Source organism: Molothrus aeneus, chromosome 3 (assembly GCF_037042795.1).
Source record: "Molothrus aeneus isolate 106 chromosome 3, BPBGC_Maene_1.0, whole genome shotgun sequence".
NCBI lineage: Eukaryota > Metazoa > Chordata > Aves > Passeriformes > Icteridae > Molothrus > Molothrus aeneus.
The window spans coordinates 62904455-63048633 of record NC_089648.1 but is presented as its reverse complement, the minus strand read 5'-3'; the positions used below and the strand labels follow the sequence as shown (position 1 = coordinate 63048633).

General features: G+C 35.7%; 1 protein-coding gene across 1 annotated transcript; it reads right to left on the bottom strand.

The window, feature by feature from the left end:
• Positions 1–48493: 48493 nt before the first annotated feature.
• TBC1D32 (TBC1 domain family member 32) lies at positions 48494–122918 on the bottom strand. The gene is made up of 34 exons (XM_066547075.1): positions 122837–122918; positions 120592–120746; positions 116795–116956; positions 115450–115627; positions 114752–114823; positions 113470–113595; positions 112511–112589; positions 112255–112355; positions 112107–112168; positions 111469–111613; positions 110692–110751; positions 109110–109209; positions 108705–108842; positions 107231–107323; positions 106840–106982; positions 106037–106161; positions 104900–105101; positions 101113–101195; positions 99341–99479; positions 98747–98834; positions 97156–97274; positions 96445–96561; positions 92929–93017; positions 82580–82702; positions 81195–81303; positions 80272–80365; positions 72443–72568; positions 65531–65614; positions 57115–57184; positions 56202–56317; positions 55080–55234; positions 53508–53648; positions 51520–51708; positions 48494–49200 (listed from the first exon to the last, which is right to left on the bottom strand). The coding sequence occupies exons 1-34, from the start codon at positions 122903–122905 to the stop codon at positions 49084–49086; spliced, it is 3969 nt and encodes a 1322-aa protein (XP_066403172.1). The 5' UTR covers positions 122906–122918; the 3' UTR covers positions 48494–49083.
• Between the last annotated feature and the right edge of the window lie 21261 nt (positions 122919–144179).

Below are 144179 nucleotides of genomic sequence, written 5' to 3'. Positions count from 1 at the left end.
TGATTCTTTGGCCTCTTTTACAGTGGTGGATTGAAAAGAAGGTGCTCAAATGTGCCAGGCAGTCAGTTTGAAATAAAAGGAAAAATCACTTCTGAGCAGTGTTCAGTCATTCAGAAGGTGTATTCAGCAATTGTTGTCTGTAAAACAGTTTTTGTGTATCTCTAGCTTTGAAAATGTTGCAGTACAAATGTTCCTATGAACTCCCATATTTATTCCTTCTAAAGAATTGTCAAATCAGATTCAGAATTGTAATGAAATATAGTGGTTTTGCCTTTTTGTCTTTATGTATGCTTTCTAGCTGCCAGTCTTATTTATTCAACCTGGACCCTGAAAAACTGCTCATGTTGTTTAAAATTCCTGTCATCAACAGAAATATTTTGGTACTGGAAATCACCTGGCTCTTCCTCTGCAAGGCCAAAGAGTGCTATCATCTGGAAGCAGCTACTGTTCTTCTGGCAGGTGTGCACAAATAGCTGAAGATACCTTCTCCCTAGTACATCAAAGACTACTTCCTGAGCTTGTTCTTTTCTTGATTGCCTTCCTCCTGATACATTTTTACCAACTAACTGCAAATAGTCTTCTGTAACAGCTTATTTTAAAGGCTTATTTTTAAAGGCTAAAATCTCTGCATGTCTGTCTTGTAGGAGCTCCACTACAAGACTGCTTAGAAAACATTTTGTATCTCATTCCTTATCGCCAGGCTACACATCAACTTGTGGAGATCCACAATTTCTTTTTTTTTTTTTTTTGAAGCCTATCACTGTCTGAGTGACAGTGGATTTTGCCACCTATGTATTCCTCTTTTTCAGGAGTATATAGTAGTTTGGGATTTTCACTCTTGCAAAAAATATTTTATAAGGAAATTTAAATAGCTTAAAAAAATATATATATGGGTTGTTGTTGTCATTAATATTATTTATATTAATATATTTGATAATTAATACTTACTAATGCTAATAAAAAAAGGATGAAGTTGAGATAGAAGACCAGCTAGAGGTTTAAATAAACAGTGGGCTTAGAGGAGAAAAAGGCAGTCAATGTTTAATTTTCCTGTGTGTGTCCATATGTATAAAATATATGCACCCATTTTTCCTTGTTTTGCACAGGTTAAAAATTTCATGAACTGAAGCATTAAAACACCTCAGAATAATTTGGTGCTTAACGGGCTAAGGCTTGTAACCAGTTAAAAATGTATTATTGCAAGAGATATAATTTTAATTGCTTTTTGGTAGTGAGCTAAACTGGGCAAGACTTTCTGTACATTGTGGAACAGGGAAAGATTTGGAAAATTAGCCAGTCCATTTGGTAGCCTAAAAGTGCTCTGTAATGCCCTCCCTCTGGCAAATAAGATAGATTTGTAAAAGACTTTTGACTCTGCATTCTGTTCAAATTAATTGTGGTTCAAGAAGTATCTTCCTCTTAGGTTGCCTACTGGTTGCTTCTTACTTCTAGTCTCCAAAATTAAAAGGTAGTCTCATAAAGACTATTTGGTTTAATTATATTGAGAAAAGTTAGGACAGAAATACTAGGGTTGGGAGAAAGAGAAAGCCAAATGTTCCATGTGAGATGAGCTCTGAGAGGAAAATACGGCTGGCAGAGAGCACTTAGAACTGAGAAATTTGTGCCTGAGCAATGGCCAGGTAGGGAAGTGGGGGAATCTTTCCTAATGTTATCCTCTAGAAATGGTTACTTGGCTCTTGTGAGTGAGAAGGGTAGGGGAGAGAAAGTATTTTTGTTATCATGGAGAATCTTCACCAGTGTTTGCTGGCTTCTTTTTCTGATGAAGCCTGAACTGTGGTAATGCCCAAGGCTGTTACACTTTGATTAGTACAGTTGGTTGGAGCATGGTGCTGAAAACACCAAAGTCATGGATCCCTCTACAGGCCATTTACTCAAGAGCTGAACTCAGATGATCCTTGTGGGTTTCTGCCACCTCCAAATACTCTGTGATTCTTGCACCTTTGCTTTGAGGTTCTGAGGGCTGTGTTTTCTGAAATAGGGGACTTAAGTTTTTCTGTGAATGAAAATGAACCTTGGTGGCAAATCTGCTCTATAATATTACTCGAATAATTGTATAATATAGCACCTTTCACCATTGTTCTCTGGGTACTATATGAAATGAATTCTCATTTACTTATTGATAGAGAAATTTAACTGTAGTGATAGGATTGCCCATTTTTATTGGAAAGTTCAGTGCTTGTGAATTGAGAGCTGAGTTCCCAATGACTTTTAGGGCCTCTCATAAAACCCTTTTCTTCTGATACTTTAACCAGATTCTATCTAAGAGTAGTGGAAGTTTATACACTTGTTGAATCTTTATGCAGGATAGTATCTTTTCTAAATACATCAGATTCATTTTTTCAAAGAATTTCATATTGTAGTTCAGAAACTTTTCATGGGCATTTGAAGTTTAGTATTGAAATGTGGAGTGATCAGACATACCAAGCTGTCCTAATTAAGTGCTAATTTTGATCAAAGGCTCCACCTGAAAACAAAATTTGTTTTCTAAAGGTAAAAAATTTCTGCTTATTTTCTTGATAATTTCAGTTGCTACTCATACAGATTATGTTGTAGTGTATCTACAGGTATTGTGGGAAGGTTGGATAGTAGGAAGTGGAAGATATTTAAAAAAAAAAACAAATCACATTAGGCCTATTAGACAAGTGCAAGTTGTGTTGAAAATAAGGAGTTGTCTTGCAGGTGGGATTTTTACCTATTAGATGATGATTTTCTTTTATATGATTATTAATCATATAAGTTTATAGGGGGTTCAGGATTCCTCTTGTTCAGACCTTTTTTATGTAAAAGAGTGTTAAGTTGAATTAGAATATTTCATGAAAGGACAAGAGAGAAAGTAAATGTAAATATAGGTAATTCTGTACAGCATAAACAAGTAAAGGCATAGGAGAGTATTTGCTAAAAAAACATTGCAAGTACTCTCCTTGTTTGTGTATGCTGAACATAATTTAGTGGGAATGACATGCCTCATTTCTTCCCTATGCTCTAGTTTAGGCACAACTCCTTTGTTTGCCTTTTAAATAGTGCTCAGTTTATTTGAATTCCTTCTGATTGACAAAAACAAGTCTGCTTTAAAAAATTATGTGGGTCATTCATTTAATTGGTATTAGCTGGTTTTACTTACTGCTTATTTTAAATCTCAGCATTTGTCATCATGGTTAGACTGTGAGAATGAGAAACTTTCATTCTCAGAGGCAAAAATGAATGCATGGATGTGCTCAGTTTTTGAGAAGTCCTTCTACCTCTCACAAATTACAGATATTAAGCATCTAAGAGAAGCTGCACATGTAGCTGAGCAAATGCATATATGGAAAGGATTTACATGATTTGTTTGTGTTGATGTTCCACTGCCAGTGAAGTAGGCATGCAAGCAGATTTACCTGGCCAGGTGCTTTGACTCTGCTACGTGTTTCTCTAGGTGTCGTGGGCCACAATTTCCCATGATGGCCATTAGTCCTGACTGAAAGATCAGGGTCTCTCTTATCTCTCTATTTCAGTGGGAATCCAAGCAAGATTCCACCTTAACTTCAGAAAACAAAGACTTTGTTTCACTGAATTTATACCTGGGGGCTCACATAAAAGTCCCTTACACTTCCTTTTCTCAATTTTACTGATTTGCTGAGATTCTCAGATGAGCATGTTTGATTGTCTTTACACATATACATGCAACTTTGATTAAGAGAAAACTCAAGAGACCAACAGGATGGGAAGTGCTTATGCAACCCATATCAGAGAGTTGCTAATATGAGCCTAAAATAGCCTCAAACTACTGCAGTTAAAATGAAGTGCCCTAGAAACTTTGTGACTTCACTTGAGTGACCAGCCTGAAGGAAGGTCACATCATGCTGGGAGATTATCTGGCCTGACACACTGAAAATCTTTTCAGGCTGAAAAATAGAATTGTACTAAGCAACTGAAAATAGAATATAGTTTATGCTAATTTTCTTTGTTTTGTTCTCAGTGGTGGGCTTATTTTCTTATAACAAACTGTCCTTGATCCAAAACCTAAAACTCCTTGTCTGTGGTGAAAATATGCAGCCATCATTGTCTTTTTCTTCTATTTCTTTATATATAAATATATAGTGTAAGTCTATATATGCATATATTTATTTGGGACTTTATGTATGTGTTTATATATTTTCTGTGTGTGCATTTACAAAAATACAATTGTGCCCTGTTACAGACTGATATGGAGAGAGATTTTATTTCCATTCTTAGGATATTTGCCTTCTAGATTTCACCAAATCCTAATTTTGTCCCCTCCTAAGCAAGTGGAGTGTATGAGAATAGGACACAGAATTGAAACTACTTGAAGAATAAGGAAAAGGAAGATGATTGTGTGTTATCCACACACTGAGAAGTACAAGTAGTAAAGTTTACTTTTGACCTGGCCAAAAATAATTTGGAGATTTCTATAAATAAGTCCTAAGCACCTGATCAGTACTCCTCAGTGCTGGCTGGGGTTTTGGCCTTGGAGGGCTTGCTGTATCCAGCAGCACATAGAGCCAATGCTGCAATGCTGCCTAGCTCCATGTCCCAGGTGCAGCCAGCAGGGAGACTGAGCATGCACCTCCAGTAGATGTATACCCACACACATGTGAATTTACATAAAAACCTAACATAGCCACACAGATCAGTGCAGACAGAGACACTCAATGCTCTCACAAACAGCACTGAGGGCCTCATCCTATCCCCCTCCCTGTCTGACCAGGATAAAAGTTCATTATTGGGAAATTTATACAAATCCTCCTGCAGTGACCCTGTAGTCTGTAGGTGATCTCAGACAGGGTATCCTGATGACTCAGAGGCTGGTGTCACTCCTAGTCCTTGGGGCAGAAACCCTCCTGGGATGTCCTAAGGCAGCCAGGGCAGGGACTCATGTCCCTGACTGGGTGATCAGGGTTCCCTCCCTCACAGCTCTGGGCTGCTCTACTCCTTCATGCCTGGAGAAGCCATCTTCTTATACCCATCCTAACAGGGCTGCTGGTCAGGTGTTGATTTGTTGCCTAAACGATTAGCAAGGTTAACAAGTTTGTTCTAGCAGTTTTCAGTTAAATTATCAATCTTTTAATAATTTCCTATTTTTTTAATTCAATTTTTCATGACCCAAGCAAATGTACTGAGATGTACAGTGTGGTAGTAAATAATTGCATTTCTTCCTCTAAGATGTCTGCATGGTTCTGTGGTACTCTAATAATTTGCATGTGCTCATAAAACATTTGAGAGTCATAAAACTCACCTCTACATTGCCTCCTCTTCAGATGTTCTGAACTGACTACTTAAAAAAAAAGTTAACAACTACTATTTCTTATTCAAACTCAGTAAGGAAGTTGAGGGATTTCATGGTCACAGGCTTCAAGTCAAGTGCTTGTACACTTCAAAAACAGCATTATGGAAATAAAAAAAGACTGCAGTCATTAGCACTGAAGGAAACCTTTCCCCAACTTCTTGCAACGTTTGTTCATGCTTGCTGCTGTAAAATAACCTCACCTAAATTACCCCAAGAACTGCTCATTTTTGAGATTGTGTTCTGATAGGCATATAATTACAGTCAAAACAACAGCAAAATACTGTGATTTCAGTTTGAAATTTAATTGCCTTACCTGCATAATCATTGCAATATGAATTCGGCACAGCTGTAGAGCAGACAGAAGGTTTCTTTTAACTAAAATTGTTTCCTTCCTCTCAACTATATTGAACACGTGCATTTAAGGGTTCCAGATTTTAAGAAGATCTTACTTTATGGCTGGAGAGTATGTATGCATAATTTTTAGATATGGGCAAACATTTTTTTATTGCCATTTTTCTTTGAAATGTCTAAGTAAAACAGTCATTTGCTGGAAATGTCCATTTTTGCACTGCTGTTTCTGCAGCTTATTTATTGAATCCTGGAACTCAAGGTTTTGGGTTTAATCAGGTTTGCTCTTTAAAATTAAGGCAGCACATAAATAATCTTGTGGCATTAAATCAAAGTAGTTGTCGTGCTTGTCAAAAGTCTGTAGTCTGCACAATTAAAGGCCCTCAAAGGGAAGCAGGGGTGGGGGGCAGTATGGTTTGAAAGAGAATTTACAATGAAAAAGAATCTCCTCTTAAACAATTGGCAGGATGCTAATGAGGTCAAAATAAGCAGAATAGAGTGGTTATTTTTGCTTGGGAGTTTATGCAAGAATACTTGAGCTTTATCAAGAAGGAAATGGGGAGCTTAAAAGTCTGCTGGCTTCATATGCATTGGTCTCTCTTCAGTACTGTCCCACTTTCCCCAGGGTAGCTGTTAGAAAGCAACCCGTCCCTAGAGTTCTTAATTAAGATTCATACCCTTAATCTGAAATCTAAGATTATAGTCTTCAGAGTTTTTGAGAGCAGGGAGAGGTTTTTAATTTTTGTTTGTTAATGATCTGGGTTTTTTCAATCTAAATCTAGAACTAACTTTCAGAAATCATTACAAACAAAAGTGAATTTGATTTTGCTGATGAAAAGCAGGCAAATTAAGTCTTTCATCTTTTGTCTTGAGAACTCATTCTCTACTGGAAAAAAAGAGGGTTTTCTTAATGTGGCAGCCCATTTTTCAACATATAGAAGAGGAATGAATATTTGTTCTTCTCATTTTTCTTGCCTCTGGGATGCTGGATGATAATACATTGTGGAGCTGTTTTATGATCTTTTAAGGTGTTCAGGGACAAGTGCATATTTAATCATTGAGTTGCCTGACTAGACATGGCAGAATAAAATATGTTCATAGAAAGCATGTCTTCAAATACTTACTGAGTGTTAAACAGGATATCCTGTAGCAGAGGTGGTCATCTTATTAGTAAATAACATCTTAAGAGGATCATCTCCCTTTCAGAGGATTGACTTTTATCATGTGGCCCCCTTGCCTGGGGTTCTGACTCTTTGAAATGGCAAAAGAGAAAAGCTGTGTCTTCCATTCAGATTTTATTCTGTTGCTGGCTTGTTTCTTAAAAGTTTCTTTCCTTCTTGAGATTTTATGAGGCAGGCACTTCAAAGTCCTTTGTGAATCATATAGATGGAGAGAAACACAGTAGCTGTAGGAAAAAAAAAATTAAGTAAATACAGATAATAGTTTGCATGTACAGAATTCAATGTTAGCTTTTAGGTTTTTCAAAGCACTGAGTGAAGTTGTTGCCACACAGGCTCTGTAAGCAAAGCTCTGCATGACTGATAGAAAATGCTGAACTGCTGCTGCTGCATGAGGAAAGGCACACTGTTTAAGTCTAAGTATCACCTTTAATTTTTTTTGCCTTGTTTTCTCTAGAGGTCATATTTCATCCAAATATCCAGAAGATCAAGAAGAGAGGTAACAACCAGTCTGCAGTTGCAAACTTAGCTTACTAAGCATAACTATGTTTCTGACAATTGTTTCATTTTCAATTCCCAGGTGACTTACTCTGCCTGTAAATAATAATACAGTTGTGTCCTAGGGTTGTGGTAAACCAGGAAGTAAGACAAAATGTTGCCTGTGGAAAGCTCTTGTTCAGTACATTTGGACCAAAATGCCTAACAAAAGTTTGCATTAATAAATATGCTTATAGTGTGCTCACTCTTCCTATCTCAGCGCTGTCCACTGTGGGGTAAGACAATTTCTTACAATCTTTAGCGATCTGGTCAAATACAGCATAGAAAGCTCATTACTTTTTTTCTCTCAGATCAGTAATGAGAAATAAGAAGTTCAAGCCTGTGCTGTTCTTTGAGAATCCAAACCCTTTTTTTCAAAGCCCAAAGGCCTGTAGTGCCTCTGAAGCAATTTAACAATAAATTGTGTCATCAACCAAAAGATTTTCAGCGACATCACTCTATCCCTTCCCATGACAATAAGTGTCACTCCTACTTCATTTTGAATGAACAGAGTTGATTTAATCAATTTTAATCCTGAGACAATCTGAAAAAAAGAAATTAGATTGTCAAGTGTTATTGGATTGAAAAAGAACATATACCAGAGTATCAGTCTACAGATATCACTGTTGTCAGCTTGTTGTCTCACAATTCTTCCAAGCAACTTTTTTATGAAGCTGAAACATAGAGAGCCTGGATCCCTCTTTGGGACTCCGCCCTGCAGGAAAAAAAGTTTGTTCAAACCATCCTCAAGAGCCCTTTGGTTAGAGGGAACAAGGCTGTCTGCAAACTAATATCTGCTTCCTTGTTAAAATGGCTGCCTACTCATCCCCAATGTTGGATAAAATGGTTGGCAGTATGATTAATTTGATCAATCATTAGTCTTTCATCTAAGAGGTCTTGAAGAGGTTTAGTTTTGGTAACATGTTCCTCATTAACTGATTATTTCTTGTGATTGCCTTTCAAAGTTTTTTCCCTTCAAAGCAATACAATTCATTGCACAAGAGTACCCTGGGCATTAATACATTGTAAATGCAAACAAATGTATTTTCAGCCATAGAACAGACTCACAAGGCCCATATTGAGAAACAGCTGCTTATATTGAAGGCTAAATTTAAAAAGTTATTTGTTAATGTATTTATCACCTTGGACTGTATGCATTTGGACTGAGAAAGCAACAATGTTCTCTGGGAGATTCGTACATTTTTAGGACCTTGGTTAGCTGCAGAGTCAAGTCCAAGCAAATATGTACTGTAGCATTTGTCTGCTTGATCAAACTCTGAAATATTATTGGTTCAGTAGCCCAGTTTTTTTTGTTACCCTCTGCCTAGCAGCAGACTGCATAGCCCCTGTACGTTCACTGATAATAATTAAAATTAAAAAAATTTATATGTTCCATGACTTCTTCAGGGTGTAACACACAAGGTTCAAAGCAGTTCAGTCATTTGGTCGATTTGACCTGCCTGCTAATGAGCTGTCCCTTCCAAAAGTGTCCATGACTGGAGTAAATTGCTGGTAATTCTGATAAGAGGTTTGTTGCTGTGCCAACCTGTAAAATCATTGTTGTTGTTTGTTTGTTTTCATCTATAGATGATAATTTTGCTGAGTTTATGGTGTGGGAGGATGCAATTCTCCAGCAGTGAATGCTGCACTATGAAATGGTCTTCAAGTAATGTCAAGAAGGTGATGTGATTTGGTTCATGGAAGGAGGGTGTAACTCATTGCAGCTAATCACAGAAGCACCCAAAGAACCTTAGTAAAAATTGACTTGAGTTTCAGTGATAAAGACAAAGTTCTGAGGGAGATATTTTGCCTTTTTTTTTCCTTTATACTTTGATATCTCTTCTTTACGTCATCATTTGCAGTTTTTTGGTTTTTTTCATTTTTTTTTCTCCCTCGTATGTCTTCTCTGGGAGAGATGGAAAGTGGTAGATTGGTGCTGTGTGGCCAGAATGGGCAAGAACTTTTTCTAAGAACCTCCCTTGTGAGATTCTTTTAAGAGGCAAGATAGATGCATATCTTAAAAAGTAATAATAAAAAAAAATGCTAAACATCACAATGATCAAAATGCTTTCTTTGCTGGCAGCTACTTGATAGCTGTTGAAAGAATTTAGCTTTTTTGACTGTAAGCAACGTTTTCATACATAAAAACAATTTTTTAAAACATTTTTAATCTCATTTCCTGTGTAATATAATGTCAAAAAGATGATTTGGGCATTCAGAAGGTTTTTTTTTTCCTAATAGTTATTCAAATACATTTGGTAAATAAAATGTCTGTTCTAAAAATCATATGTAACATGCACATTTTTAAAAGTTTTTTAATATTGTAGAAACAATGCAATTTTGCTCATAAGGAAAATATTATCTCCATGCTGATTTTTTTTGAGCTTTTTGGACTGAAATAATGCACTGAAAACTCACAATTATATTTTGGGTGCACTGTAATATTCATGCAACATATTAGGAATTGCTGCTGCCCCAGTCTAAAGGTATGTATGTATGAATATACACATACAATACATGCAAATGCTCATACAGAATATGCATATAAATATGTATGTAGAGAGAAAATTCTCTTTTACAGTGTGATTCTATGAGTAAATGCTTTATTTGTTAGTACATATATAAGCACATTGTCCAACTAACATAGTTAATAAGGAGGTCTATACCACTTTAAGTACCTCAGGCACTAATATTAGAGATGATACCAATTTCCATAGGGGTTTTTTTGGCAGTGAAATCTGTCCTACATCTTCTAGTGATTTAAATATTTATTAAAATGCACATCAAGAACTTGGTTCCTAGAATAGCATTTAAATAGGGAGAATTAGAACATGAGTGGCTGTATAGGAATAGCTAAGTGAGTTTTTTGGTTTTTTTTAAGGCAAAATCCAAGAAAACTACTGTTCCTGATGAATTGTCTATGAAATACTTTTTCTAGGTAAAGGAATGAATGATACAAATGTTAGGGGAGAGATAGAAAATAGTAGCTAAAGTGATACTTTTGCTGAGACCATATTTGAACCTTGTTTATATTTTTAATTGCAGTATTTGTATATCAGGAAGGATTTCCAAGTGGTTGTGTTGAGATGCTTCAATGCACGAATAAGTATGACTTTGGACTTCTGCTTTTTAATTTTGGATAATCAATCACTTTCTGTCAAGACTGATTATAATGAAAAAGTGATATTTTGATTAAATGAACAATTTCATGCCTGTTGTCTTCTGTCCATGCAACAACTAAAGTGATGAAAATTGGCTTCATCTCCCAGGGACAAATTCCACTGTATTCTATTTTGTAACTGAAGAATGCATCTTGAGAGATCTAATTGGGCTTAGAGGGGAATATGAATCGTGGAGTCCATTCTGGATAAACATTTTTATTTTACTTAGGGGTTCATTTTTGTTTTATTGTTAATTTGTTTTGTTATGTTTGTCATTGAGCTTTCTTAAAGAATATGCTCTTTCTCTATGGTCAAAATGCATATTCAGTGTTGAGAAAAAGGGCAGATATTTTGGAAACGTTTTTAATTTAAGCATAAAAAATTACTTCTTGTCATTATCTAAAATAACACAAAATAGCCTTAGGAAGCTAAAGTTGTGAATTACCAGCAGTTTGAAACTGTAGACTTCCTCTTCCAGGCTCCAAGGCCTCTAATCTTTCACCATTCTCTTCTGGCCTTGACTTTTTTTTTTTTTCCTCCTTTTTTTCTTTTCTTTCATAAGTTATTTGAAAAGATCACCTTCCTAGATCACCTTGAAAAGATCACCTTCCTATTTTCCAGTGCTGGTATTTTTGTAAGTCAACATTTTTTCCTAAGGGTAGGGATTATATCTTGAAAATATGATCCTAGTAGAAATTCTAGCAGCTGTTTGTGTTGCTATTGTGTAATTACAGCTGGGCTTTGGGCATGTTTATATATGGTCCTGGAAACTTAAATTAGTGAGTACTGGGCTTGGTACAGGAACAGCTGACACAGATGAGCACAATCTTCTGTCAGATATATTGACATAAATTTTCTTAATTAATGAAATTTTTTAGAAGTGGATAAGCCCATTGGGGATTTTCAATATTATGAGAGATGTACTCTTAATTCCTAATCACAACTTTATTCTTCCCTGTTTGATGACAGATTGTCAAGTGAGCAGGTGCAAAGAAGCAAAAATAGATTGTGTTCTGTTTGTAAATGAGTGGATGTGTTTCCTCCTTGTTTGGATTGATGAAAGCTTTATTCCAGGAAAGGTTATTCTCAATTTGTTATTTATACCTTGGATGATCAGCATAGTCTACAAAATGCTTTTCTAAATCAGCTTTCTCTACAAACAGAGCCTTACAAACAAAGTTTCAGGCTTTAAAAGAAAAGGGAGATAAGTGTCCAGCACAGATGTTCTCATCAGTGTGTTTTCAAGTAGGAACAACCCCTTTCTTCACAAGCATACAGGACGTAAATGAACTTGCTGGTTTCTGCTCTGTTTCACCTTGGCTTTCACCTTCTGAATCCATCCACTCCTGTGGTCTATGCAGAGATTGAGAGGTTTACTGCTCCCCATGCTAGCTTTGATGAAATGAGAAACTTCCTGAAACACACAAAAAAGGAAGTCCATTGTTTGTGTTATGTAGAAGTAAATTAAACTTAGGACTCTGATTTTTTTTTTTTCCTGAAGAGGTATTTTTCATCATTGCTTATCATTTCTATAACTGGCCTATTTGGTTTCTTTCTGAACACTAAGTGTTCAGTCAATGACTGTGGTAAAAATATAATTTTGAAACTCAATAAGACCATTAAATTTAAATATATTTTGACACTGTAGTAGAATTACATTTTATGGGCATTCTGGAAATGAAGGCTATTTGTTTGAGGGACTTACCTCAGCTTCATATTTTGAATATAATAACTTTTTTTTCAGGATTTATTTTCATTCATGTATCTTCAGTGAGTCAGTTCAAAAGATGCTTGTGTCACTGAGGTGCAAGAGTATGTATGAAGAGGAAAAATCTCAAAATTCTTATTACTGTGGTTGAGCACCTTGTATAATGGGGCTGCCAATCTGTTTTCTTTTAACTGGTTTTCATCTCCACAAAAAAAGACAAAAAATGTGGTTGAATGGATAAATAACTATAAAAGCCATAGAAACCAGCAGTTCTATTTAGAGGTAATGTAGTTCAAGTTCAGTTTGCAAGAAAAAACATGAAATCTCAAATATTTGATCTTGTGCTCTATCATATGAAGCCATGAAGGATTTTTGTGTTCTGCTTTTGGCTCTATCAACAGTATCAGCTGTTCAGATGCTCACTTTCAAGTCAGGTGTGTGAGGTGGCATTTTCTCTTTCAGGTTTGCCATCTCAAACAGCTGAAGACTTGTGTTGTGAAGATGTTTTTCCAGCAGGAAGACTCTGGCAGTCTGGAATTCCTATTTATGCCCAGCTGGCTGCCTTAGCAGCTGTAGTTTGATAGTTACTGCAATTAATTTACATATAAAAGAAAGGCTTCGAAGTGCACTGCTGGGACAATTTACACCTAGCTGGCAGAACAATCACCTTTGTATTTACAATGTTATTCCCCACACTACTGTCCTGACCTTGCTGATAAGCTGAGTCAGAGAAGTGTACAGGAACCTGTAATTCACAAGCTGTCACCATTCTCAAACTGAAATCAGAATTGAAACCTTTATTGATTTAAAAGGGAAAATTCTTCATCTTAATGACTCAAATACAGATTTGATCCTAGAGAAAAGAATAACATGGGGGAAATTTGCCTTCAAAGACATAATTTCCTGTGGAATAATGTATTATTTTGTTGTCTCCTAAGTATTAGTAGTGGTTTAGTTAATGATAGGTTTATAAATAATGTCTTGAGCCTGGATGTAGATAAACATACCTATAAACTACCATCTACATGCTCATATTTAAAACAATCTAACTTGTTTTTCTCTTATGTATATATTTGGGATTTGGAAGGAAAAAGTGCTGTATATGATCACCTGGAGTCCTATAATGTAATTAGCCCTGATTCAAAGATAAACTTTCGTGTGACTATATGGACTTGAAGATGTTTGGCTGATAAGCATCAGTCTTACAACCTGGTTGCCAGAGCATTCAGATAAGTTACAGAACATATTTGCCAGCACTTGATCACTATCCAAAAAATGTAGAGCATCCTGGAAGTGAGAGAAGCAACAGCTGGCTGCCTGACTCTAGTCTATTTGTTAGGGCATTTGCCTAAGATATTTTTCATTTATACATGTGCTTCTAAAGTAGCTCTCCCTCTTCAACATACTCCTGTGATTTTTTGATGCAAACAGTACTAAGGAAATCCCAGAGTTATTCCTCAGGATATCCCTACTGGATGGCCCTTAACAGATCAGGCATCTTAGGAGAGTGGTTTGACCCACATATGATCTGCACTGCTGTCTTCTAGATTGCATCTTACTGACAGAAAAGACCCTGATTTTCTCATTTGTGTGAATCTCTACCTTCTATGAGATCTCTCTGTGTTAGACATTTAACTCTGAATTTGACTTTCTATAGAATGCCCTGACAGAAACCTTGGAGGCATAAATGGTTGAAGAATCAATTTGGCAGCGCTGAAAAAGGAGATAAGTCTGACCAACTAGAACCAGATTATCCTAGGTTTCAGGTTTCTTGAGAAAAAGGTTCTTTGAATAGTTAATTGAACATTACTTAGCAGGTTTGACCTTCTCAGGGGTTTCTGGATCACTTATAAGACATTAAATGTCACCAAAACTGGTAAAAAGTCGCTAAATAGAGATGCATAATTCAATTTTCAGAATCAAAAGTCTGGAAAAGCTCTTGCCTGGGATTCACATACTGAGAGTTGCTGTATTGCTATGCAGAATCTTTAATAGCTGACTTCAAAACAGAAGAACTGAATTGGTATAAATTATAAATAGAGTGGAAAAGCTATCCAGAAATGAACAAAAAATCCTCCAAAAATCTTCAATGCAAAAAAATTCATGATAATTTAAAATGCATTAAGTATTCAACCTATCTCTGATGGGAAATTATCCCATTTTATTCCAATACATTTCTGAAATAAATTTTATTTTTAAAGTCATAATACATGAGGGAGGAGACTATTTTTGTTATAAAACCAAGTTATTCTGAGAATGCCAGAAGAGACAAAGTGTCCGCTTTTAATTTTCAATCCACTTTTCAGTTTGTGTTATTGTAATTAGAAAACAGTAAATGGTTTCACAGCAAATTTTACTGCAAGTTGAATTTCATAAATTTAATTTTCCATCAAAATAATTCAAAATATTTCCCAGTTCTAATAATATTCTTGAATCTTGATAATTCTATTTCATTATCTTATCTTGTGGATGAAAAAATTAAATGTGTGTAAAATTTAAATTTAAAAATATGTACAAGAGAATCCCCATAACTGCAGTAAGAAGAAATGTTATGATGTAAGGATAACTTGTGGAAGACAGGTAATCTAAAAACAGTGATGTTTGAAATTATAAAGATAAAACAGAGATATTGTGTCACTGAAGAGAGATATTCTTTGCTGATTGGTCCCACATTGCTTTGATTCTTGCTATCTGAAGGTGGAAATCACAGAACTGCTTGGTTGTCCTGCTCTTAATTTAATTTCATAAAAGTGCCTTTAAAAGAAATTATAATGGGGTTCCCTATTGAAGCCCTTAAACATGATAAAAAAACTTATAGTCCTACTCTCACATTAATCAATGGTCATCAGCAGTATCTAGTATTTGCAAAATTGAGCCTCTTATAGAAATGTTAGATTTCTGAATCCTCTGTAGAAAATTATAGGGATATTATTTTCTATGAACTTCTAAAAGATGGAGTTTTTCTCTTCCATGCACAGACTGCCTGAATCATAGGGGCTTTTATTAATTATTGAAGTACTTTCTTCAGAATTTGCTTTTCCTCAAGTATCATATTGTACACCAGGTGCCATGACATTTTTCCACACTGTACGTAAGGATGCAAATTGTATTTTCTAGTCTCAAATCACCAGTTTAAGTGAAGTTGTGACTATGTGCCAGCCAACAGCTCTTTTTCCTTTTTCTATCAAATCATCTGTCCAAGGTCCCATTCAGAAATCACTTCCCTCAACTTCTTTTAAATAAGCTGTGGAAAAGCTATCAGATACTGAAGTGAGATTTTTGCTGTTGAATTTGTTTTGACCTAAGCTAGAGAGTTGAATGCACCACATCTGTTCTGACAGAGTATTCAAAGTATTCCAAATGGAGCAAAGAGCTCCCAGGCTTCAGTAATGTAGCTAGCAATTATCTATTAGATGGTGCAAACACATATTTTTTAGTGATGTTTCCTATGTTATTTCTTAAAAACACTTTTGATCTAAATAAAGCCAGTAATTGATGGCTTTCTGATCAACTTGTGCCATCAAACTCAAGGTAAGAGCTTTTGCTGAAACCTGAGGAGCTGCTCCTGACTGCACCTTGAATCTGAGGAGAAAGGAATACAAATTCTCCCATGCAAATGCTGAGGGAACTGTCTGACTCACAATATACTCCCCATGAGTTGTACCGGGTCTCAGTGTGATGATGGTCAGACACACAGTTGTAACTATATATATTTATATTAATATTGCTAGGTTCTGCATCTGGGTTGGAGCAATCCCAATCATAAAGACAAACTCAGGGATGAAGAGACTGGGAGCAAGCTTAAGGGGAAGGACTTACTGGTGGAGTAAGTCTGGACATGACCCAGTAATGTGCACTGGCCCCTCAGAAAGCCAATGGTGTCCTGGGCTGCATTGAAAGCAGCGTGACCAGCAGGATAAGGGAGGGGATTCTGCCCCTCTGCTCTGCCCTGGTGAGATCCCACCAGTGGAACTGTGTGTACAACTCCTCAAAGTAAGAAGAATGTGGACCTGCTGGAGTGAGTCCAGAGTATGTCCATGAAGATGCTCAGAGGACTGGAGCATTTCTTTGGTGACAGGCTGAGAAAGTTGGGGCTGCTGAGCCTGAAGAAGAGAAGGCTCTGGGGAGACCTGATTGTGTCCTTTCAATACTTAGAGGGAGCTTATAAAAAAGAGGGAGAGAGACATTTTTTCCAAGGCCTGGAGTGACAAGACAAGGGGAAATGGTTTTTGTGCTGACCCTGTAAACTGACAGTCGCCAGGGGCAAGGTGGTTTGTGCACCAGGGTTTATATGACATCAACCGCATCAAAGAGTAGAATTGCCTCTCTGATGCATGAGGATTTGCAGCTTCTTTAGCTTTATCTCCCTCCATAAGTACAAACTTGACTAGTTGCAATAGAAGAATTCTGTTTAGAGTGCTGCAGGTGAAGTTTTGAGGAGCTGACCTGTGTTCCATTGAGTCTACACTTTGAGTACACATTATGTGGAGAGGTACTGCCCCCAGTACTAAAATGACCTCTTTAGGATTGCACCTTTTTTTCCCCTTGTTTTATACAACTTGAAAGGGTAGAAAGGACAAAGTGATCACTCTCAAGTGTTAATTATGAACATCTTAATTGAATCTCCATTAGGTTTTTTTCTGTCCTCACCATCTAATTCTCCTAGTTAGAATCTCCTGGCAGATGTAAAATATTCACAGCAGAAGAAACTTCTGCAGACATTTGAAGATATATCAGGAGGTAAATCTGCCATAAAGGTTACATTAGGCTTTTCAATTAAAACAGACATAAATTTCTCTATTTCGCACTTTAATGATCAAATGTAATCTTCAAAGGTTCTACTAGCTGTTAATTTTTTCTAGAACGCTTATGAGCTAAAACAAACTGTTCCATTAGTAGCAGAACTAATGAAACTTGCTTTCCTATTGTCATCAGTCCTTGCACACCAGCCCACACTTGTATGCAACCACCACAGCAGGAGTGTAGCTTATGCACCTGCTAAAGGAGTTTTATTTTTCTTCCTGTATGTTTCTCTTTCTCCTTGGAAAAGATTTGGACTGAGCTCTTTCTGATTTTCCATTACTAAAAGAATAAATACTGTCTTCTCCCTAGGAGTAAGTTTCTAATGGGGAAAAAGGGGAAATTAATACTTTAATATCCTTAAAAACTTGTCCGCTTTCAAATATGAATGAAGTAAGCTCATGGAGGGGACAGTGAAAGTATTATCACTTGATTTTTACTTTTTAAGAAAGCTCATTAAATTCAATATGCTCTATAAAAATTGAGATGGAACCTGGTTTTGAAATGCAGCTTTAAGGGCATTACTTTAAATATGGACCAATAGTTCCTAAGAAAATTCTAGCTCTGTGAAACAGTATAAGTTTTCTGTTCTTTGTCAAGTGGAGAGAATTGGATACCTTGGGAGGGCTTTCACTTCAGCTGATTTTAATGTTGCTGAACATTTGCTTTGAAATGGAATTAACCCTGACTTGCTCACCTCTGACTCAAGAGGTTGTCTGTGGTGAATGATTCAGATACTGATATTTAGTGAAAGATATATATCTGCAGCCATTTATGAGCTGTTGTTTGCTTCTTAAAATAAAAAAAAAATCACTCAATCTAATTTCTGTGAGCTGGATCCAGATTTGTGTAACAAATCTGTTGCAGTTAAGGTTGAAACTAAGTTCTGAATTTGGGAGACATAGTTGGGGTACTGTTTGAGAATGAATCTCTGAGAGAGGTTTTGGGCCTGTTCATGTTGATTGGACTTTACCATAGGTATTTTTGTAGGAAGTTCTTGTGGGACAGGTAGTGCTTCTGTGAGGTCTTCATATTAGGGTTGCACAATTCTTGGCAATGATTCCTAGTTCAAGTTGGTGGGGCAGCAGTGATGATTAGTCTGTTTTACTAAAATCCCTTTTTCTGTTACATTGAGAAACTAGTGGTGTCTTTGACATTAAGGAGCTATTTTTAATTCACAGTGTAGTTCTATTTCTTTGATTTGAAAACATGGGGTTTTAAACTAAGCAGGCAGTAAAACTACAGTGGTATTCCAATTTTTATAGGGATTATTCTTAATTTGCAGAAATAACATTATTTGCAGGTAAAAAAGATGCTAATGCTCTGTCTTTTTGCTAATGAATGTGGTCTCCCAGAATACTAACTTAAGGGTTCCTTTTGGGCTTTTTGCTGTGGTCATGAGTCTCTTTTCTGTCCTCTATTTTGTCATGTCTCAAATTTCCCCTGATGTATTCAATCATAACGGAACAGAAGCTTATTTCAGTTGCTTACAAAAATCACAAGCAGGAGGGGTTATGATCTGAAGGAAGGGATAGGAGGAAAACTACTGCACCTGGTGCCTTGCAGCACACCTGGTGTGAAGCTGCAGGGGTATGGGTGTTGTTGAAACTGAAATTTCTCCAAGAAATTTATTTCTGCCTGAATCAGTGACTCTTCTAATTCAAATAACTCTTTGTGCTGTGGTACTTACTGAAAATCAACAGTGACTGCTTTTAAAGACACTTTAAAGAAGTAAACTGATAAGAAAATCAAGGTTTTCAAAGCCAGAAAGATGAAAGAATTAGTTTTCCTGAAGCTTCTCCACTGTGAAATACAAGTGTGGAACTTATATTTCACAGTGGAACAACTGGCTTAAGCTTCTTCCAATCAGCTTCCAACAATTTGTAGATACACAGTGCTGTATATGCAGTTGCTATTTTCTCTGTGAATTTTTGTTTCTTGAAACAATACAGCAATTACCAATGATAATGCAGGGGAGGGGAGAAAAGTTCTGGTTTTGTTTAACAAAAAACATCCTTTATTACTCTGGCAGGTGCATGAGCCATTTTGTCACAAAGTTTTCTTTGAAAAGGAATCAGCACATTCTGTTGCTTTGCAGAAGGCAAGTATGATTTGGAAGATAAAAGCAGTTACATATAAAAGAGCTCCATTTACATTCAGGCATCGTTGCTTGGATGAGTACGTGAAAGAAATCCTCTTTACAATATGTATTTCAAAACTGAGGAAAGAAAAGCAATCTTACCCATGGATTTAAAATATGCTCATTAGTGTTGAAGAAGGAAGTAAATTAAAACAATTATGAAGTTTTAAATTCTCTTAAACTTTATTTGCTATGAATACAATTGCTTCAATGCAATCTCTGATGACAGTGCTTGGATGGGAATTTGAGATTTTAAAACTTCAAGATGCATAGGACATGAAATCTTGTGTTTCTGACAAACTCCTGTCAGACACAGATACAAATGAGATTGGATATTTAGAGCTTGAGAGTGAAATCCTTGAACAGAACATATCCCAGTATCTGGGAGGAGACAGATAGGAAGAGATTTTGACTTGGATGCCACTCTCAGACAAAAATATAGACTAGGATTTTGAGATTTAAAACTGTGTGTGATTGTATTTTCTTTTAGCACGTGCTAGAAGGGAAAGATTGGAAGTTAGGTGATGACTGTTCTTCCTTTGGTGGTGAATTTTAATAGCATGTTTTTTTCCTTATCAGAAGGCTTAACAGGGAAGGCAGGAGCTAAAACAGAGCTGGTGACTAGGATACCACGCCAGCTGTTGACTTGCCAATTCCAAATGTTTATTTTGAAGTAAAAAGCCTCCTATGTTCATTAGTATCCTACTTGGACACTTTAAAGAATGTCTTTTAGTGTCAGAAATGAATAGCAATGTAAGAAAACACAAAAAGTATGCCTGTTGTATTTAAAGTGTTTAGCATTGTTAATATTGTTAGCACTGCTACTGAAGAATATGCCGTGAATTCCTGGCCACAGATTGGAAAAGGTGCCTCCTATTTCCTTTTACTTTCCAGATGAATCAAAGTCTTACTTTCATCAGGTTTTCTCCATTAGTTTTAGATTTTTAAGACATTGTGATTTTGGTTTGAATTAGCTGCTGTCATCTTATATTGGTCTATAACTAAAGGCATTTTTTAACCCTCATTCATTTCCATGCATATCTTCCATGTCTTGATGATAATTCTAAACCAGATTGCAAAATTATTTTTCAACTATTCCTTGAAATCAATATGCATTTTGATATTTACCTGCAAGATAATTGTTATCAGGTTATGTGTAATGAAAACTGCAGTACTATCCAGATAATATTAACAGGTAGATTAAACATTTTAACTTTTTTTTTCTTACATTTAGTTAATCTAATTTATGCAGAATGTGTTTATAAAGCTGACCTTTTTTAACCTTCATTTCTTCTTTCTATTTGTGAAAAGTGCAAGGTATCGCATAACAAATCCCTGGGACATCTAAAAATCTGGTTAAGGGAAAAAATTGCTGGAATTACTTGCTTTAAAATGTCCAAGCATTGATATTCAGCATATTTATTAGTGTTCCATTGCAATTCCCAATCCATTTCTATTGAGATCATGGAAAAAGAATTTATTTCCTTAGAGGTAGCCTAATATCTGTGAACTCCCATAACCATTAACTAATAAGAAAGTACTCAGCTGGCTAATGTAACACTATAATATGTTTAGAAATGCTATATGCTATATGTTTGTATAGTTCAAATTCCACTGTGTCCTAATTTAAAATAAGTAAATTATTATTCTGTCACACAATTTATAACCAAATTTTATGTCTAAAACACTTGCATATAAAGGATGTTTTCATGTTAAACATGGCAATAATTCATTGTGCTACAGAAATCAACTCTTCAGATTGTGTTTTTTGATTGAAAATTTACTTCTCAGCCACAAAAAGTTTAAATACTATTTCTCCCTTTGAAAAAGGCAGAATGGGGAATTGCAGTGGTCTCTTCTTTGGCTAGAATGGATCTATGTTTTAATGTTTCTTGGATCATGGTTCTCTAAGTGGAAGCTTTACTGCTGCTCCCATAGATGAAAATTAATTATTAATCTGCTATAGAGATAGCTTAAAAGTGCTTGTGCTGTAAGTAAATTTGTACTATTTATATATAGTGTAAAAACAAAACAATCTATACAATTTTAAATTTCTGCATGTTGGGATTAAGGAAACATATTTCCTTCAATTAAGAGTCAAAATATTTCTTGTAGTATCTAACATGGTAGATACAAGGAAAGTTTGATTTTCCATATCATATTTTTAAAATAACAATTTTGCATATGAAACATATATGTAGGTTTTTTTATTTCTGTGTAGTACTACTGAGTATCATCACCAAATGCTTAATTCTTTTGAGCCTCTGCATAATAATTTACAAGCTTCTGTATATTCTTGGCCTGTGTTCAAACTGATTAATAGGTGCATCTTTGAAGCAATTTAATACCTTCAGCCACCTTTTCTCTGTTCCAAAAGTTCTTAAATATGAAGGTTAAAAAAAAAAGGCCATACCAGAAACCATTTAAATTACAGAATGGAAAAATTATCCATCAGTGCATTTGTTTGCATAGGCATGCAACAGTTAAAATATGTATTTCTGGGTATTTAATATAATTGCAGATTTTTCCAAACATATTTAACTTGTTGACCTGCTCTCTGGATAGTCAAGCAGTAGAAAATTTCAGTGAAATGTAATAATTATTGCACGTTGCATTTGTTACCAGTAGAACAAAGTGATCAAGATTTTGCTTTTATGCCACAGCTCAAAAACACCCACACTGCTGCTGAGCACATTTAGCTTTAAACAACTGTGTCTGAAGCAGGCAGAGAAATTCCTGGCATGCTCATTCTCTTTATATTGCCTCTTCATTCATTTAAAGCCTTTGTGTTGTTCTACTTCATGCATTGAGTACTACTTAATATTGAGAATGTGAACTCAACAAAATTTATGCGAGAGAGAATACAGAAGTGTACCTAACAGATAAGACATAACATAGTATATTTGGACGTATAAATAGAAAATATTAGTAAATATTGCATTTGCATATTCTATTTGTTAATTATTTTTAGCATGTTGTAGAAGAGTGCTACTTTAAGAAGACAGTGTGATCTGAGATTTATGACTACAGCACTGTTTTGAAGAACATTTGTGAAATGTGTGCACAGTCTCACTTTTACCTTAAAACTGTGAAGTGGACTTGGTATGCATGTTCCATTACTTAGAGTCTCTACAGAATAAAAACAGTACTCTATTTGTTTAGACAACCAGAAATCTTCTCTTTGGAGATACAGCTTATTAGCTAAGCAGATAAATATTTTCCACAGCTATTTTGGATTTTCTTATTCTCAGTATTGACAAATGGAATCCTGAAACACATTGCACCCCCAGTTTTTTCTATGAACCTTGGATGTATGAGTGATCTCCAGACTCTCTAGGGTTGGATACTTAGCTGCATATAAGAGAGAGCTTAATTTACAATTATATCTCTAAAACATTGAAAATACTTTATTGTCTCAGGAAGACCCAAGTGGCAGCGCTGATACTACAGAGCAGAGTATTTTCCTCTTTCCTTCCTCTTTTCAGCATCCCTGTCCTGTATTTCAGCATCCCTATCCTCATCCAAGAGGAATTGGATAAATGCTGGAATCTTCAGTCTTGTTAAATATTTCTCTGAAAGCAAACTTAATTTTGTTCAGACTGGAAGCATATGTTTGCTTTCTGAAAACGTGGAAACTAAATCACTTTTTAATGTGAGTACTAGAACTATGAAGTCTGTCAAATGAACTGTGTTGCATTATCTTGAAAGCTGCTGTCACACATTCATGAAAGTGAAGAGCTGTGTCTCTAATTTCATCAAACAGATTTTTATGTCTACCAGGTGCTAAGTTCAGAAGTCTGAGTGGCAGACACATGGGACAGACCGAGGATATTTAATACTGTACAGGCAAAAGCAATTTTGGAAGACCTTTTGAATCTGTGTGTGGAAGTATACAAATTTATTGTGAACTGTTCAGAAGAAGACAGTGCTAGTAAGTTTCAGATCAGGTCATCAGCCAAATCTGAACCCTTCAGCAGACTGGAACATCTATTACTTTGTTTTCCTTTCTCAAGTATTTTACTAGCAAGGACTGAACAGTCATATAAAAGTAAAAATATCTATGTCTTCAAGGGGAGTTTCAGTAATTTTAATAAACTGTCAAATATCTTGTAGAAAACTCTGTTGCTTTTATGACAGATAAAGTTTTCAGTGAAGCTGAGTATTTGTACAATTTATTTTAAGAAATGCAAACTTTTGCCATTTTATCTTAGTAGCTGGAGTTGATTGAAACTGTTTTTAAAATAACTTACCAGAAAATAGTAACATTTATTGAATTTTACAGACTGGTATAATCTTAAACTAAACTACTTAATAGGGAAAACCTTTGTTTTCCAATGTATGATGGGCTTGAATTTAAGCAAGTACAGCATTTAGTGCAAAACTCTATTGTTCCTTGAGGACTTTGACACTGGCTTTGTCTCTGCTATTTTCAAAACTCAAGTGCTTCACTGCTACCAATGAAAGAAATGTCAGACTTTTAGGAAGGGCAACTGAATACAGTTGATATTTTCATTTATATAGAAAAAAGGTTCAAACACGGATCCTGAAGTTTAGCTTTAAATCCACTTTTGTAGACATCTAAAGTTAGGACTAGAAACATAATTGATAATGAGATTCATGGTGTGTAACATCAGATGACAGGATCCCATCTGTTCATTCGTATTTCACAGGTCACTGACTGACAGAAATTCACTAAACTCTGTAATCAGTATTTGATAGACATGTCTGATCAAGAAGGCATAAGATATTGATGTGAAAATGCTAAGAAATCAGCATTTGCCACTTATTTGTTTAGCTTGTTTCAAGTCCTATCCATGTCTGATTTAAAAAATGCTAAATTTTAAATTGAAATACTTTGACATGCTCCTCAAGACCATATCAACACTGAATGCTCAAAGTGCTGAGGAAGTTAAGGATGAGCTTCCTAAAAGGCATCTCCTAGAAAAAGCAAGTTGGATATTTGGATGAGGATGAGAAATTTTGAGAGCTGGGTCTGCAGGGGTGTGCAGTGTCTTTGCAGAGCATCTAAACTTGATCCTAAACTCTGGCACTGAACCCCTGTGCAGGAACATAATGATGTTGTTTTATGAAGAAGTTAGGAAATGTTTTATGCCATCTTTAGAAGAGACTACATTGGAAATTATTTTTCTTTTAGTGTTGATACACCTTTTTCATGTGGATTAAGAAACCTTTTGCCTCTAGTTATAACAGGATGTTGCATGTCCTGGTGTTTTACTCAGTGCTAAGAAAGTGGGGCAGATTCTCAATTGATCAAGGGCAACCTTACCAAAATCCTTGGGACCATGTGATCCCCCAAAGAGTTAGCTGTTCTATTTGAAAATCTGGCTGTCTAACCTGAAGATATTGTTTCTTTTTCTTCTTTTGATACTATCATTTTATCAGATTATGATTTTTGCTTACATCTTTTAAGAGATTCAGAATATCTGGGGGGGATATCTATCAAAAAAACCACCAGAGCAAATAATACTGTTTATAATGCTGCTTTGCTAATTGTTATCAACACTATAACAACATGAATAATAAATTTAAAAATGTTCAGGTAATACCAGAGGAACTATTATAAGAAAATAAGAAAAAAATGTCTGATAGTCTGCTAGTATGAAAGTACTTTGTAACTTATTTCAAATAATGGGAAAGTTTAATTTACAAGTTACATAAACCAACTATTGCTTAGGTGCATTACATTTCTTAATTTGCTCTAATTTAGCGATAGGCTTTTGAGTCTAAGATGTTAGACAACTGCATCTTCTGCTTTCATTGTAAAGAAATAGAATTTTCTTGTGTATTTGAGGTATAAAATTGCTCTTTGGATAGCATAGGTTAAGCAGTTTGCTGATTTTTGAGGGTTCCATAAATCTTTTAATCCAAGGTACTGGTGAGCCAGTGTCCTTACATGATTGTTTTAATGCTACTGCATATTGCTTGCTAGCTGTAATTCTTCCATTACACGGGAAGATGAACTAAAGAAACTTGTTTAAAGACTTCTTACTGCCATCTTCTAGCATAGAGAGTACTAATTTGCCATTGAAAAAATGATTAAAAAAGAACAGTGATTTGTCATCATCTTGGGGTTAGCTGTTAAATTAAGTCTTGTGAGAAGAGAAAGGAATTTGGGGACAATACTGGAAGAGATGTAAAAGCATGAAATGGGTCATAAAGCAGTGGAAGTTATATATGAGACTTACTTGTCACTATGAACTAGGATGAGAATAATCTGGTTTTTTCAGATGTAGCATCAAGAGTTTTTAATAATGAAATGGTTTCTTATCTCCCCAAAGATGCATCAGTGAAAGAAATTATCTGGAAAAACATCTGGAGACATCTTACTAACTGAAGGTCTAAGAGCAATCCTTTCCTAAGGAAAGCTGTTTATTCACAGGCTGAGGGATTTCAGACAAAGGAGGAATGTAAGCCCTTGCTCTAGTTTCCCTGGCCAGCTACAGCTTTGCTGAGAGGTTTCAGAGGGGCCCTTGTCAGCATTTTGTCTAGACTTCTTTGCCCAGCTCAGCCCCTTAACAGAGGGTTTCTATTTTGAGGTTCTGCAGTTCTTATACACTGTTTAAGAAGATAATTTAACACTTTATATTACTTTTCTGAATAAGACAGGTAAAAACTTCATCTACACTTGTGATAATTACAATTTTCAAAGTTTCAATCAAAGGAAGCAAGCAAGATACTTTTAGCACCATTTTGAAAATTTTAAAATTTTACTCTTGCATTTCCCATCCTTGAATCTTTACTGACAATGTGATCTGATCTTTAATGCATCTTCACCAAAAATGCTAGTTATGCATAAGAAATTGATCATGTTACTCAGATAACTAATTGCTTATATTTGGGCAGCTGGCCCACAGAAATTTTTGTCTTTTGTTTGTTTGTTTGTTTTTCCTGATGAAATTTTTTAGTTTCCTTCTAGCTAGCTTAGTTTAGATTAAATTAAGTGGGGCTATAATGCTTCTTTCTGTCTCTATTTGGTTTCTCTCAATGTTTATCAGTTTCATTGGAAGATGTTTTAAGAATCTTCTGCCTTTTTTTCAGGTTTCCTGAGCCTCTTTCAAATTAATTTGGCATTAGAAATAATAGAATTTTATCTATTAGGCATTAGAATTAATAGAAATTAGGTGTAATTTCTCCTTGTGCATCTCCACACCTGATCCTTATTTTGGCAATTTTTATACAGGCCTGTGTAACACTTTTGAATAAAAGTGTAGAATAATTTTAGGTTAGAGATATCAGGACAGGTTCTCTAAAACAGGAAATAGGGCCTGCAGACATCTTGCCTGCCTTTTTCTCCTAGCAGGCTTTTCTTTTTGATGTAGCCCTAAGATGTGATTGATGTTGGAATGTTGAAATGCCCTAAATCAGTTGCCTCATTTAAATGCTATACTCTGGAAATACTGACAACATCCAAAAGACAGAGCTTTTTTGACCTGAAAGCTAAAGCATAACATTTTATTTGTTGGCCCAATAAAAGGTATTGCATTATCTGCCTTGTCAGTAGACACTGACATTCATAGTGCTTGGCCCTTATCCTAGAACACATAAAATGCTCTTGGTAAATTTTTTGTGAAAGGCTGGATAGACAACAGGCACCGTGACAGCAGCATATCTCTCTTCCCCGTCTCATTCAAACAGGAGCAATGGTGTGTTTAGTTTTTCCAGTAAGGGTGTTTCAGGATGATTACTATAATTGAATCTGGTAGCAGACACATTTGTGGCTTTGCAGATGTTGTAAAATAGCATTTAATGTTTTCTGTCATGAGTCTCTCGCAGCAGACTCTCTCCCCCACTCTTCCCATCCAGAGGAATGGATTACTCAGCTGAGGTAATAGCATTTATGTTTGTGAAGGAGTTAGCCCTCCAAGTGCACATCAGACCAGCTTTTTTATGTGATTATTGGCTTCCCATAGAATGTCAAGACAAAGCTGGCGATTCAGCACTGTCTAGACTGTGTTCTCAAAGCCATTCCTTGATACCCCACATTTCAAGGTGGAAACCTTGTCCCAAAAGTGGCTCAGGTAAAACAGAGGTTTCTACAGGAGAGAGGGGAGGAAGAGAGAGCTCACTGGCTCTGGCCCAATTTGGTGCAGGAATATTCTGAACTAGTCATGAGCAGGGCTTAAAGTTCAGCACGACTCACTAAAGAAAATCCAAATCTGGGTCCCACTAAAATAAAACATTCTGTAGCCATTCCTCTGGAAAGTGAGCGAAAGATAGGACAGTGTTTATGCAGGCAATGGTCTAAAAATTCAGGGACTGTGAAAAATTCTTGGACGGTTGGAATTCTTGGAACTTATTTTTTTACAGGTCCAGGGAAGATATGTCATTTCAGTATGGGCTATGCAGATTTGAACTGATACATGGAACTTCTCTGTCCTCATCCCTGAAGATTTACACCCCAACCAGCAAAATCTGAGGGCAGAGAATGATATGAAAGATAATTGATTTGCTGCTGAGAAATGCTGCATTTCAATAGGTTACAAAGAATAGTCATTTAGGTTGGAAAAGACCTTTAAAATCACTGAGTCCAACTGTTAACCTAACATCCCCAAGTATATCTCTAAATGATGTCCCTAAGTGCCGCATCTATGCATTCTTTAAATATATCAAGGGATGGTGACTCCACTACTTCCCTGTGCAGCTTGATAAATAAATTTTTCATAATATCCGGTATAAACCTGGATGAAAGTGTGTTCCCACTGGAGCACTGTTTGGGCAGCTGGATCAGTTGTGGTGGGTGCAGTGCTTGGTGAGGCAGTGACTTTTTACTCTGTGGGTAACAGTGCTCCTTAGTTGAGCTGTCTGGGTTTCAGTGATCTTCCTGTGCCCCTTCCTGCTCAAGGTGTCAATCCATGTCCTTGCTGATACACCACACCCTGGCTATGGGCACTCCCAAGGACTTTTATAGGGTTGGGGTGCTTGGTTGCCTTGGCTTCTGTCCTCACCCTGGTCTCATTTGCCACTGTGGCACAAGCTGTGAGCTCCTGGCAGGTATGTCTGCTCCCCTGACATTCCCCTAACACACCCATGTGCACCACACCAGAGCTTCCCACTGCAGCAACTGAGAATAAATCTCACAGGGAAAAAAATCTCCCTTTTTAAATCTCTCAAGTTTTTAAGTATAGGTACAGATGATGTACTTGCTTTTCAGAAGGTATTAGTATTATAGGTGAAATATTGTTGACCTCTTTTGTTGTTTTTTGTTATTTGTTTGTTTGGGTTTTTCCTGAAGATGTTTTTGTTTCTTTCCTCCCTGCTACATATTTTATTAAACAAGTGAAAATGATGTAGAACTTCAAAACTCTTCTTGCACTCACAGAAACTGGCTGGACATGCATGTGGGTCTTATTGGGTTGGAAATGCAAAAATTCATTTAGTACACAAATGTTCATCTAAATGACAGGAGAGAGCCTTTAAAAAAAGGCAGGCGCTGTATAAATGATTCCTATGTCCTGAAGTTCAGGAGTATTGAGTATTAGTAAGAACTTTTTATTAGGGATCTTAGAAAGAAGTGGGAACTAATTAAAATACTACACAGAAAACATGACAGAGTGAGTTCATATAATAATGATGGGAAATAGTCTGATTGGGTCCTGCAGAAACCTTGATGTGCCTTCAAAGAATCTTGGATCTAATTCAGTATTGTAGGTTGGAAAGTCATCAATGCTAAAAAGGGAACCTGTAATCTATGTGGGATATCATTTGAATACAAAAGAAAGGTTGTGACTTTCCTTTTATCTTCTCTTTCAGGCCTTTCCCAATAACTGTACAAGAATACAGAATGAATCAGAACAGTCATTTACATTTCATTTGAATGCAGGTAGTATGTTTTGTGCTAAACCCTTGGGCTTACTTCTTACAGTGGAATTTAACTTTGGAACAACTGTACAGAAAGACCAATCCTGTAGCAAATAAGTATTAGAAAATACTCATCTGCTCATGTTTTATTTCTTCAATCCTACTACCTATTTATCTGTTTTCCACCTCTTACAAATGTGGGGGAGAGTCTCAACTCTTTTTTACTTAGAGAAATAAAATATTAGCTGTCACTCCTCTTTGGTGCAAGAAATGTTCTAGGGACAATTTCAATATGTATTTTAACAGACCAAAATCTTAGGGAGGAATGTTTACTGCAGAAGGTTTTGTCAAAAGAAAACCCTGACTCCGCTACATAAAATGCCTCTTTCTAATAATCAACTGGGATTTCTTTTTTTAACAAAAAACAAAACAAAAGAAATAAAAAAACCCCAAAAAACAAGAAACAAACAAAACAACAAAAAAACACAAAAAAACCCACCCCTAAAACATAATGTCACCTAACATGTTAGGTGGGAAAGTTTGTCATCTCATAAGTGCTACATGAAATTATGAAAAAATGTGTATACAGTGGGGCATTTTGCTTCACTGTGAAGGTTGAAAGGAAGAAGATGATATTTTTGTCTTTTAGAACAGCCAAACAAGATGTTTACCATAGCAGGAATTCTATGACTAATTCAAACCAGTGACCATTCATGTAAAAGTTTTCTTTTCATGGAAGAAAGACCATTTTGATAAAAGAAAAATGTAAATAAAAAGAACAAACCTAGGAGCATAGGCCAACCTTTGATGCATGAGTAGGAATAAGAAAAAAAATGTGTAAAATGAATGCTTTTCTTGAGGAGAATTCTGTTCTTGTTAGAGTTTATAAAAGGTTTTCAGTTTGGACAATGCTTTTCATTTTATGCTATTACATTTAACAATTGCATGTTGAAGTTCTCCTCTTGTAAGTTCAGGTATTTATAAATGAATTTGACAAAACCTACAAAAAAACAGGTTACTTCTGCAAAATGCATCTGGAGATGAGAATGTGTCATGGTAGGTTATCAGTGCATTGTGAACTATTGATTCCCTCCTGTGCTAGAACAGACTCTGTGGGTGCAAAAGCAGGGATCTATCAATGAAGTTAAATGGCCACAATTGAGCACATTGAAAACTTGGTTCAATAAAGAAATAAGAACATTTCAACTCTTAGAGAAAGAAGGGGAGGGGGGTGGGGGGAAGTAAAGACAACAATATGAATAAAAAACCTAAAATTTTTTCCACTTTAGTGAGAGATTTAAGATTTCCAGAATTCCAGTCCATTTGGTGTTTATTTTAATATGAAGCAAATTAAAAGGTAAATTGATTGCAATACGGAAATACCTAGTAATTGGGATTCGTGGAACTGAGTAGCTTATTAAAGTAGCAGAAGAATGTAGACTACTAAAGAAAGGCAGAATACAAGCAGATTTGTTTCCATAACAAGGAATACATTGCTGCTTTTCAGTTTTCTTAAGGCAGGCAATCAAATATGGCCATCAAGAAGCATGGCAAGTCTTTAATGCTTGAGCCTTATGTTAAGATTGATAGATCAAATAGAGCAAGGTTGGATAGTTGGGTAAGGTGTGTGGCCTGTGCTATGGTCAAGTACTTGATCACAAAGTACTTGTTTAGCCTGAAGATTTGTGTCTTTTCTGTAAAAGATCTTTTGTAAATGTTGCTTTGATCCATACTGCCAAAGGTCTCTTAATCCTCAATTTACCTACAACTAGGTTGCTCAGAGAATTCATGCTTTTTAGAAATGCCTTAACACTTACATTTCAATTCCCTCAAAATCATCCATCTGACTCCTCTGCAGTTTTGAAGTAAGACTATATTTTGTGCATTGCTAGCTGGAGTTGGGATGGACTTGGGATCAAGTTGCATGGCTTTTTGACTACGTGGTGGTTTGGGTTTTGGGGCAGAAACAAGGAAGGGCCCTCACAGAGCAGTAAGGAGACAAGTAAAGGGTTACCTGGATGTCCAGGGGTAGTGCATTCTCCCTGAGCAAATGTTTGCTGCCAGGCTGTTTGGTGCCATATCTGCTGTTGGGATCTTGGGTAGCAGTACGAAGATCTCTTCTTACTACACATGCTTGTTGGTCACGTGCATCACAGTCCACCTCTGTGCTATCAACACGGCACAGAATGGGAGCATTGTGGATGGCAATCCATATGTAATCACTGTGCAGAGCATATGGACTGGCAAGCAATGCTAACACACATTTGTCCTCATATGCCATGTTTTGTCCCTATAGATAATATAGTCGGTTTGTCAGTGACTAAAGAGGGCAAAACCATATTCTTTGATTGAATTATTTATTACTCAACTGCAACAACAAAAAATGTGATTGCAGACAAAGCATTCTGTCCAGGTGGGTTTGTTTTATACCCGGTATTGAGTGTTTCATCTTAGCAAGAACATTGCCACATTTTTGTACAAAGTATGTGTCTGGCCATCTATGGAGTCATTGTGGGCCACAGATTTAGTGACAGTCAAAAGTCTCTATCATAATTTAATTTCATCTAGCATGGTCTCTATCATCATTTAATATATTTTCCAAATGAAGAGATTTGGCTAATTTTCATTCCAATTTGAAAATCTTTTAACTGCACTAAAAATGGAAGAAAGTTTCTCACTCTGTTTCTGACTGAAAACCCAGCAGGGAAGACTGATTTTTGAAGTGGTAAGAATTAAACAGTCCGTGGACTGTTTATTCCATCTTTACTTACCCTAGTAAGATTAATTTTTTGCAGATCTGATCATTATACATCCCAAGGTGGACTATCAGTTCTGAAGGAAACCAGAAGCAATGAATAAGTCAGCTTCGCTTCCTTGCAATGCTAGCAATATCTAGGTTTCTAGTGCCCTTGTTAGCTAAATCAGAAATGCCACAGAAGTCTGAAGTCATAACACTGTTGCCCCTAAAAATTGCAGAAAATCACTTGCTTTTGTAATGAAATGTCATTTGTGGTGTGGGCTGTGCTTTCTAGATGTGGCCTGAAACAATTTTTATAGTAGTTGAAGTGTCCATATTGAAAGAAAAGGAACCAGAGGCCAAATGCATTACATCTTTTCAGCTGAATTCAATTTGTGATTCTAGAATGGAGATTAAGCTTTTACTAATAAAGCTTGCCATGAGGCTAAGAACAGAAAAGATAACCACTTTGCTCTTTTTGCTACTCATTTCTGGGACTGAAATGTGTCTGAACTTCTACAAAGGTGCAGAACAGCACTTCAGGATATTTTGGATAGTCTATTCTTCTTAATGGGCTTTAAAAATACCTATTCTGGATCTTTTTCAAGTTGAAGCCTATTTCAGCTTTTATCTAGCACTCCTGCTTTTACTTCACTCCTGCATTGTTATAGCCAGAAACTCCATATATCTGTGTTTCAGGGGAAGGCAGATGAAATATCTGCTTTGGGGTTTTTTGTTGCTGTTTGTTTGTTTTGATTTTTTTTTTTCCTAAGTCTTCACTTTTTTTTGTTAGAGTAACATGGCTTTTACTTATTTGTGTAAATTCACATTTCTTATTGCTAAAGCCACTCTTCAAATTTAATCCTCATTTTGCAGTCCTAGTAGCAGAGCCTCGTATGGGTTAATTTCTGTAGCTGCCAGATATTTTGATGAAGCACTGACCACTTTGTCAGGAGAGCAGTCTCTGTTCAGGCTAAATATTCCATTCATCCTGCTGGGAGTTTTCTCATCTCTTCTTGAAGGAAAAATGGAGTTATAGGAAAGAGACAATATCCTCTGCAACTGTAAATCATTGTAGGATTGATTTTGGAGGGAGGATGAGATGGGGAGACAATGGTATAAAGGTATAAGAGGTAAGATATTTGGCCATAACAGGCAGAAAAAGGGAATTTTTTGCAGTGCAGTACCATATATTGCCTCTTTCAGGAAAGATCCTTCTCACGCAAAGGTGGCATCTGCAGGAGTTTGTACATGTCCAGCCTGCAGGTACTGCAGTGAGTGGGGAAACTGTGAGGTGGAATAGCACTTAGACCTGTCTGCCACGAATATTCTGCCCCCAAATGTGCCCCTGGGAAGACAGTGAGAGCTCAATGCACTAGAAAATGCCAGTGGGTTGAATTAAAGTCAGGAAAATGTGATTTTCTCATCAAATTTTGCCAACCTGTAGAGAAAGGCATCAGTATTCAGCCTGAGCTGATAACAGGTTTAAAAGATGTAGTATAATCAGTGCTGCCAGGAGACAGCATAGACACATCATTCCTTATGTGCTGCTGTAGAATAGAAATTACATTGTCCCAAAGGGCTCTGTTGAAATAGAACTTTGAGCTTTATGAAAAGTTGTGATACTTGGAGATCAGTGAACCAAAAGTTTCTCTTTTTTTTCTTTTTTATTTTTTCATACTTATCTGAGGAAGTAGGAGAAGTTTTAGTACAGTAATATTTGCTAAGGAGCTCTTGAAGGAGGCCTCATACTCTAATGCTTCCAGCAGGAAGCAACAACCTAAACAGCCTCAGGCAAGGCTTTTAAACGGACTCCAGGATACCCAGTAGGCTCTTTTTTGAGGGCTTCTCTTGATTTTACTGAAGGTAAGGAAAGAAAAAATCTAAAGGAAATATTTTCCCAGTGTAGGTCTTTGACAGGATCTTTTATATATATATATATAATATATGTCTTACTCTCCAGTCTTTGCTGAATGAATAGTGAGGGGATCGACACGGTCAGTTGGGATGCATGTAGAAATAAATAACAAAATGTTGAAGAGAAGCAGTCTTATTTACTTTAGTTAGAGATCACAAAAGCTACAGAACCACATGAGGTATGCAGAAATCTTCCAAGATTCTTCCAAGAAATCTTCTTCTTGGAAGAAGCACTGGCTGTGGGGACTTTTTCATTAGGTCCATTTATATCTCTGATTAGTTTTTAAGAGTACAACAATCTAACATTTGAAATCCACAGTCCCCTTTTAATGGTGAGTTACTGTGGAATATCACTTTTGCATAAGTGATGTGAGCATTGCTGAAAATTCAGGAAATGTCTCAGCTATGCAAGTTGGATCCTTAAATGGTGATTGACAAAATTTTTTTAAGTGTCTGGGAGTCCTTTATAGGTTTGCACAGAAACAGCTCTTGTAATGAGATAAACATGAAGCCATAAATAAGTTTCAATGTTATTAAAAAATAAATCAGAACTTAACAATAATGGGAAAAGTTATGATTTCTTATTCTTCCTAAAATGTAAAAAAATGTGTAGAAATTTTGCCTTGCAACTTCTGTTGAAATTGAGGAGGGTAAAAAGTTTTAAATTTTTGATACCTTTATCCACATATTGTAGTGATTTCTGCATGCACTGATCACAAATTGTTACTTCTATTTACAGAAATGTAAACTGCCTGCATATTTGGTATAGAACAATTTGATTCTGTGTGAGGATAAGGAAGGTCGATCAAATAAGTGTCGGTTATGTTGACAGCAAATAAGGGACAACTCGTAATTGAATGGTCCTGGCAGCATGGCATCAGTTCATACATGACAGGGAAAGCAATATGAACACTTCCTTGTTTTCCTTGTGTGCCTCTTTAGCTGTCTGTGTTACCTTTGCATCAATTCTTCAGCAATGGCACTCTGTAAGAAGTGTCTCGCTGCCTATCAGGGAGAGCTGTTGTTCAAGATGGCAGTGCCAGGAAAAATGGATATATTTCCTTTCTCAAATTATGAACTTCTGATGGTGGCTGTTATTTTCTTAGAAGGGATTCTGTTTCTGATATGATATTTGAGAGCCCAGAGGATGATCCTAAGTACCTCAAAGAGCCTCAGATACCAAGTCACTCTCTATGAGTTGAAGGCCAATCAATTCTTGATCAACAAGAACAAAATATAAGTTTTCCCTGATGCACTGCACACACAAAATTGATACCTGCTTGCAAAGTCGCCCTTCTTTCTCACAGCTGCTATTAGATTAACAGGCATCCTCACAGAAAAAATGCACCATTTTATGCCACATCATGGTGTGCTAGAAAACTTAGATAGGATGACATAAAAAGCCTGGAATTAGCTAATCATGTGGGACCTTCAGAAATCCAACTGCTGGCAGAGCTGACCTTGCCCCAGGTAGGTGCAGGTGTGGCATGTTAATGTCTGGTTCAGAGCTTAGGACTGAATTAGAGCTAATCACTGCAGAGAGTATAGCAGGCTAGAGAGAACAAACAGTGACATATAGATAGAGTAAAAGAAAATTGTGCTAAGTAAGAAAGGAATAAATAATTGGCTAGGTTTCTTTATTATTACCTTGTAATGAAAAAATTGAGTTTGTTACTGACCTGCTGTTAAAGCCAGTACCATTAAAGTGGAACTAGAATGTTAATAGTGTAAGTATTTTTTTTCTGATATTTTTGGCTTAATGCATCTTTAATGAAATCTTTTGGAGCAACTACTTTGCTTTTCTTGGAAAGGAGAAAAAATATTGGTAATAAACCATCGCTAATTTAGGGATATCATTTTTTTAACCATCAATGCAATTAGTAAATGTTGCTTGGATATTTTGAAGCAAGATTAAATGTTAGAGCTTTGCAATACACTCTGTAATGTTTTTACATGTGTAGCTCTTAGCATGCTGTTATAACAGCAAGGTGATAACAGTAAGATGATTGTTTCTTTTTGTTATTTTTTCAGTGCTTTCCCCATAGCAAGTACTGCCGAGCACGTGAAAGATATGCCACCAAATCTTCCCTTTCACAAACAAATAAAAGAACAACAAGTGTGGTATCAGTGAGGTTTAAGTAGATGGGAAAATTACCCTGAATTTATCAGAGGCCAATGTGAACTTAAAATAAACTCTTAAGTGACTGAAAGTTCAGTTCTGGCAATAGGTGCAGAAAGAATGGCTGGCTAGCTGACACACCTCAGGCTCTCACCGACATCCATTCACTTGCCTCTAACTCACAGTCGTGGCTCAGGTGATGGTGATGGAGGGGTAATGAGCTAGGGTAGGGACTGTTCCTGAGGATGTACATCCCGCTCATTTGCTATTTGTGTGAGGACAGTGGGAAAGGGAAAGCAGAATTAAAAAGGAAGGGATCAAAACCTTCTGAATTTTCATTTTCTAAGGGGGAAGAAGAAATGCAGTACTTAATGGATGGTGGTAGACTCCTTATGAGGTCTAAAAGAGCTTATTTGTTTCTGTTAAAGAATAAAACTGGGGAAGTTCAGCTACTGCTCTGATATCCATGGAAAAAGAGAAAATTTGCTGGGAATATTGCTGATGCCAAATGAGCTTCTGTTCTCATTAAAATTCCCCCCCACACTGGCATATAGCTTTATTTGCTTCTACTCAGTCTTATTTCAATACCTGGCATGATGCATCAACAGGGAAGGAATCCTGAACTGCAATCACTGGCCTATGGCAATGGATAGGTGTAATGGCTTCCCTGGGGCTATTGTAGACAGCATTCAGGTCTGCTGTGGTGTAGCCAATATTGCTTTGCTTAAGACAAAAGGGTTTGCACCAGTAAAATACCTTTAAAACAGAATAATTGGTGTCCAGTGAGACAACATTTGTAAGATACTTTTCTTCTTTCCAGACTGGTATGGTTGGGTTCACCCCAGCTGGATATCAAGTGCCCACCAAAACTTCTTTTTGACTCCTCTCCTCAGCTGGACAGGGGAGAGGAAATGTAGTGAAAACCTTTTAGGCCAAGAAAAGGACAGGGTGTTTTGCTGGGTGTTTTGTGAAAGAAAAATACCAATGGCTCATCTCCTCTCCAAGTACTTTTTTGGTCAGGAACATCAAATGCCGTTGAAAGTCAGTAACTGTTAATGAGCAGGGAAACTTTTTATCTTTGGGAATATATATTTTTCCATGACAAAATAAAGGATAATAAATACATGCTTTGTGCTGATAGATTCTCTTAGTGAAACACAGCTATAAAGAACAAATTTTCAGCTGCCCTGTAATAAACGTGTACCAGTCAGAAATAAGGTCTGCTGGGTTTGCGCCTCAGAACAAAGATAATTTAGAACCATTAAGGAGCTTAAATAACAATCTTGGGATGGTAACAAAAAGTCTTGAAAGTACAGACACAGGACCATGAAGGGCCCTAAGACCATAAGCACAAATGATCAGTCTGTATGCAACGTGGAGAGAAACTTGTTTTAGGGTATAATAAGAAATACTGTTTGGCTGTGCTGACTGAAGTGGCAGTAGCAGAACTGAGGTGTATATCCTGAACAGTGTTGAAAGCAGGAATCTCCTGCTAGAAGAATGTGGATATTCTGAAAAATGGTAAGGAAAATCAGCAAATGTCTGTTAATTCTTTTGCCAAGCACTGTATGCAGGGTTCAAGTAGCTTAATCATAAATAGAATTGTGCATCAACCTGTGGAAATTGACTATAACTCATTATACAGGCATCTTTGGATTGTTTTTGCAAGTCTGCAAATCAAATTGCTGAGTTAACTGTTTCTATACTTCAGAAAAGAGCATGCAGAATTGATCACTGTGATATCCTCTGCTGTACTGACGTACACACAAGTATCATCACTAAAAAAATTCTACCCATGTGTTTGGTTAAGGTTTGGTTGATTATGCTTTGATCAATTTCTTTAGTTATATGCCTTTGAAAACTGGATATTAAACATAAATGCAACAGTACTTTGGGAAGGGCTTCAAAATTTCAGTCTGTACTCACAGTCATAGATATATTTTTCTCTCTGCATTTTGAAATAATGCCCTCTTAATACAGCCACTGCAGCAAATCCTGCTATCTATTCAGTTGATCACGCATTATGATTTGGTTTATCCTTTCAAGTGGGTTAGAATAAATGAGATTTTCCATAGCTGAATTTCTAAGTTGCCTTAAGCTGAACTTGGCTATTGATGATGCTGTGGAAATGGTGAAAGTTGCACAGCACCATTCATCAGTACACTGGGAAAGTAACATCTGAAAGGATGGGAATTAGGTAAATGTTATGTATTAAGAAAAAAAAAAGGGCAGCAAAACCCAAAGAGTTACATTATTTACTCTTATATTATTTACCGTTTACATTATTTACCAGTGTTACAAAAATGTAGAAAATACCAAAAATAGTTGTTCATTTTCTGTGTGGAAAAATAGTAAAGATGCTTTAAGAATTGGAGACAATGTATTTGATTTTCTCTTAAAGTGCAGAAAAGACACGATTAGCCATATCAGAAGAAACCAAATTGTGTGAGGTTGACATCGGCCAGCTGCCAGACTATCAAGTTGCCACTGTTTCACTCTGTCACAAAACAGGTGTTGGGAGGAACAAAAGAGGGGGAAAAAAGGAAGAAAATAAGAATTTTTAGCATATGCTGTAGAAGAGAGGAGAAAAAGAAAGAAATCGTAGTAATAATTTATCCAGACCTGGAAAGAATGGCTGAAATAGTCTTAGTGCTTTGTTCGTGGTGTGGTTCCCACACTAGGCTGCTGGAGCACCTGTCTTGCTGCTCTTTCAATTTTTAATGCAAAATACAAACTCATTTTTTAGCAGGGGTTCAGAAAGACATTATATCAAAAAACCTAAAGACTTCTGTGTTTCAGAGGAACTGCTGGGAACTCATCAGGTCTGAGCTTCCATGTTGGAAGTGGCACACATCATCATGGAGCCATGGACAAACTGAGCCTCACAGAGCTGTGGCCCTGCGTGCTCCTGCCTGGCTCCTAGAAATAAAGCAGAAGGAGAATGAGGAGAAATGCTACACAAATAAGTGTTTGTCTAAGTGCTGATATAATTTGGGGTGGGTCATGAGCTACAATGCTTACGTCGAAGAACTCTGCCCTGTAATTCATTAATCTCTACTGCTTTAATCCACAGCTGTTTCTGAGCCTGCTGCAGCTCTGGTGTCATGGGCAAACTGGACTCGAGGTACACTGAAGCAGTACAAATAAGGATCACTGTCATGTGCACAAACAGTACAGAAAGAGAAGTGAAGTTGAAGAAATGTTCCTAGTAAAACACAGAGGCCTTAGGTTGTGAAATAACAGATCCTTACAGTTTCTTTTGAAATGTTATACATGTAGCGCTAGTAGTTGGTATAAATTTCTTTTACTGACCTCTTTGGTGCACAGGCAGGCAGGCTGAGATTGTACCCAAGATTTAGGTATTATTTGGTATAGATCTAGGAATTATAGGAGAGCCAGGTGTAAATTTTAGAGTTTGACTTTTGTTTGGCGATCTCCCTGCCTGAAGCTTCACAGGCTGAAATGTTTACAGAGTTAGATCAGAGAACAGCAGTGAATTTTAACATATCAAAGGCGGATTAGCCAAAATACTCCTAGGTAGTTGGGCCTTAATTTTTTTGGTGTTATGGGAAATGGCCTGTATCATAATTTTATCAAGAACATAAATTGTAAATACATTTCTCCTATTGGTATTTGACAGCTGTGTCGAACTGAAACTTCAAGTCTTCTTAGAAGGTAATCTAAGCAAAAGATCACCATCTAGCCCCATTTTTATTTATTTGTAGTTGTTTGAGGATTTTTTGGGTTTTTTCTTTCACTTCTTCCTTCTGCAATTACCTTTCAGTGTTTACTTGGAAATTTGAGAAACAAAAATATTTTGTCATTAATTCCTCTGTAATTCCTCTTTTGCAAACTTCTCATCTGTATCAGGTTCTAATACTTTTGTTTCACTTTCAGTCTAACATACCGCAAGGAATGTGTTTTCAATCAAACTGTGCATGTGCTTAATCCCTGCATTTTTGTTAGTGAAAGGCATTAGTTTTTTTCTAGCCTGAACTCCTTCTTTTTGATGAACAGCCTTTGCTCCTTAAGAGCTTTTGTACCTTTCCTCTCTAGACCAGGTGAAGTGCTGCATTGCTTCATTCCTGAACAGATTTCCTTTAAGAGCTTTCTCTCTTCACAAAGAAATGAACAGCTCTTTGCAGAATGATATGGAGTTAGTCTCAGTTTGAAGAGAGTGATAAACAAAGCAGTCTTTTGAATGAATGCTTTCCTCCTGCATGTGGCTAATTAAAATCCATTATTGCTTCCTGCTTTCCAAAAAGCAGTTGAGATATGGATTATTGGTGGTTTGTGGATAAAGCCTGAAGAAGATCACATTGTAAAGCAGTGAACAATTTGCAGCTTCATATTGAATGGTAATGTATCAGTGATCAGTATATTTGAACTGAGTGACCAAAATACTGTAAAACAAAACTGAATAAATTCTTACAGCACACACCCATGGTAACATCCAAACACCATTTTTAAAGGCTTTGATCCTTCTGAAGATATGAACAATACCCCTTCAGAAGGATCTGAGTATATATGTCAATTTGAATGCCTACACAAAGAATTGGATGCCAGGTGTTGAGTGGTGCCCCAAACTTTGACACAAGTATGTTTCTGTGAGCTAGTTTCCAAGAATTGCTATCTGTTGTAGTGCTATTGGAATGACAATATCTAAGCAAATGTATGGAGTTGGAACTTCCGGTAGATTTATTTTTTCTCATTGAAAAACCTGGAGTTATTTGAGCTCTCCATTTTGTAAGAAGGTGTTCAGAGTTTGAAGGTTTTTTTGTGAGATTTGAACTTGGTAGGCTAACATGGATATGGGAAAAGACATGCTAGTTCAAAGTTGATCACTCTTGCCTGAAAATTTGCTCTTGGTATAGTTGCCACCACCTTCAGAACAGCCAGACTGGGAGGGTACAAAGAGCTTGATCTTGTGTAAGGCAAGGAGGGTTTTCTAAATATTGGCCATGTGTTTATAGAGAACTTTCACTGTAAGATATTTCAAAAGAACTGCCTCAGGTGAATACACTGGTACTTCTTAAAAAATGGATTCTGTCAAGAAATTTATGGTTGTGCACACATAGCAAGGCATTGCACAGAAAACGCCATTCTATAGTAAGGTAAGAGCTCGTGTACCCCTAGGGGCTGATTGTTGTTCCAGGCAGACGATGCTTTCATATCCATTGAAAGTACAATTTTAAATTCAGATGGTCTCTGTTGTGCTCTGACTATTTTATGAAGGGCCTTGCTTTCCAGCCTCATGCTGGCATACTAATTTGATAGTTATTTCTTTTCTAATTTCTTAGTCTCAGACCTAATCTTTATGCTCCTTCTAATTGTTTTTTATTATTACATTTACTGTTTTAAGCTCTGGTTTCTCTCTGTACCTTAAGTAGCTTGCTGCCAGTGCATCTTTGCTACACCACTGTGCACACAGTGTTCACTGCCTGTATTTGCATAATGAGCTAATCTTTGTTGGCTGATTACTTTGTGGAAAGAATTGAACTTTTAACTGATAATAATTGCAATCTATGAAACTGCACAGTCACCTCACAAATGATCAAAGTATTTTTGCTCAAAGTTCTGCTGAAATTGATGAGCTCTCACTCTACATATCAATACCCAGCTGGAAACTTTACCTAACATTCAGCTCTATCAAAACAAAAACTGGGATCTTACTAGGTCAGTTGCTCTGGAGTTAATAAAAGTAAGATATTCCTAAAAAAATTCCCAATACTGTTCTTTGTATAGGTAATGATGTATCTTAAAATAGTTTTAGTTTGAGGCCAAGAGAGAAAAGCATGTACTTTTCCAAGCTATAGTTATAAACTGAGTGCTTTGCCCTGTGCACTGAGCTTACGATGCTAAAATTATACTTGCAAGCAGAACACACAAAACTTTAACTTCTTCAGACAGGTTAAATATGTTTGAAGCTACATATTAACTTACCCATCATATCTAGCCTAAATTCCTTAATTTACTTTTTTTGTGGAAAAGATTTTGTGTTAGCATTGCTTTCTCTATTCACAGATGAAACTTTTGAAGTAGAATTTGCAAATAATATAATCATAGTGAATTTTTCATCAGGATTAAATAAAAATGTGCCAACATTGGCCTTTACTACATGGCCAATGAAGTAAAGTTGAATGTTTTGTTAAAGTGATAATGTGCAGTTTTGTCCCTTGGTCTTTGTGAGCAGCACATTCTTTTTGTGAATGTTTTTCTCATAAACACAAACCATGAAATTGCTACTGTATTTCAAGGAATCCTTCATACATTCTGTCCCATGACCTGAATTTTTTTGAAATTCCAATAGGAACTGCTGGTACAAATACAAAGGAAAAGGCTCTTTCCTGAAGATCTTGCGTTAGCTTAGGTGGCAGGGGACCAAACATTCTTCTCCGTGTTCTACAGCTCTGGATTTGCAGAGAACTTGATTTGCATGCCATTGCCCAAGAGGAGGGATGTGTAATGAGGAGCTAAGCACAACCCTTTCCTGGAAAAAGACATTTGAAGGCATGTATGTGGAGCTCTCCATATTGCTCATACTTTTAAGTAACGCTCAGAGTATTCAATTTATGACAAGCAGACAGGTTTCTGTTAGGCTCTGTGACAACTTTTAAAGAGTAGCAAGTTGAACAAACCCTTGTGTGGAGAGGCTGCGGTTAATGTCAGAGAGGCTGGAGAAAAGGCTGAAAGAGGCTGAAAAAAACCTTGGCTGATCCAAAACCACATTGAGAGAGTCCAAAATCAACCTGAGTTGACTATATTGCCATCAATCTGGAATTTGCAAGTAATTGTTCAAGTACCCCTTTGCAGTTTGTACCCTGAAGTACCCCTAAGATGAGTTTGTTGTCTTCTACTGTTGCAATTGTTGTGTAACTTCACTGTTGTTTTTTAAAAAGCTGTAGGTGATATACTTGGCAGCTGTGGTATATAGTGGAAGAAAAGGACAGTTCAATTAGCAAGCTGAAATAGAAGCTATGTGCCAAAGGAAATCTGCTGTGAGTCTTACCAGGGTTTTTCCTGAAGGAAGACGTTTGTTTTATTATATTTGTCCTGGCATGACTTTATAATGCTGAATTGGTATCCCTATTCATCTGTTTAGCCCAGAAATTAGTTTTTTGCACCTTTAAAACTAGATCTGAGAGCAAAGAGGGGAAGAAGGAGAAGCAGTGGAATGTCTGAGGTGGTTGTATTCAAAAACACAGAGATAGAGACCTTCAGCTCTCCTTCTCACAGACTCTGCTGTCTGCAGCATGGACAGACAGTGGGAGAAAGCTCTCCTTTGCTTTTTAGTTAGTTTTTGTTAGCTAGCTGAGGCAGAGAATTTCCCCAGACTGTGGTTTTTCTTTTTCTTGTAACTGTTCAAACCACTTCTGGATGCAAAACACCAGAGAACACCCAGAGAAGTTTCATTGTCTAATATTACTCATTTTTCCTTGTTTTGTGAGTACTTTGCTTGTTAAATAAACAGGGATTTTTTCCAGTTTTCTCTAAGGAGATTTTTATCTCCCAAACTGGGTAGGGGGAGGGGCCGCTTGAATTTGCTTTCTAGAGGGACCCCTTCAGAGATTTCCTCCCTAAATTTGCCCTAAACCAGGACACTTAGTTAGAATCAGAAATAATATTTGGGTTTTTTTCCAAGTTTCTGGCCCATTTTTATCTTCTGAAAGGGTCATTTGGAAGACCAGTTCTGACACTTACCTCCTCTGCTCTTCAAAGTCAAACTGGCTGCTCACAATCCAGACTATGTACCATAAAGAATGTTAATGTATTTCTTTAAATCTTTCAAACTTCTTCAGTGCTGAAATTTACAGTAGAAATAAGTTCATGTTGGGGGAAACAAACTATTCTTACTTTGGGATTTTGATGCTTTCATCTTTTCTACTGTAACAAATGACAGTTTAAGTGCTTGTGACACAAGTGGAGGACATTTTTCCATGTGCACACTATTAGTCATGTTACAGGTTCACCTTGCAACCCTGATGGGGCTTCCACACCCCACCTGAGCATCTAGAAAACAACCCTCACAAAATAAGATTATGTCCTTCTGCTGTTTTAATTATATAAAGCAGCTAGTGGAAGGATCTGATAGGAATCAGTGGTACAAGCAGTGTGACTATTAATCGCTCAGGCAGGGATTACAGAAGGTAGCAGCTTATTAAGATTTTTTTGGCTGCTTGAAACAGCATGCTCCAGGGGTTCTGTATTACCATTTTTCTGTAATGAGTATTATGTTTTAAATAGTTCCCTGCAATTCTGGGGGGCAGTGCTGATGGTGAAGTGGACTATTTTTTTTTTATGAAAGACATTTAAAAGGATTTGCCACTCTGAGAATAATCACTGAGCTTTTGGAAAATATTTGATGAAATCTGTTGTCAAAATTCTTTTGAGGCAAAGTGTCCCATTATTATTCACCAGAGAGGATGAGCTACCTGACTCAGGGTGGAAGATATCCCTGTTTTCCTCAGCATATTATGTTAGTTGCATGATGTTGTCCATAGCTGTGTGAAACAGCTGGCACCAAGAATAGCAGAGTGGTAGCTGCAGCCGTGTCGCAGACTAAAAACAGAACAATGGTTGTTAAACACTACACTGATAATTCTCCCACTTCTTCAGTTCAGGATGTTCTGGAAGCTTCAAGTCTACTGCATGTTGAAGGTCAAGGCAATTATTCAGGATATAAAATTAGTTTCTCTAAGTTGCATGGCTCCAAGTGACTTGGCTGAAAATTCATCAAATTTAATTTTCATGGGAGTCTGAAAGGGTTGGGATATCTAGAGACCATGGTTTCCTCTCACTTCCAGATTCTGTACAAAATTAATTTCCTACAAATATCTGAATGACTCCAAAGTGATTTAGACAGATGGTCTAACTGGCTTCATGGGTCTATAGTTTCCCTCAGAAGGAATTCCTTGCCAAAATTGTATTTGTTCCAAACTTTGGTTTCCTATTTTCTAGCAGGAAGCTTTTCTCTGCTGATTTAGAGCTTAGAGGAAAATGGCAGTGTAACCAAACACCATCCTGGATCAGCATGGGAAATAAGCTCTTTTGGAGAAGAAATCTTTGCCTAGAAAATCCATTACAGAAATTGTGACAGTATACACATTATGGCATTGTTCACAACAGTAGTTTTACAAATCAAGAAAAGTTTTATCTGAAAAAACTACTTGTAAATATGCCTTCTAAGTGAAAATTGTCTGGCAATAGCCTGGATAACTAAAAAAAAAAAAATTATCATATCTAAGACATCAAAAATTTTGAGGAGAGGGAAGCTAAATTGGATTGTTGTGCTTGTGAATGTCTGTGTTAAAACTAAAGCAGCATTTTAAAAGCTGAGTCAAATTTTAAAGGAGTTAATTCCCACAACATGGATGAATCTCATTCCATGACAGGCTTTTAGTTAGAGCAGAGAAAATACCAAGAGGAGATGAAATCTTTTGAGAGAGTAAACACTAATTTAAATGGTTAATTTCCCTTGGAGTTTTTATTCCTGTGGTGTTTGTTTCCTTAAAAATCTGCTCCAAAAAAGCTTGCTTTCTTCATTCATCATTTTAAGTGAATTTCATGTATTCTCCTTGTCTTGTTCTATTTCTGATCAGGAAACTGACCATATGAAATATTAGTCAGGTATCAGTTCCTGATTTAACACCATCTAACCTCATTTTTCAAACCATGTTGAAACCTCCCTATGCACCACTGCTCTGTATATTATGCTTTAAGGCATTTTGTTTTTTGTGATGAAACAGAATCAAACAACGTTATGCTCTGGAGCTGTGGGGATTTTTTAATTTACTGGTGTTTTGGTATCAAAGGAACAGGGAAGATGTTTTTTCCCTATACACTGATGAGTACACAAAACTTTTTGAATCAGTTCTTGCTAGGTGAAGTAGTAAAACTGGTAACTTAATCATGATCTGAAATGTAAAGAATTGTTCTCCTTTAGCTTAGATGTTGAATAAAAATGAACTCTAAAAAGACAGGATCTGTCTAAATGGAAATGTCATTTTAAATTACTGGAAACTACCTTGAGTAATCTAGCTTGGAAGAGTCATATCTCTGTCTGCTTATGTATGATCAGTTAATAAACAAAATACCAGAAGATGTGTCATAAATATAGCCCGCAGATTTGCAGAAACAGTACAAATACTGCAGCTCTCGAAATTACTTCCTCATGGGAAATAAATGATAGTTACTTCTCCTGGCACAAATACACTGTTACATTTCAAACAAGTTTTTAATTTTTATCTGCTCAAATTAGGTAAAATTTTATCTTCTGTTCTAGTCCAATGTGATATATAGGTAGATATGATAATTTGAGAGGGAAAATGTATGCTGAAATTACCATCTATTCTTGAATCTATGGACAATTGCTATGGATTAGCTAAAAAGCATTTTAAGACAATACAAAATGGTTTAGAAAAGCTGAGACTTTTTAACTGTTGTCCTAGTGATTGAGCTGGACCTATTAAAACAGTCAAACCCAGAATTTTGAGTCCAACTATTTACCACTGATATATTTTTTTCCTATCACATCTAAAATATTTTATTTCAAAGTTTCTAGTTGCTTTCACTGTCAGTATTTCTCTTGTTGTGTGAACATTATATATTGTAATGGAGAAACTTTCTACCTGCAGAACTGTCATTAAAAAAAAAAAAATTGGCAGAGATGAAGAGCTGAAAAGTATTTTTGGATATTACTGGTTTTTATCTCAAAAGGCTGGCTCATGCTGCAGAGACTAAAGGAGGTAATTTGTACATGACACATCTTTTAGAAACAACACAGATATTTCTATCCAGCATGGCATCCCAGCTGATGGTCAGGGGCATATGACAGAGAGGCAGATGCAGCAGAGCTCAGTTTCCTCCAGGAGGAGCCTGGGTCAGGACTGCTGACAGCATATTTGGGAGGGTCATGTCTTCCTACTACCGGCTTCTCAGATTTCCAAGTTGGGGATTTATTTAGTGTCTTGTTTTGGGGGTTTTGCACCATTATGTTTATTTTAAATCAAGTTTAGTTATACATTTTAGGTACAAGGAAGGAAATATTTCTTATCCTTTAGTGCTTGGGCTGTCACTGGGGATTGGGAACAACGAGACAGCTGAAAATAACAGAGAGAAAAAGCCAGACAGAGGTAAATACAATCATGATGGAAAGAAAGGAAGAAGCAGCTGGAAGAGGAAACCAGAAAAATACAAATAGATTTTGAGATAGAAACTGTCTACATCTCAGTAGAATAGCTCCCTGAAAGAAAATAGGGAGCTGAATGGAGAAATTTATATATATATACACCAGCAAAGCTGTATAAGGGAGTCTTCAGACTGGAGGTAATATAGCATGTGAGCATGTCTTCAGGTATCTGTTGCTAAAATGGTCATTTGTTTTCACAGTTACGGATTTAAAGAAGATGCCATTGGTTTCCCCATCACTTCAAGCTTTATTTCAGTCTACTTGTAATAGGTGTCAGTGTCCTGTTTCTGTCATAGGGCAATTTTAAATTATTACCAGGTATTAAGATATAGCATTTACATAAGATTTTCATGCACTAACTATTTTATGGATGTGCTCTAATTAATCATCTCAGCATATACAGAGTGTATGAAAATGTAGCTGTTTTGCAGATGGGAAAACTGAAGTTGATTGAATTGCTGGAAATGCAAAAATTGCTTTTATCAATAGCACTGCTTGGTAGTCAGGCTGATTGCTTTCTACTATTTGTACCTGCCTTTTCTTTCTGGTTATTGTGTACTGGATCTCTTTGGATTAATTTGATGCAGTAGTGATGAAAGTTATTACTATTAAAGGTCAGCTCTGCAGTACCTCTCTCTTCTTTGTTGGGGGACAAGGAATACAAAATGACAGCTATTGATATGGCAAGAGTTCCTAGGTTACTTGTATACCTATCACAAAGGCCTATTTTCCTGAAAAATTTCTGCTGCAGCTAAAGGAACTGATGACTTACTTCATAATGGATATTTAATCACCCATGGTCTGTCTAAAAATATGTATATATTAGTGTTCAAGTGTTATTCACCACCTGGATGTTTGTTATTTGTTGTTTCTTGGTTTGAGATATATGCCTAAATAAGGTTATTTAAGAAAAGAGAAACTGCTATTAAGGTTAAAAGAATATATACCATGTACGTCATAGCATTCACTGGCCTCAGTGTCAGGCAAGCACTTGGTTCTATCAGTTCTTGTCATAATTCCTTCCTCATACTTGCCAGCCTCTTTTATTAATGTAGGTGAGCTAACACAGTTCATAAAAGTGCAAAAGTATTTAAAACATATCTTGGCTAGACAGGAAAAAAAGCTAAATTTGTGAACTTATGAAATGCACAGTCAGGAAAGTAGAAATTAGTGGCAAAACCTTTGTCAATGTTCACTCCTAGGTTGCATATAATTTCAGAAATTTCACAGCAGGTTCTAATGTGTTTTATAATTTGAATTTGAGTATGGGCTCAATTAGTGTATATATAACCATTTTATCAAGTAAAGTTTTTCAGGAACTTTGCAGTAATCTTTAGATTCTCTCCCAGGAATGTGCTAACAAAATCTAAATTCAACATTTTTGGTTTCCATTGGACTTCCAAAACACTGTATCATTAATTTATAATAAAAATATTTTGAGATTATGGATATTCTGTAAAAAAAATGCTATTGCATGTGGTGACAAAACATAGTATTTTCCCCTCTTCTTAAGCCAAATAATAAAGACTCTAATTTCATTCACAACAAAGGTTAATAATGCTTTATTACATAAAACTATTTATTTGGGTTTTTTTAAAGACAGGAGTATCAAGTCTTTTTTCATTGCATGTATTCAAACATTCCATTTTCTCAATATTATCCATAAAGTTGGAACAGAGAGTTTGGTTTCCATTTGTTGACTTTGCTTGCACATGAATACACAACAGCAGTTGTTTCTAAAGAAAAAAATCCCTTTGTCAGATCCAAGCAAAATAGGAAGGCTTTAGGACAGTGCTATAAGGAGATGACAAAAAGAGAATGAGTTGAGAACAGGTACAAGGCTTTATAAGGAAGAAACTTCAGCATTCTACAGGTGCCTTCTGAAGCTGCCTTCTGCTAACTGAAAATGAGGCTGTGCACATAACCTGTCTGGTAAAATTGGGTTATCAAAAGTAGGCTATGTCTTATTGAAAAACTATATTCTGAAAACACTTCTTATTTATTTTACAGTATGTACATTTCAATAGCCTGGCTGATTTTAGGTGAGACTGAGGTATCAATCAATCAGCATCCTTTTAAAGGATGTAATCAAAACTGTAATATAAAGTGCTTGTTTGCTTCATCTATGTGTTCTGTGTTATGTTCCTCATGTCTTTCAGCAGCATTGGTCTGTAGAGCTCCTCCAAGCTTTCCATGTAGTCTAAATAATCACTCACTCGAAATCCATGCAGTGCTTCCTCCTGCACAGATACACAGAGAAAGCATTTATTAGTTAGGAAAAAAAATGTACAACTCAAATTTAATGAATTCCAAGCTTCTAAAGATAGCTCATTTTTTTCTGATTGTCAGAGCCTGGCTGTTTAAAATAGATTTTATTATGTTTTATTTAGAAATACAGATTTGGCAATATCTGCTTCCAGTCAGTTTTTTGGGTTTTTTTTAATCACACACTTGGCATCAGAGAATTTCATTTCACTGGGATGTTGTTTATCTAATTTCTGGAGAATATTTCATTGAAGATTTTTAAGGAAATGAAAGTAAGCTTTAAGAAGGGAAAGCCACGTACTAAAATATTCTTTTGAAAGAAGATTCCTACACCAGCACATGGCATAAGTTTATAAGTGTGGCTTTTATATCCAGCTAGATTGTAAAGAAAAACAGGAGATGAGGATTTTTTTTAATCAATGATAAAAGAAGATTTTCATGAAGTGCTTAAATAAAACCAGAATAAACCGTTCTGCACTACTAAAAGTGAATAATTCTTACTGATTCCAAAACACAGAGTAAAAGGAAGTGCCCTCAGAAAACAAATACATAATGTTCCTTCTCATGGCTACTATATTGGAGGGATAAGGAGGATGCCCCACAGAACACAGGATCTTGAAGAATGGTTAAGTGCAAAAAGGGTTAATTTGTTACTGTTGTGTACTCATCTACCAATCATTATTACCACTGTTGGCAGCATGTGCTGCAAAAAACTCTCTGGAGCCAGTCTCTGTGGACATAAGCTGTACCTCTGGTGTATTAACTGTGAATCTCTGCTAAGTAGAATTCTCCTGAGAACATCTACTCAGGCTTGGAAAACTGCACTTTGGCATCTGAACAGGAATTCGAAATAGTCTTTATATTTCTTCTCCTCTACACAGAAGCAAAGCAAAAGTAAGATTTTTACCTTCCAAGTTGCTCCTCATGCACTGTGAGAAAGCTGACTACGGTGGAATATAAAATTATATATATATATATATATATATATATATATATATATATATATGCACACATATATCTGGAATTAAATAGCATGTAGTGACAGAACAAGGGGGAACGGCTTCAGACTCAAAGAGGGTAGGTTTAGATTTGGTATGAGGAAGAGCTTTACTGTGAGGATGGTGAGGCACTGAAAAGAAGTTGTGGAACACATTGGTAGTATTCAAGGCCAGGCTCAATGGTGTAGTGGAAGATGGATTGGAACTAGATGATGTTTAAGGTTCCTTCCAACCCAAACCATTCTACAGTTCAATTTTTTTTTTTTTGTTTCAATTAATTAAGACTTATCAATAGCAGGAGTTCAAGTTAAGTATGCTCTTTTTTTCTGCACTGGTCACTTAATAAATTGCAGATGTTCCAGTACTGCATTAATTTACATTTTCTCATTAATTTAACAGTACCATGCCAAATGTTTAGTGTGTTTATACTGCATGTGGCAATGTACCATTTCTTTCTTCTGTATTTTACATATTCTATCCAACAATGCCATCAAGATACAGCTTTTAAGACACTTTGTCCAAAACCAGGGAAAAAAACCAATACATTCATTAGACGGTGTAGCAAATATTTTCAAGGAAGCTGATTGGGCTGAGATACTTTTCCATATTTAAGCATACATTAGTTGGATGCAAACTAGTCAGAAAACTATTATTCTTGGGACAGACTAAGATGCAGATACCTAGTTCGCAAAAAAATTTTGCCAGGTGAAAAAAAACTAGCAAAAAAGACAAAAATATCCCTGTGAAGAAGAGTAAGATACTGTATCAATTAATGACTGCAGCTACAGCTATGCACTACCCTGCAAAAAACCTGAAACCCAAACATAATTTATAATTGGGAAAGAATATGAAATTGCAAGGCTGGTTGTACAGTAATTGGTATTTCTTCAAACTACCAGCTCAATCAGCTTCATGCTACATCTTTACAAGCTTCAGCAAGAGACAACTCTGCAAACCCACCTTTCTGGAGAGCACCTCGTTCAGTGAGATTGAGCCCAAATACAGAGAACGGAATCAAATGCTCTCCTAATTTAATGAGCCTATTTTCTTTGCTCATGAACGAAATTGCTCAGTAAAAAATGCAGGAAAGCTATTTTCTGGAAAATAGAAAATTTCCTGCTAGGGAACAAATAAAATTAAAGTATTATTTCACTTGTTTAAAATGACTGAGTGAAATTCAGTAAGAGCTTCAGATTAAATATATATTAATATATATATAAATATATATTAAGTATATATCCTCAGTATTAAGAGCTTTGCTTCTCCTCAGCAGTTGAAAAATTAGGAAACCCTTACTTTGAGAAAAACCTGAAGATCTCGGGCTTCTGTGTGCTTCAGGATGTCTTGCTGTAGGTGTCTGAACAGAGAAATACATATATATATTTGATAATCAGGACCAAGGAAAATACATATGGCAATGTAGTGACAGATCTCACTCCAGTCCATGTAATTCCAGAAACACTGAGTTATCCATTGCAGACAGATCTAGATGAGAATGAAATTATATATAATTAAATCATTCTATACATTCAGTCATAATTAATCAGCTTTATCTCTTTTCTATACTACAGAACCTTTTCCCTGTAACATCACCCCAGCTATGAATAAAAGGGATAAAGTACAAAAGAAGCCAAGATTCACCATTTTTAACAGCCTCTGAATAGACTCCTAGTGAGTTAGACAAAACATTACAGCCTGTATCCATGCAGCTCACTTGTACGAATGTATTCCAGTGCCTCCTGAGGTTGAGACTCAAAGCCCAATGAAAGAAAAAGTGATTTTTTTCAAGATTTTGTTTTAAATGTGTACTAAAGGGTAATGACAGTGATGAAGACATGTTCAACATGGGTTTTCCTTTCAATTAAAGTAGTTATCTGCATTATAAATGAATGTTAGGTCCTTCCCTAAAACACATTTTCATTTAATGAAGTGAGTGTGAACACAGTGACTCCTTTGCCCTGAACTAAATTACAATGTATTAAGAGGTATAATGAACATTTCATTTGGTTCTAGACCACAAATCTTCTGCTAGTCATTCCTTAAAGTGTTTAAAAATATGCAGCAGAATTACCACAATTCCAATTAGATGACAACCATAGTATGGCAGTAAATCTGTTTTGATGTATTTATTGAGGCACACAATCAATTAAATACATCAGAATTGTTTTTACAGTTCAGAGTTTGTTTTTAATGCTGCAGTAAAACTGCAAAATCACAGAGAAGATACAGTGGTACCCACGACTGGCATTTCAGTAGCTCATTAAATAAATGAAAAAAATCATTATTAGCAGTTCAGAACAGTATCTAGTGTACCACTGAATGCACACAATTAAAAAAAGGAAATAGTATAACTTGCACAAGAATAGCTGAAGGAGTGACTGTCCCCATGTATTTTCTTCATCCTAAAACAGGAACCTTATTACAAGCACCTTATTCCTATGCTGAGATAAATTCCTTCATCTGCTACTATTTTCTCCTCAAAAACCAAACCCCAAGATGACTACTTTAAGCAATGTTTGTACCACACTGGCATCTGCCCCATTAAAGAGTTTCTTCAGCTGCAAATCTTGCAGCAAAAAGGAATTTTGAAGGTACAGGATGAAAAATATTTTTCTTGCCTTGGCACAGCAATACACTTTCTCACTCTGGCAAGATGTCCTTTGCATTGACAATCTAACTCACTGCATGGAGCTCTTTACCCTTCATATGATTGCAATCTTTACAAACAATGCTTCATCCATAGCTTTCAATTACTACCAAACAATTGTTGTAAGTAGGCAAAATGAAAGCTGGTGTTATAGATAATTATTCTGCTGTTGTAACACTTCTTTAATATGAAAGAACAGTGTGTTACCTGATTGCAATAGTTATAGTAGCTCATATAAAATTATTTTTTTCTCTAATATCACAGGAGCTGCTTCCTAGTATATAATTACTGCAAATTACCCACTTCTGTCCTATGGAAGATTATTCCAGGGAATAAGGTATTTTGTTTAAATGCTAAATCTGAGGATTTAGTATATATTATTTTTATCAATTTTTCTTCATGAACATGTAATAAAAGGTCATCAGCTCCTGTACACTGGTATTATTCTATGAGTCAGTCACTTTCTATTTTCAGATACTCATATAAGTCGCTATGTGTTCTTATCTCTTATCCTCAGTTTTATAACCACCACACAAGTGCCATTTAGAAAAAAATGGCCAGTAGTTCCTCAGTGTTCTTGATTTTGCAGATTTAAGTCAATAGGTTGATGATCATTTAATAGACTTTGATTGGTTACCTGGGATGGAGTGAAACCAGACATGTGGAAAGCTGAACAGACAAGGGGCAACTCAGCTTTCAGCAACATTTCAACGTGGTGAGCACTGCAAAAATAGACTGGATGGATGCCGTATTCCACTGTTCTAACAGGTAGGTGCATCTGGTTAACAACAACAACAACATCATCATCATCATCAACAATGAAATTGAGGAAAGGATTACAGACTACAGAAATGTGTTGTTTTTTAATGCCTTGCTGAGAACAATATATAAAAATATAACCTTTATATATGTAAGATAAGTAATTCTGATTATTTTAGAGACAGGAAACAGGATAAACAAAATAGGTTGTACTTCCATCAAGAAAAACATGTGGTAACTAAAGTGTTAATAAATATATCCTGATTGTTACTGTGCATTAGTACTCTAGTTCCTTATTGTATACAGGCTCTAATTGTCAAAGCAGACATGGAGAAACTGTTGTTATATTTTAAACAGGAGAATAGAAATAAAAAAAAAAAGATTGATTTCTGCTGAATATTTTTCCTTCATTTTGTGGTGGAGTAAAACTTCATGGTATTTCAACTTGTTTTTTGTGTGCACATATCTTTGCAGTATGTGTGGAGGCTGTGAGCGAAATTCTATTATGTACAACAAAAGGAGCAGAGGTTTTATCACTACTGAAGGCTCTGGATATCAATGCCCAGTTCCAGCTAATGAATCCTTGGCAGCAGTGGTTTTTCAGCACTAGCAAAGTGAAGTAAATTTCAGCACAAATTTCATTATGTTGGAATAACCTCAGGCCAGATTCAGTGCTGAATAGACCGATATCATCACCCCTCTAGTGAACAAGACAGATCACTTGGTATTGCTACAGAAGCCACCATGCAGAAGAAACACAGAATCTAATCTGTGCTTTTTGTATCTCAGAGTTCTCTGGAAGTCTCTACTACAGTTTAGAGCTCATGTTCAAAACATGACAATGTACAAAGGGTTTTATTTTAAATAGCTGGGAACTCCCATAATGAAAGATAGAAATGATGATTCCTATATTACAACCTCAATCCAGATACTGACAATTTAAAATTGTCAATCATACAGTCAGTATTTATGCAGTAATATTTTTTAAAATTTACTAAATATACTCAAATGTTTTAAGTAAATTTCAAAACTGTCACTAAAAAAAAAAACCAAAAATCAGATTGACAGACTTGCTCTCTTACTGGAATCTGATAATTAAAAAAAAAAAAGGTCATTCAGCAGTATCACTGACTACACACAGAATTTAGTGCCACTAACAAAGTTTGTTTTACTGCCAGCTTTAAAATTCATTAACATTGTTTTCTGTCCACCTGCTACTTCTCTCCTTTTAAACAAAAGTTTGAGCAAATATCAGATCTACATTTTTCCCTGAATTTTTCAGGGTCATGTATTTGGCTAGTGGGGCTTAAGGATAATATAATGCATTAGAAAAGTAAACAAACAAACAAAAATAATGCCAAGAAAAAAAAAAAACTAAGGAGATTCATAAACTCTCATTTTTAAACTTTCAAAGGAGCATTTCAGAAAGAAACAGGTTATAAATTCTTACAGATAAATGCAGTCTTGGTAGCCAGAGAAATGCTGAAGCAAGAAGACGTGAAAATTGCTGAAGAAACATCAGTGTCCTCTCCCTGTCTCCTGACATTATGAGGAAGATGGAAGATGCAAACCAGTCATAACCAGCATAGTGCTCCTGCAAGCAGCCTGGACAGGAAGGTTAAGGAACTTGGGCAGAGATCTCCTCCTCACTCTCCTGCAGCAACCACAGCTCTCCTCCTTCTGAGGTCCTTGCACACAGAGCCAGGAGCTGGGTTGTTAGACACGGCCAAGGGGAACAGAGCTGCACAGAAGGCAGCATCAAGGCACAGTTGTCTCTCAAACTGAATTAAGAGAAACAATTTAAGCTGTTTTCCCCATATACTAAAATTTTTTAGTCCATACGTAGTCAAGCTAAATCAGTAAAAGTAAACAAAAAAGCAAGGAAATGCAAAAAAAATCTGCACCAAAATGAGTGTGCTTATAAAGTGTAAGAAAGGAGAAGAGTGGAGGAATAAAACAGGACTTAAAATTATTGGGGAAAAAAAAAGTAAAAAGCCTTAAAAATGAGATTTGGCACGTTCTGACTAATACACCTGAAGTATAATTTACTAGTGGTATGCAAATTTAACAGAGAATAATATAGCAAAGCTGCTTGAAAAGCTATTATCTGTTTTAATTTTTTTTACAGGAAGTTCCACGGTAGATCCAAAAGAATCAAAAGTCTAACCGCTCCTGTTGATCTGACTACACTTACCACACTTATCACTACATGGGCAGTATCATTAACAGTGTTGGTATTGTGGGAGTACCACAAATACTCAATGTTCAAAGGTTCATTGATGCAGGCTCTTTATCACATTCAAAGATGTGATCCCACTCCAAAACAGCTGATGAGAAAAGTCAATGCGATTTGCACTTCTAACAAAGTATGGGAACAAAAGGGTGAACATTTTCCTAAGTGCATTGGGAATGCATTTAACCTAATAAAATTTCAAAGTAAAAATGCTCTTTTAATTTTCTTTTTCTTTCCATAAATATAACACACCTACACCTCTATTAAAAGTACAAACCAGGAGTTCAAATTCCACTGAAATTTTTAGACAATATAATTTATACCATCAGGAAAGGATACAAAGTGAAGATACCACAGTTCTTTGCTGTTGTTTCAGAAACTCCTCACAATTCTTTAACACGAAACACAGCCCATTTTCGGCATCTTCTTTTAGCAAGTTTAAGTATTTTCCGTATCTATTTCAAAAAGTTTAAAAAAAACCCTCTTTAATATTTTTGAATTCCTAAAAAGCAAGAACTCATATTTAATAAACCTGTAAAAGTTAAGGTGTTATAAAGTTGTTCATTACTAAAACTATGCTGTGGATATACACATAGATCATTAAATAAAACTTGTGCTCTACCTAGAAAGGATTCACAGCAAACATCTGCTGCTCATTGTTACAAATCCTCACCCAAATTCCCTTTAGTTCAGTTTTAGAGACAGTGGTGGGGACGAGCAAGTACTCCATCACACACAACTCAGTTTCTTCACGTACAATATTTAGAATTCGATATAATTATTGTGTGTGTAATTATTATAATCAGAATTCAAACATTAATGCTAAAGATAGCAATCCGTGGAAGTACAGACATCTAAGCTTTTCCTTCATCACAGCTCTGCAAATTACCAGCCAAATAAAATGTTTAAATGACATATAACTAAGCTTAGCTAAACAGAACCATTTAGAGAAGTAATGCAAGGGAAAAAAAGACACATAATTCAGGATAATGCAATTTTATGGTAAATCTTACTAGCACATTACAATTAGTCTTTACAAAAACAGAGGATAATAACATACATAAACTGTAAAGATAATTTAATTCTGTTCTAATACCTTTTTCAATTCTAGTTAGAATTCATTTTCTTAAAGTTTATCTTAGATTAAATGCTATAAAGCAATGAGTTGATGGATTAAGTATTATTAAAGTCATTCCATGAAAATCAAACAAATCCTAGAAATACTCTAGGGAAATAGTTTAATACCATGTACCTGACTGTCATTTCAACACCAAGCTGCTGCACAGATGAAAGGTTTTCTTTCTTCACATCTGCATCCATGGCTAAAACAAAATAAATTAAATAAACTGTTACAAGACATATGATTTGAACTGAATGCTAATGTAAAGCTCTATCTGCGTATGAATACCAACTCCGGAGAACTGTCTCCTATTCAAAATTATTTTGGTACTGTTTGGAAAGGAGTCATAAAAAAATCTCCATTCTTCACAAGACTTTTTTTAAAATGAAAATCACCCTTGTTTTAAGGAAATCTTCATGGTTGGTATGGTTATCATTACATTTACAGCAAGCAACATCTTTTTCAGCCCCATATCTGAGTAGAACTTTATCCTTTCTGGCCTAGAAATCAGGCAAGGCAGCCTATTCTGATCCACTTTCTACCATTCCAAAGGCCTTAAAATTTCCTAGCTGTAATTCCAACTTTATTAACAAAAATTCTATTCTGATATGAATCACAGAAAACTTTAAAACTGATAGATTTAATAAATTAATTAAATCCTATATTTACATGCATTTTTTCCTGCAGTAAAATATACCCCATTTTCTGCAGTTGTTTAAATTAAAAATCCAAGCTAGAAAAAATTAATAAATAAGGATTTAAAGCAACCACTGCTGTAGCATTTCCTCAAAATTTTAAATTCTAAATTGAATTTTAAATGGGCATTTTCCCTATCAGGTACAGGTTATCATCTAAGATAACTATACCACAGATAAAAATTGCAGTCTTATAATATTATGAGTTACAAAGCTGAGGGAATAAACCTTTACTATACTTCTTTGAAAGTGATGCTTAAAACCAGAAAGAAAGGAAACAAATTAAAACCCTTATTAACTTACAATATTTGTTTAAAATGTAAATAAGAGATATGGCAGCAGAAGTTAAAGTATTTTCATGTAAACGATAAATGTAAAAATCTAATTAATCAAATCACACAGTAACTTCTTATGTATTTTTCCTATATCCTCAGACAGAGAAATCAAAGTGAAGGATTCCCTGACTATTCATGTAGGTAAAGACTCTATGTTCCTGCCACATAAACAGGGACTAAGGTATTAAACATGAAATAGTTACAAGTTCAGTGAGGAAAGGACTCAAAGGGAAATCAAACAAACAAAACAAAAAAACCCCACCAAAACCCAAAAAAATAAGATTCAATCTTCTCATATCAGATGAGGTAGGGCAAAATTTTTATGAAGAAAATAATACAGCAAAATACACTCGACAATGAAGCAATAAAATTCAGCAGAATAAGTATGGCAAGAATAAAACCCCACTCTGTTTTATATTTTTCACAGAGAACAATAATTTGTGTTAGGGTTGTGAGAAGTTAACCTTGTACCTTTGACAATATATTTATACATAACAAATATCAACCACTCCTTGAATAAAATTATCTTACTCAATAATCTGATGGGACTGAAACAATAAACACACATCAGAGAGGTTTTCTGCAATCCAAAGAACAGAAGTTCAGATATCTTTTGCATAGCATACCAGCAGCGCAATCTTTGGAAGAATACATATAACTTCACAGGGTATTTCAGTTAAAACCCCATGGAGATTACTGAAACATTTATAACTTTTTACAGCTCCTGTTCCAAGTTACCTGTTTACTCAGGCTGCAATTGCCATACAAAGTCAATATATTTTCAGGTTTGTGTGTGCAAGTGGGAAGGCAAGAGGCATACATGCATCCTAGGAAATAGGGGGAATTTAAATGAGTTGGCTGTGGCTAATGACTAATTCAGTCCTAACAACACCATTTTTAATGGCAGCAGAGAGCAAGGACAGCAATGACCTCTAAGCTCCATTGCAGTCCTGCTTCCATTTTGAGGTTGATCCTCTTGTGGGTGGCAGTGCAGGTTTCCCAGTCCAGCAAGGGTGTAACAAAGAAAAGCTGTACCACAGCCCACTGTGTGACCCCAGTGTCCGCTCTGTAACAGTTTACAGCAAGTACTGAATGCTCATTGTCCATTAACATTAAAAGAACACAACTGACTTCACTGATTTTCATTGACTTTTCTTCTCTATTGTAACAATTTCTTAGGGGCTGGAAACGGCTTTTTTTTTCCACCACACTTCCTTTTTATATTTTTCTCTGTATTGTGAAGGAAGATAAAATTAACTTGAAGTCTGGACTGAATAATAATTCTCTATCACACAGTACCTTATCAAGGCAAAACCTCTTGCTTTCAGACACCACTGTATTCCACATAATCACAGCTCTGTATCCTCCTAATCCAAAAATTGTGGTTCTTTGTCCTGGGTCAAAAGTTGTTACTTTCCCTTTTGTTTATTACTTAAAAAACTGGGAAGACTAGGCCTAAGAATACTGTAAAGTCATTTAGAATACACAAAGGACTACTTTCCACTAATTAAAAACTGGACCTAGAAACCTTAAATGCTCCATTAAACTTAGAAAATGCTATGAAAAACAAGTGGAATATTGCAATCCATGGACAAAAAACTTGCTTGTTGTGACTGTACTATTGTGATGATGCCCACATATCTGATTTAATGCACGGAATTAATTTTATACAAAAATGTTTTAACAAATATTTTTCAATATACCTGATACAACTGTCTTGAAACACAAAAGGTTTCATAACAAAAAGGCATGGAGAAAAATCAGTTCTCTAAATAAGAATGCCATTCATCGTCAAAGGCCAGAACACCTCTCTGAACTGTGAATTAATAATATGATACAGCACTCTGGCTATTATTAAATTGAATGAATAACATATTTTGGCAGCTTCCTTTTTATTTATCTTAAAGCAAAAAAATCTATGTTGAACAGATATTTCACACTTTTTTTTTTTAAATGAAAAACACTGTAAAACAGAAGCCAAAATTAAACTGGTGACTTGAAGGGTATCAAAATTCTCTAGGAGCTGATTTACAGTTTAAGAAAATTCTTAGAAAGCACCTCAATGGGCAGCACTTTTCAAAATGTTTTGTAGCATTCAGGAACACAAAAAGAGACTCCCATGAGGCATGATTTTTTAAATTATTAAACTCAGTCTATAGTATAAGCACTCCAGCATAAATTAAACTGCCATGCGTAGCCCTGTGGCATTCTTTCTGATCAGCCTACACTCCAATTAAGTTTACCATTTATATTAAGGATTGCTTTCTTATTAATTTTTCCTCTTACCATGACAAAGCTTTTCTGTGGTTAATTCAGAAAATGGGCTACATAGCATTCATACTGAAATGACAGGATGCTAAACTGAAACAGCTTTACAGCATATGTCATGTAACTTGTCTGTAATGGTCTTTGGATAATATTTAATTTATTTCCCTGTTTAAAGTGCTGTTACACCAAAGACACAACCGGTTTCCCTTTTTGTCTTAAGTAAAAAAATATTACTAAAGCTGTCACTCATATTATTGGCTTAGATCTTTCAGTTCCTGGTGCCCAGGCCAAATGGTTTTATGTCTATATAAATAATCTTTGGAATATACTAATGGATGCTAAATTTTAACTTCAGTGACCATAAGAAAGATTAGGTTTCTTGCTATGGATGAAAAAGACTTTTGATTCAAAGAAAATATTTAAGTAAAGGTTCTGCAAACAGCTGAAAATACCATGATAGCCAGAGCCACCTGCACGATTCTCACAAATGCTTTAAAATACTTAGAAGTATATAAGTATATTTGATATCAGATTTCTAGTCTATGGCTTTGTCCATATAAACTGAAATTATGGAACTCATAATTTTTTTCCTTTGATTTATTATTTTTGTTAATAAACCAGCAGGTTTTCACTTACTCTTCTACAGGTACCTAAACACTAACCCTGTCCATGGGCAGATACCGAGGGAGGTAATATTAATCTTTATGCTATGCCAGCAACTATCCTTTCTTAAGAAAGTTTTCTATTTTAAAATTATTTAGACTTGTGGCAGAGCAAAATTTATGAGTTTTTCTCCATAATCTGTACTGCCATTGTGCTACTGTTTTTTCATGATGTCACCTCCTTCAACCAGGCTACTCATCTAGAACATTTCTGACAGTCTGACTTCACATTCATTGTTAGAAATGTCTATAAAATAATCATTTTTCAAAGAAAAGTATTACTTTTGTTGGATTTGAACTGGGATTGGAGACAATGTAAACAAGATCCAAGAGTGACTGCAGGAGAATGGTGATGACTTCTCAGAGGTAACCTTATGCATAATTCTAGTTTTTGACTATCTGAAGTATTTGTTATGCCATCAGTACTCTTGTCATAACAATACAAGACCAAAATATTGATATCTAGAACTTCAACTTACTTAATGATCATCTCAAACACTCAAGCTGTTTCTGGCAACAGCTTCATTAAGAATGAACCACCACATTTTCCATCCAGTTACCTAAATTGGCACTTGGTAAATGCTTTCTGATAACAGCATCTTCAAAATGGTGGACAGTTTGAAGAAGTCAATTTATCAAATGATGCAGAAAGAATGGAAAAATTCCCTTCCTTCTCCTTCCCTTTCAGCACAATTTCAGGTTGTAATCAGTGTTTCTCATTTGCTGCTCCTTCTGAACAGCTCTATATTGATACATTCCCCCTGGTGTTTTTAAAATTTCTCAGTTTGTTACCTGACACACCTGACCCTTTGAAGATTAAGAGCTCATTAAATGGTAGAAAGCTCCTAGAGATTTTGTTCAGAGAACTTAGGCTTATCTAGGAGAAGGAACACACCATGACATTTGAGTTTTATGGCCAAGACCTGAAATCCCGGAGGTTCTGTCTCTTTGCCAGTAAATGGCAGAGCTGTTTCAGAGACAAAGTCCAGTGGAAACAGAGGATTCGACTGCAAGGTCATCTGCAAAAGCAGAGGTCCCAAAAAAACCTGCTGATCACAAAATATTGCAGCAGTCCCAAGTGTCTGCAACACATCATGGTCTGCAACACATCGTGGTCTGCAACACATCATGGAGATCAATTAAGGAACACAAGACACCAATACATTAGATGACTTCACATTTCTCTGATAAATGGGTTGTTTAAACCTTGAGAAAACTATGACATTTTCACGAAGTGTTTCTGTTACAGTGAACTGGAATTTGCTAACAGAAAGGAAAGAGGCTATTTTAGGAACTTCGTATACCTAATATATAATGCATGGTATTTACTACTACAGCAAATTTCAGTTTCTTGCCATTTTATTACCTATTACAGCTAGACACCAAGGGTTTAGTTTTCAATGTTTTAGGGTTTATAATGGAGAAAGAAAAAATAAAAGCAAACTAGAAATTATTAATTCTAGGAAAGGGGACAGACAGAGATCATCAACATATGCACACACAGTCATCTGAATAAGCATCACAGCAGTATATTGTTGCTGCTAGCAGAAAGTAAACTTCATGTAAGATTTGTGTTACTGTTTATAATTGAATATTGCAACTGCATAGTTTTTTATCAGATATTTTTTCCTTCTCTCTTTTCTTGAAAATGGTAACAACCCAATATAATTTAATTTTTCCATATTTGCAAATTTTATAAGAGACTGAAATCCTAAGGGGTTCCACGACAGATGGATGACTGTGTTATTCTAATTACAACTAGCTACAGGTTTACAAGGCCGTCATTTTTTTAAGATAATCAAATTCTAATTTCAGGAAACATGATAAACGCTGAATATCTATGTGCTGTACTGAATCCACTTTCATGAAAAATGTGACTTTTCTTCATTGAAATGAAACAACTATTAGAAACTGGTTTTCAGTTCCTCAGACCCAAATTTATTTTGTTATCTTCTAACAACTCATTAGCTTTACCTCATACAAAAAAAGTCTCTACTGTAACTAGTTTTAGGATTTAGGTTAGATGGCTCTTTCAGGAGGTGAAATAACATGGCATTCAATAATTGTCCTTGAAGCAATTGCAATGCGTCATAAAAACTACCAGAAAACCTTGGGAAATGTACAGAAAGCTGGCCAATCATTATTCAATCAGTGAGAAAGCTAATTTTAAACAAATAAGGTCTGATAATGATTTGAGTGTGTTTTGTTGTCCCTTTGGTACAAACATAGGAAGCATAATGCATCCTGGGTTCTCAACACACATCACCCTCCCTTCATAGGAAGGCCATACTGTTTATTTTATGATGTAAAAAAGAACCCAAAATGAATGTCATTTTAGTTATATGACCCATTCTTAAAATCATGTCCTTTTACTGTTTCAGAGTAGAATTAGAATATGATCACAGATTCAGTTTTAGAGCCAGACTTTTGTTTCATGTCAATCAGCATGAATTTATTGGCCTAAACTAACTTCCCTGGTTAATCCTTATGGCTACACCTGTCTGGAAAAGGTGCTATGAAGACTTAATAACTGTTTTCCTATAAAAGTTAAAATAAACCTTTGATGATACATGGTGTTTACCTGAGCAACACTCTTTTCTGGGCTAGAGAACTCTTCACAAAAGAAGTCTGTGATAATGCTGTTGCTGACAGGGAAAGAACTCGATAGGGTACCAACCAGGCCTCTGCCTACCTCTTACCACCAGATTACTGACTACTCTTGAGAAGACTTCTTGTTCTCACATTTCCAAGCTTTTATTCATTAAAGCACATGGAATATCAAAAGCATTTGCACATGAAAACTCTTTCTTAGACAACCCATTAAATGTTGGAGTCTTTATTTGATAACCGAACAGGCAAACTTATCCAGAATTAATGCCTAGTAGTGCCTGTATAAGACCCAAAAACCCCCTCATACAGAAAACACAAAAATAAATATTAGACAGAGTTAGTTTATCATTAAAAGAAAATCTTTAAGGCTCAAGAAAACCAAGAACTGAGGTTTTCACTATGTTATCTTTGGTTTTGTATCTACTCTTTTGGATTTTTCATTCTAGATAATTAATTGAACCTGCAATTATCTAGGGATTTTCAAACTTTGTTTTCTTTGAAGTTGACATTAAATTTTAGGTAAATAATGCAGTGTTGATGCCACCTCTGTTTAATCAGTGGTTCGTGGTGAAATCAATTAAATAGAAGATCTAGGTTCAACTTTCCTGAATGTATTTTAAATCCCAACTTTGACCAGAAGATTGAGAGGAGTGGCTTAAAAGTAAGGTATTGATGAGTAAGGGAATGGAGTAAGGCCTACTGCTTCTCTTTCACATTAGATGGAAGCACTTAGCTATCATAATTAAGGAAGAGCAGGCTTGCTGTTTTTGCTGGGCAAGGCATCCATTCAGAGTCAGATGTTTCTTCTTCCTCTAGTTAGTTTTTGCATGTTTAGCTTTTAAAGGAACAACCAAAATTATTATTTGAATTAGGAAGTCACAGAAATATGTAATTAGCAAGACTTTTGAGTCCATGGAATTGCATTATTGCTCATTATGCATCATGAGAAGTTGAAAAGTAATACAGGACAAGACAAATATCTTGTCCTTGACAAAGGTATCAGTATCTTTTGAGAAAAAAATAAAATTTTGATTGAAATAACTGTCTCATCAACAACTTTCATCATAAAGCAAAGAGACAGATTCTCAAATGAAATTAAGGGTATCCTGTTAGCAAGCATTTGGAAGGTAAAGGCCACTAAATATAAAGAAAGACAGCCACTAAAATTTCTAAAGGGGTTTTATGCTTTCAAACTTCAAAGCAGGCCCCAAGTCTCCAAGGATACTATATCTGCATACTATGGATAGGAGAGTAAAATATCAGTATAAACAACAGACTCTCCCCAAAGCAGGCTTGATTCTCCACAGTTAGTAACAGAATAAGTACTCTATATGGCTGAACTACAATCTGAGAGAAGAGTCATGGACAAACAGTGAAGAATGAAAGTGCATCTTCCAGCAGATATTAACATTGGTTATAAATCTTCTAATTTTACCAGTGCTTCAAAGTATTAAAACACATTACTTTACACTCAGAATAAATCAGCATTATCATTCATCCTTTATTCTTGGCTGTAAGTGCAACATCTGTACAAAACTAACACTCAGGTTACTCTGGCAACAATAACAGTTCTTTAATACATATCCCTTAATACAATATAAAGTGTATACCTTTGTGGGGCTTTCAAAGGTGAGCCAGATTGCTTATACCATCTTAAATATTTATGCCACCAGCTTTGCAAATCATCTATAATAGTTGTCAACAAATACTCTGAATCTCATCCTCACCTGCTCTGCATCTTCCTCTTTCCATTTTACACACAGAAATGTGAAAGCCCATCACTAATAATTACCTGTTCTGTTCACTGAAGCACATAATTTTCTTCTCCAAAGTGAGGTATTTCCCAACAGTGAAGTAATGAATTTCTGAGCTGTTAAAGAACATTTTAAACAACCCCCAAAATGATACAGATACATTTAGAAGAAAGGCAATTTAAATATGAAGAAGCTGCATGGCAATAAATTATCAGGAGACTGACCTTTATAGCTTCCTGTGCTGAAATAACAATCTGTTTTGCTTTCAGAAAGATGTGACACGAACTTTTCAATTAATTCTGCCAAAACTGCAAGAATTAAAAATCCATTAAAAATTAGAGGCAACAAACAAAATATGGAACTACGTCACCTAACTAAATGACAATGTATGGGAAAGTAAAGCTATTTAAATTCCTGCATATTTATTCATATTTTTATGGGGAAACAACTCAAAACATGCATTGCCCTTTTACATTCCTAACACCATTCCTAACTTAAATTAAATTTTAATAGCTTTACTGAGAATATATTCAGTGTAAACAGAAAGAGAATCTCATATTATCTTCATATCCTCCAAGGATTACTTCAGAATTTGTTACATGGTTTCAATACGAAATGAAAATTAACCATAATTAAACTATAATATCTTACCACATTTGTCTGTGTATAGAGACAGGAAAGGAAAACAATAAAACGAACAAACCAAAAAACCAACCAAATACCCCAAATAAACTCAACAACCCACACAGAACAAAAAGCTGACACCATCCCAAAATTATGCTAACAAAAGCACATGAAGTTTAAGGGCTGTTTCCAACAAACCTCAATATAAAACTACCTATGCCATCACAAGATAAAAATTATTTACTTAAATTTATGCAATAGGAGTATTTAATTTTGAAAACTCTGTATTTAATGATGACCATAATGTTCTTCAGTTCTTGCTATGGAACTTTGTGTCTGCAGGCACTGCGCAGCTAAGCCCGATGCTGACACCTATTCACTATGGAGGCAATCTTATCTCCCACCTTGATAGGATGTTAGCCAGGAAGTTAGCAAGACCTCTCATTAACAAATCATTATCCAAACTGTCCCTGATGCCTCAATTCCCCAAGTCTGAGGCTATGGCAACTGCACACATGACATGACACATGACATACAAGTTTAAACTAATTTTACAAGGAAGCCTTTACACAAACTGCACAGAGGAGGCCCGCACGAGGCAAGCCATATTAGGAATTTAGGATAGCAGCAATGAACTTCTTTTATAAGTAAATGCTATCCTAAAACACCTGCTGTTGGCTCCATAAATAGGATATAAAGCATACAGATATGCATACTGATACTTCTTACAAGAATGCAAAGCAAGGGAGCATATTTAGAGAGTAACAACTGCTGCCACCTGTGGGATTTCCTGTTTAAAGACCATGCTACCATTTCCCTGGCAGCACTTCCAGCTAATAGCAATGAAGCTTCAGCTCCTGCTCCCCCATTCTTGCACATAACTCCAGGCACCCACTGCCCAGGTGGGTTTGCTGGTTTTAAATTGAATAGTTCAAAGAATCATAGAATGGCAGGGGTTGGAAGGGACCATAAGGAACACCCAGTACCACTAGTACCAGTACACTGTTTAAGCAGACGGTGGTAGGAGCAGCTGCAGCAGCACAAGTGAGGCAGAGCAGCAACACATGCCTGAGGTGGCAATGGAGTAAGCTAGAAACCTCCTGAGCTAGCCATGATGACAGGAAAACTGACACAAGCAGTTAAAGAGCAGTGAATGCTCTTTTGGGAATGAGGAGGAGGAGAAAGACAGAATTTCCACCCACACTCTGATGCTTGTTATGCCAGAAAAACAATTCAAAAAAAGATATAATAAAGGTAATTAATTCTTCTTCCAATTACTTTAAGCTAACATACTAACATTAAATCACAATCTTTTTTGTCTTGATTAATTGCCTAAAATATTTACAGAAATTACACTGAATGAGTCCAAAAAGAGTTTTTAAAAGGCTGTGTTTAGGTAATGCTAAAGAAGTTTCACTACAACAGCAAAACATGAATTTACAGTTAGAGTTCCAACTCCAATGGTAACAAAATTAATTTTGCATTGCAAGGGACTAATACATTAAAACTAAAAACCTACATGTGTAATTTAGATTCTTATGCACTTTTGCAGTGAAATGAAACTGCTAATTAAATATAACATAGCTACTTTTAATCATGGTTAATAAAACACATGGGGCTAAAAAAAGCAATTTACTTCACAGAAGAGTAACAATTGATTCTTTTTTGAAGAATATACAAACTCACTAATCCTCACTAATATGCTTAGTGGAATTTGGCTCACAAACAATAAATATTTGTGTAAAATGAGCAAACATGTCTATTCCTGCAACTGCAGACAGCAAAAAGCAGAAATTAGACTTTAAGTTTGTAATTAGCTATATATTTACTGTATGACTATTAGTACAGTGATTACTGAAATATGCCACACTATAATAATAAATGAGAACTACGTTAAGACTAAAATATCCCATAATTCAGAAAATTTAAAACCAAGTTGGCACATTGTACGTTTCTTCTCTTTTTGTCATAAGGTAACCACATGCTTGACCTAGAAGGTGAATACTTCAATTCAGTGCTTGAGTTAATAGAAGTGAGAATTCAATGGCTAAGTAATATTTTGAAATTCAAGCACCAAATTAATTCCCACCATTTGAAAGTATTTATTTAAGTGCCTATCAGCATCTCTGAAAATATTTTCATCAAGTTTGAGAGACGAAGACACAGAAGAATGTGTCTCAAAACACAAGTGGTTAATACTTAAATAAATGGTTTTCACAGGACACTGCCTTTTCCAAAGGAATGTCCATGTGAAATGACAAGTAGCTATTTTATTTTTTTCTTTTAATACTACATCATTTAGCTGCCATTTGGACACCACTGTAGAAACTGGTTCAGTGATTCTTCATTTAACTGGAAAACTAGAAAAAAGACATTTAGGCAGGTTCATTGTACAGTACAGTCAGTATTGCTGTAAAAGTCAAAATTTTCAGGTAAATTTTATGTGGCCTACCAACACAGTGAAAATGTTGATTTTCTTAAATTATGGTAGCTTGGTTGTGTTAGTATTGAAGTTTTTAAGATTCTAGAAATAATCTCATGGAAATTTAATTCTTACACAAAAAATAAACATAATTTTAATTTAGCTGTGTGTCATCATATACAAAATAAAGAGAAATGCTTTTAAATTTCTTAAATTACTGTAGTATGCTTATAAAATGCCTACTTTCCTTCAGGATTTTATTTTTCCTTGAAGAAGTAGTGTACAAATGGAAGGTAACTGAAACACCTTCAAAACTGCAAAAGAACACTGCTTTAAAAAAAGCATGTGGTTAAAACTGTTTTAATAGGTAACAACCATGAGCACTAACCTAATTCCTACTCTGAAAGTTTTAAGTCAAAAAGGTCAAGAAGTAAAAATCATCACACTTTTCAAAATCCTCTAACTACTGCAACTGGATCATGTTCTATGATCCAGACGTTTCAAAGGAGTTTAAAAGAAAATACAAAGGATTTTTTTAACAGCAGTTCTGCTCTCAGGCACAAGGTGTGACTCTTGGGGATGATCCTGTGCAGGGCCAGGGGTTGGACTCAATGATCCTTGACTGTCTCTTCCAATTCTGTTGAGTGGAAGGGATTCTGTGGTTTTGTGACTTCTGTTAGAGGCTAGAAATCCAAGAGTGAACATCTTGGCCAGATTACTTTTTTGCAAGAGTAGTGTCAGAATTTTCAACTCCATCAACCATACTTCAGTTTAATAAGTATATGAAAAACAGAGTTAGCAATTCCATTACTGATGGCAAGAACAAGGAGGACTTTCAATTATTGTACATTAAAATGACAAATGAACAACCTGCATTTTCTCTGAAAAGAAGAAAACAAGATAATAAAAATTCTGACAGTGCTTCCATTAGAGATGAACATTGCATATGTTATATAAATATACAAGTATTTTCTTTATTAATGGAAAAAAACAGCCCTTCAAACCAAAGCAAATCTTTACACACCTGCACAGACATTCATGTGCGCTCACGTGCCACTGCTTACAGTGGCTCCAAACTGATTTGGGAGTCAGAAGAAAGAATTTGTGATCTGCAATTGTTTTTTCTGCATAACATAAAGACCCATTGTTTCACTCAAATTCTAACAAGCTTCCTTGGAAAATCAAGGACATAAAAATAAAAACGCAAACATCTAATTTGTATTATTCTAAAAACTTCTTTTGAAAATACAATATCAGCATTTCGTTTTCCTGAACTAAAACCACTACTACAGCATACAACAGTCATGGGTTCTTTATCCTATGGGGAAAGTCCTGCAGTTAGTTTCAACTTTTTGTTGCAATTGCTAAAGACTGCAGCACACATACATCACAAACAATGACACAGCCTCAAAGGCTCACTGTATTTTTTGTCAACCTGTTTTGATAGAGCTATCTCAGATGATGCAGAGCTCACAAAATATTGAAGGATTCCAGAACACTGTGTTTACTGTAACCACTCTGCTTCCATCAAACATTTCATTTATAAAAGCTGGAGCAAATTCCTATGTTTTACAGTAAGTTCTCACACGCAAGTTCAAGAGCTGCTGTATTTTCTTTTCTTGGTTGGTTGGTTTTTATTAAGAAAAAACGATTTGGAGGTAAATTAATAGGCCCTAAAGAATACTGGAGATCTAAATCCAGATCCTCAGGGAGATAGGTGATGGAAAATCTGAAAGACTCTATGGAGCAAGTAATTTTAGCCGAGTTTACTATCCCTACCCACATCATATATGAATATAAAGCTTGAGAAGAATAAGATTTGGGGACATAATATCTCATTATGAAGGAAAAAATGCTAGCATATAATTGATATAATCTCTGCAACACCCTTAATTTATTTTGCTTTGGGTTTAAAGTCTGCTAAAAGGGGAGTGGAATAAGGATGTTGAATCTGCCCAGAAGTCAGATGCTGATACAATGTTAACTGGGAACAGATGAAAAAAAAGTTGCTGGAATGGAAAACAACATTCTGCCATATCTGAAGGACAAAAAGGAGGAAATAATTGAAAAAGGCATGGCTAAAATAGTCAAGATGAGATTCTGGTTCAAGAGAAAAAAAAAACAAACAAAAAAATCCACAAGTCACCTCTCAGACATGTGAACTATTTGAACATGCACTATGCTAAGCCTAGATTCATATAGAATAATAACTTTCTACATAAACCTAAGCTCTTATTCAGAGGAGTTGATTTGCCTGCTTCTTTTTCTGCCAAAGCTTAGATACAAATACACAGAAAGTTCTTTTCTAGATTTACTAAAGACACTTGAGGGAGGCCACAAATACTGTAATGAGTAGTCCAAAAGAAGCCAAGACATAACCTGGCCAAAGGCTCTCCCCATGGTTCTCTTGCTGATAAGAGACCCAAAGAAAACAAGGAGCTATACACCCTAACACCCACAGATCTGTGGCACCTTTATGGAAGGAATGACTGGAAGAATGTCTTTGTCATCGCTTATTGTGCTTAGAACACCTGACTGTAGGAGCTGTTTTGTTTTGTTTTAGGAGACCAAGAAAATTCCCGGACTTTCAGTCCTGACATATTAAAAGACATGCAAGCCTCGGAAGGTATCTCCTTTTAGCAATTCAATAAAGCCTTTCAAAAAACAGATTTTGATGTTTGAGAACAGAAATTACTTAAAAGCTACAGTCAGAGGTGATGCTTTAGCAGAGAAAACACCAGTCTAAGGACATCTCAAAAGCAATGCATTACCAAACCATTTAGCACAAAAGTATTGACCAAGTTGATGGGAGAGTAATCAACATGGGAAGGGTGAATTGCAGATATTGATACTGTACAGTTTGCTCAAGAATTTTTTGATGGAGTTCAAGCAGGTTCTATAGATTCAGCATCTGGTAATCCTTACACCAGATCACAGAATATTTTTAACAAATCAATACACATTACTCCATACAGTCCTTGAGTCTAATGTTATCTTCTCTCATTATATTCTGGTTTAACTCCTGTTAATGTCAGTCCCCCTCAGAATGGGCCCAGTAAAGAAAGCACAAGTGTACATCTTTGTTCTGTAAACCATGGAGATTGCTCCATCTGTAACTACAGAGAAAATTTTGATTTCTGGGCATCTGGTCTCTCACTCCTCTGAAATTTGGGAGAGCTTTGCAAGCTGCAAAAGATGCACAGCTGTCTCTCGTAAAGTGGATTCAGCAAACATGATTTTGTCTGAAACCACAGAGCTGCAGATATTTTGCTGCTTCTGAAATATCTCCAAGCAGATACAGAACATCTGAAGAGATTTGCAACAGCCAGTTGTAGTAACTGCTTATCTAAATAACATAAAGGGAAACCTTGGGCACCTGTAAACAAGTTAGACTACATACTGACCATAATCAGAATTCCTATAGGAATAGAAGCCTGAAATTTCTGAGAACACTTCACTTCTTTATGGCTACACAAGCTTATATATCACAAGGGAATTATCATGTCTTACTTCAGGAGATTTATGTCATATGGATTATCTGTGTTTTTGCTTTGGCTGCTTTGGTTTTTTAACTGAGCTATAGCACTGCTCCCGCATGATCATACCGTTCATTAGAAATGCATGTGAAAATTAAGAAAAACCTGAAAGAACAAATTCTTTCATGTTTAGTATGGCTTAATTCTGATATTTTTTTACAGAAACTGCCCATTGATATAATTTCCCAACCCATGTTAACTCATTCACTAATCTCTGAGAAAAGTCTGTTTTCTTTCAGGCTTTCATTTTTATTTTCTCAGTATGTCAATAATGGACCCTTTAAAGATCTGGAACAAAGACTTGTATTTGAGCCCTCTTTCTCTGTCAAGTTTCACTGACAACATACAGGGATAATAGTCATAAAGTGAAAAATAGGACATAAAATGCATAAACCTTTCTTTCTTTGGAAAATACCATTGAAATAGTTTTCATAATCAACACAAAATTATGGACTACTTGTATAGATAATGTACTCCTCAATGAAAATAATTAGAGTTGCTTAATAGTAGTCTTTTGTCTGTTTTCTTTGTTAAACTTCTTAAGTCATACTCACTTGGTCCACTGATGCTATCTGGTCTGGTTTTCATGACTTTGCAGAACTGTTTTCTACAAATTTCTGCCCACCCAGCTGGCTTGTCTGGACTTCTTAAAACTCTTAAGAGCTTGTCAAGATCTTTATCTAGAAGAAATGAAAAATTATTGTTATTCTATAATGATCATACACTGACAGAACAGTTTGAGTTGAAAGGGATCTCAAAGATCATGTAGCCCCAACTCCATTGCCACATGTATTTCTGGCAGACGTCATAAGAAAAGACTACATAAATATGCCTTTTCCTAAGACAATTAAACTGGAGAAGCAGTCCTAAAACTGATTATATTCTGCTTTACACAAAACATTCTATTTACTGATGGGATTTTGTCCTTATTTTGGCTGCGGTGGAATTAATTTTCTTCACATGGCTGGTATGGGGGTATGCTTTGGATTTGTGCTGCAGATAATCTAGAGCTGATAATCTAGAGATGTTCTAGAGATCTGTGTCAGCAGAGCAGAGCTTACACAGATCCAGCCTTTTCTGCTTTCCTACTGCTACCCCAGCAAGGAGGCTGGGGGTGCATGGGAAATCGGGAGGAGACAAAGCTGTGACCCAAACTGACCAAAGAGGTATTTTATACCATATGACATGGTCAGTATATAAAGTCGGGGGAAGAAAAAGGAAGGGGAGGAACATTCTGAGTGATGTTGACATGATGACAGTTGACATGGTGGTATTCAAAGGCTGGACTCGATATCTGAGGTCTTTTCAAACCTAATTATTCCTGTGATTGCATTTGTCTCCCTAAGTAATCATTACAGGTGATGGGGTCCTGCTTTTCTGCAGATGGCCCAACACCTGCCTGCCACCTGGATGCAGTGAATTAATTTTGCTTTGTCTGTGTGCATGGTTTTTCCTTTTCCATTATACAAGCACAGAATAAGCCAAGTTGGAAGGGACCCATCAGGATCATCGAGTTCAACTGCTGGCCCTATTCAGGGCACCCCAAAAGTCGCACCGTGTGCCTGAGAGTGTTGTCCGAACGCTTCTTGAACTCATAAAGGCTTGTTGCTGTGACCATTGCCTTGAGAAGCCTGTACCAGTACCCAACCACCCTCTGGATGAATAGCATTTTCCTGATGTCTAATCTAAACCTCCCCTGACTCAGCATCATACCATTTCCTCAAATCCTGTCATTGATCACAAGTCTGAAAACATCAGTGCCTGCACCTCCAATTCCACTTGTAAGGATTTTGAAGACCACAGTGAGGTCTCCTCCAGCCTAAACAGACCAAATGGCCTCAACCACTCCACATAAGGCTCCCCCTTCAGACATTCACCATCCTTGCTGCCCTCTTATGGACACTCTCTTATGGCTTAATGTCTTTTTTATGTTGTGGTGCCCAAAACTGCCCCCAGCACAGGACAATCCCCTCCTGGCCCAGCTGACAATGCTGTGCCTGATGCCCCCCAGGACACAGTTCGCTCTCTTGGCTGCCAGGGCACTTGGCAACAACCAGGTAACTTGGCTCCCAGAGTCCTTGATGCTGCTATGAAATACTTTCTGGTCATCTGGAGGAGAAAAATAAAGATGGTACCTGACACAAAGCAAATGCACATGCATTCACTCCAGCTGTGTACAATCCCTCTGCTGTTGGACCATAAATATTATTCATTTTTCATGTTTGCAAATACTTTACTTGTTAAATAAAGTTTTTTCCATTTTTCTTGAAGGAAATTTTTTCTCCCAAACTGGTGGGAGGAGGGGCCACTTGAATCTGCTTTTTAGAGGAACCTCTCCAGAGATTTCCTCCCTGAATTTGCCCTAAACCAGGACATGTGTCAATTGTTTGAGCCAGTCTATGGATACGAAGAATATCTGCTGGTACTTTTACTTCTTAATACCATTTCTATTTCAAAACATTCTTTTCAAAGGATCTTATTCTTTTTAGATTATTAGAATATTTTCAACAGAATTATGATTTTGCATGTAATTTATTTTAAGCTCATCTAAAGAACTTAATGATTTCTAATTAGTAGATTGTATCCCTGTCGTTGGAATTTATTATACAATACATAACATTTCCAAACAATCTTATTATAATAACTTAATTATTATCATTAATAATGCCTCCAAATTAATTAACCTGAAATTTCTTTGTTATCCTCAAATAAATAAGTCCTCAGTATCTTCCCAAATAACACGCAGTGATGCTTAGGACAGCTTACTTATGAAAATTTAATGTGAAAAAGGATTTAACTCTTACAGTACTATCAGTATGATTTCTAGTTCTTTCTCTGCCCTTTTTTGTTATTTCTGAAACAGTTGAGTATTGAAGAAAATCCTGGAACTGCAAAGAAACACTCCTTGATACAAGTTAAATAGTTATTTTACTTCCTCAAGGATTGCAGTAATTCAGTTTGGCAGACAAGGATCAGAGACTACAAGCTGAGACTTAATCAGTCAATGTACCAGAGATCCATGCAACCAAGATACTGTGGTGCAGTCATGTATTTAATATATCCAGTACAAACTGAAACTGGTATCATACTGTGGAAACTCACTGCAGCTTATTTTCTTCCAAGTAAATCATTGCTTCCCTTAACTTGTCATTAAATGTGGACTATCACTTCTGCCAGCAGGTCATCATCACAGTACAAAAAAAAAAAAAAGACAGAACCTTGGGGGGGTTTTTGGAATGACAATTGCTTCCAAACACTCATGATATCTCAAAAATGCCAGCTCGCTTTCACAATTTAGTAGGAAACTACAACTTGCCCAACAGTATTAACCTGTAGCTGAAACTTAAGCAACAACATAGTTCTGGGCTATGTATATTATGTGTTACTGAGGGCAGGCTGTCACACTACCACAACCACTAGAGGTGTTCCAAACACACCAACACCGAGAAACAGAAGTCCTGCTTTTATTTCTTCTCTTTTCTGGTTTGTCACTAAATGAGTTCACAAGTTATCCTAAATTAATGACTTGAATTTGATTTTTTTCCTGAAAAAATACTAGACCTTCTGAATGGCGTGAAGGATACAAGGCGAGGGAATAGGGGAAGGAGAAAAAAAATAGAAAGAAGAGAAAATATGAGGAAGAAAAGGTCTTAGTCATTTAAAAGCTAGCAAGCTTTTAAATATGGACATGATTGAAAAGAAGCTAATGTCAATTTAATTAATCTGCTGCACTTCTGCTCTCTTCTTTGTATGTGATAATATTTTGCCATCCCATCCATTACTTGTACTGCACATGGGTTGTTTTTTTTTTTGGTTTTTTTTCATGGGATTACACAGAACAACCAATGCTAGCATTGGTTGTTCTGTGTAATCCCATGAAAAAAACCAAAACTCCCACATTTACTAATATATGAAGCTATGAAATTGCACTATAAATAAGTTACACTTCCATGCATGTATGAAATCTGAACCACTGCATCATAACAGCAAGTTTAAATTGATCTCCCTTTTCTAAAAGATGGTGCTTTATATGTCTTCAAATAACTCTTCAGCTATCTTGTTTAGATCTTCTAAAGCAAGTAAGACCCAGAAAAATTCATCAGTGTTTTATAAAACATAAGAAATGCAACAAGCCTCTTCTCATCTGACTGTGCTTTGTGGCAGAAGTGTTTTTCTGTGATTAATAACTAAGATCTGTAAATCCATGCATATCTTATTCAAAATCTAAACTGAGAGATTAATAACCTGACTACAATTTATTTGGCTAGTACATAGAAACAAATCCATATAGAGATATAGAATTAAGGAAACCTCATGTGCATTTCTCAGAGACCTTACTACTCTTTCACCTTTTTTTACTTGAGTGGACTTAAAAGCAAAAGGCAACAGACTTTTACATGAATGTCACAGCAAATATAAAAAGGAGTACAAGTCAAAGAAGTGTAGGTGATAAAGGCATTTATGTGACATTATAAGGAATAATAAAAAAGATAATACAGCTGATTCTTTGACAGAGAAAATTAAAAAAAAAACTTAAACACTGCTAATACCAGGTATTAAAAAACAGAATTAAATCAGATTAAAAAACCAAAACCAAACAAAACAAACAAGCAAACAAACAAACAAGAAACCCTCAATGAAATCAAACCGCAAAGATGGCAGCATGTTCCCATTAAAGTTAGAAGTTTAAAGCAAAGAACTCAGATAACAGTGGCTGAGGTAAATTGTCAAAATACTTTTCATAACAAATAACCAGATTTTTGGTACCAATTCTGAAATGTATGATTTCAGAAGAAAATAATATTAATGAATGGTGGAGTACACAAGTTTAGGGAAATGTTAAGCAGTGAATGCATCACTGCAGGAAATTTATGGACAATACTCTTCAGCCACAGTCATTACAGTCATTACCAACTGTCATAACTTCAGAGCTAGAAGTAGAAAAGAAAAACATATTCTGTGCAAATAGAAGAGTGAATATTACAGTTTAATAGCCTTGTAAAGAGTTTAACTTTTAATAATCGACACTATAGTAATATTACAAGTTTAAAAAAAATCTTTACACAGTTGTTTCCTGAATATAAATATCACTCTTTGAAAATTACTTAATAGTTCTTCCTCAAATTACCTTAATAAAATAATAATTGAACAAATAACCGAGAAAAGCAACAGGGTTTCTTGCTGGAGTGTAAACAAGTAGAAATGGCATAATTAATTTTCACATATAAATAATGATCCACATAAATCATTTCAAGTTTCACTATAAGTTATCTTTGACAGAAGTGAATCATTAGCATATGGCTATCAAGTAGTTTTCAAACTCTTAAATACTGGCTGAAATTATTAGAGCATATTAACATACAACCAACCAAATTTATTTTTCCATAAATCCTTTCCTGCAGACTCATATACCTCACAAACAAATACCCAGCATCTGTAAAACCAGGACAGATATTTGTAAACATTGACGCACTGCAAGTTTTCCTCAAATACAAACATATTTTTGGGTGAGTCTGCTTACTCAAAGTGTCCTCAAAGAGATACTCTACTACATCAGTGTAGTTACTAAATTACAATAGAGACCTTTTTTATTCAGTGAGTCAAAATATGCTCTTGCCAGGGTCTGTGATCACTATAATAGCACAGAATAGAATAAAAGCAAGAGTGTTAAAAGAAGAGCTCTGTTACATACAATCTTCAGGCCTTTGTGCTGGAAAACAGGTTCCATACAATGCCAGATTTACCAAGGCTCTGCTTTTTATTACAGCTGAACCGTAAGGTGTCAGCGTTGCACATTTAGCACTGTTCTTCAAAAGAATTTATAGAATAAAGCCCCTACCCACTTCTTGGGTTTTCATGCTGGAAATCTCAGTGTGAACAAGTCCTTTTAATTAGCCACCACTCATAAGCTATTTTCAGTTTTATCCATGGTTTCCATTATACCAGATACAGGATAAATGAAGTCCTGAGATCTAGAAATGAAGCTTCCTTTTCCCTGACCTCAGTTTGGCCACACTAGTTCGAAAATATTCTGTTATAGCATCTGTCATTCAACTCCATCTGAAAGGAGGGTCATAAACAGGACTATTAGCAGTACCATATTCAAGGCACATCTGTAAATCGTTTTGTTTTTTTTTTTAATGCTCACAAGCCATCTCCATCTATTATATAAATATATTAAAAAATCAACTCAGGTTATGCTTTTACATCTGCCATCACAATTATGTGATGTATAGAGGATACATTTTCAAAGTACAAAGAAAAGGTAAAATCCTCTTGAGCAATAAAAGAGGACACAAATAAGAGGTCAGGACAGACAGGATGACAGTTACAGTTACAGCTTTTTCAGCAAAAGAAACTATACATTCTTTAACAGTACTAAGAATCTACCAGTCTTAATTATTCATGCCATAGAAACACCAAAATAAGGGGACCAGAATGGTACCTCACAGGTTACATAATGAAACAGTACAGCATGAAATCTGAACACAGACAGGTTCAGGAAACAGAGACATTGTGCTGGCCCTCAATCCTTGTCAACAGATACAATGAAGCAGTCATGCATTCCCACTCACACAATGGCAGCAGAACTCTTGCCAGTCAGAAGTCTGTGTGAAACCTGTCCTTGCACTAAAGCAGAATGAAAATTCAACAAATATTTTTCTAAACTCCAAGCAATCTGAGTAGTACACAACATGAATTCTGAATATTCACAACAAAGAAGTTGTAAGATTTTGTATGAATGTAACTCATGGATCCATCTTGTAATTGCATTTTTAAACTCTCTTGTGAAAGAAAATTTCTATTGCTGCCATATCATAGTGCTTAAAAATACAGTTTAGATATTCTCCATTTTCTATTTATGCTCTTGATTTCTTTTTTTTGCAAGCATTACAATAGCAATTTATGAACTTCATTATTTTAATTTTTGATCTATTTATTCTAATGCTTTCTTTCAAAATAATTTGCACATCCTGAAACCTTTGGTCTGGCAAATCCTATGTTCACAATTGAGTGGCTTGTTGTTTTTTTAACCTAGTACTGAAATAGAACACTTTCAATGGCTTATTTCCCTTTTATTTTCAAACAACAAACACAAAATATTTTGATGCCACTACCAAACATTCTGTTCATTTTGCAGTTATATAATATTTTACTTCAGTTACCCTTAACATCAAAAATGCCATTCCAAATTAAAACATTTCTTTGATTTCAATTTTTCAAACTCATTTGAAAACCTTTGACACTTCATTTCAGCAAATTTACTTTTAATCGAAGTTTTATGCAAGTTTTCTTAGTTGGCTGTCATCCACAAATGTGATAACTGTAACATCTATTTCATTAGCCCACTGGGTAATGATGAGCAACAGAATTATTCTGAACAAGAGAACTGAGGGATCCTTTGAACAAATTCTGAGAATAATAATAACAACAATATAATATGCTTTTCCAACCCAAGAACAACACTGCTGCCTCCTCAAAGACACCATTATCTGATTGCTGTCTTATGAAACTTGCCTTGGGAAGCCTGGAACAGTATTACAAAAGCTAAGATACAGAAAACTCCCTTATTTTATAACTATATGGCCTTTCCTCTGGTCAGAGCAGGAAATCACCTTTTAATTTCTTTCCCCCCACATATACACAAACAGACTATTTTATAGTCCACAGTTAATGTAAAATTTCTATCACTTCTGTAAATCTGTCTCTGCTAAGGAAATTCATGATTTCTAATAAGTTCATCTCAGAGATATAGTAAACATGGATAAATACAATGAATTATTTATTTACCAAACAATTCACCTGATTCTTTTGCATTGTCTATGCAAACTAAAACCTTAAAAGAGTTTCTCTGTGTGAATTAAACTGCTGTGCCTAGGTAGTTCTTCAAAGGATTCTTCAGTCTGCTCACATTCCAAATTGATGTTCAATGTGGAAACCAACTATCCTAAACGCTGTCTATTTCACACACCACCAAGCTCAGTAAACACAGGGATGTGAATCACGAAAACAGTGTACAAAGAACTCTGCAGTTTAAGCAAACTGTCTTGCTTCAGTTACTAGAGAGATTATATAAATGTACCTTATGAGTCACCCACCAGAGACGAGTCAGGAGGTTAATCTTGAAGTGTGCATAAGAATTAGATTACCAAACAGCTTTTCAGATTGACAGTTGCACAAAGCCAGACAAGCAAAACTAAACCAACTTATTCAGTTACAATTGCGGCCAGCACTGAAATTAGCACCTTAAGTATTTCATGAGATCATGATCAGTGGGATGCGAGGGTGGGGAGCAGGGTGCAGGGAGGAAGGAAAAAGAAATTTTTTAAATTGACTGAGATACTTGCATGAAATCTACACTGCTTGCATGCTTTCTACATACCTTGTCTGAATTCAGCTTTCCTAGGAATTTCTGCAAGATAGCACTTTGGCACAGGGAGCGATGAAAACATTGGCCAAGGATATAGACCGCTATCCTAGAAACAGGACCAGAAATAAATTAATTTAACAGAAACATTAATAGCTTTTTCTCGATTAACAAAGGTACAGTTCCCAGAATTACAGCCTATTTAGTAGTTTGCTACTACAATTTCCAATGAGATGTGCTATCACAAAAAAAAAGGATAGAAAATCCAAAAAGCTTTGAGAATATAATTTTTTATGGCGTATATATCACTGACAGTTTTGATTTTACAGTTCCTTTTTTCAACCACAAAGGAAATTGCAAGTTTTATAAAAATATTAAAAAGAAACCCCAACAACCTACTAAATTGTATTTCCAACTTTATATATTGATTTAGGTGTCTTTGTTGTGCTGACAGTAATCTGCATTTCATCTTTATGAGACTGACAGCCACTGAGAAGTAGAACATTTAAAGAAGTTGCCTAACAAACACTCCTTTGTTAGAACATTGATGAAAGCTCTAGGTATTAGATATTGCATATGAGAACCCAAGAATGGAAAAAATATCAAATAATACGAAGATAAATGGAAAGCTAGTAAAGAAACCACAGAAATATAAAAGGAAAAAAACCAAACAAATTGCATTCACTTAAAAAGTAACATTAAAATGGAGCAAAATAAACATGTCATCTGAACATAGTATCTCCTAGGTACATGGCAATCCCCAGATAGTGGGAGCAATGTATTTGCTCAGTGTATCACTTCTTTAAAATATTAACACTTCATAAAGCTAAAGGTGGTCTGGTGTTAAATAATTTTTCACATGCTTAATTACCAGCAAAAATGTTCAGTTAATGAAAGCAGAAGTTACAGAAAGAAACTGGTAAACTTAAAATTCTAACCTTATCTAATTCTCTCAAAGGCAAAATCCTTTCCTGTGGTCCTCCAATCAGATTTATCCTTACAAGAACATGGTTTCTCTCCACTGACAGACCATCAATTATAAAAACTCTGTGGAAAAAACCCCAAGCAAAACACAACATACCTTCAAAAATTACAAGCTTTGATTTATTGACTATTTAACATAGAAAACTTAAAGAAGCAAGAATATTTTGAGAAACATACCAGAGTTAAAACACAGTCTGGAATACAAATAGGCATAAATAAACAGAAACATTAGGTATTTTGAGATGTCTCCAAGCATTGTTCTGTGAGCTTCCCTACCTACTACTGATTAGAAAAATTTGAGCAATTACTGGACCCAAAAGAGTAGAAAATCTCACAGATTTTCTTATGTCACATAAAAAATTATATAATTAGGGCACTGACAGTTAATGGACCATAAAAATTTGCTCCTTATTTTGCCTACCAGTATATTTCTGCTGTCACAAATAAGCAGAGTTATTCACTACTTGAAATAGAGACAACTTGCTGTCTGAAGTCACTGTGCAGCCCAAAGTACAAAATTTTTGAAAGCAGTAACATCCAGGTTTTATTCACCAAGTTTCTTAATAAAAGTTTTTCCTTAGAAGGGAAATAGCAGCTTTCATGTTCAAATAGTAAATAACTATCATCTTCACCCATACTGTTTGACTTACATTCTCTAATGGTCTCATATAACAAACAGTAAGAGGAAAATACTTAAAACTCAGCATGCCATGAGAAAGAAAAAAATGTCAGTAACTAAATGACTGTCCGCTTCTGTCCCAAAAATACTTTTTTCCTTTTGAAAGGATGCACTGTGTAATTTTATTTAGAAGACAGCAGTGGAAAGTCATAGAAGCTGGGGAGTTGACCAAGCCACTAATAAGCTGTTGGAGAGTTGACAAAGCTACAAACCAAACAATAACAACAAGAACAAAAGTACTCCCCCCTAAAAACCCTGAAATACTGATGATGCCTGTAATTCATTAACATTAAAACAATACTCTGATTTTATATTAAATACATAACATTAAAAAACATATAAAATTAAAGGCATACTTACATTCACAAGTTTTAAACACTTTTTGTTTTAGAAACAACTTAAGAGTAATACAACTAAAAAGTAAAAAAAAAAAAAAATTTTTATTTTTTATATTTTTGGGGTGAACATGGGAGAAAGAGAAGGCTATTATTCTTTTCATAATTTAAAACTGCTGACCAACCTGCATGTAAGGAAACTTATAGACATTAGAAGCCAGTTTAAGTGAAAGCATTTGTATGTTTAAAGCTAAGGCATTCATGTATTTGTTCTCAGGAGAAGAGTTTGATAGTTAAAATAACATTTACATCAATCAATTCTTACCCTGGTCCTTCTGAAGTTTCTGTGACATTTTCCTCCTGAGCAGTTAGTAAAACTTGTGACACTTTATACTGAGTCTCCAAGAGTAAAAGGGTATTGAGCTCACAGCACAGCACATTTAACAGCCTGCAGAAGGAGACATTGAAATGGTATCACATCAGTCAGGACTCCAGTAATGCACAGAAAGACAAGGGTAAACATGTTTATGAGATCTTGCAATGGAAAGGGAGAGGAGGAAAAAACAACAAAAAAACCCATTTGAAGTGCCTGAAAAAACCTCACATACAACTAGGTCAGGAACACTTTTATATCCTTTTTAACCACTCAAGTGGCACAACCTTAAGCAAACAGGGAATGGCTCCCAACAGTTGTTTTTATTGTGTGCACTGAACAACCAGAGAAAATACCCACTGGTCAGCTCAGTTGCTTTTGAGTGTACATCACAGTGTAACAAAAATGATACAGGCTTAGTAAGACATTCCACGTGAAATATAAGGAAATTATACAATAATAGGCTGGTAAAGCAACTCAAAAATAGGTTGTCTGAAGGGGGAAGAAGGAAGGGAGGTAAAAAAAATATCTTTCATTTAGAAAAGAGGCTTTTAAGACCTTCTGTATAATCACATTTAACGCAGTTCAAAAGCAATAAAAGATTTAGCATGTGACATAACCAACAAATCTGCTGGGTTAGGTTTTTTCAGAGAAACACAAATGGTAAATGAAATGAATAATAACAAGTGCACAAGACAGTACATTATATACAATTTTCTTTCATAACTTTGGGGCAAATTAACAGGGTGAGTACTCCAATATATTTTCATATAAATCTGAAATAAAACAGTCCAAATCACTTACTTTTTGTTTTAACTAATCTAATCACTCTAAGACCACAACAGAATAATTTCATTGTGGGCTTCCAGTTCAAGGAAAACAATGTAACTAAACATTCTTGTTACTGGTTTTATTTCCTGTTTTAACACAGTCATAAAATGCAACATAAATTAAGGCTGATCAGCATTATATTTTGTGTTCACACAAGATTTTATATGAACTAGAAAATATACTGTTTTAAATTCATAGTCTGCTAGTCAAAGCTTATTTTCTTCCATGTAATTCCTCATATGTTTCTACTGACAATAGCAAAAATTCATAAGCCATTGTCTCAATAATTTAACACCTGCAAATTTATACAGTTGTGGCCAAGGATTAAACAGCCAAGATGAGAATATGTCACAGGTTTTTTTCTGTTGTTTTTTAAACAAATTGTTGTGTTCATTTTCAGTACTCTTCAGCTTTATTTCTTTTACATTAACTATTTTGTGACATCAATTTGTTCTCAGTACTTTTCTAAATCACAGAAGAAGAAATGACAGTTCAACTATAATTTTTATTATTTAGAAGAAAAAACCCAGAAAAGAGCTCTGAAACCATTATGAAGATGGATAATTTTTTCTGTGAAGTACAGTAAGTGGCAAAGACCAGCAGTTAAAAACCACTTGGGAGAATACTAGTAGCTGAGAATGCTTTATAACATCATCTCCTCTGGTAGGCAAGACAGAGCAAAAAATAAAACAACAAGAGCAACCAACCATGAGCAAATAAAATTAGGTAGATGGAATAGTGGTAGAATAAATGATGAAATATACAAGATCTAGTGTATGCAGCTGTTGCTTGGGCATCTAAATGAAATTTTCACCTACACAGAAAAAGACATTTAAAAATGCAACTATTGAAGTAGAGGTTCTTTGGTTAATTGTGCTATTCCATTAATTATCATCCAAAGTCATAAATGTATAGAGTAAAGTTTCCAATTAAAAAGAAAATAACCCACATTTTATAGTAAGTATATTTGTACACATGCTTGAATACAGCTATGGAGTTTTTTGTCTTTTTTGTTTGTTTTTGGAACATAAGAATTGGATCAGACTCCCCATCTCGATATCTCATCTATAAGAAGTACATGCTTATGAGAATGTATAAAACCTTTAGAGATATAACACAATATGATTAAAGCATATATTTTTTTAAAATTTTTTAAAAATTTTTTTAAAAAATCTGTTTTTTTTAAAAACAGATATGTTTTTAAATTTTCTTTAGAAAGATTCCCAACCTAAATACTGCTGAAAATTGGAAGATACACTTTGATGAAGTTCTTATACCTGGGAAGAGCCCAATGCAACAGTATAGGCAGGGGACAATCAGTCATAAAGCAGCTTTGCAGTCAAGGACCTGGGGCTCCTGATGGTCAATAGTTTGAACATGAGCCAGAAACATGCCCTTGAGGGCAATCACCATCCTGGGCTGTGTAATGAAGAGTGCTGCCAAAAGTCGCTGGAGGGAGGTGACCCTGCCCCTCTACTGGTTCTGGTGAAGTCATACCTGGAGTGCTGGGTCTAGTTCTGAGCTCACCAGTAACAGCATGACATGGATGCACTGGAGCAGGTCCAACAAAAGGCCAAGAGGACAATTAAGGCTTGGGCCATCTGACATAGGGAAAAGCTGGGAGAGCTATGACTGCTCAGCCCGGAGGATCCTCAGGGGAGATCCTGTCAATGTGTATAAATATCTAACAGGAAGGTTTGAAAATTGAGTCAGACTCTTCTCAGTGATACCCAGTGAAAAGACTAGATGCAAAGGACATGAATTGAAAGACAGGAAATTCCATTTTAATATACTATGACGGTGGTAAAACAGTGGAACAAATTGCCCAAAGATGCTGCAGGATCACCAGCCTTGACAATACTATAAACAAGACTGGACACAGCCCTGAGTAATGCTCTATAGTTGAACCTACTTTGAGCAGAGCAGTTGTACTACGCAATCTTCCATCCCCCTTTCAATTCTGATTACGTAATTCTGTGATCGCTACTAGTAAGATATACCACACACCCAGGAACAAACTGCAATGCATATAAAATAAAAGTTTATCTGAAGGCAGTCCTTTATAGAAGAGCAGTTTCAAGGAAATTCAGAAATATCAAAATACATGTCATAGTTGTGAAAATATGCTAGGAATAAGTAATTTTGTTCTGAATTCTGCATTTCCTCCCCTATCCATTTTTCTTGAAAAGTACTCCCTGGATTCTACCCCTTCAACTACAATTTCACAATTAATACTTCACTGCAGAAATCCCTAATCTAAAAGAAAGCATTCTAACTACTCTTTTTTCCATGGGCTATCTCCTTAGTTTTGCTATGTGGAATCATATTGACTTCTTTAATTATGACACAACAAAAGCTCCTTTGTGGGGTATAAATCAGCTAGTAAATAAACCTTGCTAATTTTTATGCTGTCTCTCTACATTTTTTTGCCTGAAAATAATATAATAAATTGTCCATGATTTACTCTGAGCTGCTATAAACGCATATTATGAAGATAGCTTATGACCACCTCAGTATTTTTTCTAGGAGTTCCTTTTAAGAACACAGAAGAGTATGTTCTTTGTTCTTTTTCCCAATATCAAACCACATTTCTCTCAAACAGGACCTTTATTATGTTTTTCTATTTTTCTGCAGTTCCCACGACACCACCATACACTATTCTTCCTTACTTTCATAAGTTCTTTCCAAAGGCATTCTGATGTTCTGTCCTCACTTCAGGCATATCTGCTAATGCTCAGCTGGCAGTGAAAGATGCAAGATATTACTTTTGAAAACAGCAGCTGTAACAGTCTGTGGTGGGTTAACATCAGTCAGCAACTAAGCACCCACCCTGCTTCTCACTCCCTCACCGCTCGTGCCTGGCCAGTCTCTGACTAATGAGACCTGCAAGATCAACCTCCAAGCCCCTCAGTGTGGGATGCTATGTGGTACAAAACATTCCTCTGGTCAGCTCAGATCAGCTGTCCCAGCTGTTTTCATTCCCAATCTCTCACACATTCCTAAGTATGGCTAATGTTTATAAAAAAGAAAGCCCTGTTGCTGAGCTGCTGCTTGCACAGCATCAGTGGAAACATGCTGTGTTATCAATACTCTTTTAGTCCCAAATTCAAAACACAGCACCCATATGGGGTGCTATTAAAAAATCTGACCCCAGTCTGTATGGATAAAATTTTATGCTATAAGCAGCCCAAAATTTCCACCACATAGAAGAAAGCAAGCAGCTCATCCAAAATCAACTATACTACAATCTCAGTAATAGATGTGTGCATGCAGCATAAAATGGCCAACTAAACACAAAATGCTTACATTTCTGCTATAGACAGTGACATGATGCTGAAACAGAGGACTAAATTGGTCTTTAGTAAAAGGTTTTCTTTTGGCTTGTAGTTACACGCCTTCTACAGATATAGCATGGCTGAATCAGGCCAGTGCAAAATATATAGCATGATATTTGTAGAGAGCTCAGCTGTGGGACAAGGTAAGGTGCTTTTTTTTTCATCTCTCAGGAATAAATATTAAAAATTGAAGAGCAATAACGCAAGGACTGGAACTTCTTTGCAGTAGCAGGACCTCCTTTTCACTAAATGGCTATGTACAACAAAAGTGAAACCCAAAGCCAAATCTGCATTAAACAATTCCAGTGTCATCATAATGGAGGACAGCCCATTTAACATCAGAGCTTACATTAATAATTTGATTTACTCCTTACTACACTTTGAGTAAGAGCCTAAGCTTCAATGAGAACATGGATCCAAACAGTGAATGGCAATTATTATCAAGTGCCAGACCAGTAGACAGAGGCTATGGATAAAAAAAAACCCTACAGAAGTCCAAAGCCACTCAGTCAGTGTTGGAACACAAAGGGCATTTGGAAGCTTCAGCCAAGCAAAGCTTTGCACACTGCCTTTGCAAACTGAACAAAAGGCATTAGAAATGAGCAGATAGAGGATGCCTCTGCACTTGGTCTAGCTAAAGGATTTAGGCTTCTAATTGTTCCACTGAGGATGATGCATGGCTTTGAAAAAAAAAAAAAAAAGAGTTTTAGTGGAAGCTCCTACCTCAGGGCAGTCATGTTTCTCCCAGAAAGAAAACTCAGGGACTAACATATTCCTTACAATGTTTTCCACATAAAAAGATTTGCAAAAGAGCACTTACACCATTTCAGCTACCCAATGTACCTACAAATGGCATATAACGTGATTGCTAATGATAAAAGTTTCCCCAGCTAAATAAAAATGCATTTCCTGAGCATCACTTGCCAGCCTAGAGGATCAGAAGTGAAAAATTTTAAGTTAAGTAAAGGAAAAAAAGTCAACAAACAAGTAAAATCTGATCACAGAATCTACTGTGCCTATTTTATTAGCAATTATTTGTTTTAAGTGAATAAACCTAATAAACTTCTATAAATTATAAGTTAGCAAAAAATTGAATTAACTGCGTAACTCCGTGATCACAGATAATGTGGAAGCATTCTCGCATAATCCTGTTGCAAATCCCCATCATTAGTAGTCACTGCTAATCCAGACCCTGTTCCCTTTTACCTTTGCATTCTGCTACTCATGATGCTTTTTCATAAAGAGAAAGGAAAAGAGAGACTAAATATAAACAGCATTGTGTTGCAATCATTAAAATCACACATTCTCTTAATTAATAATAATACACATAATGCAAGTACAATTAAGGAATGACCTATTTCATATGCTGAGGCTACCTCACTATTAAAATGCTATTATATAAGGGAGGTGTTTACTATGCAGTTGACAAAGTAATGGAGAAGAATGCAGGAACATTTATTATTTGTATTTCCTAAACTCACAAAGTTATCTTTTGCCTATCACATTTTTTTTTTCATTTAATTCATTCACCTGGATTTCACTGGAATGCTCTAGATTAAATTTTGACAGATATGTACTGCTTTAAGGCAAATTTCAAGATGCTGATTGATTTTGATGTCAGTAAAGTATAAGCCATTTAAATTTTCTTTCCTAAATCTTTCTCTGCTAGTTTTTTAGGGCAACAGAAAGAGATACAATGCATTTTTATAATTCTCTCCACTCACTTGGTAAGCAAGAAAACATAAACAAAAACATATTCACCATAATATTTTATATGACAAAGAAAATGTGACCTAACAATGTCAAAATTTTTATTACACAAGCCTGAAAATAACAAGCCAATATTATTTTTCTATTTGCAGCAGACAGTAGATTTACAATCCTGAGGCTGATACAGATGAGCATATGACTTAGACTAATATTTACAATTTTCTTTAATTCCACAGAAAAAGAAATGCATTTATTCACACAGAGCATTGTAATAAATGCTGGGTTTTCAGCCTTGCCTTAGAGAAGCCTAAAATAAATCTATTTTCCATTCCAGTTCCAACTGGAATGGAACATTTACACTTCTACAAAATGGGTTATCTTCAGATATCTCTAATGACAGGCAAACTCATTGAACCTTTAAAATTAAACAGTCAAAATCTGCATATCTGAAGGAAAAGGGTTTACCCTCAGAATTTTCCAGGTATTTCCCTGCAGAAGGCCAAACACTTTAACAGAGTTCCTTGATGCTCACTAGCAGGAGGCACCATAGTGAACAAGTGTGGAGCTAACAAAGGTCCTTCTGATTCAGAATGTATGTACAAAAGATCTTTTGACTTCACAATATTTAGGAGTTTTATTGATTTATGCTTAAAATAAGCCACTGGGGAAAAAAAAAAGATAGCCAAAGGGAAAAACGTCTAATTTTCCTCTTTAAAGTACTCAAATGCCGCTTACTGCCATTTTATCATATATCCACAAAAAAGAGATTCCCAGAACAGTGTGTTACAAAAGTACTCTATTAAGTAAAAGGGAATTTTTGCAGTTCTGCCTGTAAACCAACTCTTATCTCCTCCCACTACCCCACAGTCTAGGCATATTCCAGTAATGTTATTTCTCCTGTTTTTTACTCAAGCCAACACTATTTGAGTATCTTCTAATTTATTTTGGGGTATTGATACTGTTTAGAGACAGGAACCTGATTATCAAAGCTAGAAATTCTTACTCTGCCACACTTAAATCCAGCTAATAAAATAATGTCACTATCATTCACAGAAAACCTATTTTCTGAATAGAGAGAACAGCAATATGTAAATAGCTGAATAATCCTTCAGGCAAAGACTTTGAACATATATATATTATGCATATGCTTTCTTGGCAGGCTGTAAAAACTCATGAATGCATTTACTGTACTGAAATACTAGACAAAACGTGTTGATAATATATAATATCATTAATCTGAAAGATTCCTTTTTAATATATGTTAGAGACAGTTAGAGAGCTCTTCAAAGAGCTTGGCCTCAACAGGGAGGTGGTAAAGACTTCTAGTGTCACATTTTAAGAAAATTGTTATTTCTCATATGCAATATCTTTTAAAATCAAATTTATGGGTATACTTGTATCAGAGAAATAAAGCTAATCATTAAACTAAGAAAATACTCTCTGTTTAGTATGTCAAAAAATATTGCTTTAATTACTGCTCTTAATTTCCTTTTAATAGGATTTGTGCTCTGATGGCAAGTTCAGAACCTTCAACAACAGAAAGACCACTGAGAATTTCTGCATTAGCTCCTGTGCATCCAGATTTTCAGCCTGTACAAAAGAGTGTCTGAGACAGCCTTCAGTATTCTTTTATCAACTGATATTGGCCAACTGGGAGACTTCTCAATTCTAAAAAAGTGTAAATCTGCTTTGAAGCTAAAAGCTGAACTGACAGCTTGAAAATCTTTCTATAGACAAATTAGGAACTGTCTATATACTTAGACATTTCTATTCCTATCTCCAACTTCTTGCCTAAGGTTTCCCTTTAATAAATAAATAATAGTAATGATAATAACACCTTTTTTTTCTCCAGTTAGCTTAAAAGGACCTTCAAGTGAACAAATCTCATCACAGAAACACATAATAGATTCAATTAATGGAATATCAGATCACTGTCTGAAACTACTGAAGAATCATCCTAGGCAAAGATACTTCAAAGAATCTAAAAACAAACAAATAAAAAAACCAAACAAAAAACCAAAACAAAACAAAAACCCAAACAAACAAACAAAAAAACCCTAACAAAACCAAAGAGTAACAACAAGAAGAAAACCAAAGGAACCACAGATTTGAAATTAGCTACAGCTTGTGGCAGAACTGAGTATTTCACCCTTGACCACACAAACCCTAATCTATATGAATCCACCATAGGGAGTATTCTTTAAAGACTAAGAGATATTGGCTATGCACACCCTATTTTGCTTCCCTATGTTTTCCCTTTGCTTTCTACTGCATGCACACCACTTTACAGTGGTTAAGCTTGAAAAGTGAAGTTGACAGCAAAGCCTCTACCAGACTGTCCTTCAAAATTGTAATTCAGAATTCACGCTTATTCAAAATGAAAAAAACCTATCCACCAGAAAATGAAGTAATAACATTACAAACATAAATATCCCAAATACCTGTGCATTTTTGGATTAAACAGACTGTGGAAATACCTATGTATTTTATGTTTTATATGCAATTGCACACCTAATAACCAAAATAATTTAAGACACTGAAGCTCAGTATACACACAAAGGAAAATGTAGTTCTAAATTGCAGAAGTTGTATAACAGTCAAGTACACGTGTAACTGTTTTGAACAAGAAAAACAGGACCTCACCATATAACACTGTAAGTTAAAGAGATCTGAAGTTCAGCACATAACCATGGGTTGAGTTGAGCCACATATATAGTGTATGGCTGTGTAGATCTGTGAACAATTAAAAGAATGTGGCTTTAGCTGTATTATTGGTATTAAGTCTAGCAGAAATGTTTCCAGAGAATTGCTTCACAAAATCATACTGTTTTTCAATGCTGCAATTATCACCTAAATATTTAATTTCTATGTAACAGCAAAGAGAAATTAGATCTTTTGCTATAATTTCCACATTTTCAGATCTGTTAAGCATTTAATATTATTTGGTATAACTCCTGCTGAACTTAGAACTCTTGATGGAATTTGGTCAAGGAGAAAATCAACCACACAAGGCGAGGTTAGTTTTACAGAACATGGATGTCTGCAGTCAGCAGCATTCACAGGAAAGATCACAGAACTTTAAAATGAACTGTACACCTCTCATGTTCAGGTAATACAGGCCACGGTTATTTGCAAGTCTTAATACTCTAAATAAGTCTTAATACTGTAAATCTTGAGTTAGAAGGGACCCATCAGGATCTAGTCCAACTCCTGGCCTGCACCCCTAGGACACCCCAAGAATCACAGCACATGCCTGAGAGTGCTCTCCAAATGCTTTTTTGAACTCTGTCAGGCTTGGTTCTTTTATCATTTACCTGGGGAGCCTTGTTCCAGTGCCCAACCACCCTTTATTTTAAACTGTAAAACATCTCATTTTCTCTTGATCCTAATTAAATCAATGGAAGTTCTGTCAAGTTTTCTATGCAGTCAGTCTAATCCTAAATGAAGAACAATTTTTTTTTTCAAATTTAATCTTAAGACTTCTTATTCTTATATAAACTAGTGATTTCCTCCAAAGCAGCATTTATAACTTCTGATTTCTATGTCAAAATCATATATATCTCCCAACTCCAATCTCTGCCATTGTTCATCTCCGCTATGCTCATCCTTATCAACAAATTGTACTGTATCTTATGGTCATTCATATATAGTATGAAATAATTTAATTGTGATATTAAAGTAAAAACATAGCTGCAAAAAGCTAAGGTTTCAGAACTTAATCAGTTGGGCTATATCTTGCTCAAGCAAGGTAATCAAAGTTTTCCATATTATGAAGTACAATCCAATAGGTTTTTATTTCAACTGTCAATAATAATTATTTCCCAACAAAACCTGAATTCAAGTATTTATATAGTCATCCTTGGAAAACAGAATAAAAATGCAGAAACTAATTTCTATGTTAAAATTATAAAGCACTGAATATTACAATACATGAGAATAACAGTGTGAGCATCTTTTAAGTGTATCTTTAGGTTCTAGAAATATTTGGAACCAAATGCTACACTCCTTAAACTAGGTTTTTGTGAAATAGGTGATAATTAAACAAATAGTTAAAAAACAATTATAAGTACGGAGAAATTACATAAACCAAAATGACACAAACATAGTAAAAGGAATTTTGGTATTTTGGTGTACAGCGGATATAAAACTTGTTTTTTTACAGTCAAGTAGGCAAAATAACATGCAATTTCTATCACTGCTTCTCATATTACAATATATCCATTTACAGATAATAAGATTAGATCCATCACTGTTCTCATTTTGTAGGCCATTTTTCATTTAATCTTCTTATGGTAAAAAAAGGGGGAATTTCACCATCATACATAATAAAACCCAAACAATGTTATCTTGTCAGAAGTAACACATCCATGCATATTATATCTTATTTAATTAATGTGACCAGAGAATAAAAAACATGAACCTTACCTCAGACCAAATATATGGGATTGTTCATAATTGAATAAGGAATGAATTTTAGCTTCTGAGTTCAAAATTATAAGCCTGTCAATAATATCCTGTCAAAGGAAGAGAAATGTGAAAAACCATGTAGGCATTTATAATTTATGCACATCATAGTTTCATAGGGATATTTACTATTGAATGAAAGCTATTATTAAAACACACACTGAAATTATTTCTGTAACAGGAGGTGTTTTCCACACAAAAGTCAACAGCAAAATTGAAGGCAAAAATGGCAAAACTTTCCTAACCATGTAGCAGGTTAGAAAAAAAAAATCTATTAAAAATATAAACATACAAAAAGATCCTTGCATGTCAACTATCCTAGTTCTTCTTTAGCATTAAACCACAAAAAAAGAGTTAAATTTTTTTTTCATGTTTGAAGTGTGTACATGTCTATTTTAATAAAGAGAACGGCAACTCCTTCAGTATAATAACCCTTTTGCACACTGGTTAGTACTACATGCTTCAAGACAGCCATTTAGTCTTGGTTTAACAAGGCTTGCCTCAGATGTTGAGGCTTACACCTTTCATCTTGGAGCATCTCATGTAGCAGACAATGACTTGTGGCTGTTTCCCACTTCTTCCACAAAGCCAACCCAATTATCTTCCCCTCTGGCTCACTGCACACGCAAACTGCTTCTGAAAAAATTATTTGATTAAAAAAACTAAGCAATGAACAAAAACATTGTTCATGTTCAGTGTTGTTATCATGTCAGAGAGAGATTGCTGTGCTATGGTCACAAGAAACAGATTACAAAATCCTTATGAGCTTTATTTAATCTTGATTAAATACGAAGTTTTATTTTCTCCACATTTTAGAAGTACAGTTTCACAGACAGCAGAGGGAGTTATTATTCACCTAATTAGATCAATGAGTCATTTCAATAAGATATGAAGGTAAAGTTAAGACCCATACTTTAATGAAATTAACAAAAGCTCTGGTTTTCAACAGAGAAAAGTAAAAATCATGAGTAAAACTCACAATAGAAAAAAAAAACCAAAGTCTAGAACTTTTCAAATTAAACTGTCTTCATAGAATGTACCCTTTAAAATACAGTAAAAGCATACTTTTCCTATTAGATTTCTGGTGCATTGGGAGAGACAGCTTTTTCCACATAGTATATTTACAATAAAATTCTCAATTAAAAAACTCAACTTGGATCTCAAGGCTGTTCATAAAATTGACAATGCAAGCAATTGATTTGTTTGGGAATTAAGATTTTTTCAGATATCCGTGCATACAAAGAGTTAAATGCTAAGGGATATTTCTCGGGCATTATGTTCCTTCTCTCATTTATAAATCAAAGCTTGGAGCTACAAAAGAGTACAAAGAGCAGGCACAGTGAGAGGACTACTGAGAAAGGAGACTAAGCTCTATTTGGGATTTTAGGAAGGAAGATAATGAACAAGGTCTAACACAGGATTACATGCAAAAAAAGTGTGGACAGATTTTCACTGCTCAGCTACAGAGCATAGCTCAAACATTACAGGTCAGATGTCATCTACTTTGAATATCTAAGACAAACCATCTAAGATTCTCTAGAATCACTGAAGAAAATCACCTTCTCTAATGCCTTTCAAAGCTACAGGTCTAGAGGGTACCTTCCAAACTAGATTCCCCTGAATATATACGCTGCAGAAACCCTCAAAGACTGGAGACAGGCAGAAAATCCTCATTTATGTGTTCCATTCTCTAAAATAATTTTACATGCCAAACACAGCAAAGAGAAATCTTACATGTATTAAGAATAATTTCCCTAAGGGCACAAATGAAAACCTCATTAGTCTACAGTTGTTATCAACTGATAATCTGTTCAATCAATGATACAGCTAGTCAGATAAAAATATAAAGGAGGTAAAAATGTTTAAATCCTGGGTATTCAAGAAATAAAGGATATACCAAAATGATTAAGTTCTGTGCGTTAGCAAACATAGTTTAGCCATAAACAAGTCACATTCTGTGGCAACACGACACAATTCAAAAGGAGAGAAAAAATAAGGCACACAAAGTAGTTAGGTCTTCCAAGCAAACCTTCCAATGGAACAGAAGTTGCTTTTACTTTGCTTCTTGTAGTTATATCCAGTCAAAATCTTTTACCTTTTGCTTTCTGGAATCACTGCCCAAAAACATAGTCATAACAAATCTGTATCTCTTCTTAACTTCAGAAGTTTTCTGAGTACTTAGACTCAGCCATTATATGTTAAACTAACATTAGAGGATCTCACAATTTCCTTTCTGCTAACTACATAATCTTGGATGCCTATCTTACATATCAAGGTGTAGCTTGGATGGCTAGGCCCACAAAACCCACTGCTGCACAGTAGTTAACTGAGACAAACCTCATCCAAAATATCTTTATCTCCTCAGGGAACTTTGAAGAATTGTATCAGTATTGGCATTTCAAGAAACCTAGAAAATTTCATAAAAATACTCAACTGCCTCTAAAGCTAAAATAACACCAGCTTTCAAAAGCTGTAAAAATCTTTCTTGAGATCTACCACAATTTGAATGCTCTCAAATACTTATGATTTTCAGCATACATCTATCTTCCTCACTCTGAGTTCCTTAAAAAACTTGGTAACTGAACAAAGCTATCCATTGCTGAATGCGCCAGCATTGAGTGGATTGGAAAAATGAAATTTGTCATGCAATTTCCTCTTGAAATCATCATAACAGTATTGCAAAAAAGAGCCCCAAAATACCTTCCAAACCTAATATACACTATTATGATAAACTTTGTCTAAACAACTTAAAATATCACCAATCCAGAGCCTATGCTAGACAAACACTTCAACATAACAGCAATTTAAAGTACTAACTCATTAGGGAAAAAATCTGATTTTAAGTGCCACACAAGGTCACAAATTGTCTGTGCTTTGTAGATGAGAAGAAAGCCATAATTGACTGCAGTAGAATGATTGAATACAAAATAATACTAAATACAGAAATGGTGAAGCTATTTCTCTGAAGTATGTCTTAATCAGTAGCTTTCCAATTACTGATTTTTTCCTTTGTGTGAATTATGTGTCCTATTAAAAATAGCCTGAGGTATGAGGCTTTTGTGTTTTCATTTTGTTTTGGTTTTTTTCTTTTAGTCTTTTTAAATCCACAGCTGGTGTGATAGAGCAATGCTGTATAAAGTACAGGTATACATATTTTCCAACATTTTCCCATATGCAACTGTATGCACATATAAACATGATTATTTATGTTACTTTTTTTCTGTGAAAAAACACAAGTCAAGAAAGATGATCTTTAAATTAGGCATCAAAATTTATATTACCTTTAAGATTTCAAAATGAAAATTTAGGTTCATATGAAGTGATATGTGCATATACTGCCCTCATGCTGTTTATAATACAAAATGCAGAAAAATTCAAAATCTTTCAATAGGAAAAAAAAACTTACTCTTTTATAACAAAAACATTTTCTCAGGTAAGAATGTCTTCACAGAATTATTTTTCCTTCAAAATACTTACAATTATATCTGTGGGTACTTCACGGAATGAGTACGTGGGTTTATTTGGTATATCTCGTTTACTCAGGAGCTCAAAAACTGCTGGGTAAGTGAGCAAGTTTACCAGAAACAAAAATGACTAGAGAAAGAAAAAAAGGAGGGACAACAGGGAATATTAATCTGTTAAGCACAACCGAGTAAGTGTTAGCAATTATTTGCAATCTACATTAACTTTGTTCTCATCCTTTACAGGCTGACCTTAACATAAATAGACCTGTTGAAAATAAGACTGCATACCTGGTAGGCATCTGTATAATCTAAAAGGGCAGTAGTGTATGAAATATCTATTACCTATCATATGGTACATAAAATTTTGAAAATTACAGTATTTCATTACCACTTAATTCTAAAATCTTGAGATAAAGAATAATCTAAAATCTAAAATTCCTGATTTTATTACAGTAATCTGGACATAAACTGATGGCCAGCACTTAAGACTTCATTTTGCCATGATTTTTATTCATTATTTCATAGTAAATCCTTGGCATTGTGAACAGCCATGCAACATAAGAATCCTGTATCAGTCATGATTTAACTAGTGTATTATACCAATTTTGACACATGTGCCAAGAAGCAGGTATAATAAAAATTTACAGAAAGGTATGTGTCTTCCTATCTGAACCACAGCACTGTTTCTTTCCATACAAAAACATAAGTTTAAATCATTTCTCACCTTCTGACAACTTTGGTCAATAGGGTCAACTGGAGTAGATTTGGGTTGGATTATTCTCAAATCATCTTTTCCACATTCCAAAAGAGCCCATAATTCAGTTACAAGTGCCTTTATAAAGCCTAAAACAAATGTTTGTTCTAATCATGAGTTTCATGTTAGAAATATTTTACACCACAATTCTAACCAAGATTTGTAAAATTCTCTATACTGAAGACTGAAATTTCACCACACAGATTGTCTTAGGGTTACTATCCCTGCTATTCTCAATCCTTTAGTCCAAACTACCTTTCTAGAGCAGTTTGCTTATGTTCAATCTACAGTCTGCACCAATGGCTTCAAAAGGCTATTACACTAGAGTAGAACTATATTCATATATCTTCTATGTAAATGAGCTTCTGACCTTCTTTAAAAAGTTAATTGCAATGGATCAAGGCTTAGCTAGTATTGTCTCTGTGGTTCTAAAAATACAGATTCACTATTACTCATAAATAAATTATAACAGACCACAATGAAAAGGACTAGAAAAACCCCAACTTTTAGAGAAGCACTACTAGCTGAATTTAAATTGTTAAAATTTAAAATGTTAAATATTTAAATAGAATAGGAAAGAGCCCTCTAACTCTGAAATCTTCAAATGTAAGGGTTGAAAATCAATGCTGATTATTTTTGGTATATCATTTGTCTCGGATGCCAAAGGGCATAAAAGGGACTTAAGAAGCAATTTGGCTGAAAACCTTACAACAGGACAGATGGGTAACTCCTCAGTGGATCTGCTCCCTGCTTTGTGAAAAATCCCAGAGGCATAAATAGCAACTAACTGAGAAACCAATCAGTTTCCTTGACTGGCAGAATTTGCCTGCCTTTCTGGCAGTCTTTCAGTCAACACCAGCCCCTTCTATATACTCAGAGAGACGATTTGCAACTTTTGTACCTCATGGACTTCCTTAGCAGCTTAAGACATTACCTTCATTATATTGATGAGATTCTAATTTTAATATAATGGCTACCTGGACTGTTGATGATATGGTAACAGTTGGGTTATCTGAGATTGACTCTGAAGGGACTTTGTCCGAATTGACAATTCTTCTCACATCACAATCTCTTTTACATCTCATTAATGTGTAGCTTCACCTATGACATTCAGGCCCTTGCAGTTCCTCACCCTTTAAGCAGTCAGTAACCATGGAAATGTACATAAAAATTACAGACATCAACAGTTATTAATTCTGATCTGCAGATCAATAAGAAGCACCTGCTTCTTATTTAAATTTATTTTTAAACAGTACAGATGTCTTCACACACATACAGGAAATTTCTGTAAATCCAAACTAGTGAAGTAAAGATTTTGATAATATCAGAAGGAAAAATAAAACAAACCCTAAAATTCTGCATCAAGATTAATGAATGACTTAAAAGCTTGAGAGAATTAATTTCCATCAAGAAATAAGTAACAAATATTTAGGAGTTTTTGTTAATATTTTGTAATAATTTTACACAGTTGATCTTTTTTTAACATCTTTCCCACTGTCTTTTTTCAAAATGAAGGACTACAGCATGCAATTATTCATAATAACATCATCCTGCAGTTTACCTGAATTCTGCAGAGACACTGCAGCCATTGGTGCTGTTGCCATTTGTGTAACAATGATTCTATTACCAAAATCTTCATATTCATTTGTCTGTTGATAAGAAGTATAAAAGTGCAGTGTTAGTTATTCAGAAGACATGAAACTCTCAAATGATCTCTTAAATATTGATCTTTCTTACACTTGTTTACAGAATTTAATCAAATGTATGTTTAGACTTGAACAATTCATAGATATTTTCCTCTACAGACTTACCAGGGTCAGATTCGTAACCAAACATCTTTCTCAAGTATTTATAAAAATTTAAACACAAAATACTGTGGGTGAGACATCCAATATGAGCAAATAAAACCATTAGTATTACAATGTTTTTGTACACATAGCGTAGGATGCCTTTGGCATTACTTTTTTGCACATTATCTGACTAAAACGGCACATTATCTGATTTTTTGTTTGTATTTCAAGCTTTGTCTAGCATATCTAGATTTCAACATGACCTACCAACATTGTATAAGAAAATTTGCACTTAGAAGAAAAAAAAGTTTCTAGCATTTCAAACTTTACAGTAAAAAGTAAACTACAAGGACTGCAATGCTTACCTGGATTTTTTTTGATAAACTGTTAAACATAAAGTTCACACAGTCATTCATGGCATCTGTACTATGAAGCAGAAATAGTCCTTTGGGTGTGGTAGAAAAATTTAGCAAGGCATCTAACAAAGTCTCTTCCCATAACAAGCTGCAAGAGTAACAAAATAGTAATTAAAAACTATATGTAAATAGCATGGGAAAAAAGAAAAAAGTACAATTCCTAGCTTTGAAAAACAACAGTACTTTACTCACTGTACTCTATGCTTAATTTATAAGCTTATGTTAGATTTAAAAAAGCATTTGGGGAAAAAGATAATATACCAGACTGCATTTTATGTGAACATTCAAACTCAGTGTGGCAAACCTAAAGTTATGTAGGAGCACAGAAGAGAGAGATAATGTAAAGGGGAACCCAAAAGATATCCCTGTGATATCCCTAAACATATCTATGACTTACAGTCTGACTTATACAGTCTTAAGATATTAACATGGCAGTTAACATGTTGGCAAAACAAGCACAGAATTTCTCAACAATGTAAAAACATATGAGGGACTCACATTTGAGGAGCTAAAGGTTCCTACAAGAACTTGGTACGGAATTATGAAGAAAGGTGCTATATTTACACAATAGCTTCACATAATAAGAGCAGTAAATGGAAAATCAACATTGTCCTGAATTTTCAGACTCCCAAATACTCATGTATTTCTCATCTTAATGAGTATAAACTTCTATAAAAGGACATTAAGTTTCAGTATAAAAGGAAGGACACCATTCACTTGGTATCAGCCAAAATGCTGCCAATCTTGCTACATAATATTTTTGAAGGTATAAATATGATTCAGCAGAACAACATTTTAAATTAGCACCACATAAAAAGCGTAAGATAGACAGCTATTTTGTTCTGTGCTTTCTAACTCACATTTTGCTCTAACCAAATACTTTAGTCAGAGAGAATCAACTATAAGTCAATTTTACATATATTAGACACCACTCTCTAAGCCAAGGAAGTTCTCAAAGGCCAGGAAGAATTTTGTAGCTCTAGTGAGACCTATGCTAGGATAGTTTCTCTACCTACCACTATCCCTTTGGCAAAAAAGACTGTCCTGGGTTTGGCTAGGATAGAATGTGTTTTCTTCTAAGTAGCTCGTAAAGTGCTGTTTTTTGGATTTAGGACAAGAATAAGGTTGGTAACACACTGATATTTTAGTTGTTGCCAAGTAGCACTTCTCAGAGTGAAGAACTTTCCAGTTTCCCATTCTCTGCAAGTGAGCAGGTACACAAGTAACCATGAGAGAGCACAACCAGGAGAGCTGAGCCAAACTGGCCAAGGGGATATTCCATAGCATGGGAAGTCATGCTTAGTACATAAACTGCAGAGAGCTGGCCAGGAAGTTGGCCAAAATCACTGTTAAGAGATGAACTGGGCATCAGTCAGAGGCTAAGGAGCAATTGAGTTGTGTGTCATTTGTTTCTCTTGTGTGCTACTTCTCTCTCTACTTTTCATTACTATTAATGTTATCATTACTATTAGGAGCATTGCTATTATTAGTATTACTATATTTGACTTTGTTTAAATTATTAGACTGTTTGTATCTCAACCCTTTTTTTTTTCCCAATTCCCCTCTCCATGCTATTGGGATGCAAATGGCTGTGCAGTATTTAGTTGCCAGCTGGCATCAAACTACAACAAAGACATGGGGTTGCAAGATGTTTCAATTGTAATTAAAGCAGCAGTTTGTGTTCACACTCATACATGTGTGTAAATTAAGTACCAAGTTACCTGGTTTTTGATTCTTGACTTATTGATGAAGTGGAGTCTGCATCAGTTACAGGAGTAGGTACTCTTTCTGAAAGCAAACTTGTCTGTAAAACAAAACCAAATAAACACCTCCTTAATATTGATGCAGGACGTACCCCTGCTAGGGACTGACATGCAGTGACTCCAACATTCAGAAGGCTGAACAATTGCTTTATTAAGCTATACTATACTATACTACTATACTTAACTATATTCAAGAAAAAAACCCATGACCCTTTTTCAGACAGTCATGATGCAGCTTTGACCTAATTGGTCAATCAGTCAAAACAACCAACACCAGTGTCCAATTAAGAAATCACTTTAGGCAAACTATCTCCATAACACATTCCACATGTGCCAAACAACAGGAGCAGCAAATAGAGATAAGATTGTTTTCTCTTCTTTCTCTTAGCTTTCTCACTGCCTTCCGTAGGAGAAATCCTGGCAAGGTTGTGCCTGATGCTCTCTGTGAAGAGAGCTGTGGCCACACCTTAATGTTTAATTACAGCATTTTTAAACTCCAGATCTAATTCATTCTCTTGTTATATACAAAAGACAAAAAAACACAGTGCTCCGGTAATAGTCCAGTCTTTGGTACAGAATACACTATTCCTTTATATTGTTTTTATTCCAGAAAAGCTTATTTTTTACTTCTTCCTTGGTATAGACAATTGTAAAGCTAGTACATTTTAAATTTTTTTATTAGAATTCTTAAATAAACCTCTTTATTTTCCAAGTGGAGACTCCCAAATCAAAAACTGGTATTTAAAAGTAAAGAAGGAACGAAAGAAAAAATTGTAACACAGCTCTTTACTCTGTTTCTGTCACAGATAATGGAAATAACAGCCTCCGAAGTCACCATGCCAAACTTATTAATTCTGCCACTTTTTATTTTATTTATTTATAAATTATATAAATTTATCTATATTGATATGGGTGTCATTGGAGTTACAGACATAAATATATACATATTTTTATATTCAAACATTTAAATTATATTTTAAAATAACTGGCATGAAAATGCATATTCAAATTTATTTCAGTTGTTTTATGTTTATGGGATAAAAAGCAAATTAAACCATTGAAATAAAAGTGAGAAGGTATTAATTTACTACCTTATAAATGTGATGTAAAAATCAACAAAAGCCTATTCTATTAACTAGTCAATCATACTGGATCTGTTGTTCCTCTTTTATTATCATCTTTATAAATTCTCTCTCAGAATTTAATCAGTATCTGCTGAGAAAAAAACAATTTCTTTGTCCATCAGTCTTAAAACTCCAGGAGCCATGTAAAAGAAAAGGATACAAATTACCAGTCCCACCATTAAAAAACTGACACTTCAGCTTGGAAAGAATCCATCATAGTCCACTGGTTTTGCTACACTATAATGGCATGATATTTTATAAACTTCTATAAATGGCATGATATTCTATAAACTTAAATGGCATGATATTTTATAAACTTCAGGTGTTTTAAAATTGAAAAATGAAAGAAAATACTTTTAAAAGTAGTAAGATGATGGAGTTGACTTTCCTGTAATAGCTTGTTGAGTCTTGAAGTAAAGAATATATTGATTCTACTTCAGTTTATATCTGACTACCAAAGTGAAGTGAAGAAATAGCATTTTGTAGGGTAAACTTTGTTTTCACTTAACACATTCAGTCTACTTATCTTCTACATGTCAAGACAATTTGTCTAAATTATGTTCTATACCTTAATAAGGGATTTTAACATGGAAAGAAGTCTTTTGTACAAAGTGTAAATGCTGTGTTTTTTAGAGGAAATAACTGGAAATGCCCATCAAAGCTTTTAACACTCTGGCCTGTGATAAACATTAAATAGAGTAAGAGGCTAGTTGGAGTAAGACTGACAAGTTACACAATAGGAAAGCATCAAAAAAAGATTGCTGAGTTACGTAAATTACAGCATGGAACTAAGTGAACTAAGCTCCTTAATTCAATAAAAATCCTCAGGTTTTCAATGCAAGGAATAACATAAGTTTCAAAACCAACATTCTTTGATGAGAAGCAGAATTTATAGTGATATAATTATGATTTTTAGTAATAATACATTTTATTTTCAAGACAATGTATGTATGGCTTCGTGGCAACATTAATATATGAAACAGTGAGAAATACCCTCAAACTGGTGATTTAAGTACCTTCTATTCATGTTCTCCCTTCTGGTATTTTCTGCCTTAGTTTACATTGTGACTGTATTTTTAAAATATCTCATCATAATAAAAGCATACAGTAGAAGCATACAAGAAGGAAGAAAAGCTCTTCCATTCTTTTTCCCTTGCATTCATTTTCCCTCCCACTTCCTTGCCCCCAGAAAAAAAACAAATTTAGTCTTTTAGTCCATTCTTTGTTCCAGCTTGATCTGATCCCAAAGATATAAAAAGATAGTCCTATTTTTCAGGGTAAAGTGAATAACACTGCTAGACTTTGGTTGTCCACTATGAGTCCTAATACCTACAGTTTAAATATGCTTTCAGTTAAGCTGGAAGCCAAAGTTGAAGATTTGTTTGCCACCTTTACCTAAATTGTGCCAATGTTATTTTAATGATTCAAATGTTGGGATTTGCTTCCCTGTGAACTTTTGAAAACTGCATTTGCAGGATCTGCCATCATTTCTCCATCTTAAGTAATTTTTTACAATACACAAGGATTTTCACACTGCATGTGACTTTTAGAACAATGAAAATAGAACTGATGATGATGAGGGACTGGAGCATCATCATTTATGAAGCAAGGCTGAGAGAGATAGGCCTGTTCAGCCTTGAGAAGAGATGACTGAGAGGGGATCTCATCAATATCTGTCACTATCTGAAAGGAGGGTATCAAGAGGAGGGATTCAGGCTCTTCTCAGTGGTGCCAAGCAACAAGACAAGAGGCAATGGGAAGAAACTGATGCACAAAAACTTCTACCTGAACATGAGAAAGAACTTCTTTACTGTGCAGGTGAATGAGCACTAGACCAGATTCCCCAGAGAGGTTGTGGAGTGTCCCCCACTGGAGATACTCAAGAACCCTCTGGACATAATCCTGTGCCATGTGCTATAGGATTACCCTGCTTGAGCAGGGAGGTTGGACCAGTAGACCCACTGTTGTCCCTTCCCATCTCACCCATTCTGTGATTCTGCGATAACAGAAAGCAAAATACACAGAACTGTTGGATCCAAGCTCTTTCATGTAGAAAAAACACTGGACTAGCAATCAAATTGAAGTTAAAGTACAGAATCTAAGCTTCATAACAAATTCATGTACTCAGGTAAGACAAAAACTCCTGCCTGGCACTTTTCATTATGGTCTCTAGAGAATATTTCAATGTCACCTCACTACTTAACAAATAATTGCAATCTGCTTTTTTTTTCTCTCACCTGACACAAACCAGCTTAACTAAAAATTGATAAGAGCACATCTCAGGAGTATTTTCCTTCAAAATATCCCAAACCAAGAATGAAGGCAAGATCTGTGGTGGTCAGTGGTTATCATGACATCGAGTGATTTCTGCCATTAAGGACAATGAATGACAGGCCTACCAATACACCAGAAGTTCCTGTTTTAATCTTAGGTATAGAAGGTCTCAAATTAAATTTCTGCTAGGTTCACATTCAGAAGGAAAATTTGCAAGTAGAACTTAATGTTTACAACATTTTCAAGTACTATTTAACTGCTTAAAAATAATTAACCTATAAGAACAACTATTAACAAGCTGAACCTCTCACAGTAAGATTTTTTCCCAATCCAAAAGCAAAATTTACCTTTCTCCAGGCTTCTGCAATAGATTCATGCAAGCCATAAGGAATTAGCATCTGCAGGCCTTCACAAGTTCTGTACATTTGACGGCATACAAAAATGAAAGCTCCTTTAACAACTGGCATAAACTCAGATCCAGATAAAAGAGAAATGTCATCATGAAGAAGTTTCTTTGTGAACTGAACAAGTACATGAGCAGCTGTAGGACTAAAAATAAAATAATGCATTTAAAATTTTGTTTTGTAGTAAGCCTTGAAACAAATCCTCTGACTAAACTTATTTAAATTTTTTTGGGGAAAAGAAGCTACGGAAAGAGACTATGACCCACTACAGAGGGACAAACTATGTTAGAATTTGTAACACCAGTTAGAAGAAAAGAAACTTACAGAAAGTGATGTCACCTTGGCAAATAGCTCTATGCAATGCAAAAATACATCCATTGCCTTCCACACAACCCACAGGACCATGAACTACACAGACTCTAGGTTTTATAGGAGTCCACTTGGGAAGACAACTTGGAGATTTCTCCACTTAGAAGATGTACATGCCAAACTTTTCATGACCTGCAGCTTTGCTATTTTCAAAGGCTCATCTCAGTTTTACTGCTGTTAGAAGTTTTAGCATCAGCTAAGTATATTCCACACATATGAATACACTGATCTTAAGTTAGGTACCGTGTTACACATGGCAGCTTCTTATACAAGATCTGTCCCTACTAGATGTACTGAAATGTGAATGCTACATTAAATGTATTCTTTCAATAAATTTAGTTAGTTTAAATACTTATTCTAAAATCAAACAAAGAAAATTGAAGAAGAGAGGCCTTTGGTCTGAAAAGTAACATTACAAGTATAATGGAACTATATTCAGAGAAAGGAAAGCTCTCACATGAATTAGAAAAAGAAGAAAAACATTAAAATCTCCCTTATTACTAGTATTTCTTTACATTGTTATTTCATCTGGTTCAACACATAAATATCTCCCTCATACATTCTATAAAACATTTACTACTTTAATTTATAATCAGATATTTTACTCAAACAAAACCAAAATGTACCACGTTATAGATAAATGAAAGATGACAAAACGAGTCTCATAAGAGCAATGTAATTCACTGAAGTGCTCACTAATGCCACTCTTACCTGTCTTTGGCATTTTTTTCATTTTCTCCATAAAGAAGAAGAGAAAGACCATCTTCTGAAGCAGCAATCCTTGCCAAAATATCAGCTACATCAAGTAAAGTAGTTTCAAGGCAGTTGATATACACCTATTTGGAAGAAGGGAAAAAAAAAGAAGCTTCAAATTCAATGGTTTTGTGAAAGCTATTTTTTCAAGTCTGTCTTAGGTATGCAGAACCTGAAGGTCACCTTTCTGATGTTTTCCTAATGTCTTAAACACAGTTAACAGCTTATGTTCAAATGTCATTACACAGAAATCTTCATCACAAAGGACACTAATTCCCAATATTTTCATAATCCCTATAAAAATGTTTACAAGGAAAAAAAAAAAAAAAAGAGAAAAAAAAGTTTTTTTTATCAATCTAGAAAATAGTAGCTTTCCATGGAGAATTGTTATTGAGAACACCTAACCTACAATTTGCCAACTGAATTAAAAAAATAAAAATAGAAGGTAGAGAAAATGTTCATCCATTAAATATCCAAGTGGCAACAGAAGAAAGCCAAACCAGTGAAAAAAATTAAACAGTGTGTTTTTTCCCAAGGAAACAGTCTCACTACAGCATAATTTTTGCTACTATTCACAAGACTTCCATGTCATACCAATCATAGTAACAGACTAAACTATTCAATGCACACTATGATAGTCAAGGTATAAAATACCACAGAAGTTACCATATTACGTGAGTAAATAAACCTTCTACATAGAAAATATGAATAAAGTATAATATTCTATACATGTAAAAATCATTTGGAAGATTATTACAAACCTCTGTGCCATTCAGCAAACTTTGGACAGGATGAAGCAGGGCATCTATCACTGTGTCTGTATACAAACATTCAGCAGCACATCCTGTTTGATCACAAAAAACCTGCAGAATCTCCATAACAAGACTTTCTGGAGAATAATTTTCTGGTGAACACAAGAAATATTTATTTATATTTTAACTTACACAAATATCTCTGTATGATTATGTAGTTGCTTCTGAATTATTATTAATTTTGTTAAGTCCTGATTCAACATAACAGGAGGAAGAATGGTAAGGGTGGAAGGGAAGAGAAAAACTGCTTTAATAACAGAGACAAAAATTGCAAAAGAAGTTATCATATGCCTCATTATAAGTAAATATATTTACGTATAAGGAAAAAAAAAGCATTTACCTGTATGTGCTGCCAAAGCTGTCTTTGGGTGACTTGGAGAGGAATAAATAAGCTGAACAAATAATACCAACACATCAGTTATGGATATAGTAGCTATTAAAAAAAAAAAGAAAGAAAGAAAGTACTTTGTAAATTAAAGACTAAGTTAAATTTTCCAAATAAAAAATGGATTTTGTAAATATATGTAAAGAATGCTTTGCTGTAGAGAGGAAATTAATTACGTACAAGTTATAAAGCAAAGGACATATGTGTCCTTGGGACTCTACTAAGGTATTTCATGATCACCTTATAAGACTTGATCTTGCTCTCAATTTAGCCAGTTGAAATTTTGCAATGTCTTTCACTGTTACAAATGACAGCCAACATTTGGAAATACTGGCTGTAGAAAAAAAAGCATTACCTTTCTATTAAATTAAGTGAAAAAACTGGTAAAGAGAGAAGGTGTCACACAACTCTTTCTCAGGTCTGGAACAAAAACAACAAATGAATCTAAATGCAAGATAGGAAAAATTGCTCCAAGTTTATATTTAATTATGTTAATAAATCAGCCACTTTGTGAGGAAAGAGTTGCCATCTATGAAGCTGAGAAGGACACTATTAAGAAGAGAAATGGCAAGATTGTTACATTTTATAGGAAAGAAATAAGCAACCACCATCCCTGGATCTCTGCTGGATGGGTGTTACACTGGTAATGCATAAATGACGAAAGCACTTTATTAGTAGATATTTCTTACTGTTCTACACTGGATCTATCAAGTCTTGGTCCTCTAACCAGAGGGACAAAAGGCAAGTCACAGAATGAGTGTCCAGTAATGTTTGGAATTATATGTTGAATTAATAGAGACACTAAAGCAATGGAATGCTACAATTGCCCTCACACATTTCTGTTTGCCAGCCCTGCCCCATGTAGACTTCTCTGTCTGTTGAAGAGCTTTTCCATCTCACTTCTTGTGTTCCTATTAACATCTCTGTTCCACAGGTATGAAACTTTTCTTCTACTTTTTTTTATCTTAATTAACAGATTAAACTCAGAGCACTTGTTTTCAATTTGCAATTAGCTTGAAATACTGATTTTTCTCTCACACCTGAAAACCAGTTTTGGCCCCTGGACATATCTCTCATCCAACCAATTACTTCAAATGGTTTGACAGAAGGTATTACTCACACCTAGAAAAAATGAATCACTTACGCACTGATCCAACTGTCCTTCAACACAAAATTAATGTATTAGAAGTAAAACACACAAACAATCCATTTAACCACATCCATCAAGGAATAAAAAACTGTGTATAAATTCTCATATATAGATATATACACACATACACCACCTTTATGAAAGTTTCCAGGCTCAGAATTGGTGAACAAAGTATTGTTCTTCAATATCCACAATATTGCAGTGAAAAAATATAAATATATATCAAGAATGGATACAGTTTTTCTGAATAGATTCCATTTTCTTCAACTCTCCTCCTACCTTTTTTATTTTTCAGCTGTACTGGAAAGAGATTCTGGCCTTCCTTATAGATCAACAATCTTCCTAACAGGCACAGTGAATGAACAAAATAGATGTACTGCAATTCTGGTCCAGTGTAAGAAAAATCCTGCGTATCACCTATAACAATAAAGCAAAAAAATTAGAACTTTACTCTTGTAGTTTACTTCACAGTACCTAGCTGCTTCCTGCAACATAAGCAGGTCATTTTGGATATAAAGACAGCTTAAGAAATTAACCACTGCTATTAGTTTTCTCTTAAAGGACAGTCATTCAACATCTGAGGAATGGAAGAGATAGAACATCTTTCTCTTGAAATAGCATGCTCAAAAGCCTAAAGAATGGGGATGTATGCACATATAATATGAGACATGCTAAGATACTCACTACAGTGCTGTTGAGAAAAGTCACCAACTTTGGAATTTTTATTAACTGCTGCCTTGCAAAATTCAAAATAATCAAGACATTGTTGGACTGCTACATTAATCTGTAGAAAAAAACACAAAATAATAAAGTACCTGATATTTCACAATAAACTCATTCTCTCTTGCATCCAAGTACTGTCCCTTAACACAAGAACTTAAATATCCACTTCACTTCAATGACTTCATTTTTCAGTGCTTTGGATGCATTAACCAAGAGAAGGCAAACTTTTACAGGGCTATTAAAATATATCACCATTATTAATAAATTATCACACAACCAGTTCTATACACATAAGGACAGTCTATGACAAAGAGTACAGAGAACATGGAAGAGTTTTGAGAAGTCAACAGCAATCTGTGAATGCCCTATTGTCATTACTGTGGAAGATTTTAAATTTGCACAAGTGAAAACCTTTGTCTTGAATACACTTACTAAACTGTAGGTTTGGTTGCCAGATGCTGCAGTGCTATTACTGTTCTTGGTGGTGTATCACTGTGATAGCAATATAATCTAATCAAGGTATATAAAAGTTTAAAAGTTATAAGCATTGTTGTAGCAAGGAAACACAAAGCACATTGTCCTGGTTTCAGGTGGGGTAGAATTTATTTCTTCTATTTTCTTATGATCTGAGAAGAATAATTAGATTTATTACAGCTTGGAGATGCCAAGATTTATTCACAAGTGTAAATATGCAGGCATACACAATAAAAAAACCTCCAACCTTAATCGGATGCTTACCCTTCCTTATAAATTAGATTAGACTACCCTGCTTATGGACTTTCTATTATAAACCCTGTTGCATGGATCATGCTTTATTCTGTCCTGTTCTATGCACACAGATAAAAAAGAAAAAGGTCTCTCATCTGTGTCCTTTCTCCATCTTAAGGTTTTATTGGTCCCATATATTTTACATTTGATTTCATTTGTATGACAAGATTTTATAAAACATAGCCAAGTCCTGGTTTAAATGAATGGATCTCACATCTACAGCGGTCTTATTAAAAACAATGAAAATTCTACCCTAGTAAAGAGATCTGCCCATACAAAATATATGATAGGATTAACAACTATATTACTAAATATATTTTCCCAGTTTGATTTATCTTGCTGACTTTGAATCCTTTATGATTCAGAGAATACAATGGCAGTTTATTTAGCCTCTTTTCAACAAAAATCCAAATTTAGCACGGTGTATTTACAGTATTTATCACGCATCATTTGTCATTTTTATGCTTTTTTGGAAATAATTCTAAATATGAATGAAACATAACAAATTAATACATTATAATCCTAAGTAAACACCTGCAATAAAATATCCGAATTCCCCTTACACAGAGCTGGCCATATATGCTTCTTTGTATTTCTCTGGGCAATCTTTTCCAATGTATCACCACCCTGACAGAAAAAGAAGTTCCTCCTAATATCTAATCTAAATCTTCCCTCTTTCAGGTTCAAGCCATTACCCTGTGTTCTATCAATAAATTTTATTTACAGACTATTATTGCATATATAATCAATAAAGTGTATTAATAGAAGTACTTACCAAGGATTTATATTTCCTTTCCAGAAGCCTAAATACCACTCTTCTGCTGTAATATGCATGCTTGAATGACAAAGAAGATGTAATGTGAACTACAAAGAAATGTTCTGGTTTTTAACTAAAATGTAGAAATTATCTCTGATTCTGTTCTAGTAGAGATCCCATATATAGTACATATTCAATGAACTCCAGCTCGTGTAAGCCAGTATTATACTCAACTAGAGACATTTGTTTGCAGTACATTTATGACAAAAAACCCCTACATCATTAGAAAAAAGTGTAGCAGAACGCATAGTTAAAAGAGAAAACCAATAAGTACACAAATGCTAAACTATGCATTTTGAAATTGCCAAGTAAATCCTAAATTGTAAGTTTATATATGGTAGGCTGGAAAAAGTTCTAATGTCCACTGAAATTAGCAAGTTGTGTGTAGTGTGTAATATAAATGTGGTCTTTCATGCTCATCACTTCTTCCAAACAAATACTTGCATCTTTTGGTGGCTGTCAGTCAATTCCTCCAAAGAGAGTGAGGACACAAAACACAGAAAATACTCCTAAATTTCATGAAAACAAGTAACTGAACAGAAATTGAGGTGGAGAGTAATACTGAAAAGCAGTGGACATGGAAGTCTAAAAAAAACCTGCACTTCCTTAATTACAGTTCTCAGTATAGGCTGTTATAGGACATAATAGGTCAGTGATGTCAGAACCATAACTTTTCAAAATAAATGTCTGACATGAACAAGTTATGTGTTGTTGGGTTGCAGGTTATTTGCTTACCGTCCACTTCTTAAACCACACTGCTTTGATATCTAGCAAAGCCAAGAAGTGCATTGGACTCAAGAAATCTGGAGAGGCAGGATGATTAGGCTTGTGTTTTAATGACAGAAGTGACAAGGTACTCTCCACTACTTCTTCCATATACCTTATGACACAAATAGGAAAAAATGGACAGGAAACAAAAAAAATCACTGAAGTCCTTCCACCAGTAATAGTCAAGAACAATCTTCTCATAAAACCTTGTTCAGATAAATGATAAATACCAACAGCATTATCTTTAACTTGCTCTTGTATGGGCATTAATTCTTTGTAATACCATGAATAAAACTAATATGCATCTATATTCTCCTAAGTTATTACAACTTCTAAGTGCATTACCCTTACTACACTTACATCCAAATTATTTTTGTTCAGAAGTACTTAGACCACTCCAAAAGCTAAGTAAGCAGCTAAATATGACTACTCCTATGCAACTTCCCCATTTTACTTTTCCCATCCTCTACTTTTATTTCCCCTGTTGTCACTGACCAGCCACTGTGCATCCTATAATCAAGCCTTTGCTAAAGTTACATGTATCCTATTTTATGTCAATAACTATTAAATTAAGAAACAGTTACAGGGTTTTGAAGGTGACATACTTTTCTGGATGTCGGATCCAGGAAGAAGGTGCTTCTTTTTGGTACTCATTTAAAAGGCGAACCTGAAAACATAATTATTAAAATTAGAAAATAATTAATGCATAATGTTTCAGTACTGATAGAAAAGGTACGGAAAGTTCATTTATACCTTTTTAAGTAAACGATTTACATCTGAGTTAGATACATCCAGACCAGCTGAAATATGAAGAGAATATTCTTCAGAAAGAAAGTACAACTCCAAGTGTCGTGCTAAAAAAATAAAGAGAAAACAAACAACAAAAAATCACTTCAGCTCCATGACAACAGTGACAAAACAGACTATCTTATACAACCTTCATTATAAAATTTAACTTTTCAAAAAGTACATAACCCATGAAGTTTGAAATGTAATTAAATGCACATACCTAAACTTGTATAGACTTCTTTTGTCATATTAAATGGAGAAGAAGAAAATGTTTTTGCATAGAACCTAAGAATTTTCTCCTAAGGGTGAAAAAATCAAGCAATGTATTAAATAGTCATTAACTGTGTATCATAATTGCAAAATAATCAATATATAATTTATTCTTAATATTATATATTATTCATCCAGACATCTGTGCAGATGTTAAGCATGTTTCATAAAAATATAGTTTCTGCTCACAGAAATCTCCAGTTCAAAGGAAATTTTATTCAAACACTTGACCTACAGCACCAATGTAAAGCCTCACTGAGTTATAAAGTAGACTAAGGAACATTACTTTTCCATTCAGAATCAGTAACTTGTTATTATCACTGTTTTAAAAGAAATTGTAGAACTCAGGTGAAAGAGAAATATATGACAGCATATGGGCCAACTTTCCTATTTATTTGGTAATCAGTTTAAAATTTGAAGAAGCAAAGAAGTTTAATTGACATAATAAATAATCTAAAAGCCATTTAAGCAGCTGTCTTTTTTTTTCCTCATCACTGCCTGTGTCCTATTACTATGTATCATTTTCTCACCATCATGAAGCATAAACCTGACTTGAACAGGAAATATTAACATGACCTATTTTACAGAGCAGTTTTGTCCATTCTTTTTACATGAGTTTCTGCTAAAAGAAATTAAAATGTCTCCACTGCCATTAAAAGAAACGCAAATGACTACTTTGGTGTCTCAAAATCCTATTGAAAGCCTGTTGCAGTCCTTTAAACCAAAATGTACTGGAATCCTGTATTTCTGCTACTTAAAAAAATAGTTTTTGTGATTCACACACAAATAATAAAATGTCTTGAATCCTGCTGGACTACTTATATGTAAGAGGTGTAACTTCTTACACCACTTTGGTAGTTCCTTTCTTTGGATACAAATGTGGTAATTAGATACAAAACATTCCCTTACACTGAATGTTGCATCAGGATCTGCCAGAGAGATTGTCAGATGCTTACTCAGACTTGGCCAACTCTCAGAGTTCAGGATATCAGAGGCAGGGGCCAAGCACAGCGTCTGCAAAGCTTCTTGGCGAACCTGGAGCAGTCAAAAAGATAAACACCAAAAATCCATTCACAGCAGCCTCTGAAATATGTAGTTTACGAGTCAGAGGGAAGGAGAGAGGGAGGACAGGAAGGAACAGAACCTGGCAGTAGAATAGATAAGGAATAACAAATACTTATCTTCTGCTATATTTTTATGGCTATTTAGACAAAACACTACATCACTGAGTGGGGAAAATGTGTGTATTCTAAGAAGTAATAAAGCCATTTTAAATGGGTTTTCAATACTGGATGCAAGATTTATGTTCTATTTTCTGGCTGTAATCAAATATTTTGAAACTGGGGAATATAGCTCTCTAAAGCTCTCAGCTAGGAGAAGCAGACACAGTTATTAGACATTGTCTTATACTGCTGAATTTTCATCAGCATTCTAAGTAATTTCAACTAACTTTTTTTTCAATTAATAGACAACTGTTATCTCTAGCAATTTATTTCATCTTACTGAAACAAACTGTAAGATATTTTAATAACATTTAATAGCATCAGACTTTTTACCTGGTTTTCTAATTAAAAAAATTGTTTGTACCACCTCCTACCTACCATTCTTGTTTCAGCTGCCAGACAAGCTCCAACAATTCTTATCAAGGCAGCACACTCAAACTGGTATTTTTCCAAGCTTCAAAAATACCAGCAGCTGGTGCTGGTTGTTGGTCAGAGACACAAATTAGTACTGCCACTGACACAACAGCAAACCTAACTTGGATTTATATTTTCCATTTGGCAGCAGGTTGTTGGCAAATCAGCAGGCACCTCTCTCTTTGGACAGGGGTAACTCAAAGGGCAACACAGAAGTTACCAAGAAGGGCAAGGGACATGGATAGAGGACAAATAATGTTCAGTAACTTTATCATGGAACAACTTTTTTTTTTAACTAAAAATGCCAATCTATAGAACATAGATCTCTAAAAAAGTATAGATACTTGCAGCAACACTAGTTTTTGAACCAGATGGTTACAAACAATGAAATATTGCATTGCAGAGTAGCTTCTGCACTGAAGGTAAAATAAATGAACCAGCAAAAACAAGTTTCCACTCAGGTACATAGAAATTTGTATGTACATACAGCCTACTCAACAATATGCAATAAACATTCATTTGTATCAACATTTCATTTCTGTTTTTAAACTTACTTCCTTGGGCTGACTAGGGTCAAGCTTTTCTGTGAGCAGCTGCAATTGTTCTTGACTCATGAATGCATAACTCTGCAATGCACATTATAAAATTATCATTAGTATATTTTATTAAACTGAACAGCAGAAGATTAAAATCATCAGTCTTTCTGATACCTAATTTACTTTTAATAATTAGGACTTCAACATTTATACTAATTTTACCATAAAGTCAACATTCCAAATGTTTTCTGTTGTTTGCCCAAAGTTAAACTTAGAATAATGAAATCACTATAACATATTTTGTTTGCTTTATTTCAAAGTTTTTTGTATGTTCAAAAAATCCCTTATAATAATTTATTCAGCAAGAAATGCAGCCTAGTACAGTAGTCTGGAAATGAACTGCATGTTATTTGGCCTCTAAAGTAAAATCACAAAAGTTAGATGATGTACTGATTATATCTTTATCTTTCTATACCATACTTGGATAGGTACTTTGGAGCATATGGGCATCATATTGATCTCATCTCGCACATGATGCCTAAACTAGCTAGTATAAGCTTAGTATTTAAAACTGAAAGAAAAGCAAATAATTTGGGTTTAAGATATAACAAAAATCGGAAAAATTAATCTTTCTCTAGGGCCATTCCATTGACAGAAACTTAACAATTTTGCAGTATCATGCTTATTTCACAAGATAGAGAGAAAACCCATTGTACTTGGTTGAAGGAGGAGTCACTGTCAGAACAGTTGTCTGTGTAATAGCCACTCTGACGTTCTTTCTTTGCTTTACTGGCCAGCTCCTTATCATGCATCCGATCTTCTTCAAACTTGTTAATCAAAGATTCTACCACAACCATCATGACATTCTTCAAAGCATGTATCATTTCTCTGTATCTTCAAAGTAAAGATGATTTTAATATATGAGAACATAAAAAAATAACTATGTAAAAAAAAGAAAAAGAAATCGCTACATCATGAATAACTGAATATGAAATAATTGGACTTGAACTCACTGAATTTACAGAAATTAATGAATACCAAATCCAGATCTAAAATGAGCAAGGAAACATATATGCACCTTACATGTTTCAGTTAATGATATTTTAAAATCACAACAAAACTCCTTTTTTTCCCATCCGGAACCATCCAATTAAATACCACTATCATAATTCTATTTTGCAATATTCTTTATAAAGAACAACACGAGTCCACCAAAAAGGAGGATCTGTCCCTGAGAAAACAGGCCAGTTCTCATCCTTGTTATTGTTTGTTTCTTTTAGTTCAACACCCAATTTTTCTTTTGCTATAAATCTTGAGCAGAACCAGTGGAAGTGAACATATCACCCTGATTCAAGATCTTGAGTACAGGTCATGCACACAAAATATTTTTCGTTCAACAAAACCCAGGTTTTTCTAATTTCCATAAACTGAAAAATAATATCCACAGGGAAGCAATTCAAAATAAAAAAATGCTTCAGAAAAGCATCCATTGTAAAACGCTGATGCTTTATTTCAAATTATTTTTTACTTTAATGCTAAAATTATTTATTTTACAGTCATCAAATAGACAGATTAGCATATTGTGCTTTAATATCTTCCTACATGTCAAATTAAAAATATAAGATACATTTTTAGTTAATTGGAGTTTCTCCTACCAATTTTAATACACACAAAACCCTAAGGTCCTGATCCTTGAAACAAAATTATACAAACAGCATAATCTAAAAAATGGTCACCCTAACATCTATTTTCCTATTTTCTTATTTTGCAACACATAAAAATGAGCACTGATGCTACAAATCCTAAATACCTCAAAAATTTCACATATTTTCTACCTATCTTTTTTATGCAATTATTCTCAACCTTAAGCCCAGGATGAGACAAAGCATGACAAATTGCAATGTATAGTGGCAATATGTGAATTTCTTAGCAATGATTTTGGTTAAAGATTCAGAATTGTTATTGGTTCAGATCTTATTTTTTCAAAACACATTATGGAAAAGCAAAAGGAAGACTAAGACAAAGAAGAAATAGAGATGTGAATTACAGGTATATACTCACTCTTTTGATTCACGGGCCTTCTTAGTAAGATGTTGAACAAGTGTGTCATAGCCAGATATTTCACCCTGACTTTGGGCAGAGGTACATTTTTCTGTTTCTTCTTCAATCACAGGTCCCACAGTATTTTTTATGTATTGTCTAAGGTATTTCACAAACTCATAGCTGCAAGAAATATGCAAAATTAAAATGCTATATCTCTTTGACTTCACCATGAAACATTTTCAAAATTATATCAACAACCACTATCTTCTCTCCCAGTAGATCTGTTACTCTGAGGTAAGAAATAAACTTCAGGAGTGTAAAATAACACATTACAGTTTGATTTGCTTCAATGTAGTCAGTATCAGCATATTGTAGGAAGAAATAACACCAAATAGAAGAAACAAAACCAAGAGTTAGTTTACCAAAATGCACATTTTCATTTTCTGCTCCTTCTAAAAGTAAAAATCCACTCAGACAAAAAGGTAAAGATTTTGTAGACCAAAAACAATGGATATCAAGAAGTTTCAAATTCCAAAAGAAACATTCCTTGTAGCACTCTAAACATCTTTTAGAGTATAAACTGTCTGGTAATATTCTTTATGCATTATACATACAAAATTAGAAAATACACAGAAAACACAGTTTATAAATTAGAGCATATGAGAACACCTATGGCCTGTGAAATTCTATGTGTCATGGCAATACACAGATCTCAATCAAACTGACAAAACAGATCTCTGTGATTACACAAACATATCAAATTCAAGGACTCACCACTTTGCAGTCTTATGATCAGACACCCACAGACACTTGCTAACAGAATAGAATATTTAGAGGGAGATCTCAAACTAAAGACTCTCCCTGGGTCCTCCAGCTTCATATTAGCTATAGAAATTGCTAAAAAGTACTGCTCAGAATAAATCAAATTTTCTTTTTGGCTAGTTCTGTGATTTGTATAAACGGCAAGGCAAACAGAAACACACAAAAAGTAATCACATAGTTAAAATAGATGCATAATTTTATTTTCATTTTATCAAAAGTAGATGCATGACTACTTAATGTTAACTTGGATTAAAAAACCCAAAACACAAACAACAAAGCACACAAAATTGTATCATGATAGATACTTCCTCACTGGATTGCCTACCTCAGGTTCCATCAGGTATGTCAGTATTTTTCTTTTTCCCTACCTTTCCATTCTTGTTCTCAGTGAAAGTAATAGAAATATAATTTCAAGAAAGATGCAACATATGTTTATTTTTGTCTTCATTTGTGAAATTGCACACAACTCTCCACTGCATGAAAGCTTTCATGAAACTGACTCCCCTTTGTTTTATAAGGGCAACACTTCCAGGGTATCAGTTTTTGCAGTGACTCCTTCACTCTGAAATATGCAGTAACCACATCACTATTCACACCACTACTTTTATGTCTGAGGTTCTAGTCTTCATCTTCTGCATTATTCTTCTACTTAGACATGTTTTGTAACAATTATGCATTTCCGCAATGACAATACTACTTCTTCACAAGCAGAATCAATTCAGACTGATCTGGTAAGACTTACAAAGGAATCACACTTGGCAGTTAAAAATACCTCTAAATGTAACAGAAAACATGCTACTTACGTGATTTAAAATCCTTTTGTCTACTACTGCACAGAAATTTTGTACTTGATTCAATTTTCCTTTTTGTTAGCTTTCTGAGGATCTTGCATTTCTGTCTTTCCAAAGTGGGAACAAAGGGGAAGGCCTCAAAATCTGGTAAAATTACTGTGTCAAAATAGGCATGAGGCAGAAACGGTAGAGCTCAAAATGCTGAGAGCAGCAGTGGACAGTCCAAAAGCACACACTACTAATTGTCACAGACATATTTTATGAAAAATCCTTTTGTTAGGATCTTTTCTCCTGAGAAGCTTCAGCTTCCCCATGTTTTGCTGCTTTGGAATGTGATTTGGAGAATTGTTTACCCAGCATGTGAAATTGTTTCTACTTGATGACCAATGACAGACACCTGTGTTGAGGCTGTGAGCAGTCACAAGATTTTATCATTCCATTCCTTCCTTTGCTAGCCTTCTGATGAAATCCTTTTCTCTTGTATTCTTTTAGTATAGTTTTAGTGCACCATTTTTATATAATATATATCATAAATAATAAATCAGCCTTCTGAAACATGAGATGAGAGTCAAGACTATCATCTCTTCCCTCATCCTGGGACCCCTGTGAACACCACCACAACTAATAACAGAGCTTGCAATCTGGATGGATAGGTTAAGGAAAAAGTTTCTTAATGGCCTCACTTATAAATGACCATATGCCCTCTCTGACTTTCCATGAAAACCAGTCTATACTGCCATGGGTCACAAACAAGACAAGAATACCTCCAGAAATATTGCAGTATCAGATAGTAATCCTCATGTTCTGAATTTAAAGATCACTTGATTTTCCATTAAATGTAAATTTAAAGTGTTCTCATGAAAATAAGTATTTTTAGGATCACCAATTTTCTAACATAAAAGAAAGAGTAATGGATGCCAAGGTTTCACTGCTGTAAAAGGAAAAGCTATATAGGCATTGCTTCAACCACTTACAGACCTTACTCCCTCACCCTGGGTATTCTATTAGGTTCTTAGAAAAAATGACAGAAATAATTTTTTTTGTTTGATCTTTATTGTATATATCTTCTCTAAATATTTTTTTTTCTTTCAGAAATACATGTGTTTCAACTTTGACATGTTTACAACCAAATTATTTTACTCTCTTGCTTACCCAGCAACTTATTATTCAAAATTCACAAGAGTAAAAGCAACAGTGTAATTCAATACATTGGTAACAAAAACTAAAACTGAACTAAAATACCTTTTAAAGAATCTTCAGAACACATGAAATCATCAAGATTTTAAAATTACAATGAAATTTTAGATCAACCCTAGTCTGACTTCACTTATTTGCTTTTACCTAACTCCTACCACTGACAAAGGAACGCTAATACCCAGGTAAATTTAAGAGAATGTAAATAGTGCCACTTCTGAAAAAACTGATAGGGAACCAGCTTTCTCAGAAGTCAGGTCACAGAGCTGTTTCTTATTAAAATGCCCTCAGGTTATTTCAGCCTGATATTGTCTTGGCTTGTGATAAACTGTGTACTAAAAATGTCCCATTCAGCAAAAAAATAATCAAGTTATAACATCATGGAAAGGAAAGAGCAGCATATGATCTAGAAATTTACATTGCATGTGAGGTCACACTGTCAAATCCGATTTATCAGAAGTGTGATGGGGATACATTTCTGTTTTACTTAAAGCATAAATTAAAACAATGATTGGAACAGATAGATAAGATAGACACATTCAGTAATATGGGCCAGAGAGAACAATCAAATATGGAAGCAAAATGGCCCTCTGAAAAAGTACTCTATTTTGAAAAACACGACTTTGGTGTCTAGCAGGTGTCAAATATACTGAGAGTCTCCAGTGACTACTTCTTCTAGCTCCACATGTGCATTTAGTACATTATGTGTGCACATGCATCAGAGCTTTCTAAATTCGTCTCTCACTAACAGCTCATGAATTACTACTACAGCAAAAATATATTAGCAAGAGTGCATGGGGAAAAAAGCAAACCAAGAAAATAGCAACAGGAATTTTATTCTTTAAATTAGCATAATCTGAGAGTTGATTAGCGACAGGAATATCTACATATGTATAAATACACACATATTTACAAAGCAATATAAAGTGTATACATTTCCCAGGAATAGTACAGTTTAAGACATATCAACTTCTTCAAAAGACTAAAAATAGCAAAAGATAATTTTACTTGTGAAAATTCTCGTCTGTTTCCTCCAAATGCAAGAGAATTTCTTCTGCACATTCTGCTGATGGAGCTCCAGTGATTTTTTCCTTCACACTCTGCAGCAACTGTCTAAGCATTGACTGTAATACTGCTTCATCTTCGCTTGTAAAATGAGACATCTGTAGAAAACAGACGGAAGAATAAGAAACTCTCATAGTTTTATTTTTCCTCAAGATGCTAAGAAAAGCACATATCGCTTAAATTGCCACTTTTTTACTTTATCAACAGGATTGTCATCAAAAGACATAAACACAGACAGGAAATAGCTGACAGAGCTTATCTTAAGACCAACTGAAAACAAAACAATCAAATCAGTTTCACTAAAACTCCTGGTTTTTAGCATAATATTCTTAAAGGACATATTACATTAAGGAAAGCCTAAATATTCCTATTTGTACTTGCCTATGATAAAGGCACAAGACTACATGGTAAGCTAAAAAAATAAAAAGAAGGGAAGGTTTAACAGATATAATGACTGTCTCTTGATAAGAAAACTTTATAAATAATCTTTCACCTGCTTCTCATCCACTATTACTACCCAGTTCTGACTTTGGAATCCCTCTACTCAGAGCTATTGCTGTGCCCATGACTGAGAGTGCTGTCAGCTTTTGCAAGGGCCAGGTGGAATTATCAGAACAGTTTAACTGCCCTGTGCCCTTGTCACAATTCAGTGACCTGACAGAGTCCTGTCAAATTAAATGGAAACTGCTGGGAAAAACTGTGAGGAGAAGAAGCAGTGAAAAACTGGAAACATCTGCCAAGTCCAGAAGACAGACAATCAGTTAAATTTTCAAGAACTGCAAAAAAAAAAAAAAAGAAAAAAAAATACAAGCTCATTTTTGACCTTTAATAATCAATGGCTTAAAAATCTTTATATGCCAAGGAAGACTTTCAAACCTCAGTGGCAGTTTTAGCTTATCTATTTCTAGCCTATATAAGGAAAAATTACTTGGAGATATTTGACTTTCTCAATTAAAAATCAAAGACTCTCTTAAGCACCTGTGAATAAACAATACACACACACTTGGAAGAGACAATATAGCAAATTATTGTTTAAGTATCAAATAGTATCAACGACAGGGGAAAAAAAAAGCCATATAGCACCAGCTGGAAGAGTTATCTTTTATGAAAGGTAATAGTTCATCAAGGTAACGCTCTTCTGTGGTAAGTAGCACAGTTGCTGAACATTTTACTTAGACCTATCATTATTCAATATTAACTCAATCATCTTACCAGAAATTTCATTAAACTAAACTCATAGCAAACAAACACAATACCCCAAATCCCTTGCAATAATCTTAACTCACTGATTTGCAGCCTTCTTTTTCTTATAGAATCTCAAAATACTTAGTCGAAGTCAATACACTTTTAGGTCGGTATAAACATCAGACAATATACTAATCCCCTGGGGAAAAAATAAATTGCCAATTTGGGTATAACTAGGCATTTTTAGAAGTGCAAGGTATCCAGATACCCATTGGCAGTCAGTGCAAAGTCGTGCCCAGGTTATTCATAGAGAGAAATCATGAGAATATTGCAGCTTCACCTCCAGTTTGCCTCGAAAAGCCTTACCTGACTCATGTAATCACTAACAAAAATACATATCTTATATTTCATTGTAAAGGTTTGCTGTTTGTTGTGCTTCGGTTTTTGGTGGTTGTTGCTTTGGGGGTTATTTCCCAGCAGGCAGAGCCCTCATTCAGTTTCCAGGCTACATTTAAATAGTAATTTTCTCACTAAATTACAACTTTACCCTAAGCCCAGTTTGGGCAGTCTTTTCAAAGTCCCGGCACTACCGCGAATTAAATCCTGCCCCACAACTCGGGCAACGATTCAGAAGCGGCCTGTTGTTGCCAGCATTTATCCTTACACCAACCTTCGCCTGGGCAGGGAGACAATTTTACCAGTTGGAGGGAGACAATTTTACCAACGAGCCCAGGAAAGCAGCGCCCAGAACGCGAGCAGTGCGGGAATCCCTGCCCCTTCTGGCGCTTTACCGCCCGTCCTTCGGCTGCGCACCAGGGCGGGGCAGCAACCAGGATTCCCGGGACAACCCACAGAGGAGAGCAGCCGGTCGGTCCAAGTGTTTCCCTCAGCCAACGTTGACAGCGTGGGCAAGCTCTGCCCGGGCACACTCCTCTCCGCCACGCTCCCCCCGCCCCGGGATCCCCGCATTCCCAGTCCTTGCCCGCAGCCCGCCGGGATTCACCTTGGGCGGCCGCGGCCCTTGGCAACCGCGGCGCCGCCGCCGCCGAGTCTCGCCGGGCCCTGGAAACATCGCGAGAGGGCGCGTGGGGCGCCCGCGCCCCGCCCGCGCGGGATGGCGGTGCTGGCCGCCGTGAGGGGTGCGGGGGCAGCTGCTCCGCCGAGAGCCGCTCCGCTGCCAGCCGAGATGTGTTTGCCGGTACGGGCAATCCCAGCACAGCTCAGGAGCACTCCGCGCTTCCTGGCTTCAGGCTCCTCTCGGTTCAGCCCGGGGTGGTGACCCTCAGGTTTCGCACTGAAATCAAAGCAATGCAGTCATGCCATTATTCCCAATTTACATCAGCAGGGGAGAAGGTTGTCTCAGTAAATAAAGTTATGAAAGGCATGGAATTTTTTAGTCCTCTTTGACTCTCCGTTCCTGTGGTGAAGGAACTATTACAAAGATATCAAATAGTATTTTTTTCTCTCCAACAAATAAATTCAAATAAATTCATAACACAAAAACTGTTTAATATTAAATAATTTCAATTAGGTCAGCTATAATAAACCAGAATTTAGTTACCATAAGCACTCGTAATGATGTTTGTCAGTGCTTGCATGTGAGGTGTTACATAGTGCATTATCCTTTCCTCCTACATTTTTCTAATGATTCTGATGTTGGGTGATGCTAATCTTCCATGATGTTGTGTCCTTTAAATATTAATCTTCCATGTAATGCTAATCTTCCCTGAGCACTTGTTCCTTTAACTGAGCCTGTGGCCCCTTCAGTTAACAGAGCTCTACTTAGTTGTGGGGATCCACTTGCACAGTAGAATTAAGCTTGTAAACTCCCATATTTCTAATGCAAAGGGACTATTCAGGAGCAACACAAACTTCCCTTACTGCTGGTTCTCAGAAACCGGATTTTGATCAGTTGCAACAAAGTTTCTGTGATACCTTTAGCAGCGAGCTCTTCAGCGCTTGGATGTGGCCAGTGTACCCACAAAATAAAATTGGAAAATTGTCTGCTTACTTCTGCTTGCCAAGGAGCTCCAGTAAACTGACCAGAGTCCTGGTAGCTTGGCCATGCACTCTTCCCCATCTTCTAAGTGCATTGTTTGGAATGGGCTACATGTTACAGTAGCTTATTCCACATCCATGCCAGGCTCTTTCTTCACATGCAACAGAATAGTTTGCTTCTCTTCTGTCCTCATACCCACTGAAAGGTGCAGTGGTGCAACACTTCTAATTCCTTTATCACTTCACAAGCACTGATTCAAGTGACAGCATCTCAGTTTCATAGCTGATAAGGAATAGGAAAAAAAATCAATGTACACAGTGTTCAGCATTCATAGTCCTTACTGAAAGAGCCTCCACTTTAACAAGCCTTCCCTATCTTAAAAAAACCTTATAAGAAAAGTTGGGACAGAAAGATGTCCTCATGATGCCTGCCATGTTCCTGAAATCCTTCCATTCCTTTCTACCCTCTCCCACCTTCTGTATTGCATCCAGCTTCTTTAGCCACATTTTGCAGCCACTGGAGCCTGGTGCCCTTTCTTGTGAGCAACGCTGGCAGACCTCAGATGCTGTTGGCCATGATTATTGGGATGCATCCAGGCAGACACCCTCCGGGGGTGATACTCCAGAGTAAGCAACACCATTCTGAAGTACAGTGTGTTTACATGGATGGATGTCTGTCACGTGAGAGAGGCTGCAGTCACTGTGAAATTGTTCGTGTGGATTTCACACTGGTGAAATTCCACTCTCTCTTACTCTAGGAATTCTTTCTCCTTGATAAAAATATTCCAGATGTTCTCCCTCGGTTGAACAAACAGGAAAGCCTGGCTCCTAACCCTGGTTCAGGAAGGCACGGTCTTCATAAGATCTCAGCATTGTTAGAAAGTCACAGTGCTGACTTCTATAATTTTAGAAACTTGAGGGAAACAATACACAAATTCTTAGAGCGTGTAGCATATAAGGTAAGCAGAGTTTCAAACTATGAAACAGTATAGAAATGTAATTTAAGTATCATAGAGAAGTTTAATTTGATATGATTTTCTGTCCATATCTTGAACATGTCCCAGAATTTGAATTATCAGTTTATGCCAAATTTCTGTAAATTTAAAATGTTTCTGCAGTGTCTTCAATGTGGCAGACCAGAAAAAAAGAAAACTGTGAAAAACAGAAGAATTTTCTTTACAGCTGGTGGTAGTAGTGGAAACAGCTTGTGTTGGTGCTCATGTCATTACAACCAGGACACAATTTCTCTCCCCTCTTTCTGCTCTTTCTGACTTTTCTCTTTTCCTTCACTGTAACTTCCCACAAGACCACTCTTTTTCTGGATGACACACAAAGATTTGGAGAAATTTTGATTTTATATAGTTGATGCAGAGCTGTTAGTTTCTCCAAGAGTCTTTAGCTAAGACTTTCACCAACTCTATTCACCTACTAAAGAAACTGGGGTTTAGAATCTGATTTAAAAATTTAGCATAGCCAGTATCCATTGAAATTTCAGTTTATCAGCCTTTCCTTGGCTGATACAGTGTTCAAAGGACTATATACCAAAGAACTAAAAGGGAAGGCAAACTCCACTTGACTAAGACAAACCCTACCAAACCAAAACAAAACCAACTTTCTATACTCCCTTTTCAGAGCTAAATCAAGATCAGAAGGAGCCAAAGTGTCCTCACTTTAGAGTTTCCCAAACTGGGACTAAGATATGAAAAGGAAGAAATAAGTTAGGAAAGCAGAAATAAGTGTGAATTCTGGTTCTGGAGGTAGCACAAGAAGTCTTCACCACCTTTCTGCACACTGACATCCCTTAAGCAGTGCTTGAGACTCCAAATAAAAGATGAGGACACTTTGCCAGCCTTGTATGAATGCTGTGGCATTTGTTGCCCTCTCACATCACACTTATGGCAGTTTCCCAAATTTGGAGGAACAATGAATATGTTTTAAGATATCATTAGATCATAATCTAATAATATATATCAAAAAAAGGAAACTGCTTAAAATATTACAGCTGATGGGAAAATCTTTTAAAATAATCTCCAAAGGAAATTTTCTGTTTTGGTGACCATCTGTCCTTTCCTCCCTGTGCACTCTGGGGAAATACTAACCCCTGGATAGATGTTTCCATTGAAACAAACACTCAGGAACTGGTGGGTAAATGGTCACGAGGGTTGCAGGCTGCAACACTTATGCGATCAGCTGCTCTTAGAAATCTTGTGTTAAAACACATGCAAAGAGAACTTATATCACTTCCATAATGGGGAAAATGTAAAGTGTCCTGACAGGTCTAAAGTTACATCAGATGACTTTGTACGTACCTGTTCAGAGCTAAGCTGGTATGAGATGCATGTAAACTATTACAGGAATCAAAAAATTAAATTGGGTCAGTTTGCTTTGATGATTTAACTTCAGTTATGCTGACATTTCAAAAAGACTGAAGATCTTGCTTTGCTGTTCCTGATCGCTTTTTTTCTGAAAAGTGAGAAACTGTCAGGAAATCGATAGGACTCTTGCATAACATTGTAAAGCATCAGCTCTGAACTAGCCTGTCCAATAACAATCAGGAATGTTATTGATTAAAAATATAGCTTAGTGAATATATAGGTACTGATTTTTCCATCTGTATTTTATGATTCACTTTCAGTAGATGCTCTGCTTGCAGTTGGAAAAGTAACTACTGGAACTGAGGTGATAAAATTTATATTGCAATGCTAAGTAACTACCTCAAAGAATCAAAGACAAAATAAGCTTCAATGACAATGTAAATATCCAAATGCCAATAAAACAATTTTCTGATCCACAACTTTCTTTTTGTGAACTTCAAGGAGCCAAGGACATGTATTACTAGCTCTGACTGGCCTTAGGCAGATCTCTTAGCATCACACTTAGGTCTTTATTGGAAATTGAGAATAATAAAATTATCTTTATATGCCATTATGAAAATTAATCTCACGACATAATAACCAAGTGGCCTCATAGATCTCGACTTTATTTTCCATTTCTTTTCTAATTAATATTTTGGTCCTTTTTTATCATATGTTTCCTGAAGGTGGCAGCAATATTCAGGACTTGTGTGAATGTCTGACTTTTGAACCTACTGACCTGTAATGCAGCATTTCTTTCAATGTATATGAATGTATACATTTCTTTCAATGTATATGTATTTGTATTTATGGATACTAATAATATGTTTAAATCAAAATTTGAAGATGTCAGTATTGTAGTTGTAGACATTGTATGTACAATATCATTAGAAAATATGAAGAAACTATGTTGACCTGGAGTGTTAGAATTGCTTATTCTTTTGTATGATAAAAAATTGTAAACAAAAGGAGCATTCCTAAAGTATTAAATATTTTTAATTAGCAATTTACCATTGCTTGTAGTTAAAATTATCCATTTCATTGTCTTCATTGAAGCCTGTATTGTATGCTTTTTCTGAAGTGAACTGTAAGCTTTTTTGTGGGGCCTACATCAGCAGTTCAAAACACTACAAATGTCATGTGTGATCACTAAAGGAAGATTGTAGGGTTTCTTTCAGTTCCATTCCTCCATTTGATCTTAATCATTTAAAATCACTGCTAGAGCCGGTCAGGCCAACTATCTCAGAGCATTGCAGGGTTTCAATTAAAAAAAAGAAACTTTAACATTTCTCCTTTTACTGCAGATGTGGTACAATGCATTTTTGTGAAATGCTTCTGCTACTGAAGCAAGGCAGTTCCATCAACATTAGAAGTACAAAATAACTTAGGGAACTTTTGTCACCTTTCATTTTGCTAGCAGTTGCCTGGTCAGGGAGTTGCAGATTCCACTGCAGTTTTAATGGAGGATCATGGAAGCCCACAACGACATCTCTGCAGCAGGGCTTTCCTCCCCTTTGTCTTTCTCTAACAGAACTGCATTATTCCAGGTGATTCTTTTGCCTGCAAGTCTTCTGTCAGCTCCAGGGCTGCTCTCACAATGCATCCAGGACAAGGGCCCAAGGACCAGTACTGCTGTCCCAGAAATGCCACTTTGATGCAGGGTTCCTCAGTACAAGAGAGTCATGGAGCTCTTGCAACAGGTCCAGCAGAGGGCTATGAAGATGATGAGGGGACTGGGGCATCTCTTTTAAGAGGAAAGGCTGAGAGAGCTGGGCCTGTTCAGCCTCAAGAAGAGACAGAGGGGACCTCATCAATGTCTGTCAGTATCTGAAGGGGAGTGTCAAGACGATAGAGCCGGGCTCTACTCAGTTGTGCCAAGCAATAGGACAAGAGGCAGCAGGCAGAAACTGATGCACAGGAAGTTCCACCTGAATATGAGGAAGAACGTCTTTACTGTGCAGGTGGCCATGCAGGCTGTCCAGAGAGGTTGTGGAGTCTCCCCCACTGGTGATGCTCAAGAGCCATCTGGACACAATCCTGTACCATGTGCTCTAGGATGACCTGACTTGAGCAGGGAGGTTAGGCTAGATGACTTCTAGTGGTTCCTTCTATCCTTACCTATTCTGTGATTCTTTCAGTTGCATAGCTGCCAATGGCAATGCTTCTAAACAAAATGCAAAACATAAGAAGGGGATTTCTTGTGAATTTTTGCTGGTCCAAGCGGACTCCCTAATCTTTGCATACCTTTAGATCTGAATGTTTCATCCTGAGAGAAAAGAAATATTTTTTTTTTCTTTAAAGTAATCTCCACTCCTAAATATGCGTGGAACACAAATGCTACAATTTTAAATTATACTGACAGACTTCATTACACTGTGCTTCTTAAGGAGTTTGCTCAGCAAAACTGGTGGCCTTTTTAGTAGTTGTATATGAATATTTCTGTGCCTTAGAATTGTCCATCTTTCTTCTTGTCCCTACCAATGACTGTTTATGCTACCTCCCAAAACAGTACTTTGATGTCCTGAAGTTGAATATTTTTATAATTGCTCAATTTATGTTCATCCTTAGTAAAGTATTGCTAAAGTAACTTCCTTAAGATTTCCTCTCAAGATCAGCATTAATTCCTGTGCTTGTCACGTGGCATTTCAGAATTCAGTCATCAGCTCCTGTGAGACTGTGAGATCCTATTGCAGACACTGACTGCTATTCCTCTTTGTATTTCTGCTCCCTCTTAGATTTCTCGAATATGTGTCACTGGTATCACTTCCTTTATTACACCATTATTACTACAAAGCCTGCATACGTGATTTTGTTACTTGTGGTTTGTGTTGAAGGACCCTGCCTTCTCTTTGCTGTTTCCCATTTGTCTTCTGGAAATTTTACCAGTCCGGATAAACTACTGCTCTCCTTACCCAATGGCTTGTCCTGCTATAGTTCTGAATCCCAGCATCAAACACAATACAGCTTCCTTCCTGGATCATCAACCAAGTGCTGTCTGTAATCTTAATATTTGCAGGGAGTCAAATACTGGAGACATTTGCTGTGTAAGCTGTTGTTTTATATTCTCTTGTTAATATAAGTTATAGTCTTCTTGTAAGAGTCTCTTCTACAAGTACAGATTAATCTGACCAGATGTGACGCACAGATAACTTTGTTCTGTTCATTTTTGGAATGTTGTAAAATGCTTGAAAAGTAAGCAAATCGTGCTCTTTGCTGCTCGCTTGAAGCTGTACTCTTCTAAGACAGGCTCAGGAAGACAGAATTTGGCCCATCCTTTGCCATGCTTTATTCCATTGTGTACTTTCAGTAACATGAACTGTGTGCTTTGTTTTTCAAATGTTTTGTGTCCTAGCAAACTGTGACCTCCTCCTCAAAGTTATGTTTTAAAGAGATAGTCAAAGCATTGCTTGGTAACAACACTGTTTATTTAAATTCCAGAAAACACTTGTTTTTACTTTTTTCTATTATTTCACTTAGATAATGTCTGTGATCCTAACAGAATTTTACATCTGAGAAAATTCTTTGGAGATTCTGTGAACAAATACAGTGTCTGAAATAAAGAAAAATGGATGAAGAAAAACACCAGTCCTGAATATCTTTATACACAAAATATGGTCTTTTAATAAAAATTTATTTTAAGATTGTTGTGGAACAGAATCTATTGTGCAATGGAATCTTATTAGTAACACACATTCCTTAAGATAAAGAATCTAATTTCTTTTTTTAAAAAGTGTTATAGTTTTGCATTATTGAAGTTAATATGCCACCATCATTTCAATGTAATTCCCATGAATTTTAATATTAAGGATGAATTTGATTCAGTAAATCTGCAAATACATTTCTCTGACATGAAAGATAATCTCCAAGTAACAAGAAGAATATTTAATATTTTCACTGGTATTTTTTAGTGCACTCATGATGTGAGTGAAATTCCAATAGAGACACGATTTTGTCAGTCGAATTCCTTTCACTGAGGAATAAGACAAATACTTCTGTATCTTGATACACCTGCTCACAAATTTTGTAATGCATGCTTTATCATACAGCCTCTAGTGCTGGGTTGTTGTGACCCAAGGGCACAACTTGGCACTTGGTCTTGTTGAACCTCAGACAACTGGCCTTGGTCCATCAATCCAGCCTGTCCAGATCCCTCTTCTCTTCAGAAAATTCATCTTTTCAATTCTTTTTTTTTCAGAGAACCACCTTCTCAGCCAGGCAATTTTTTTCTGCAACTGTCTGGGGCAATTCCCAGAAAAACACACACAGAGTCCCTGTTCTCCTGGGTTAGAAGTTTATTTGAATTCACAAGATGACACTCAGGTCTCTTGATTCAGAAGGTATCTTTTTCCCAGGTTTGTGAATGGTCTTGTTTATCATACCAGACCTGCAGTGTGCAAGTCAGTGCTACTGAGAGGGAAAGAGCTGTGATTCTGGAGTAATAGTAACTCTTGATGCGGGTTGGAACTTCATAACTGGCTGTGCAGTCAGAGCAAATGGGAGCATATTCTGTTTTGATAAGGCTGAGTGTAATCTTCATCCCTTTGTTAGGTCAGATGGGTTTTGTGAACTTGTTGTGATTTGATTGCAAACTGATTATTCTCTGGGAATCCTTGGAGCACTCCTATAATAAGAAAAGTATGCTAAGAATGTGATATTTACTATTTTACAGTCTGATTTCCTTTTGATGCACTCTTTTTTGCTAAACTGAGGTTCCTGAGCTTGCATTGAAGAATCATGCAGTAGCTGGAGGGAAGAATTCATGTGGATGTAGACTCTAGGCTGTTGTAGATTGATTAACTTGATTTATACTGATGGATCTATCAGAATACACCAGTAGAAGATTCAACCCCAGTTTTAAGGAGGAAGGAGGACATACTCACAGATGAGTAGTTCTTGGCAAAGCTCTTAGAACACTTTAAAATACCTGCTTTGTTTTTAGAATAATTTTGCTAGCTACACTAATGCTTTATAGTTTTTATGACACTAAATAATTGCAATGCCATTGTGTTTCATACTATTTATTTTACTACTTATGCACCCTATGGTATTGATGTGTATTATATTGCATATAACTCAATACAATAAACATAGTATTACAAAAGAGAGTTGGTGGATTTTTATTATAGGTAGGTTATCTACTGTGATGAAAATAATATAAAATTATAGAGAAATTATTATACCCTTTCTTCCTAGTTTTTATTCAAGATATAACCCGTGGTAAATTAGGTGCAATTCCACAAAGTTTTATGGAAGCATAGATCTTTGTATAAAAGAGTAAATAAGCTCTGCTAGGATTTTATGGTTTTTACACTTGTCTTTTAAAATTAGTTTATGCTTGTAATGCTTCGTCTCAAAGGTTACTTGAAGATCACTCCTGAGTGTTACTGCACATTCTCAATTGTTTCTGAAGGCAACGAATGCCAAGAATCTCACTTGGCAGACCAGAACCTTTTATTCTTTCTGTTATTTACCCCATGCCGATTTTTCTTGCATGTTAACCACAACGCCCCAATTCCTATCCATTAAAGACTTGATACCTAGCTAAGAGAGTAAATTTAGACACTAAATAAACTTTCTCTGGTTCTATGATATGATCCTAAGCTTAATGAGATGAGCTGACCTCTGCAAAAATACACTGTGCAGTTCTCATTTTGTTGATTTAATTCCATAATGGGACCTAAGAGTCAAAAGGAACCATTGAATTTGCATTTTTTTAGGCAAACCTTCCTCTCAGCTTTCCATATTTTGAGCTCCACTGAGAAGGGAAAGGGAGGGAAGGAAAGCATTACTTTCCCAAAGGAATTACAAATTCCTTGAAATCTTACACAGCAGTGAGGCTTGACTGCAGCATTGTGGTTAAGTACTGATATGGGAGTGTATGTACTTTTCTTTTTATTAAGTCCAGTCACTGTTTAATATAAAATGGATGATCAGTCCTGACAATAGAGACAGTCCCACAACTCACTCCTACCCAAGTGTCTCTCCAGAGTCAATTTTCCACTTGTTGGATTTCCCTCACTCTTTGGCAAATCGCTACCACCTTCACAAAACTTCAGCAGAAGAGGAAAGCCCTGCTCAGCCTAGCCTGCTTCTCAGCCACTAAAAAATTCTCCTGGAAGCAGGTTTGTTTTGAATTCCCTGTTTCTAAAGCTGATTTAGATACTGTCAGTGGGCACTGTGAGTCTGAAGTGTAAAGAGGTGTTGTAGGCATTTGGGGTCTTCAGAGGCAAGTGGGAAGCTGTACCCTGCACCCTAATTTTCAGTTTCAAACGTTCTGAATCTGGTCCTAAATGTCTTCCATTTTTCACATGTGCCTCTTTTTCTAGGTCAATGACAGGTTATATATCAATTTTTGTTACCTAGGATAACATAATAAGGATAGGATGTAGAAGATGTTTGTATCTTTATATAAGCATAATGTTTTTCTTCAAATTTTCACTTATTTTATATACATGTAAGACTTTACCAGACAGGTGTTACATCAAATTAAAACCTGCATGCGGTACAGAAGGAAGTGAAAGACAATCTGGATCAGACATATAAGGAACTGTGCTGTGTGTTTAGAAGTTTTATCTGCAAAAGAGGCAGCATGTAGAAAAATTCCTGTCAGCCTTTCACATCATCTGTCTGTCAAAGATGATTTGTGTTATAGTTAATGTTAGTTGAACCTGTCATCTCCCAACACTACATGTTGTTTGTATCAGAGCACCAAGGCCTTAGTTCCTAGTACATCATGCAGATTCATTTGTCCTGAAAAATTTTTCCAGTGTGAATAACACAGGCTTTGTCTTAATACTGTTACAATTTTACAGCAATAAAAAACCAATAGAGCTACTTCACCTGCATCATCCTCCCCTTCAATTTTTATGCTAGTGTAGCACATCTATCAGAAAGAAATTACATCTGTCTGCCCCAGCACTAGCGTCCAAATACTTCTTGGTACTATAAAGGAATGTGGTGCTGGCCCCATGGAAAGAGTGCCCAAGCCAGCCTCAGTCTGCCTATAATTATTACTATTCATCCTGCTACAACTGTGCCCCCCTGGAATTTTAAACACAGGCATTGCAGAGGCTCATTGGGAACAAGTGAAGCTGTTCAAGTGCTGATTACTCTGGCAGACCCTGAGCAAATTAGTTAATAATTAGGTGTGAAATTAATGTACACCTTCTGTTTTCCTTAGTAGATTTCCCATGTTGTTAATTTGCTTCTGCACCATCAAGGGACCAAATACATTTAAAGAACATATGTGGGAAGGAGCTAAAAGTGTCCCCAGGTAAACCTTGTTATATTTGTTATCTAAATTTTAGTATTGTATGCAGCTTTGTCTGAACTCTTCAAAATGTCTCACTCCCTAAATCCTAACTATATATAGTGCCTGTTTGAGCAAGATTTAATTGGCTGATGAGCAAAATTAAGTATTGCTTTGTCTTTATGTTATATTATGTTAGATAGATGCATAGTATATATTTCATTATGCCTTATCCTCTATGTTTGCATTTTAAATGTGATATTTGAGGGTGTTCATATAGAATGCACTAGCCAAAAATGGTGTGACATGATGTTAGACCTGTAGTCTGCTGCCTAATATAGCAATGTGTTGGAGGGGTTTTATGTATTTTTGTATGTTAAGCAGGATGTTTTACTCAGAGGGAGTGTTTTGTGATTCTTTACTATGAGAAATACATAAATGAAGTTAAGTAGACCTGAAAGCTTCTATAGGAGCTTGTAGTTATAGACTGCACCAAAATTCAGAATTAACATTATCAACATTTCACTGAAATTACAGCTTTCACTGTCACCCTCAATGTAGAGTGTGGGAAGATCTCTTGGAAATCTGAGGCAAGATAAAGTTTGGATCTCTGCTCCTCTTAAATGGTGAGCTTAGAGATTTTTTGCTCTAGCAGGCCATTTTTGGGCCCTTCACTATATTTAAACCTAGCTATGCTAAATCATTGTCTCACTGCTTATCCTGTTAACTCAGGACCGTGACTTTTGTCTTCCATAGTCTGACTTTTCTGACCACTCACTTTACTGGACAGGGATGAAAATATCTGTAGCACAAGGGTAAACATCTAAGTGTGGAAGCTCCTATGGGAAGCACACATTGCTGTAACAGGCAGGGCACATAAGAAAATGAAAGGTTCTTTCCCTTTTTCTAGAAGAGACCTGGTACAGGGATCAGCAGCTCCTTAAGAGATTGCTTTGTGGCCTGTTTTGAATTTTGTGCTATTCAGGTGTCTCACTTCAGCTGGAGGTAAGAATACCATTTTGGTCAACATCGCAAGATGACGTGACTTTTGACAAACTCCAGCAGTCTTTGAAGTAGCTCATATATAATGTAGATAATTTCCCAAACTGTTCTTACTGCATATGTTAAGCAAACAATCAGAACAAAATTGATCTAACCCATCAGGTTCAGATTAGCCTTCTTGCAAAAATGTTAACATAGGGAATTTTTGTGATCTCTAAGAGTTTATTGTAATGGTATACCAAAAGGTAACAATTTTGTTTCTTTGGATGCTATTTACCATCAAAAAATCTAGGAACAATCTGAAGGGTAAATAGTTAAGCTACTTGTAAATTGTGGTAGGAATATGTGCCAACATTTCAGTTTACAAAGGATAGTATTTGCATATAAATCTAAAGAACAGTTTACGTAAAAAAAATTTTAAAGGCTGATTTATCAAAAATCAGCTACAAAAATGCATTAGGATTAAATAGAATCTAAATGTTATGGCTGGACTTAAGTGGCTTGATTATACTTTTAAATATCTGGCATTGAGTTTCCATAGTCCTAATGAACTGAATTTCTTTTTCTTCCAAAAATCGTTTCTACTGTTTATCCCATTTGAATAAATATTAGTGATTGGACTTGCTGGCAGGAGAAGAGAGGCAAAACCCTTTCACTCAAGTCACTGCTGGTGAAAGATCTGAGAAGCACCTGTCATCTGCACCATGACCCATGCCTGGGTGAGGAACTGTGTCCTCATCAATAGTCAAAGCTGGTCTGCTCACCATCTCCTAGGATAAAAAATTTCATGGCTCTCTTAGTGCAGTTTTAGGTTAAAATATTTTTAGTGTAGGCTTATTGTTATTATGGATTTCATCAGTTTTCTGATGTGGGTGTTCATTTTTTTCCCCATCTCGTCTCGTAATTCCTTACTAAGGCCAACCATTCTGCTTCATGCATGCTCATGAGTAAAAGAGGACCATTTTTACCAGGCCTGTAGATAATGATCTTTTTGGGTTATGTGTCTTTCACTTGAATGAACCACAAAGTGTTTTTCTGAGCTAAAACCTTCTCTTCAGTGTTAACTTATGAATGCAAGAAACTGTATTTTATTGGTCTGTTATTTGCATTCTCTCTTTTTCTCATGACTAGCATACTTGCTTCTTCTTGCCACCAATGCAAAAGCTTTCCTCTTTGTCTTCTTTGCTTTTTTGCTTTCAGTTTTGTTGGAATTTGCAATAAGAATAACAAAGTGGGAGAGGTACTTGGAGGACGTTGAACCCTTGCAGCTTTAATCAGAGCTCCATGAAGGGGCTTCCAACTGTGTTATTCATTTCCCTCTGCTGTGCCAGGTTCATCTTCCTCCCTCTTCCTTGACCTACCTTCCTTTGATCATGTCTGTCCCCTTCCCTATCAGTTTCTCCAAGAGGTACATAGCCCAGAGAGTTGCTATTCTCCTTTATGCCTCCAACATTCTCCTACCTGCCCTCCTCCCTTACTGTTCTTTTTTTTATTTTCCTTTCCCCTTGTTAGGCATAGAAGGGCCAGGATCTTGTCCTCTGGGCTTTCTTGAACTTTGAGTGCTATCCATAAGTTCATTTCACTTCATTCACAGAATGTCAGAGTCTATTTAAGTCCATGGAAAGACTCTAATAATTTCAGGGAAGTTGTTTTTGTACTGGCCGTGAGACCGTGGCTGTGTTGGTCAGAATTTCTTTCCCTAGCAACCTTATCCAGGAATCCAGGGGAATGCCATGGCTCACCCTCATTCTCCAAAACACTTGTTCACTGTTATAGTAAGTGGTTACTACAGTGAAAAACTCTTTCTTGACTTGTTTCTTGAGCTGTTGGAAATATTACTTTTTCAGTGATCACAATATTATGAATTTTTGCTACCTTTCCACAAAAAAACCCCTTTTTTAAGTAAGAAAGTGGCCAACTGAATCATACAGTACATCTGCACTTTTACAATGATGCTTCACATACCAAATATTCCTATGGTATGCAATTTCCCTAATTTTTCATAAAGAAAACCAGAAGATGCCTATTATTTTTTACTGATAATTACCCAATTTTTCCCCAGTTTTACTTTAACCATATCATATTGAGGTTAACATTTTTAAAGAAATGTCTGTGACTGGTCACGTTACCCTTCAGTCAACCCCTTGCTAAGTTTGAGGTATTCAAGACTTTTAATTGCTCCCTATAATTAGTCCCAGTGTTCTGACAGTTTCTGTTACTCTTCACTGAAGTTCATAATTTAGTAATGTTTTTCTACTTCTTGAAGTAGTTTAAAAATTCTCAACCTAGTAGCCAAATTGCCCTATTCAAATTTCAATATTTGACTGATAAATTTGTATAACAAGGTGGGCATGATGTATTAATATTTTTAATGAGCTCTTGAAGAAATTATTTCACATATCTTGGAACTCCTAATTTTCTTCTTGGCACATATATCCTAACTATGCATACCCAAGTATTCACGAGTTCTTGGCTTAAGTTACACAAGATCTTTTCTCTGTAATTTTTTTTTTTTTTGACAGTTACTTCTGACCTCAGGGTGCAACTTTTCCAGCCCCTTAGGAAAGAATCAGAATATCCTCTGGAGTCTTGTCCTTTTTTTTTGATAACTAGAATTTCCTGTGTTTTTAAATCCTTAGGGTTTACGTGCTGGAATTGTGCTTAAAAGTTACGTCAAATGAAGATAGTACAAAATCTATGCAAGCTGATCCACAAACTACATTTTGTTGGTTGATATTTATAATCCTTTCCTCTCATTTTACTGTGATTTCTCAACTGTAGAATTGTTTTCCAATTTCTTATCCTTGACAACTTAGATGTTCAAAGTAATTTAGTTTATTAAAAAATATCAGCATGATCCTTCATCATGGAAAAAAGAGGTCACTGCAACACTGATAATTTTACTATTTTAGACAGCCAAAAAATTGCAGTGTGAGGCAGATATGCCATTTGTTCAATGGTGACTGTGAATTGGAGCCATGGCAGAAGACAATTGTTCATGTCAAAACCAAATCCTCAAATAATTTATCAAACCTGATTTAGAATCCAGGAGAATTGTAAGGAGGATGAGACAAACGAGATAATAAAACATTTTGGAGAGATCTTTGATGTTATCTTGTTCAGGCAAGCAAATGGTAAATTGTCCCATCTGCTTCTAAATTTCAAGCTCGGATGGAATTCCTGAATTAAAAAAAAAAAAAGAAAACCACAACAAAAAAATCATAACAAAACACTCCCTCCCCCCCCCACCAAAACAAAAAGCAACCAAACAAAAAAAAAAAAGAAAGAAAAAAGCAAAAGTAAACTGATTAATAATGCATGTCCAAATGCTAAAAAAAAGTAGTAGATGGGTCATAGAATAATAGAAGAGCCTAAGTTGGAAAAGATAAAATGTTTGTTTGATTCAAACTTTCATGGGAAAGGGAGCCCTGATGACATCTAGCCTTGTCCAGTGGTACCTTAAAAACCTACAATGATGGAGACTATCACATAACTGGAAGATTATTTCACAGTGAGAACAATCAGCCGTTGGAACAAATTATTTCTTATATCAAGATGAAACCTGTCCTTATGGATCTTAAGCCCATTGTCCCTTGTCCTCTCTGTGTGTCCTTGTGAAGTGACCTTCTCTCTGCTTTTTAACTGCCTTTTAAGTACTAGAAAATTTTGATGAGGCACATGAGTCTTCTCATGAGAGAAAAGGCCTAATTCCTTCAGTTTTCCTTGTGAGTGAGGTTCTCCAGCAACTGAATCATCTTTGTGGCCCTCATTTGGATCCTCTCTAGTCTGTGCATATCTTTTTTTGAGTTGCGGAGTTGAAAACTGGACGAGTTCTTAAAGCACATCCTCATTTTTGTTGGCTAATACCTCTGCAGATAGCCTTCAGAGATTTAATGAAGCATTACATTCCTTCACTATCTTGAAACTCAGTTAAATCTTGACTTTTATACACTTTACATTAATAGCATTCTTGCAATTTTTTCTACTAGACTCTTTATATATATATAGATAATTTGCTGGAGGATTTTGAGAGGAGGAGTACTTATAGTTGATGAAATATTTCATCTTTGTCCTATTAAATTCTGGTAAGCTTCTGCTGAGGTGTAAGTGCCTCATACAGCTATTGGCCTTCTTTAGCTCATGGACCACAAGAAAAGACTGTGAAAGACAAGAAAATAGCAAGCTGAAATATTCAAGGACTGGGAAACTCTGTGGCTGGGCTGATTCAGAAGCGAAGGTAAAAAACAGTTGTTCTTTCTAATGGAATCAATATGCAATGCCAAAATAGACAGTTAAGACTGGAATTAGCTCTATCTCAAAATCTGCTGCAGAACCTCCAAATTTTGTGTGTTTTCCTGAAGTATGATATGCAGAGCAGGAACAGGGAGAAGAAAAGATGGGTTCTTGTTAATTGTCTCCCAGACAAACCAGGTGCTTGGAATCCCCATTTCATCATATTAAACTACATGTGTATGGAGATGGGAAGGAAAGAAATAAGGTTATGGTAAAGCTGTTTTTGGCAGTGACTCACAGCCTAGAAGTGTCTCAGGATATAGCAACTAGATGTATGTTACAGATCCTTCCCTTTCACTATTGCCAGGAGCCTCAGTCACTCACCAGGGCTGCAGTCCCTAGGTGCTGTCTAAACACAGAAATAACAGTGCACCTGTCAGTTTACAATCACAGAATAAAAATAATAGGAGAAAGCAAGAAGCAATATGCTAAAAGAATACGTATTTTCTGAGTCAGAATTTGGAAATCAAGTGAACTTTTCTTGCAAAACCAGCTTTTGGACATCTTAGTGGGTACTCATATCCTAGGATTGGGCATGTACCCCAAACACAGGTTTAATACACAAAGCAATGTATTTTCTAACTTTTTTTGTGTTTACTTTTTAAACTATAACTCAGGTTTCTTTAACAACAGACAGTTAAGAGTGTGAGAATAAATGTATCATACTAATAATAAATTTAAATAAAGGCATCATTTTATACTGAATTCAAATGAATTAGTTATGGTCATCACTCATCTCCTGGAGGAAAAAATCTTCCTTCACCTATGTTCATAGATTTCAGCAGCTTTGATGGGATTTTATAAACTAAGCCTTAAATTCTGCTGTGAAGCAATGGACAAAAGATCCTATGAAAGAAGGAGAATTTAATGAATGGGGCTCTTGAAGACACCAACTTAAAATGAAGTTCAGTGATTAATTAAATGTTGTATCCACTTTGAAGATTTCAAATCTGTCTAACAGTAAAGAAGGATATGCAATACAAATTACCTTACATGGGAGTTGGAACTATTTCTACCAGTTAGGGTAGTCTCCAGAATGCTGATCCCAAGGAATTCCATGGAGCAAGTCCTCTTAAAGAACATTTTGGGGCAGGTGAAGAAGGAAGTGATTGGCAACAGATGGCATGGATTTTCCAGGGAGTGATCAATCATACCTTACCAAGCTGACAGCAGTGGGTGCCGTTTATCTTGACTTTAGCAAAGCTTCCATCAGAGTCTCCTTCAAACTTCATGGAACTAAGTTGAGACATTACACTGCAAATGGGTGGACAGATAGTTGGTAAAAAAAAGCAGTTGGATGGTTGGGCTCAAAGGACAGAGAGTAGTTAGAGGATTGTGTTTATCTGGGGGCTGGTGGCAGTGGGGTGCCACCAGTGCATCTGCCCTGGGACCTGTTCAGCTTGACATCACAGGAGCACCCCAGTCCCACGCCAGCACTGAATCTTCTGTAGTAGGGCTGCAGCAAGGACCTCCCAAGCATTTTTATCATTTAGCCTTTGAACAACTGTCAGTGTCTGCATTCTGTAAAGGATATGTTTTGAAATTTTATTTTTTTTTTTTATCTTTTGAAAGACTGTTCTTATCTTGTAAGTAACTCTTTAAAATGCTTACAGTAGGCCTTACTGATCTCTGGATCTCTGTTGAGGTTGAACAATGTGTTACTTACACCTGAAATTTTAATCTAGTGTAGAATCTAAAGGGTTCTCAAAAATGAGGATTTGATTTTAAATGTTAGAGAAAAAGAAAACAAAATCAAAGTAGCAGGAAAAAATCCATTTACTACTAAAAAAGATTTTGCTAAGTGGCAGCCCTACTTCCTAGAATTTGCATTTATTTGCCAGAATGAGCATCGCGTCAGAAAAAGTCATTGTGAAACCAGCTGAACACAGAAAGCCAAATTCTGCACTCACATGTATTCACACAGCTATCATTTACTGGGAACAAGATTGGTGCTGAGCATGGAAATGAATAAGCCTTTTCCAAGAAAAAAAAAACTGAGACAAATTTCAGAAACCACATCATAGGAACATTTCCCCATTGTGCCTGTGATTGTGGTCTAGTGGTCTGCTGAAGTGGGAGAGAAGAGAAAAGCATGAAATTGGACCGAAAAATGTGTCTGCAGGCAACAAGCAGCAAGAGTGTTGCAGCACAGTGGAGAGGTGCCTCACTGACTAATTACTTATTAAAAGGCTGAAACTGCATTTAAAAAAAGTTTATTAATTCTTTACAGTTAGTTGAAGAATTGTGGATAGATTTGCTTAGATGTATTCCTCCTGATCATTTATTTTTCTTTACTGTACTGTTATTCCCTCTCCACAGTTGATAACTTGTGTTACAGGGAGTCAGTCAATAGACCTGCTTTCTCTTCATTACTGAAGGCTGCTTTAAATGGTTTTATTAACAGTCAGGAAAATGAAACTAATTTTACATGAAAATATAGCTTACTACGTGGTCAATTAGAGTTACTCAAAGTATTTTGAAAATTAATCAACTGAATTAGTCTGTACAAAGTTGGAGGGGTCAAAAAACCACAAAGTCTAAAGTTTCCTAGATCTTCAGGACAAAACACTAAATCTGAAGCAGTTATTTAGCTAATAAATGTTTGAGTCAGATTTGGGGGGGGGATAGTGGAAAATAATTTTTGAGAGAAATTCTTATTCTTTAGAATTACTGAATTACTACTAGGCAAGTCAGAGTTAATTTCATTCATATCCCTACTTTTATTTTTTTCTGCTAGGCTGCAAAATCTTTTTGAGTTATTTTCAGTGGGAACAGATAGTTGTAAAGACTTCTGTTCTCAGTGCTCCTGAGTAGACCTTCAGATGGCACTTAACAAGTCTAATGGCCCTGAGGAGATGGTGCTCCAGTGTTAGCTGAGCTGCTTTTGAGTCCAGTCGGGTCTGAGCATAGTGAATTCCTTTCCTTGCTATTTTTTTCAATGGGGAAAAACCAAGAGTCAGCAATGTGAGTTTTATACTGTGGAACTTTATTACTTACTCAAAGGATAAATTAAGCCATTCACAATCTAAATCCTGTGTGCTCTCTAGATGCAAGGTGTCTGCAATAGGAAGCTGGTCCCAGGAAGCCAGAACAGGATCCCTGCCCACCTAGCAGGGCTGGAGCTTTTCTCCTTTGGTATCAAGCTCTGCCTAACAAAGTGCACAGTACAGGAATATCATCAGTCTGTATGCCAGTGCCTGTGGCGACTGATCTAGCTACAGATAGAAGTCATTAGACCCGCTCTGATTAAGCATGTACTGAGTAGGACATTACCAGCAGGAGCAACAGTGGGTCTATCTAATAATATAATGACGTGATGATGGCAGAAATACTAATAAGAAATAGGTGTTTCCATTGCTTTAGGCTTTTGCTTGAGCACAACACCATAGTGCCTCATATTCCTAGTCACACTAGTACACTATACAAGTGTACAACCTCAAAAATGAGGGAAGTATAGAAAAGATCATCAACTATCTATGTTGGAGCAAACCAAATCATAACAACAGTATCTGTACATTTTTTTTAATTAGCAAAGAAAAAGAATTTTTTCACATGTAATTTTATTAAACATAACATATCCAAATATGCTAGTGTTTTTTAAAGCAAACACACAGTCCCATCAAGTTTTCATATTTCTCTTTTTTCTTTTTTTTTTTTTGTATCATTACAATGTAAGTTGTAATATGGGACAGAAATGTATCATCAGTAGACAGAGGAGAAAAGGAGGCTGCTGTGACTTTTACTAAATTACACAGACACGGCACACAGAGCAAGGTGTATAGCCAGTGTTTAACAAGTATGCAGCACTGGCCAAACAGTGTCCTCCTAGGTGGAAAAGGTGGGAACTTTATGGCCACATGAAACGTTGAGTCTCTCTGATCTGCCAGATGTTCATATGGCAGGGAAGCTTATATTATATTTTAATTTTCCATTATACGTGTCAGAAATAATGCTTACATCACTAAGGAAAAACAATATAACCTTCACTGGCATTGACCATTCAGCCTGTGTCTGACTAGTACTAACAGAAACCCACAGTCCTCTGAAAAAAGCAAGCAAGCAGCTGTGCAGGCTCCAGTGAGCCATATGAACCTCTGACAGATCAGAGAAAAAATTGATGTGTGTGTTTGCTTTTAAATATACTAGCATATTTAGATATGTTATGTTTAATAAAATGACACGTGAAAAAATTCTTTTTCTTTGCTAATTAAAAAAAATGTACAGATACTGTAGTTATGGTTTGGTCTGCTCCAACACAGATACTTGATCTTTTCTACACTTCCCTCATTTTTGCATTGTGCTTCTAGCTAAGATTTCCTCTTAATTCTGAGGTTTTGGCATTGTTTAGTACAATTATAACACTTGAGGAGCACTCAGCCCTCACTGCACTCTGAGCATGTCTTTTGAGGGTGAGAGAACAAAAAGATTAATTATAGCTACACAGCAAATTCTCAATGCATTTTAATACAAGTCTGAATACAAAGAAAGCAGAATCTGTGTGTTAAGTTGCAGGAAAGAAGTGGTTGCATCAAGCATAAAGGAAAGGCAGAGAGGCTAGATGTGTGCTTGAATTGAGAGGTTATTTCTACCACATGGATTTTGCAGTGGCTGCTGGAGGCTTGAAACAAAACACCACCTGAATTTGATTATTTAAAGTGATAGTGGCAGCCCCTTTAATGCAACAAAACACACTGGGGTTCTTGTGTTAATTTTGATCACTGTGCAAGTGACTTGACTAACTTCAGTGGGTATGGAAGAAGGTTCCACTTGGAGGAGAAAGGGGATGGCCATTCAGAGCTCCCTTTGAGTGCTTATTCAGAGTTACACACTATGAGGATGTTAAAAGGTGGTGATGAGGGTTTTCACAAAAGATAGTTGATTTTTGGGGTGTTTAAGTATATTTCAGGAAACTTTGGTGGAGCATGCTTTTTAGGAAGCGCTGTGCGTTCATGCTCTGCACAGCTTCTTTGGGTCTCCTTTGCACACATTGCTGCCAGCCACTGCTGAAAATCTCAGGCTGCCTTCTTGCATCAGTTCTAGGTGATGGGAGAGGCCTCCCAAAACTAAATAAAGGAGCCACTTTAGCATCACAAGAAAGAATATCCTCTGTGAAGTATTCCAACTTCTGTTCATGCACCCTTCCTCTCCAGCTAATGGTAAGTGTATCAGTTTATCTTGTAGTGCTTGTCCATAACAGCAGGACATTTAAATTTGAAAATTCTATATAAGAAAGCTGAATAAAGAGTTTGCATTCTTCCAGTTCAACTACTTTTGAAAATAAGCCCTCAGTATAAGGATGCCAGAAAGCACAGTAAAACCTGCAGCCTCTTGCAGACCCAGAGCAGATACTTTTGGCTGGAGTAGGAGCTAGGAGTTTTGCAGAAAGAGAGAGAAGGACCAGCATGAAAGACCAGGAGAAAAAGAGAAAAAGGGTTGGGGAAACTACAATG

Excerpts from the sequence above, each read along its gene's own strand:
- TBC1D32 (XM_066547075.1), bottom strand. The coding sequence starts at position 122,905 with ATGTTTCCAGGGCCCGGCGAGACTCGGCGGCGGCGGCGCCGCGGTTGC. Across the intron at positions 115,628-116,794 it reads AAGGCCCGTGAATCAAAAGA|ATACAGAGAAATGATACATG; the intron begins GTGAGTATATAC and ends TTTACTTTGAAG. Across the intron at positions 80,366-81,194 it reads CTTTGAGAGAATTAGATAAG|GATAGCGGTCTATATCCTTG; the intron begins GTTAGAATTTTA and ends TCCTGTTTCTAG.